The following is a 144179-nucleotide window of genomic DNA, read 5'->3' on the forward strand; positions in this document are numbered from 1 at the left end:
AGCGGGACTTTTCCCAGTAGCCTTGGGTTTTAAGTGGCCTAACTGAGGGGGGGACAAAACAAACAAACAAACAAAAAAGAGGTAGAGGCTGCTACCTTACTGTCTAAATGTTGTAAATGTTGCATTGGTTTGTTGTTTTATTATTAAACCTCACATCAGCCCAAACACAGAACTACACATATATGCTACAGTTTGTATACACTAGCTCATATTTGGGGTTTCCTGGTATAACCTGAATAAAATAAATAATTAGTTAATTATTTGTGTTATAATAAACTGACAGGTGGATATTTTAATACTTGGCTGCTTGGCTATAACAGTCTGTCCTCATATTGTACTTATATAAGTTTGGTAAAGCTGATTTACTTAATTGACAATACAGAGTTCAGCATTTTATTTTCTGTTGTATTCGTGGCATGTATGTTTATGTATCTGAAATGCAACACCTTTTTGTCCTCCTGAACTAGAGAGCCAAGTTTAGTTAAGCTATGTATATTTTATTTTACATACAAAACACTTAATTTTTAATATTACCAGTTGCTTGTTTATTTCTGTACCTGAAATACGTCACCTGCTAACCTTCTAAGTCAAAAATATGTGTGACCGTGTGGAAATTATTGTTTTTGTTTCAATGTTTAAAACCTCACTAAAAGTTGTATGAGGTTAAGCGGCATTGACTTGTCTCATTTGATCATTGAATTGTATATTTAAAGAACTTAAATTACTTCACGCTGTTATCAAATTGCTTGTTTTATGTAATGAAATATTTGGTGGGTTCTGCTGAGCCAAACATTCCTCTACAGCTGGGCTGAAAAAGTTTGGGAACCCTTGATAAGGTGGGACAGTGTCTTTTCTTTTTAAGTTGAGTCAACTTTTTCATTTTCTATAAAATTTATTATTGTAATCTGGCATAGAAAAATGAACAAAATAAAAATAAAAGTCATGTTGTTCAGCTCATCAGGAATCCTGCTGTGCTGTTGTACTGAACCTTGTGGGGAGTGAAAAGCTCTGAACTGGTGGCTTTTAGTTTTGTGCTCATGGCTGTTAAATATACATTTGATTTGAATTTGAAATACAATAATGGGCTTTTGATGATTACTTACCCATATGTAGGTGCATGGACTTGTGATTCTGCACACATAGGTGTGAGCATATGTGTGCAGTGTATGAGTAGGGGGGTGGCCGGAGTGAGTGACTTTTGTCCCAGTCTGGCCCTGATGGAATCAATCATTTTCCTCCACGAAAACATGTAGCTTAATATTGGTGAGTAAAGAATTAATTGAGTCTTAAATGCATAATGTAGACAGACTATAAATACTAACGTTAGTTGCCTATTATCCTTTTGTTAAATTTCAGATGCTGTTAACTGTCTCATTGCAGCTGGATGAAGTTGAGCTTCTTCTTCAAAAAATGCTTGACTACAGAGCATAAAAAACTTGAGGAAGGGTGGATTGGGAATTGGCACGTGTTCGTCACATTGACGTCATATCCTCGAGTTGTGCGGCTTCGCTGTCCGCACAGCACTGCAGACTGTAGAGGACTCAAACCGATCCACGTTGGTACCTGGCTTCAGACATGGTTGGTTTCATGGAGGCTAATCCCTGGCTGCGTGGGGATGAAAGGGTGGTTTGCTAAAATACTTTTGCAGTTTTGCTGCAATCCGGCGTCGTGGGGACAGCTGCTTAGTGTTACTGCCAAACACCCATCTTAACTTACAATTTAACTGGATTTCATTTGTTAAGAAAGACTCGTTTCTGTTGGCGTGTTGGCCTTTTCATATTTGCTTTGGTGATTGTGGAGAGAAGTGGCCGGCTACAAGCAAGTCAACAAAATAACGGAGGACTTATTTTGTTTTTTGTTCTAACTTCCAAGTGGTATATAGCCTATATTAGTCATGAATAAATTATGTTAAAAATGTATAAATAACTCATTACTGACAAAAGACAAAAGAGCTGTGTGCGTGTGTGCATATTTGAATAGTGTCGGGCTGTAAAGGGTTTTGGTTTTTAAAAAGCTGTCAGTCAAAATGTTGGGCTCGGGCCTTGTCGGACATAACTTTTAAAGCCTGATTAGAGCTGTAACTTACAGAACATTATGGGTTCTTTAAGTTATCGTATTTGGCGCAAAGTCATTAGTTAGCTTCAGTGGAGTAGCAGCAGACTGACACCTTCAGAGAATGGACATCAGAAAGTGGTCCCATGATAACGTGAAGAAAGGAGCATACATCAGGTATCACACAGCAAGAATCAACCACTTCCAGCAGTTTGGATGATTCCAGCAATGTGATAGGACTTAGCAAGATAGTAACCATAGCAACTACAGGTACATGTGTCCATCTTCTCCTCTTCCTCTGGAGCATCGTCTGCAGCTGAAGTCTCAGTCCGACTCGTCCTTACTAAGTGTAGTAAGTCACAATTACATTTTTAGTATGTCCGGTTTCTGTCTGCTGCAGATGTTTCCTGATGTTTTACAGAGTTTTACATTTATTCATTCATTTATTAATCATGTTCACACTGAATGTTCCTATATGACACTTATTGTTCAACATTTTATCCATTGTGCATTGTTCATTGTGTTCTGTTCTGCTAAAAGTTCACTAAAAGGACAAAGTGACCCCCGATCTCCAGTCTCCTCAGAACTCTGATAGTGGGTGTGTAAACGCCCTGGTAAGGGTGAGAATAAGTTAAGAACACACGGACACCAGCGTTCCTCGGTTCCTGCATGTATTAACTAGAGTGAGGAAACGGGGTGCCTCACTACACAGCTCAGTGGTCCCAAACTCCCCCTGCTGGCACCCTCTGGTTACTGCATTAATTGCACTGGTTTTATCTCAAACACCAACAATCTTACCAATTTAAACCTCTTTTAAATGTGATCTCAGCATTTAACTCCATTTCTCATTTGAGTTTCATTTCAATCCTCTACAGGTGCAGGCTGGTCCTTGTGAAGACGCAGATCTGGAATATAACCTTTTGAAGATAACATAGGTTGTTTACAACACCAATCTACAGGTTTACGCACCCACTCCAGATTCTGAGAAAGGATGGCTTCACTCTGTCTCCACCTTATCTGGTCAGAGTGACCCCCACTTATGAACAGAAAGGTATAACATACGTGCTGAGTCTATTTTTGATGGAATACACACCCAGAACGCCTCAAACTCAGCAGTTCAAATACGGGCACACAGCAAATCGGAGACGGCAGCAGTCTAAAAGCTTTCAAAATCAAAACCCTTGTGCGTATTTGCTCTGCTGAACTATGTACACATGATGTCATTAATTGTTCAGGGTGTCTCAGTTTTTTTTTTCATCATGGATGACGAGACATTTATCCTGGAAGTGGAGAATCACAAGTTTCTCCACTCCTCCTGTGATTTCTTGATCCAGCTAGGTGGGCTGCTCCGCAGCTGACACGCTCCCAGTGTGCATTGACCCACCATAGAGTGTGGAATGAAACCGGGGCGCAGCCGGAATGCGGCGCACATGCACCCAGTGTAAATTGGGGGTTAGACTCCCTTATTATACCAGAGGAAGCTCTAGGCTCAAGGAGTGGTTAACCTTGTAGGAAGCCTATTTCCAGGAAGTTGGAATGTGTTCCTCTCTTTGTTTGTACTGGATACCAGGTGCCATGTGCTAGTACAAAACCAAGGATGCTATTTGTGATGTTTCGTGTCATTCTTGAATCTTTTGGAGTCACAACTAGTCTTGTTCTGGCTATAATGATAATCTGGAACCCTATTATTATGTGGGTTCTTTCTTTGTTGCCCTGCTCTGACTGTTGTGGATGACTTGTGTGATTGATTGGATTGTTGGACTCCAGCTGGAAAAACTAATCAGTTTTGTATCTTGCACACTGGCACCAGCCAAGAAGAAATACTCAAAGCTGGATAAAGAAGGCTTGGCTATGATATTTGGAATTACAAAGCTCCATAAATACCTCTATAATCAAAACTTTACAATTGTAACTGACCACAAGCCCCTGATTTCCCTGTTCATTGAGACTAAACCTGTTCCTCAGATGGGGTCCTGACGTATTCAGCGTTGGTCTGTATGGCTCAGAGCTTAGGAATACAACATTGATTACATGTCTGGATGACAGCATGTAAATGTAGATGCTCTAAGTATGTTGCCCTTGCCAGAGACATTACATGCTAAGGACGAGGAGGATCTGGTACTGATGTTGGATAGGCCAGTGACCAAAGACCAAGTAAAACATTAGGACCACTAAAGATGTCACAATGTCCCATGTGGATGAGCATGTGTAGAAAGGATGGCCTGTGTCAGTGGAGTTATTACAGCTAAAGTGATAATCTAACGTAAAAAAAAGTGAAGAAAAGGTTGTAAAAGAAGCAGCCAATGATGTATTTTATCAGCAGGTGTTTACTTTGGGTGATGCTGCTGTAGGACTTTTATCACTGCTCCACAAATAATCACTTCAACGATCAAAGGAAAAATCTGTTTTTATCCAGATCATCAGTTTTTTCTGAGTTTCTTCATTAATGTTGGCTGTTTAACTTCAGTCATCACATCTGCTGGTTTTATCACCATGGAGATGGTTAGTGAGATGATGATATATGAATTCTGAATTATGATCTAGAACATGGTAGAAATACATTACATGCTGCATTCACTGACGATTGGACATCTGACGTTTACCCAAGGGATGGTCAGTGAATATCTATAGTACAGTGTGTGCCGAATTATTAGGCAAGTTGTATTTTTGAGGATTAATGTTATTATAGAACAACAACTATGTTTGCAATGAACACAAAAGACTCATAAATATCAAAGCTGAATATTTTTGGAAGTTGGAGTGGGGTTTTTTTAGTTTTAGTGTCTTAGGAGAATATCTGTGTGTGCAGGTGACTATTACTGTGCATAATTATTAGGCAACTTAACAAAAACCAAATATATAACCATTTCACTTATTTATTTTCACCAGGGAAACCAATATAACAACTCAAAATTTACAAATATACATTTCTGGCATTCAAAAACAAAACAAGAACAAATCAGTGACCAATATAACCACCTTTCTTTGTGAGGACACTCAAAAGCCTGCCATCCATAGATTCTGTCAGTGTCTTGATCTGTGTACGATCAACATTGCGTGCAGCAGCAACCACAGCCTCCCAGACACTGTTCAGAGAGGTGTACTGTTTTCCCTCCCTGTAGATTTCACATTTGATGAGGGCCCACAGGTTCTCTATGGGGTTAAGATCAGGTGAACAAGGAGGCCATGTCATTATTTTTTCTTCTTTTAGACCTTTTCTGGCCAGCCACGCAGTGGAGTACTTGGATGCGTGTGGTGGAGCATTGTCCTGCATGAAAATCATGTTTTTCTTGAACGATGCTGACTTCTTCCTGTACCACTGCTTGAAGAAGGTGTCTTCCAGAAACTGGCAGTAGAACTGGGAGTTGAGCTTTACTTCATCCTCAACCCGAAAAGGTCCCACAAGCTCATCTTTGATGATACCAGCCCATACCAGTATCCCACCTCCACCTTGCTGGCGTCTGAGTCGGAGTGGAGCTCTCTGCCCTGTACTGATCCAGCCACGGGCCCATCGATCTGGCCACGGGCCCATCTCATTTCATCAGTCCATAAAACCTTAGAAAAATCAGTCTTATGATATTTCTTGGCCCAGTCTTGACGTTTTATCTTGTGTGTCTTGTTCAGTGGTGGTCGTTTTTCAGCCTTCCTTACCTTGGCCATGTACCTGAGTATTGCACACCTTGTGCTTCTTGGCACTCCAGTGACGTTGCAGCTCTGAAATATGGCAAAACTGGTGGCCAATGGCATCTTGGCAGCTTCATCCATCCATCCATTATCTTGACCGCTTATTCCATCTCGGGTCGCGGGTGAGCTGGAGCCTATCCCAGCATTTTAACAGGTGAGAGGCAGGGTACACCCTGGACAGGTCACCAGTCTGTCGCAGGGCCAACACAGATATGTACAAACAACCATTCACACACACACACTCACTCCTAGGGAGAATTTAGAGTGTCCAATTAACCTAACATGAATGTCTTTGGATGGTGGGAGGAAGCCGGAGAACCCGGAGAGAACCCACGCATACACGGGGAGAACATGCAAACTCCACACAGAAAGGCCACCACCCTCAAGGTTCAAACCCCCCAGCCGAGATTCGAGCTGGCGACCTTCTTGCTGTGAGGCTGCGGTGCTAACCACCACACCACCGTGCAGCCCCCAGCTTGGCAGCTTCACGCTTGATTTTCCTCAGTTTATGGGAAGTTATTTTGCGCCTTGTTTTTTCAACGCGCTTCTTGCGACCCTGTTGACTATTTTGAATGAAACGCTTGATTGTTCGATGATCACACCTCAAAAGCTTGGCAATTTTAAGAGTGCTGCATCCCTCTTCAAGACATCTAACTATTTTTAACTTTTCAGAGTCCATCAAGTCTCTCTTCTGACCCATTTTGCTAAAGGAATGGTAGTTGCCTAATAATAATGCCCACCTGATATAGGGTGTTGATGTCATTAGACCACACCCCTTCTCATTACAGAGATGCACATCACCTGATATGCTTAATTGGTAGTAGGCTTTCAAGCCTGTACCGGTTGGAGTAGAACAACATGCATAAAGAGGATGATGTGATCAAAATACTCATTTGCCTAATAATTCTGCACACACTGTATATTGCGGTCGACTGTATCAAATGCAGCACTGAGGTCCATTAAGACTAAGACTGACAGTTAGTACTAAGACTTAAGGTTAGTAAACAGGACAAGAAGAGTTAAAGCTTCTGTATGAGTTGCTCTCAGATACCACCCAAACAGCTTAGCTGAGCTGCTTAACCTGTGTGGCATCTTTTTTTCTGTATAATCTGGTTTTGATCCACGTTTACTTCATCAGACAGAGCTGAACAGCTGCCACCAGCAGCCCTCGCTGCATCGATCAGGTAAAGAAAACAGCTTTAATTATGGGATAAGCTTTGTGCCACTGGGGAGCGAATCTGAATTCTTTATATTTGAATTTGAATCATTCAATTTGAATCTGAATATACCTGTTTGAATAATTGCTTTAAAAAACTGAATCCAAATGATCAGCTTTGATATTGAATCTTTGTTTTTTGAATGTGTACATTGGTAAAGTTGAAACTTTTGTATTTGAAAAAATTCATTCCCTAATTCATTTTCATAGTTCAGTTTCAGTTCTCTCCATTCAAATTTAGATCTGAAATACAAATTCAAATCTGAAATTCAAATTCAGATCTGAAATACAAATTCAAATCTGAAATTCAAACTTTTGTGCCACACATCCGGGACCTGACGTGAGGCAAAACAAGTCGATCGCAGATGGAGTAACGTCAGTTTTGTGCAGTTGTTCTCAATGAACAAACGCTAAGATCCAGGCCAGCCACTCGCTACAACGGCAGTTACTGTTCCTGCAATGGCATTTGCCGTTTCTGTAGCGGTAGTTACAGTTACCTCAAAGGTCTCAGCGGTTTGCTGTGGGCTGGTTGCAGACTTTTCACATTAGTGGTAACTCCTAATACAAGAAAAATACGTGTAGGTTTGCACAGATTAATGTGCACCTCAAGTGACGTAGATACACCATGTAAGCTATAATGGGTCAGCTTTTTTTTGCATTGGTTTGGAAACATTTTAGTAATATCGCTTATTGATAACAATAAACGTGTCATTAATTTTTTTAACACATAAAAATATACTACATGTGCATGTGTATATATATATATATATATATATAGTAACTTTCCAGATCTGTTCCATTTTGATATTAAATAATCAATACAATAACCATCATGTAGGCTGAAGATCAAGCCCCTTCATTGTACTTCTGTCTGCGACCTTCATATGCCAGAGGAGGGCGCAACCTTGGAAGATTAAGTCCGTTTTGTATTTGGGACATCATTTAGTTGTTTTGTGTGATTAAAACATGAATGGTCTGGGTGAATACTCGATTCTTATTAGCTGTAGGGTGTCCATATGGACACCTATAAAAGAAGTTCTGGTCAAATAGCCTTATTGTTGTAAATTGTTGTTTGAACGCTAGTTGGTAACCGTGGCAACAGAAACTCACCGGGCTGCAGACACGCCAGATCACGTCTGTGACGGCGCATCGTTGTGGAAGCAGCTTCAAGTCTTATTGGGCCCCGTCAGTCCAGGAGAGACGAGAACGGAGCAACATTCTGTCGTCCCGCAACGTCCCAACCAGCAATGGTCAGGGTCCACAAACGTTAAATCTCCATCCTTCAAACACCACGGTGGACATGCCAGTATCTTTACTGTCACGATCAACGGATACGTGATCTTACTTGCTTGCTGAGACAGAAAGACAGTTGACGACCTATTTAAAATTAAATGCAACATTTCATAAAGATACTGGCATATTTGAAGGACGATGTATGTACGTCACTTGAGGTGCACATTAATCTGTGTGAATTTACACATATTTTTCTTGTATTAGGAGTTACCACTAATGTGAAAAGTCTGCAACCAGCCCACAGTGGAAAACCGCTGAGACCGTTGAGGAAACGGTAACTACCGCTACAGAAACGGCAAGTGCCATCGCAGAAACGGTAACTTGTAGTGAGAGTGACTGGCCTGGATCTTAGCGTTTCTCTCTCTCCCCTCTCTTCCCTCCCCCTGTTTGCAGCCATTGAAAACAACTGCACAAAACTGACATTACTCCATCGACTTGTTTTGCCTCACGTCAGGTCCCGGATGTGTGGCACAAAAGTTTGAATTTCAGATTTGAATTTGTATTTCAGATTTGAATTTGAATTTCAGATCTGAATTTGTATTTCAGATCTAAATTTGAATGGAGAGAACTGAAACTGAACTATGAAAATGAATTAGGGAATGAATTTTTTCAAATACAAAAGTTTCAACTTTACCAATATACACACTCAAAAAACAAAGATTCAATATCAAAGATGATCATTTGGATTTAGTTTTTTTAAAGCAATTATTCAAACAGGCATATTCAGATTCAAATTGAATGATTCAAATTCAAATATAAAGAATTCAGATTCGCTCCCCAGTGGCACAAAGCTTATTCCATATTTAATGCACATAAAAATCTCTGCTCTCGATTTTATGGAGATAAGAAAAGTTAAATGTAAACAGACCATGTATGCTTATTTACAGATACTTGTTTAAATGGAAAAAGGGGAGCTGATAGAGCCACACAGAATTGATTGTAATAGCAGCCTCTGTCATTTCAACTGGATTTAAACTTTTTTTTAATGTTTAATTCTAGTTGAAATGACTGCTTTCACAACTTGGACACACCTGGACAATTGAGAATTTTACACTATATATTATAATGAAAGATTGGCTTTATTAGCCATCCTTCATGTTTATAACTTGTGTTTTATTCTAAAATATTTATCCATTCAGCAACTACCAGAGCCAGCGTCAACCACTCTCAGCCAGCACCTGGTAAAAAAAATAAAAACATCCTATTGCATTGTACATGCATCTTGTTGAGTGTCACTATATTACAATTCAAAGTAATTTATTATAGTTGCTGTGGGTTAAGTATTGGTCTCCATCTGTCTCCACCCTCCCATGTTTTTTACATGAAATAGAAACAGAGCCGACACTCTTCTGGCTGCTGTGCAGGACAAGCTGTTAGACGCTATAAAGCAGAGGCAAACTGATGCAGCTTCAACATGCGGCAGGTCTTCCAGGAACAGGCACAGAGCGAACGGCTCTACGGGCGGAGCTGAAGCCAGCAGAGATCTGTGATGGAGGGTCTCTGGGTGTACTGGACAGGATGGCAGGAAAAGCCAGAGTATATGCATCATCATATACATCACACACATGTAAATAGTTATTGTTGCACTGCTGTATTCACTATAAAAAATAAATAACTTTGTAAAGAGTCAGAAGTTTTCAGTTTTTGTCAGTTAGATGTGGTTTGGCCACATCTATAAAATATTAGCTAATAAAGATATTAGGTAGTTATTAATCAATAATAGCTATGAAATATTTAATAATCCATCTTTACTCGCTAAATTTTAAGTTTTTATCCTGGAGTGTGCATTATATTACAATTTATCAACTTTTTAAAATGCAGGATGAAGTTTATCATGTTTAACGAAGGTCCAACATCAAATACATGTGGACACTTACAAAAGTACACACCTGTAAACATTTCACAGTTTACAGGTGTAAACTGCTTGTAACTAGCTGGCAGAGCACACCAGGAACCACGTGAGGCTGGTGTTACTAATCTCCAGAGAGGCACATGCAACACAAACTCAAAGTGGTGGTGGTGTCGCCAAAAATAAGCATAGACTAGTTTTTCTGAATCACTCTGACACAGGAGTTTTGAAATATTAGATAGGTGGAAGAAGATGGTTCTAGAAACCTGTTTTCTATGTGAGCCTGGTCAAGGTTCCTCACTGTAGCACTGGATGCCACATTAATGCCATCCAGATTAATTACATAGCTAGACAAACTCAGTCATGTCTGAGTTTAGAAAAAGTTCAGTCATGCAGGACTTTATTTTGAAATCTTTACACTTGCTTCCAGTCAGTCACAGAATAGATTTTAAAACCTTTCTGATTGTTTACAAATCCCAGAATGGTTTAGGCCCAGAATACATCTGTGATATGTTCAGAGAATATAAACCTAGCAGAGCTCTTAGATCCAAAGACTCTGGTCAACTAGTCCAGACCAGAGTCCAGACTAAACATGGAGAAGCAGCATTTAGCTGTTATGCTGCAAACAAATGGAACAAACTGCCAGTGGAGACATTTTTAAATCCAGGTCAAAAACATTTCTTTTCTCATGGGCCTATACATGAAATCTGCATGTTAACTTTTTTATCTTATCTTGCTTTTAATAATTTTAATGTAATTTATTGTTTTATTGTGATTATGTGTTGATGTGTTTTACTATTTTTAAATATCTGTAATGCTTTTGTTTTATGTAAAGCACTTTGAATTGTCCTGTACATGAAATGTGCTATTCAAATAAACTGCCTTGCCTTTATCAAAGCAAAATATTTTTTTAAATATCAAAGGAATAATCTAATTTGCATATTTAAATGACAACATAAATCTCTATGGCAACGGAACATTCCAAGAGCAGGACAGCGTGTTCTATTGTACAGAGTTCCATTTCAGTCGGACACCAGACCAGGAGAAAGCACTAACTTTATTTCAGAGCCTTTTGACCAACAATTTTGGAAAACAGCGACACTCATGGATTTTCTAGGAAGGAAAAACATTTTCCTGCATCAGCAGAGATTTGAGAATCAGCCTGTTTTTGACCACAATGTAAGTAACCAACTTCACCCTCCTCCCTATTGTGAGAAAAATCACGTTTGTTTTAGGGATAAATATAATCCAACACCCATAAGGATTGGTTTACTTTCAGGCAGGTAATTTTTTTCCTTTGAAACATAAAATTAAAACACACACAATATATATTAAGAAGAAAAAAAAGGAAGAACACATTTGCAGACCAGAAATAATTTATGTATCACGTAACTTGTCTCAGATGAAGAAATGTAAAATTGTGATGCTTGTAAGTTTTTCTACTATCATTCTAAGTACAATACAGAAATTAGATAATGAACTGTTATCCTATTTTTAATTTTGGTTTAGGAAAATTAAAATAGGAGAACAAGCAGTGTTTCTGTTCTTTTATTTTTACTTTGAAGGAAAGAATTAACTGCCTGCAGTACAGCGATCAGATCGTAAGATCACAAATTACAAGCAAAAACAATTCACTCTAGAAATTAGAGTTAACATTAATTAAAGGCTGTCATGATCATAACAATATGTTTTAGATTAGGTTAAAGTAGGAAATTGGAAAACATACATATTAGTGCTGTTCTTGCAATTTTATTCCACATCTGTACAGTTAGATGTTATTGTGTTACTAGCATAGAATCACTAATATTAATCAACTAGTCTTAATATTAATACATCAGTATATATTAGTATATAGAATATTAGTATAGCATATGTAATTATTTCCAACTGGCTCAACTAACGTGTCTGTTTTACAGGAACCAAAGACTAAAAGCAGAACGATCGCTGCAGACATGAAGTCCAGGAGACTGGAAATTGAGAAGGCTGAAGATATTCAAAGAGCTGCAGGAAGTCAGCATGCAGAGGGGTGTACGCTGCTCAACAAGCCCACAAACACAATGTTATGTGAAGACTGGGCATTTGCATCCACCAGAACACCCTCCCGACACCTCGCCCCTCCACCTTCTCCATCGCCACGCCATAAATCTTCTGAGAGACCAGCAACAATTAGACACAACTTTTATGGAAGTCCTTTAAATGTGGAGGAAAGAAGATACACCCCTAGTCCTCCTCCTCCATCATCACTTTTAAGATGGAAAAGATCTTGTCTGCCAGGTCTAAAATTAGGAACAGGTAAGTTCGCAGTTTCTAGTCTTTAAGATTTCCTTCACTGGTTTCTCCAGACATTTTCTGACACATTTGATGCAGTTTAAGGTGTGAATAGAACAGCTACATTGAACTATTGCAGTGGACCACTTTCTGGCTTGCGATGCTATTGTGTTGCGTATTTTGTGGAAGCAGGTGATGTGGAAAAATGGTTTGTGATTGCATTTTGCAGTTTGTGTGATGAAGCCATTGTATGGTTGACAACTTCTCCTCTTTTCTCGGTGCCGTACTGTCGTTTTTTCTTTTGGTGTCCTTGGTGTCTTCATAGTTGTTTCTGTAATATGATAACTTCATCATATGAAGATCTTATCCTCTGGATCATGCTATTTTGTAGTAAAATACTTTAAGCTAGTGGTGTGTCAAAATACTTTCAGGTAAAAGAAGAGCTCTGGACATCAGCTTGATGTATAATATAAAATTATGGTTTATTACAAAAAGTGACATCTTAAACAGATATGCATCTCTGTGAAGTCTCTGGCCAAAATAAGTGTTTGGTCACCTACAAACAAGCACGATTTCTGGATCTCACAGACCTGTAACTTAAAAATTTGTTCTGTCGTTGTGAAACAAAACTTCCATGTTATAAAATGCATTCAGATAAATAAGGAGCCAGTCTGCTGCCAGCATGTAGCAGTCAGTGTGAAAAGTAGCTTTGATCCTTCATTTCAGCAGAGCGGGACCAGACTGGAGGCTGGAGGTTTAGAAGTGAATGAAACACACAACAGGAGGATTTCCTTTTATTTTTATTTATTCTTACACAATTCTTACACAATGCCTTTTTATTATGGCCCAAATTTCTATCCAGACGTATAAATCTTGCGTATAACTCTTCTTTTTCATCTGACTGTAACTCTTTTTATGAGGGGCCATTTGAGACATTATTCAGAATTACCCTCTCACAGACACATGTGAAATTTAAGTCTTCACACGTTATACTGAAACCTCTCATACACTGTACTGAAATCTGCTCTTATATACTATACTGAAATGCTCTTAAACACTATACTGAAATCATTCACACACTATAGTGAAATTTCTGAAATTGCATTTCACTAGTATGTACGAAAGGAATTCTGAATGGGTGTGTGAGAGCAGATTTCACTTGAAAAGGAAATTTTTTTTTTTTTTTTTTTTATTTAACCTTTATTTAACCAGGTAAAAAAATGTTTGAGAACTAGTTCTCATTTACAAACATGACCTGGCCAAGAGGCCCCAGCAGGAATAAATAACGTACATACATATAAACAGACAACTGTGCATACACAGGACCACAATGCAACAATACAATACAAATTAAAAAAACGCAGAGTGAGTACAAATATATAAAAATGAAAGGGGGAAGAACACAATATATAAGACGAATTTATGTGAGAGAAAAAGTAGTGGAGAAATGTTTGTATATAAGGGAGAGTCAGCATCATCAGCAGGAACAAGTATCTACAATAATCTGTTGAAGTCTCTGTCTAAACAGAGAAACAGATATCAGAGCTGGAAGTTTGAGAGTGTTCTGCAGTGTATTCCAGTCATTTGCAGCGGCAAAGTGGAAGGCGTTACGGCCGAAAACAGTGGCGGTTTTGGGAATGATGAGCTTAATAAATTCGGTTGACCTGGTGTGATAAGTGCTGCGAGTGAGGTGGAGAAGAGATGAGAGATAGAAAGGTGTCTTGTGTAAGATTGACTTGTAAATAAAAAGAAACCAATGATGGAGTCGCCGAGTGTGAAGGGACGGCCAGCCCACCAATTTATAGAGATCACAGTGGTGGGTGTGGAAAGGGGCGTTTGTGGCAAAGCGTATGGCTGAATGGTAGAGAGTGTCTAGTTTTTTAAGGGCTGAGCTTGGTGCCATTTTATAAATGATGTCGCCATAGTCAAAAATTGGGAGTAAGGTCAATTTGACTAAAGTGCATTTGGTTGCGTGAGTGAAAGAGGCTTTATTACGGAAAAGAAACGCTAGTCTGGCTTTTATTTTGGCTTGGAGATTATTTATGTGGGTGACGAATGACAGAGATGAATCCAGCCAGATGCCCAGGTACTTATAGGAGTTGACATAATCCAAAGCCGTGCCGTCTAGGCAGGTGAGTATTGGTAGGGTGTCAGCCCCAGTTTTCCGACTAAAAAGGATGCACTTTGTTTTACTGGAGTTGAGGCGAAGGTGAAGGTTGTGGAAGGACTGCTCTACTGAAGTGAGGCTGAGTTGATGAACAGCTGCAGCAGCTTGTGGGGAGGGGCCGACTGAATACAGAATGGTGTCATCGGCGTACAGGTGGATCCGAGAGCTGCCAGCAGCTTTATCTATGTCATTGATGTAAATGGAGAAAAGGGTGGGGCCCAAAATAGACCCTTGAGGCACACCTTTCGAAATAATGAGTGGTTCTGACATGATATTTTCTGCTTTCACTAACTGGGCACGGTCAGAAAGGAAGCTGGAGAACCAGTCACATTTCAGTTGAAACGGAAGTCACGTAGTAGAAAAAAAACAGGAGCGCATTTCCAGAACAAACCGAAGAAGAAGAAGTTGGAGAACATCGTGACAGATGTTTTGCGAAGACTTATGCTGTATTAATGTGTTCAGTTGCCTGGAAGTAATCTCAGTGAAGCAGCTGGCATCTTCAATACTATTCTGGCCTCAGCAGAGACTATTAAGGGTTAACGCGACATCAGCTGGACAACCGACAGCAGGAAGTCTGAATGGGGACATGCTAACTTGCCACCTAGCATAACTCGGCCATTGGGATATACAGTGCTTTAAAACGAAGACCTAACAGCACTGTGAGGCATATCCTGAAGAATACTCCAAACATAGGTGAAGAATATGTTGTCCAGGAGTGTGTCTCAAACCGCGCACTTACATGAGTGCACTGGAAGGTAGTGCGTAGTGCGCACTAAGCACTACCTTCTGTAGTGACACTATCGTGGGTAAGTCCTGATCCAAATTGAGCACTAACGTTTTGCACTTACCGGTAGTAACGTACCAGCTTAGCAGCGCCGCTCTGTTAATATACCATTTTTTTCTTCCAAAATCCAAAATCACGTCAACATACGTGTTTGCATGTCATACTTTTATGCTAAAACAGCTTTTAAATAAGCAAAGATATCTTAACTGAATTAAAGTACTTTACATTGTACATGTGTTTTCATTGGTGTTTCCACTGATACCATTCACGTCTGGCAACAGGAAACCGATTATACTAGAAATCATCATTTAAAATATGAAATGCAGTAATGAAGACGCTAAAACAGGGATGCAGAAAACATTTTATTTAAACTTTTTATTAAAACATTTCTCTCTTGCCGCCTCCTCTTCTCCACAGCAGCGTCCAAGCCCGCAGGTGGTAAATGCCTCAGTGCCACTGCTGGCTCGGTAGTTTGATGCCACAGTGACCTACGGTGAACACAGAATGGCAGGTTATATAAAAGCAAGCATTATTTTCTACTTTATGGGTACGTTGTACATCACTTTAGATAAGCGTCTGCAATCAGCTACGGCTTCGTCAGCGGTACCATGGAAACGGGCCGGTTCTCTAAACCAGCGGTGTTTCCTAATCAGTTTTCAGATCAAGGACCATTTTGTTTACGCCAGAGACCCCGCAGTGCTTAATTTGGAGATTCAGCAATCATGAATAAACATACGGAACCTATAGCATTAATCATTTTTAACACTTATAGCCCATCTAGATCCGCGAAATCGGCAATAAAACTGCTAACATTTACGTTGCTAACTCTACTGCAGCCTCCAACAAATGACCAGATCCATAACTGTCATCAGGGATAGAAGAGATAAGAAGCATGCTACAGTTTATATTAGAATTATGATCAAATATCTTCATACTTACAACAGTAGAAAACAGCCTCCGCCTGCATCGGTACCGCTGAGTCGGTGGCTGCCAGCTCTGAAAAACTGGTTGAAAGTCCCTCCCCTTCCGCTACGTCAGCAAGATGGCGTCCATTTAGTGCGTATAGTGTCCATCGTTTCGCACTAGATTTTTGGCCGAGTTTAGGGCAGCATCCGGGTACTTTCAGTGCACTGAGTTTTTACTGAAATTTCTGTGTCAGCGCACTAAGCACTTAAATGTAGTGTTCGAAGTATAGAAGTGCGCGGTTTGGGACACACCCCAGGTCTTCCTTTGACAGCACTGCATATCTTAAGGGCCGAGTTATGCTAGGTGGCTAGTTAGCGTGTCCTCATTCAGACTTGCTACTGTCAGTTATCCGGTTGCTGTCTAATAGTATCTGCTGAGGCCAGTATAGTATTGAAGAAGCCAGCTGCTTCACTTAGTCATCATAAACTCATGACCACATCAATAGAATTTAATATTCCCACTGACATTGAACAGAAGCTACACCTGCTATGCTTCATGCAAACAAGATGACAAGTTGAAAATGTCTGTGTCCCGGCCACTGATTTCAATATAACGTTATAAATACAACAACACAGTTACTATTTCAGTTACATAAGCATGATGCTTCAACACTGACTTAAACACTGACAAATGAAAACAGTGACATAGGGTTGAGAACTTCCTTTATTAAACACTGAGTCAAGGATGATACAGGAAGCTGCATTGCAGTATAGTATGTGAAAGCATTTCAGTATAGTGTATCAGAGCATTTCAGTATAGTATGTGAGAGCTTTTCAGTATGGTGTATGAGAACATTTCAGTACAGAATGTGAGAGCATTTCAGTATAGTATGTGAAACCATTTCAGTATAGTATGTGAGAGCTTTTCAGTATGGTGTATGAGAACATTTCAGTACAGAATGTGAGAGCTTTTCAGTATAGTATGTGAAAGCATTTCAGTATAGTATGTGAGAGCATTTCACTATAGTGTATAAGAGCATTTCAGTATGCATATGAGAGGAAATTTCAGTACAGTATATAAGAGGCAGTTTCAGAATACTGCATGAGAGGTTTTACTATAATGTGTGAATGATTTCAGTATGATATATGAGAGGTTTCAGGATAATGTGTGAATGAATTAAATTTCATGTGTCTGTGAGAGGGTAATTCTGAATGTCTCAAACGGGCCCTTATACTTATTCATGTGAGTGTAACTTTTCATCTGACTGTAACTCTCCTGTTTCAACTCAGTCTAACTTTTCTTTTTCATCTGACTTTGACTCTTTATCTGAACATAAATAACACAATAACATTACTCCCCTTATCATGCATTTTACTCTGATTGTAACTCTTTTTCTTCATCTGACTGTAACTGATCCCTTTAATCTAACTGTAACTTCCCTTTTCAGCTGCGTGTAACTGTTTTCACCTGACTATAAATCTTCTTTTTCGTTTGACTGTAATTCTTCTTTTCATCTAATTCTAACTACTTTTTACTCTAACTGTAACTCTCCTTCTTCATCTGACTGTAACTCTTCTTTTTCATCTGACTGTAACTCTTCTTTTTCATCTGACTGTGACTCTTTATCTCAACATTACTCCCCTTTTCATCTAACTCTAACTCTCCTTTTCACTTTGAATGTAACTCTTCTTTTTCATCTGACTGTAACTCTTCATCTGACCGTAACTCCCCTTTTCATCTAACTCCAACTACTTTTTACTCTGACTGTAACTCCCTTTTTAACCTGTGTGTAACTCTGTTTTCACTTGACTATAAATCTTCTTTTTCGTTTGACTGCAACCCCCCTTTTCCTCTGACTCTAACTCTCCTTTTTACTTTGATTGTAACTCTTCTTTTTCATCTGACTGTAATCTTTCGTTTTCACCTGACTGTAACTCTCTTTTCACCTGCCTATAACTCTTCTTTTTCATCTCACTGTAATTCTCTTTTGATCTGACTGTAGCTCTTCTTTAATATCTGACTATGACTCTGTTTTCACCAGAATATAACTCCTCTTTTTCTTTTGACCGTAACTCCCCTTTTCATCTAACTCTAACTCTGCTTTTTACTCTCACTGAAATTCTTCTTATTCATCTGACTGTAACTCTTTTTTTCATCTGAATGTGACTCTTTATTTGAACATTACTGTCACGATCATGGGCTGTGTGGGGGTCATGTTCATCATTTTCTGGTTGTAGTTTTGGGTTGTGGTTCTGGTTTTTGTCATTTGTTTCTGCTTTCAGATCATGGTTTGGGTTTTTGGTTTCTGTTAGTTTTTTCCTTGTGTGCTCTGTGGTTTCTGTTTCTGCCTCGTTAGACCACATGGTCTAATTACTCATCCGCTTCACCTGTTCCCCATTACTCCCTCCGTGTATATATGTCCTTGGTTTTCAGTCACTCCTGGTCAGATCCTCGTATATGCTCTTATGTGGTTATATGTGGTACATGTTGTATGGTTTATCCCCTGTCATGTGTGGTTCCCTGTTCCTGCATTTTGGAAATAAACCCTGTTACTTGCACCGAGTTCTGCCTCCTGCCCTGACTGCCTGCAATTGGGTCCTCACCTCCACCGCAGTCCGTGACAGTAGGATCTGACCAGAAATGGACCCAGCAGGCAGTATGATGTCCTTGTTTGAGTATCTTAGCTGAGAGGCAGCTAAGTGCTCTCCGACCAGTGTGGACCTAGAGCCTCCGCTCCCAGAGTTTCCTCCCAAAAGGTCCCGGAGGAGGAGATTGTCCAGGCGCAGGGAGCGGAGCCCTCCCGTGAGCATTACCTCCAGTGAACTGGTGGGATGGCTCCGTGGGTTGGATCCAGAGCCAGAGCCACTGGATTATTCCCAGCAGTCATGTTTCATGGGAACCAGATTGGCTTTTAGGACACCTCCACCCAGATGGTCCAGATGGCATGCCCCTGTGTGTACTCATTTGGCAGCCATTAACGGGGATCTGTTTGACGCCCCTCATGCAACCTCCGAGGGGGTCCATTGGAGCACTCCTCTAAAGCCATCTAAACCGAGAAGACGCTCGAGAAGGAAGTCGCAGTGTTTGGGGAAATCCTCCTGGTTTCCTGTGCCGCCACCAGCTCCGACGTCCACGTCTCCGGGTTCGCCACCAGCTCCAGTGCCTCAGCACCCCACACCGGCTCCCAGGCCCACGTCTCCAGTGTCGCCTCCAGCTCCAGTGCCTCAGCACCCCACGCCGGCTCCCAGGTCTACTTCAGTTCTTCAGTGTCTGACGCCAGCTCCGAGGTCCTGCCCAGCTCTTCGGCATACTATGCTGGCGCCCAGGTCCTGCCCGTCTCCTGCCCGGGTGTCCCCGGTTTTGACGCCTCTCTTCTGGCCCTTTTCCTGAGGGGGTCAACGGATGTGACGCCTCTCTTCTTGTTCCTGTCCCTGAGGGGGTCTCCGGTCAAGACGCTCCTCTCCCTCCTCTGATCCCTGTTCCTGAGGAGGTCCCTGGTCAAGACGCTCCTCTCCCTCTTCTGTTCCCTGTTCCTCAGGTGGTCCCTGGTCAAGATGCGCCTCTTCCTCTTCTGGTCCCCGGTGCTGAGGAGATCACTCCAACCTTGCTGCCTGACGTTGACAATTTGACTATGCTATGTTCTCTGGTTCCAGGGCTCGTCGTGTTATGGTGCCTGTTGAGCCCTCCGGAAAGTCAGTCCCAGTCAGTCCGCCTTCCAGAGATCCAGCCTCCGGAGGTCCAGTCTTCTCAGCCTCCGGAGATCCAGCCTGCGATCCAGACTGCTCAGCCTCCGGTGATCCAGCCTGCCTGTCAGGAGCACCAGTCCAAGCCTGCCCATCCGCCGGAGCTCCGGTCCAAGCCTGCCCGTCCACCAGAGCTCCGGTCCAAGCCTGCGCATCCGCCAGAAACCCTGTTGTCTGCGCGTCCGCCGGGTCGTCCTCCAGAGGTCCGGTCCAAGTCTTCTCGACCTCCAGGTCGTCCACCGGAGATTCTGCCCCATCTGTCCGACCTCCAGGCTGCCCTCCTGAACTGACCCTCTTGTCAGCTCGGCCTCTGGGTCGCCCCCCTGAACTTTGTCGTGAGGCCTGTTTTGGTCTATAACTCTTCTTTTTCTTCTCACTGTAATGCTCTTTTGATCTGGCTGTAACTCTTCTTTTTCATCTGACTGACTCTTTTTTGAATATTACTCCCCTTTTCATCTAACTCTAACTCTGTTTTTTCATCTGACTAACTCTTTTACTCTGACTCGAACTCCCCTTTTAACCTGTGTGTAACTCTGGTTTCACCTGACTATAAATCTTCTTTTTCGTTTGACTGTAACTCCTCTTTTCATCTAACTCCAAACCTCCTTTTTACTCTGACTGTAACTGTTCTTTTTCATCTGACTGTAACTCTTCTTCTGACCATAACTCTCCTTTTAAGCTAACTCCAACTACTTTTTTTTCTGACTGTAACTCCTCTTTTCATCTAACTCCAAACCTCCTTTTTACTCTGACTGTATCTCCTCTTTGTCATCGGACTGTAACTTGTCTTTTTCATGTGAACGTAACTCCTCTTCTGACCATAACTCTCCTTTTAATCTAACTCCAACTACTTTTTTTTCTGACTAACTCCCCTCTTCATCTAAGTCCAACCCTCCTTTTCACTCTTGACTGTAACTCTTCTTTTATATGTGAATGTAACTCTTCTTTTTCAACTGACTGTAACTCTTATTTGAACATTTCTCCCCTTTTAATCTAACTCCAACCCTCCTTTTTACTCTGAGTGTAACTCATCTTTTTCATCTGACTATAACTGTTCTTTTTCATCTGACTGTGACTATTTTTTTTAACATTACTCCCCTTTTCATCTAACTCCAACCCTCCTTTTTACTCTGGTTGTAACTCTTCTTTTCATGTGACTGTAACTCTTCATTTGGCCATAACTCTCCTTTTAATCTAACTCCAACTACTTTTCACTCTGACTGTAACTCTTCTTTTTCATCTGACTGTAACTCTTCTTTTTCATCTGACTGTAACTCTTCATCTGACGATACCTCTCCTTTCAATCTAACTCCAACTACTTTTTTTTCTGAATGTAACTCCCTTTTTCATCTAACTCTAACTCTGCTTTTTCATCTGACTGTAACTCTTCTTTTTCATCTGACTGTGACTCTTTATCTAAACATTACTCATCTTTTCATGTAACTCTAACTCTGCTTTTTGCTCTGACTGTAACTGTCCTTTTTCATCTGACTGTAACTCTCGATCTGACCATAACTCTCATTTTAATCTAACTCCAACCCTCCTTTTTATCTGACGATAACTCTCCTTTAATCTAAATTGAAACTACCTTTTTTCCTCTGACTGTAACTCCCCTGTTCATCTAACTCTACCTCTGCTTTTTCCCCTCACTGTAACTCTTCTTTTTCATCTGACTGTGACTTTTTATTTGAATATTACTCCCCTTTTCATCTAACTCAAACTACTTTTACTCTGACTGTAACTCCCCTTTTCATCTAACTCTACCTCTGCTTTTTCCCCTCACTGTAACTGTTCTTTTTCATCTGACTGTGACTCTTTATTTGAATATTACTACCATTTTCACCTAACTCTAACTCTGCTTTTTTCTCTGACTGTAACTCTTCTTTTTCATCTGACTGTAACTCTTCATCTGACCATAACTCTCCTTTTAATGTAACTCCAACTATTTTTTTTCTCTGACTGTGTCTCTTTATCTCAATATTACTCCCCTTTTCATCTAACTCCAACTACTTTTTACTGTGACTGTAGCTCTTCTTTTTTATCTGACTGTAACTTTGTCTCTGACCGTAACTCCCCTTTTCATCTAACTCTAACCCTCATTTTTACTCTGCCTGTAACTCTTCTTTGTCATCTGACAGTAACTCTTCTTTTTCATCTGACTGTAACTCTTCTTTTTCATCTGACTGTAGCTCTTCTTTTTCATCTGACTGTGACTCTTTATCTAAACATTACTCACCTTTCCATCTAACTCTATCTCTGCTTTTTACTCTGACTGTAACTCTTCGTTATGATCTGACTGTAACTCTTCATTTTCATCTAACTCCAACCCTTGTTTTTCATCTGACTCTAACTCTTCTTTTTCATCTGACTGTGACTCTTTATTTGAACATTACTCCCCGTTTCATCTAACTCCAACGCTCCTTTTCACTCTTGACTCTAACTCTACTTTTTCAGCTGACTGTGACTCTTTGTTTGAACATTACTCCCCTTTTTGTCTAACTCCAACTACTTTTTTTCTCTGACTGTAACTCCTCCTTTTCTTCTGACTATAACTCCTCTTTTTCATCTGACTGTGACTATTTTTTTTAACATTACTCCCCTTTTCATCTTACTCCAACCCTCCTTTTTACTCTGACTGTAACTCCCCTTTTCATCTAACTCTAACTCTGCTTATTGCTCTGACTGTAACTCTTCTTTTTCATCTGACTATAACTCTCCTTTTTCATCTGACTGTAACTCTTCTTTTTCATCTGACGATAACTCTCCTTTTAATCTAACTCCAACCCTCCTTTTTACTCTGACTGTAACTCTCCTTTTTCATCTGACTGTAACTCTTCATCTGACGATAACTCTGCTTTTAATCTTACTCCAACCCTCCTTTTTACTCTGACTGTAACTCCCCTTTTCATCTAACTCTAACTCTGCTTTTTCATCTGATTGTAGCTCTTCTTTTTCAACTGACTGTGACTCTTTATTTGAATATTACTCCCCTTTTCATCTAACTCTAACTCTGCTTTTTGCTCTCTCTGTAACTCTCCTTTTCCATCTGTCTGTGTCTCTTTATCTCAACATTACTTCCCTTTTCATCTAACTCTTCCTCTGCTTTTTACTCTGACTGTAACTCTTCTTTTTCATCTGACTGTGTCTCTTTATCTCAGCATTACTCCTCTTTTCATCTAACTCTGCTTTTTACTCTGACTGTAGCTCTTCTTTTTCATCTGATCGTGACTTTTTATTTGAATATTACTCCCCTTTTCATCTAACTCCAACTACTCTTTGCTCTGACCGTAACTCCCCTTTTCATCTAACTCCAACTACTTTTACTTTGACTGTAACTCCGATTTACATCTAATTACAACTACTTTTTACTCTGACCGTAACTCCCCTTTTCATCTGACTCTAACTCTGCTTTTTACTCTCTCTGTAACTCTTCTTTTTCATCTGTCTGTGTCTCTTCATCTCAGCATTACTCCCCTTTTCATCTAACTCTAACTCTGCTTTGTGCTCTGCCTGTAACTCCCCTTTTCATCTGACTGTAACTCTTCTTTTTCATCTGACTGTGTCTCTTTATCTCAGTATTACTCACCTTTTCATCTAACTCTAACTCTGCTTTTTACTCTGACTGTAACTCTTCTTTTTCATCTGATTGTATCTCTTTATCTCAATATTAGTCCTCTGTTCATCTAACTCCAACTACTTTTTACTCAGACTATAACTCCCTTTTTCATCTAACTCCAACTACTTTTACTCTGACTGTAGCTCTTCTTTTTCATCTGACTGTGACTCTTCATTTGAATATTACTCCCCTTTTCATCTAACTTTAACTCTGCTTTTTTTTCTGACTGTAACTCCCCTTTTTATCTAACTCTAACTCTGCTTTTTACTCTCACTGTAACTCTTCTTTTTTATCTGACTGTGTCTCTTTATCTCAATATTACTCCCCTTTTCATCTAACTCTAACTACCTTTTACTTTGACCGTAACTCCCCTTTTCATCTAACTCTAACTCTGCTTTTTGCTCTGACTGTAGCTCCTCTTTTTCATCTGAATGTGACTCTTTATTTGAATATTACTCCCCTTTTCATCTAACTCTTACTCTGCTTTTTCCTCTCACTGTAACTCTTCTTTTTCATCTGACTGTAACTCTTCTATTTTGTCTGACTGTAACTCTCTGTCTGACCATAACTCCCTTTTTTTATCTAACTCCAACTAATTTTTGCTCTGACCATAACTCCCCTTTTCATCTAACTCTAATTCTTCTCGGCCGCCATCAGAGTCGCTCCAGTCTGCAAAATCCACCATAGAATCCCAATGCCGCCTTACCAAGTCTTCTGCTCGGAGGAGGTTTCTCAAGGAGGCTGTTCTGAGGCGGTCCAGTGGCCTCCCCGCTCAGACACCTCCAGTGACCGAGCCGCCAGGTCCCGTGGCTGTTCTTGCTCCGTCAGATAATCCGCCTCAGCCTGACAACTGCCCGGGCCAACAACAACATGGCAGTCCATCCAGCACCGATGTACCACCACACTCTCCCTCCCTGCCGCATCCACTCTTTGTCCCGTCCACACTTATAGTTGGTGACTCCATCATTAGAAACATTCGCTTTTTTAATGCAGTCACTCACTGAGTTCCTGGAGCCACAGTACCAATATTACTGACGCAACTCCCATCTCTCCTTAACTCTGTCCCAGCCACAATCAATAGGTTAGTTGTCCATGTTGGTACGAATGACACCACACACCAGCAATCCGAAATAACTAAGGATTTCTGTGAACTTTTTTCTCTCCTTCGTTCCCACGGATTATCCGTGTTTGTCTCTGGCCCTATCCCAACTCTTCACCGGGGCAGTGGCAGGTTCAGCGGAATCTTGTCACTTAATACATGATTTAACTGCGACAGATGTGTATACGGAGAATATCATACACTAGGATTTCTTAAAGTTGTGTATATGGAGGGTATCCAATGCTGGAATCTATCACTGATGTGTATCCGCGGCACATCCTATACTAGGATTTGCTATGGATGTGTATACGGAGGGTATCCTATAATAGGATCTGTTACAGACCGATCTTCCCGTATATACCCGGAAACAGCCAGGATATGCCGTGGATACGGAGACTTGTATCCTCTTGGATCTCTCCGGATCTTAGGTCTTTTTGTCCAGTGGATGTTTCGTGTCATTCTTGAATCTTTTGGAGTCACAACTAGTCTTGTTCTGGCTATAATGATAATCTGGAACCCTATTATTATGTGGGTTCTTTCTTTGTTGCCCTGCTCTGACTGTTGTGGATGACTTGTGTGATTGATTGGATTGTTGGACTCCAGCTGGAAAAACTAATCAGTTTTGTATCTTGCACACTGGCACCAGCCAAGAAGAAATACTCAAAGCTGGATAAAGAAGGCTTGGCTATGATATTTGGAATTACAAAGCTCCATAAATACCTCTATAATCAAAACTTTACAATTGTAACTGACCACAAGCCCCTGATTTCCCTGTTCATTGAGACTAAACCTGTTCCTCAGATGGGGTCCTGACGTATTCAGCGTTGGTCTGTATGGCTCAGAGCTTAGGAATACAACATTGATTATATGTCTGGATGACAGCATGTAAATGTAGATGCTCTAAGTATGTTGACCTTGCCAGAGACATTACATGCTAAGGACGAGGAGGATCTGGTACTGATGTTGGATAGGCCAGTGACCACAGACCAAGTAAAACATTAGGACCACTAAAGATGTCACAATGTCCCATGTGGATGAGCATGTGTAGAAAGGATGGCCTGTGTCAGTGGAGTTATTACAACTAAAGTGATAATCTAACGTAAAAAAAAGTGAAGAAAAGGTTGTAAAAGAAGCAGCCAATGATGTATTTTATCAGCAGGTGTTTACTTTGGGTGATGCTGCTGTAGGACTTTTATCACTGCTCCACAAATAATCACTTCAACGATCAAAGGAAAAATCTGTATTTCTTCATTAATGTTGGCTGTTTAACTTCAGTCGTCACATATGCTGGTTTTATCACCATGGAGATGGTTAGTGAGATGATGATATATGAATTCTGAATTATGATCTAGAACATGGTAGAAATATATTACATGCTGCATTCACTGACGATTGGACATCTGACGTTTACCCAAGGGAAGGTCAGTGAATATTTATAGTACAGTGTGTGCCGAATTATTAGGCAAGTTGTATTTTTGAGGATTAATGTTATTATAGAACAACAACTATGTTTGCAATGAACACAAAAGACTCATAAATATCAAAGCTGAATATTTTTGGAAGTTGGAGTGGGGTTTTTTTAGTTTTAGTATCTTAGGAGGATATCTGTGTGTGCAGGTGACTATTACTGTGCATAATTATTAGGCAACTTAACAAAAACCAAATATATACCCATTTCACTTATTTATTTTCACCAGGGAAACCAATATAACAACTCAAAATTTACAAATATACATTTCTGGCATTCAAAAACAAAACAAGAAAAAATCAGTGACCAATATAACCACTTTTCTTTGTGAGGACACTCAAAAGCCTGCCATCCATAGATTCTGTCAGTGTCTTGATCTGTGTACGATCAACATTGCGTGCAGCAGCAACCACAGCCTCCCAGACACTGTTCAGAGAGGTGTAGTGTTTTCCCTCCCTGTAGATCTCACATTTGATGAGGGCCCACAGGTTCTCTATGGGGTTAAGATCAGGTGAACAAGGAGGCCATGTCATTATTTTTTCTTCTTTTGGACCTTTTCTGGCCAGCCACGCAGTGGAGTATTTGGATGCGTGTGGTGGAGCATTGTCCTGCATGAAAATCATGTTTTTTTTGAACGATGCTGACTTCTTCCTGTACCACTGCTTGAAGAAGGTGTCTTCCAGAAACTGGCAGTAGGACTGGGAGTTGAGCTTTACTTCATCCTCAACCCGAAAAGGTCCCACAAGCTCATCTTTGATGATACCAGCCCATACCAGTATCCCACCTCCACCTTGCTGGCGTCTGAGTCGGAGTGGAGCTCTCTGCCCTGTACTGATCCAGCCACGGGCCCATCCATCTGGCCCATCAAGACTCACTCTCATTTCATCAGTCCATAAAACCTTAGAAAAATCAGTCTTATGATATTTCTTGGCCCAGTCTTGACGTTTTATCTTGTGTGTCTTGTTCAGTGGTGGTCGTTTTTCAGCCTTCCTTACCCAGATAGCATACGGATGTGGGCCACTTCAGGCTACAATCCGGCACTTAAGGCATTCTTCCGGCCCACAAAAACAGATATCAGCCTAAAGTGGCCCATGTGGTAAATGCCTCATATGGCCCTTATATCACAAAACAAATTTGGCCCATATTAGGCAAATACATGGCAGAGTAGGGCATGGTTATTCTATAAGTGAACCAAGGCTGGGCCACATATGGTTCAGCACATGTGGCCTACCTTTGCTAAAACACTTTTGGGCCAGATTTGGGTGAAAGACGGCAAATTAGCATTGACAAATCTGGATGTGACCCTAAATTAGCCCAAATCTGCGAAAACGCGCATGGCCCACCTTTGCTGAAACACATTCGGGCCACTTTTGGCCGAAAGATGGCAAATTACCATTGACAAATCTGGATCTGAGCCTAAAGTGGCCCACATATGGTTTTGCATTTGTGGCCCACCTTTGCCAAAACACATTTGGGCCACTTTTGGCCGAAAGACGGCAATTAAGCATCAGCTAATCCAGATGTAAGCCGGAAGTGGCCCACATCTGAGAAAACGCGCATGGCCCACCTTTGCTAAAACACATTTGGGCCACTTTAAGCCGAAAGACGGCAAATAAGCATCAACTAATCCGGATGTAAGCCTGAAGTGGCCCACATCTGCGAAAACGCGCATGGCCCACCTTTGCTGAAACACATTCGGGCCACTTTTGGCCGAAAGACGGCAAATTACCATTGACAAATCTGGATCTGAGCCTAAAGTGGCCCACATATGGTTTTGCATTTGTGGCCCACCTTTGCCAAAACACATTTGGGCCACTTTTGGCCGAAAGACGGCAATTAAGCATCAACTAATCCAGATGTAAGCCTGAAGTGGCCCACATCTGAGAAAACGCGCATGACCCACCTTTGCTGTAACACATTCGGGCCACTTTTAGCCCAAAGACAGCAAATTAGCATTGACAAATCTGGATCTGAGCCTAAAGTGGCCCACATAGGGTTCCACACATGTGGCCCACCTTTGCCAAAACACATTTGGGCCACTTCTGGCAGCCTAAAGTGGCCCATATATGGCTATCGGTAATTTACTAAAATAGCCGTCACATTCCCATAGAGTGAGCGTCTGGACATATTCTGACATTTCCGAACCTGAAATATTTGTTTGGAAACTCTCCAACTACAAAAATACCACCGGAAATTGTTAGCTGTCACTTGTTAACATAGACTCCAGACTCTGCGTTTGCCTCCAGCTAAGCCCCATCGATATATATCACACTGTTTACAAGCTGTGAAGATGTCTATAGAACCACAGTTTTGAGTTATACATATTTTTGTTTTTGATCTTTGATTTTGTTATACAGTTTACCTTTAAAACATATTCTAAAAGAAGTTTGAATGAACTCAAGATTTTTTTATTACTGATCATCAGAGGTATAAAGTAAAGAATTACATTTACTCAAATTACTGTAATTGAGTAGTTTTTGTGAGTAATTTGTCATTTTTGGAGTACCTTTTGAAATTGGTAATTTTACTTTTACTCAAGTACATTTTGACCCAAGTAATTTACTTACCTATCTTGAAAACCTTTCCCATTACTGAGTAAAAAACTTAAATGCAGGGGAAGAAAAATTTGCCTGTACAGGTGTATCTCTTCTTGTGGAAGAGATGAAGAAGGAAATCCTCAGCCACATCTCAGCAGCTCTTTGTGTTCAAACACAAGCAAGGCAAAAACTTCATCATGCATATGTTGATAAATGTTTATAATGCTGGTATCCAATGGGCTGAAAATTCTGTGGGGCGTGGGCAGTGGTATAGTCTGTTTGATAAGCAGCTAGTATACTCACTAGAAAAGGTTCTAAATTTTCATATAACCACTGAAAAATGACATAGCTTTTACTTTTTTTCATGAATTCACCTTGTCTGTGTCTGCACTTTTGGACCATATTGGGGCTTATGTCAAGCGTGGGGGATACCAGAGTAAACCCTCTAGAATAAACTAGGCTACACCACTGGGCATGGCACTTTATTTCAGTTATTAAATAAGCAGTCTTTGTGCTCATTTGTTCATTGAGACAGTTGAATTTATGATTTTTGGTTACTTTTTTATGTTTGGAAAAAAAGAGCAGTTTGTTAATAAGGAATTGCTCAACATTTTTACAACTTAGAAACTTTGATTTGTTTAATTATTTAGTTACGATTGGCAGCTGAATCTGAGAAATTAGCATGATTTGTGGTGTCCTCCAGGGGTCAGTTCTTGGACCTCTTCTATTCAACTTGTATATGCCTCCTTTGGGTCAAATAATACAGAACTTTAACATCAATTATCACAGCTATGCAGATGATACACAACTGTACTGTACTGTATGTGTCTCTGTCAACTGACGTCTGCAGCCCAGTAGACTCACTGTGTCAGTGTCTGGAGCAGATAAACAACTGGATGAGGGAGAATTTTCTTCAACTAAATGAGGACAAAACTGAGATTATTCTGTTTGGTAGCAAAGAGAAGATGGTCAGCACTGCTGAATATCTTGAGATCCGGGCTTTGAAACCCACTGAGCAAGTTTGTACCCTTGGAGTGTTGATAGACTCAGATCTGACTTTTAGTGGCCACATCAAAGCTGTCACCAAAGCAGCTTTTTACCAGCTCAGATCCATCAAAGTTTTGTCTCCCAGCAGGAAAAACCGAACCATGCCTTTATCTCCAGTAAACTGGATTACTGTAATGGTCTTTTAACTGGACTTCCCAAAAAGAGCTTCGGACAGCTGCAGCTCATCCAGATGCTGCTGCTAGAGTTAGAACTAAAGGCCTGAACACATCCATTCCATTTCAGAGAATACATTATAAAATCCTACTGATCATTTACAAATCCCAGAATGGTTTGGGCCTAGAATATCTGTGATATGTCCAGAGTATAAACCCAGCAGGACTCCTAGATCCAAGGACTTGGGTCAACTAGTCCAGACTAGAGTCCAGACTAAACATGGAGAAGCAACATTTAGCTGACATGCTTTTAACAACTGGAACAAACTGCCAGTGGAGATTTAACTCTGATCAACCGTAGACACCTTTAAATCCGGGTTGAAAACACTGAAACATTGCCTCCATGAAATCTGCACCGTATCTTATCTTTTTATTTTTTTTTGAGAGAAAGTATTTTTACTCTGAGAGTAAAAAAAACAATATTAGAGAGCAAAGATGATTTTTTTTATATGAAATTTGACATACATGTGATAATTGTCTTTGTGATGGCTCAATGTTATATATTTTTAAGGTTATTCATATTTATCATGTCATATATTTTACAAGGTTTCTGTTAAGCTCAAGTAGATTTAGTTTGAGATTGATTACAGTAGGCTATGTGAATGGGGCGTTTGTACGGAAAAAATTGGGTCCAGCATAAAAAAAAAGGTTGAGAACCCCAGGCCTAGCCAGAGAGTTTATTTGTCAACACAAATCGCCTCCGCTCTCTACCAAATATAAAATGACTTGCAGTCCGACATTGGAAAAAGACCAACATTTTATTTGACCATATCACACCCACAGTGACAGTTTTTTTTTTTTATTAGGTAAGCGTTATTCAGTCTGTCGTGATGGACCATATGCTTAATTAAATTCTACTTTCTGTGACGTTTTCCAGTGCAAGTTGGAGCTTTCCAATTTACGAGTACTTTGAATGCATCATTTTTTTAATTTAGAAAGGGCGCACGGAAGCAGAAAGTGCGGGAGCCGCGAGGTCTATCTACAGAACAGAACGGCGAGGTGAGTAACCGTGGCAAATATTTAGCTTTTATTGTTGGAACTTCACAAGTTTTGTCAGGGTACCAATGCTGCAAAAAATTTTGGCTAGTCAACATTTAGTTTTTATACAAGATTAGTCTAACTATGCAGATGGCTAGATGCAGGGGTGAAAGCCAGATAAGAGATGGCTGTTAGCCTCATCACGGCCGCATTATGTCAGAAAAAAATATCTACGAGCAATATGTGCTATTGAAGACTACTTAGTCTGTTTGAAAATTCATTTGAACATAATCTGATTAGTTTCGAACTGTCCGAGTTTTAGTTAATGCGGGACTGAGCCATAACCGGGCATCTCCATGCCCTCCAGCCCGGCTCCTCTCTCCTTCAAGAAGCCCCGCTGGTCAGCCCTCGCTTTTAAACATGTATTACACGGTTAGTCTCTAAATGTCTATTGCAAAATGTCACAATTAAAACAAGTAGGAGAGGAAGCAGCTGTGTTTCAGGTTAGTTCCACTTTGGCGACACATAATAACTCGGAAAAGAAACTGCTTGAGGTGCGTTATCCGGGTACTTCACGCTCTGCGCCCATAGCAACCAGCTCAAATGAGAAAACATTGCTTCGAGACTGCAGTCAAGCTAGCCGGTGTTTTCTGATACAGGGTAATGTGAGCAGTCATTCGTCAGCCGACTGTCACAGTTGAAATTCAGTTGAGCAAAACACCAGGTATTACTGTACCGCTTGTACTTAAGCTGGCCGGGGTGAGGTGCAGCTTAAATATGCTTAGATGTCAATGTGCAGTAAGACCAAAAAGGCATTTTTGGATGCTATTACTGGAAAACCTGGATAGGTGACGCAGAAATTTCTATGGATTCTGGTTTTAGGTTGTCTGGGGTGACTTAGAGCCATTCTGATCACAAATTTGACATTTGGTGCTGAACCAGTATTTGAGGTTTCTGTGCTGCCGTCCCCCTCCACTTTACATGGGCTCCTATGGGCACTCGTGCATTCATTCATAAAACGGCATTAAACATTCGTTTGCAAAGACATGAAACTCACCATGTGGTCAATGGTGAACAGCGATGCGTTGACCCTAAAATCGCTAGAAAATATACATCCAGACAAGTTATATTGCCGTTTGCGGACGGAGGAGTATGCTAGCTACTAGCTGCTAGCTATAGCTACACCGACCAAAAACGGCAATATAACTTGTTTCAAGTTTGAGTAACTGCGGCACCAATAAATAAGACGTTTTTTTTCTTTTCTGTAAAATGATATTTTCGAAGCTTTACGATTATTAATTGTAGCTTCTACTACCACAATTAATTGTGAAAACAAATAATCGTGACATCCCTACCTGTATGTCTATTTCCTTGGTTTAGCTTCAACTCTAACTCTACATCCCCAGGAAAAGAAATAAATGTTTTCTATTTGTCTCATTGTTTGTTTGTATGAAATTATTTTTGTGAAAGAAAAATGTATTTACTTGAGCTACATTATGTATTTTTAATTACAGTGTATTATACTGTCATGATCATTTTTAAAGTATTGTCATTACAGAAATCTGCTGGTGGAAACAGATTATTGAACTCATTAGAGGTAAGCTGCTCTGCTAAAATACATGTTTTTTTTTTTTTTTTTTTTTTTTTTTTTTTTTTTTTTTTTTTTTAACAAATCCCTGCCTTGTCCTCATGTTGTTTACCTTTTGGACTCTCCCTGTGAAATAAACAAATGAATAAATAAAGGTACTGATATTCTATATAATGTGATGTATCAATGTATAATGCTTGTTTATTTCTTTCTCTTTCAGAGTAACATTCTGCTGCTGAGCTGCACAAGTTACTAAACACCAAATAGGTCAGTGATCCTATAGTGCCATGGATAAAGAACAGTGGAATACCACACGCAGTAATTTAAGGAAAAGAGCTGTCAAAAGAGTTAACCAGTTCTTTGACTCTTTAAATGACAAGCATGAACTTGATGTTGACCCTGAAGAAGAGTGCAGTTTTCAGGATGAAGCGATTGCTTCAACCGCGGAGGCAATCGCTGATTCACCTTCAAATTTTGACGTAGACAGTGGAGATGGTGGATTAAGTTTTGGTGATGATGACAGAAATAATGTTCATGACACAAGGGATTTAGCAAGTTGCTTAAGAGACTGGAGCACACAATTTGGGATTTCATTAATTGCTTTGTCTGCCCTCTTATCTATTCTAAAAGTTCATCATCCTTCATTGCCCAAAGATGCCAGAACATTGTTAAAGACACACATTGGCCATGCTGTTAGTTCCCTGGCAGGTGAATCGTTCCACTATTTTGGGATACAGAATATGTTCACTAAAATATTGCAGAGATTTGCATTTGTTGTTCCAGACAGTCACAACTTTAAATTGCAGTTAAATATTGACGGTCTACCAATTTTTAAAAGTTCAGCTGTTCAGTTTTGGCCAATCTTGGGCATTCTGCAAGGGTTCAGTCGGAAACCTGTTCCAATTGCCATTTTTTGTGGGAATTCAAAGCCTTGGTCTTTATCAGAATATCTAAGGGATCTGGTTTGTGAACTGAAATCCTTCAGCAATGGCTTTGTTGTTAATGGTAAAACCTTTTTTCTAACTGTGTGCTCAGTAATTTGTGATGCTCCTGCAAGGGCCTTTGTTAAAGGTATTAAGTCACACAATGGCTATAGTGGCTGTGATAAATGTGTACAGTCAAGTGTATATGTTAGTAACCGCATGACATTCCCAGAAGTAAATGCTAGAGTGAGAACAGATGAATCTTTTTCAAGAGCAGAGGATGAGGACCACCACATAAAACCTTCACCATTTTGTGAAGCATCTGTTCCTATGGTCAGTGGCTTCCCACACGACTATATGCATTTAGTTTGCTTAGGTGTGGTGCGTCGCCTACTTGATTTATGGATCGGCACAGGTGGGAAGTTAAGATACCGCATTTCAGCCAGACAGATCTCACTGATTTCTACTAAGTTACTTGCTCTCAGAATGTACATACCCTCCGAATTTGCCCGAAGACCAAGGGGGCTTGATGAAAGACTAAGATGGAAGGCAACAGAACTTCGGCAGTTCCTACTTTACACAGGCCCAGTTGTTTTGAAAGACGTTCTGGCTCCAGAAGTGTATCAAAACTTTATGCTATTATCTGTGAGCATTTACATTCTGGCGAGTCCAACCTATTGTTTGATGCTAAATGACTTTGCAAACACACTCCTCAGAGCATTTGTTAAACATTTTGGGCAACTCTATGGCCAGGAATTTGTAGTGTACAACATACATGGCTTGATTCACCTCAGTGAAGATGTGAGGGTACATGGGAACTTGGACCTAATATCTGGTTTTCCATTTGAGAACTATTTAAAAAACATTAAGGGCATGGTTAGAAAGCCTAGTTCACCACTGCAACAAGTGATACGGAGGATTTCAGAACTGGATGCAACAAGTTTACCAGAAGAAACTCTGAAAATTGGAAAAAATCTCAAAATATCACATTCTGATGGACCTGTCCCAGAAGGTTTTGTGGGAACTGTCTCCCAGTTTAAAGAACTGGAAATGGATGAATTTGTTATTAATTCATCAGAGAGGGACAGATGCATTAAAATGAGTGGCAAGATACTTTTGGTCCAGAATATAGTTGTTTTTGAGGGTCAGGAATATTTGGTTTGCAAAGAATACAGAAAGATTACAAGCTTTTTTGTCTATCCCATTGACTCTTCAAATTTGGAAATTTTTTTTGTGTCAGATCTCTCATCACACCTCATGTGTTTAAGGTTGGACACTATACAGAAGTGTGTTCGCTTACCTTTGGAGGCAGGGTTTGTTGTTGTGCCTCTTCTGCATGCAGAGTAATACCATCTTAGCTACACACAGCATGTGTTTTCATTTTCAGTTTAATTTCTTTTTCATATACTTTATGTGCAGCTCAGCAGCAAGTTACAGTTCAGTTTGCCTTCACACATCTATGTGTAAGTGTGGATACCATATTTAATGTAATGATTCATTTGGGAATGTGAAAGAATTTGTCTAGTGTTTGTAAAAATAACTTTGTGTTGTTGTACCTCCTTCCTTTTCTAGGCAATGTTTTACATTGTTGAATTTTACGAGACCCAAGAGGTTGAGGTGGTGCCAGCAGCTTGGGTGGCTGATGACGTTTGTCAGTGGCCCTCTTACTACAAACCTGAAGAACTGGTAAAGGCTGTAAAAAATGCAGAGCAGCCGGGGTCATCATGGGAAGAATTCAGAGTTCGGATTTTATATAAAGCAGGTATACACATTACCACATAACTGAATTCAATCATTTAAAAACATATATACTCTATTAATTATGATATCTGAATCTATATTTACAGCAAAATACACAACTGCCCGCCTCAAACTTCCCTGGGCAGAGACCCACACTGACCTACAGACAGCAGAAGAAAATGATGACATGCCACAGAGGAAGCGAAAAAGACTGTAAGAATTCAAAGCCACTATATTTGTGAGACATTTAGAATTATTGCTACATTATCTGCTGTCAATAACTACCGCCTCAATTATTTATTTTTATTTAGTTCAATTATATAGTTATTTCTGCTTCAGTTCAGTTTAGAATGAACTGAATGAATATGAAAATGTAACATTTACCTCTGAAAACTGAATCTTTATTTATTCACATTATGTTATAGAAAAATCACTCAATAAGGGAGACCAGGGTAAGTTGAGCATAGGTACAAGTTGAACCATCCATTGTTGCTTGGACACCATAAGGGAAAAATTGAACATTTGACCAAATATTTCGGAAGAAGGCATAATTTTATGGAGTATGTGAAAGTAAGAGCCATATAAAAGTGATTTGATATTTACCGTATGTCCAAAAGAAAAAAACAAACTTTTTTTTTTTACTCTTGAGTGAATTGAATCAATCATCAAGTGTTAGAGTTGTGTTTAGACTAAAATAGATCATTATAAATTTGTTTTATACACAAGTCCCGGTATCTATGAGCTACAATATGAGGTAGTAAACTTGTTTGAAAATGCACCATTTTAGCTGTGGGGAGGGATAAAGTCCATAAGGTAGCTGTGGGATGAGTTGAGTAGGGATGTGTATCGTTTAGGTTTTATCCGATACCGGTGTCAGACCGGTACTTTTGAAACAGTGCCACTGCTTAAAACAGTGTTTCTCAAACTTTTTTCCTCATTCCCCACTTTCGACAAAGGAGCATACACAAGCCCCACCTGCTTTTATCACCCTGACAGGATGGTGACCAAGCCTTATTTTTTTAAATATTTTATTTATTTAAATAGCCTAGCTAGTCTACAAGGTTTTAAGTTGTTAGACACTGTTACATAACAGCTCATAAGTTGTCAGTAGTTGCTACATGTATAACTTCAGCTCACAATTGGAGAAAATTTAAGTGCTGTAGTTTTATCACAAGTACAAAGGTAAATAAAAGTGTTGTAGATGCTGACAATTTCAAAACTAAAGGAAATAAAGGTGCTGTTGTTGCAGTCGCATCACAAGTTCAACTATAAAAGTCAATCCTGGTTGTAGAACCGATGTGATGAAAAAAGTCCTGCAATCCTGGTGATGTCGCGCCCCAGCTGCAATACCTCTGCGCCCCACTAGTGGGGCTCGTCTCATAGTTTGAGAAATACTGGCTTAAACAGTGCTCAAACCGATGCTTTAAAAATGGAAAGTGGAAAATGGCAAACTTTGCCCTTGAACTATTTTTTAACTCACCCTCATTTTCTTCTAACCCTCATGCTGAGCAACACTCTGGCATAGTGTATGCCTGGTGTTTGCCGTGCTTTGTTTGAGTGTGGTGTGAAAGTATCACGACTGTTGCATCACATTGGTCCCTGTCAAGGTTCCTGACTTATGTGTGAATGCAAAATGAAAAAGTCCCCCTGGAGAAGAAAGTTCCTATAACTACATTCAAGGAGGGCAGTTCTTAGAACTGAGTTCTTAGAACTTTTCTGTCCGAAAGCGGGTAATGTTACACTCCTATTTGTTTGTCGGGATGTACAACACCCTGAAATGGATACAGCTTATTTGCAGTGACTAGAATTGTCTTAATATAGTAATCCTGAATATTAGAAGAAACTCAGTTTACAATGGTCTCTCTATAGTTCAGAGTTTGATGTAGTGGTCTGAGATGAATGTCTATCATTAGATGCAATTACTTTTAGGCTTGCACTGATTACAATTTTTTGGGCCGATCCCGATTTCCGATTTTCAAGGTGGTTGGACAGCCGATACCGATTTTGGCTGATTCCGATCACATTTTTTATGAACTAAACACACAAGACATTGCAACATAGTTTTCCTATTTAAACATGTATTTTAAAAGATGTTTAAAAAGTGTGCAAACAGATGTCATATTTCCTGGTCAAACAGGTGCATTGATTGAAGCCAAGAACTGAAAAAAAAAAAAAAGATAAACATTTCCAAAATGCAACATTCTTGATAAGAAGAAAGAAGAACAAATTTCTTATTTAACAATCAATAAATAACCCTTAAATAAATGTTATACTATGTTTGGCTGTGCTCTGTGAACTGGGGTTGTAGTTACTGTAGTAGTTACAGCGCTGCGGGGATTGTGGACGGAGCTGACAAGAAATCAGCTGAGAGGTGCCGGCGTGCCAGTGTTAATGCCACAGAGTCACCTGTGGCACTGGCACCATATAGCCAATCCCTGCTCTGCCCTCTTTTGTTGCTTACAGCAAACTTGTTATCCTCCTCACACACTTTGAAAAACTTCCACACTGCTGATCGTGTACAGAGACTGGACGTCACTGCTGCCAGTTAAATGTTGAACATGCTGAGGGGGCTGCCGCTGCTTAACGGAGATCGCTGGTGTGATGCTGCCTGTGGCTATTTGTTGTTAAAGAGGGGAAACCGACAAAAAAAAAAAATGTGCGCCATATTGTTTTTTACTCACGCCGATTCAATGCTTATGGCAGGCACATTCTCCTGCCCATGCTAATAAAAGTAAAAGGGCTATGTAGTATGATGTGTGCTATGTCTTAAGCAATACAAGTTCAGTGCAACAACTTACCAATGACAAATGCTTTATACTTTCAATTTTTTCCTCTTCCCATCCCAATCCTCTATATGCACACACAAGACCAAGCATTCGCTTTCAAAGCGACAGTGACAGCGACTCGACTGTCAGGACCATGCAAAAATCATCACTGCCAGCAGCCCCAAAAATTCAACAGCCAGACCTCAATATAACACAAAGAAGGGCCCCTACACCCCAACGACCTGCATCAGTGGCAGGCCCATTGCCCACTGCCAGCCCACAACAGCCAGGGACCAGTCGGGGCAAGGATGTGCCAACTGAAGGTGCTTTAAACCTTGCTCATAAGTTTAAATGATATTTGTTTAAATGATGTGATATTTAAGTGATGATATTTGCACACTGATGCACACCCTCTCTGTCGCTATCTTTTTCATCTTACAATGTCTTTTAGGTTTTAATTATTTTACTGTATCTTGTTATTTTTAGTTCTTCTGCGTAGGCTCCTGACGAACCAGGAGCTTATCATGGAGCAGCTCAAAATTATTACCTTGACCCTGAATAAGTTCGAAGGACAGCCTGATGGTGGGCAGGAGGTCCTTGAGAAGGATGTCTTCCCACTGAAGGATATCAGCTCTTTACTGGCTGTGGAGAAGCGGGTCAGAGAAGAGGTGGACTTGAAACAGAAAATGGTAACGATGCATTTCACACTCTAGAACTATTTGGTGTATGTTAGTGCTAGTTTTTTTTTTTATTGGAGTGAAGACTATTGTAAAGAGTGTTTAGATACATGTTTTGTACATCGGTGGGAAACAAAATCCCTCCTACACAGCCAAAATGAAGATCACCTTGTTATAGGGAATTTTCTGGTGAAACCTAATTATAAACCACAGCACACTGAAATGACTTAACTGAAATTTATTGTTTTATTTTATAGCATTTTTTTTGACAGCTGTCAAAAGACAGGACAATCAGTCTTTGGACAGTGTGAGCACTGTGGCATTTTGGATGATCAGACTGTACAGTTTGAGTACATAAATCATTAGTTTTGACCATAAATTGCTTATAGTTTACTTGTACAATGTGTAGTGCTGGTATAAAAAAGATTTACAAAAAAATCATACATTGTATGCCCAGTTTGGTACTGCTGATGTTGATCATGTATGTTCTTTTTTTTGCTGAGATTTCTGCTTTGAGCGTCATCGGTGGGGTCGATGTCAAGGACACCGTGTGGCGGATCATGAAAAGCCTATTCACCAACTCCCTGGCCAAACAACTTAACTGGCGTGGTGTGAATGGGAAAGCAGCATTCCACAGCCTCCAGTTAAAAGATGTAGTTACTGGTAAGTGTTAATTATGGGTTATATTTCTTAGTAATGTGTCTTATTAATCCTTCCTTGCTTTTCTTTCATGCATTTGAGTTGAAAGGGGTGAAGAAAATCATATAATTAGACTTTCCACCGATTGGATCGATTTGATCGGATCAGTCGATATTTCCCATTTTTTTCCCATTTTTTCTGATCAGCACTAAAGTCTTCATTCACCAAAACGATGAATGAGGTCATTGTCATTTTCAAACTGCTCCTGTTGCAGCTTCTTGAGATGTGTTTCAGCTGCACTGTGACACTGTTTGCTAGTGATGCCGTGTAAATTAAAAAAAAAAAAAAAAACAACTTTATTGTTAGCCTTGTCACATAGTAAGCGCCACTCTGAAAGCAGTCGTGGTGCAGACCTTTTCTTTTGCTGCTGCTTGCTGACCTCGGAGCTGTAGCGGACACAGCTTGCGGCCCACCATTCTGGCAGAATTGGTTGAACGCACAAGAAAACGTTACGGATGGAGTCGAAGGTTGGCTGTGCTGACCCGGAGTCTGAACGTGGCTAGGACGAAAAACGTCAGCAAGGAAGTGGCATTGAAAAGACAACTGATTAAAGAATGGGTGGACTTAACCGCACATATTTCATAAAGCAAGTCTAAAAATAGCTCAAAACATAAATGCTACAAAAACGTAAAGCAGTCATTCACACCAATTAAACATTTTTTTTAAACAAAGAAAATAGACACGTCTCACTACTGTGACTAAATAATTTCATAGTAATTGAACAAGCGGTACAGTAAATGAATGAGTTATATGAATATTTTCTGACAGAATACCTACCCCTTTTTGCAGAATACTTGAAAAGTAATTTTAAAGGGAACATATCATGCAAAATCCACTTTTTTAAGCCCTTAAATACCTGTTTTTGTCTTTTCCAAGCGTTCCGGAGTGCAGAAAAATGTAATTTATTCACTTACGGTGCCGCATATAAATCTTATTATTCTTTTTGGGTCATATTTTTCAGTCTGTTTAGTTTTCTCCGCTATCTATTATGTTTTTCTATCTATTAAGTCGCTGTATTTGCTGCGGTTCCGCTAAATATGGTCATGTTATTTTTGAAAAACATTCTCTGCCGATCGTTAGCGGCTAAGAGGCTAAGGGGGCGGAGTCGAATCGAGAAAAAAACACGCTGTAACCAGGAAGGGTGAAATGTCTGCTAAAATTTAAAGAGACAGCATCAAATCGAACTGCTCTCACTGACTGTGAAGGAACACCTCAGAACAGGGGTTAAGAAGGGGTGTGTGGAGCTATACTAACAACGATTTCAGACCAAAGGATTGCAGTTTTACTTTATATAAACCGTAAATTAATGATTTACATGTGAAAAGAAAGGACTTAAAAGCATGATATGTTTCCTTTAAGTGCATTAAAGAAGCCTAATTTAATGAGAACAAGTTAAGTTGTTGAGCCCATTATTTGTGTCTTAAATTATTTTGGTTGGTTCTGGTTAAATATGAATGTCCATTAGAGGTTATTGATGTTTAACCTTTTCATCTCAGTTAGTTCAGGGCAAAAAATGTCAACTGAAATCCTTTTTAAGATACAAATTAAAGAATAAATATGGGTAAAAAATTATTAAAATGGATACATTTGCTTCCTCATGTAATCGGATCGGTGATTGGTTTTTTAAAACTCCCTGATCAGTGATCGTTGAAGTATCAGTAACCAGGAAAAAAAAAACAGTATCAGTAAAAAATTTTAAAACTACTGTATGTGCTTCACCATCTTCTTCAGCTGTGTATCCGTCCCCTCTACAGTGCACTGGTCTGCAATCTTGTCAGCTGAAAGCTAGAGTTTAGGTCATGGCCAGACTGTTTTCAAACTACATTCATTGCTGCCCAGCTATGGGCAGGATATAGCCATGCAGTTTAGGCATTTCTCACAATTATGTGATTGCATCTATCGTAAGCTTTACAAATTTTTTTTTTAATTTTTAGGAACAGCCAGAAACAATAAGTTAACGGCCACCGCAACAGACCAGGAGGTGGAGACTTATATAAAAAAGTGGCTTCATCTTGCTGGAGACAGGGATGGTGGGAGGAGAGAGAGAGAGCAAAAAAGGCGTTCCACACAGCTCGCACGTAAGTCAGCTACAATACCTATTTTGCAATATATGTGTGATACTGTTTTACATCAGAAATCAAGATGAATCTGTCAGCATTTGTAAAAAAAAAAAAAAAAAAAGAGGGCAGAATACAAAGCAGCTCCCCAATTCTAAATGAACAAATACAATTAAAAAAGGCAATGTTGTGATTTTTGCCATTTTTTCCAGTATGGTCACTTAAGAATTACAGGCTTGTTCATTCACCATACAGCAAGTATAACCATGTTCCTGTAGATGTAACATCTTTTCTTGGCAGTGATGGGACAGTAATGCAAACTGTAGCTGGAATTTTCACCAAATTACCCTTCTTAAAAGCCAGTACATGGGTCTGAAAAGTAGGGATAGGGAAATAACATCTCAGTTAGTAACATATCTTTAATGAAAACTGTATTTGACTTTAGTGTATCAAAAAAACAAATTAATTTTTTAAGGCTGATATATTGTTGTTTTCGCCCTTTATTTGCATGCTAAAATGCCATATTCAATGTTTAAAGTGGGCAAGACCTCTCTGGAGCTCAGTTCCCCCTCCTTTACCTCTGAATTATAGCCAGCCAGAGCTGAGCTCCACCTGCTACAGGATTTGTAACAGTACAGTAGAGGAAGATATAAACAACTGAGTAAAGATGGCTTCCCCTCCTTAGAAAAGCTGGATGCTTCACGGTGCAGCAGCTCCCCACGGATGTGCCTGACTTTAAAGCAGATCAATGCAACTCTGGGTGTGTTTACCATGCAGTACGCACCGCAAAGCTGTAGGGGGAGCTCCATATAGCGAAAATAGGCGACAGACGAAGAAGAATGTTGTAAACAAGAGGCAAAACGGTTGTTTTGAACAGGCGACGTCGAGTCACCATGGCTTCAAAGGCATGTAGTAAAAGTAATTATCAAAGCAGTATTGAAGCAAAAAAAGAATCGCAGATGAAACATGCATATCTGTCCAAACGGATTTACGAGCTGTAGTCTCGTGTATCGCGGGACTTCCGAACTAAAACAAACGCGAGCATCAATGGGCAAAACTGCAAGCGCCGTTTTGGGTATCGGGAGACCCGATAGAGGAGGGAATGTCAGCTTTTTCATCAGAACAGGTCAGTCAAGCAAAGAAATTACTTCCAAGCAGCTTTATGATTATGATTATCTTGCATAGAGCCGCTTTAAATCGGCATGGCCAAACAAGGATTTTGGCCGATGCCAATTAATAAAAGCCAAATATTGGCCTGGTATATCAGCCGGCAGATATATCACTTGATCTCTAATATGAATCAACAGGTGAAATATATTTTTACATAGTTAATGTTACATGACATCTCCCTGCTAAATTGAGCTGGAATGAAAACCCCCTATCAAACACAAAAACATACTTCTAATGTTGAAGTGGATGAAGTTTTGATTCTTAAAGGTGAAATAGAGGATGTTTGCTGTGATTCAGAAAGCAGAGACGGTTTGCGAGTTTTTGAATAAAGCGCATGCGTGAGACCAGCCTCCTGCATCCCCAGCTCCCTCCCCCGCCACGCCTTTCACCTGCACAGGTCCAATGCACAAAACACTGGCTTCTCATTTCTATATGTAAAAGTTTAGCATTTCTACAAGCTCTCATTGATCCCTCACTGTTACATTAGCAGCATATTTGTCCTCCACAAAGGCTTTGAGGAAAACGTGATAATGTGATTAGAAAATGTTGAGTGTAGAAGTTCCCTGTGGAGCAGAGCTTCAGCAACCAATGCGCCGGTATCGAGCCAAGGCAGTTTTCCCGGCTGCATTTCCTTTCAGTCTCTTTAGCGTCGCCAACCATGAAATAATCCACACAGAACAACTCTGGTTTTATTCCTTCCTTCTGTCTCATTCTCCTCGTCACTGCAACCTCAGAAAAAAGCATGTTGCAGCTTTTCTGGCAGAGAGCTCAGGTAGAGGTAGCAGCGGCTTCCTGGTGAAGAAAACCAGGGAGAACTCACCTCTTCCTTCTCAATTATGATGTCTATCGTGGCACTATATAGATCACGAGTCTGACTGTGAGTCGCACTTCATAACTCTGCTCTCCACTGGGAACACCTAAAATGACATCAGTCACAAATGGACCAATGAGCACACACTGCTCAGGCAGTGCCTATGGGAGTTGTAGTGTTTTAGTCTCACATTTCAATTCGTTCATTATTTCAGATGCCATTTGAGAATACTATTAAAAATGTATATAGAATTCAACCCGCCAAAGTTGCTGGCTGGAGTGGCTGTGTTACTAGCCACTGCTGAAATTACCCGCAATTGATGGGTTGGCGGGTGTTAATGTCAAGCCCTGTCTGTAACGCACCACCAGACTGACAAATATCTTGGGGGTCCCCGAGAAGAGTTATTAAAAAGGAAATTATTCAGGAATTTTACCTACTTTTTTACTTAATGAAACAGCTTTAGAGTAATGTTGCTGGCTTTTTCCAGGGAGAATAGAGGCTCTCTGCCTTCCACCTAGCATCTTTTGGCTAAAAACCAACCTTGTATGATCAGACCCTCTGACCCAGTATCTCAGGTCTTTTTCTGGAAGCATCATGACACACCAAAACACCCTGTATTAATTATCTTTTTATGACAGATAGAACCACACAAATACACACATTGCAACATGTATATAATATGCTCTATTAATTGCATTCTGGCTAGCTTCATTGAACCAACAAATGCTGAGGAAAGGTTAGCAAAATAGCAAAAAATCTAATTGCTGTGCACTAACATAATGACAAACTCAAATATACATTATGTTTTAATACTGTAACTTCAGGTTAACTGGGAAGTTCATTGGTGTTTGATGAAGCTGCTTGGCTCCAGTTCACTCCAGTACTATCATTTCATTGTTGTCTGAACAGAATGAGGTTGAGCAAGCAGATATTGGGTCAGTGATCAGATACAAAATCAATTATTGCTTTAGATTAATTTGAATTAAAACCAAACTATGGACTTAAGTGTTGAAAAACCATCCATCCATTTTCTGTACCGCTTGTCCAATTCAGAGTTGCAGGGTTGCTGGAACCCATCCCAGCTATTATTAGGCGAGGGGCAGGGTACACCCTGGACAGGTCGCGAATCTGTCACAGGTGTTGAAAGACATCAACACAATATTTTATAACTTTATATCACTTTACAGGCCCTTTTTTGTTTGGTCTCTTGATAAGATTTTATGTTTTGCACTTCACTGCAGCCCTATACACAGTAACCACAGTACTGCTTTAACAAAATCTGTTCTTTTGTGCATTTCTTAAAGGGACAGATGAAGACGAGACAATGTTGGGCCCATGATTTATTGGAAGCTGGAGGTCCACAACTGTGTTCCACATTTCATCTGTTCATCTGTTTGGTTTTTTTCCTGTTTCGTGGCACAGTTAAAGAATAAAGAATAGTTCTCAGCTGTTTACAAGTTATTTCTTGTGTCTGGTTATTTATTCAGTTCTTCAATAGATATCTTCATCTTTGACCCTGAGACCAACAAGGCTGGACCACTGCATGTTCCCATTAAACACAGTATCTGCAGGTACCATAATGATATAGACAGCCCCAAATTCTGACCAGTTCTGGTTTATTTATAATGTGTTCATATTTGACATAGAACTTCGTCATGGTTTGGTTGTGACACCAAAGTGCAGGGTAGACAAGATTGGACATTGCAAACCAGCTCTGGATAAGTCTGAGAGCTATTTGGCTCCCGTTTAAGTGAATTCTAATGTATTCAGCTTTTGGTTGAAGTAGCATTATGACTAGGTTTTGGGCCATATGTGAGAAGTAAGTGTGGACTACTCATGTCATTCCATGTGGTGGGTGGGTCAGAATAAATATGCATAGTGGCCCAAATTTGGGTGAGATCTGGTTTATTTGGTGTAATATTTTTGGCTGTTATTTGGCACTGTGTTGGTTTTGTTTTGTTCCACATCTGGCAAAGAACTATGGACCACACTTATGCCATTATTCCTTGTGATGTATGGGCCAGAATAAAAATGTACAGTAGTGGCCCACATTTGGGTGAGTTCTGGTTTATTTGGTCATGGCTGACATTTGGCACTGTGTAGGTTTGGTTGTGGCCCACTTCTGGCAAATGACTGTGGACCACACTTGTGCCATCATTCCATGCCATATTTGGGCCAGAATAAAAGTATACAGTGGCCCACATTTGGCTGAGTGCTGGTTTATTTGGCCTGTTTTTGGTTGACAGCTGGCATTGTGATGGCTTGGTTGTGGCCCACTTTTGGCAAACAGGAGTGGACCTCCCAAGTGCCATCATTCCATGTGGGATGTGGGCCAGAATCAAACTACAGTAGTGGCCCACATTTGGGTGAGTTCTGGGTGTTTTGGTCACGGCTGGCATTTGGCAATGTGTTGGTTTGGTTGTGGCTCACTTCTGGCAAATGACTGTGGACCACACTTGTGCCATCATTCCATGCCATATTTGGGCCAGAATAAAAGTATACAGTGGCCCACATTTGGCTGAGTGCTGGTTTATTTGGCCTGTTTTTGGTTGACAGCTGGCATTGTGATGGCTTGGTTGTGGCCCACTTTTGGCAAACAGGAGTGGACCTCCCAAGTGCCATCATTCCATGCGGTATGTGGGCCAAATGAACCTGTAGGATGTGGGCCAAATATGGGCCAAAAGAATTTTGCTATCTGGGTACCTTGGCCATGTACCTGAGTATTGCACACCTTGTGCTTCTTGGCACTCCAGTGATGTTGCAGCTCTGAAATATGGCAAAACTGGTGGCCAATGGCATCTTGGCAGCTTCACGCTTGATTTTCCTCAGTTTATGGGAAGTTATTTTGCGCCTTGTTTTTTCAACGCGCTTCTTGCGACCCTGTTGACTATTTTGAATGAAACGCTTGATTGTTCGATGATCACACCTCAAAAGCTTGGCAATTTTAAGAGTGCTGCATCCCTCTGCAAGACATCTAACTATTTTTAACTTTTCAGAGTCCATCAAATCTCTCTTCTGACCCATTTTGCCAAAGGAATGGAAGTTGCCTAATAATTATGCACACCTGATATAGGGTGTTGATGTCATTAGACCACACCCCTTCTCATTACAGAGATGCACATCACCTGATATGCTTAATTGGTAGTAGGCTTTCAAGCCTGTACCGGTTGGAGTAGAACAACATGCATAAAGAGGATGATGTGATCAAAATACTCATTTGCCTAATAATTCTGCACACACTGTATATTGCGGTCGACTGTATCAAATGCAGCACTGAGGTCCATTAAGACAAAGACTGACAGTTAGTACTAAGACTTAAGGTTAGTAAACAGGACAAGAAGCGTTAAAGCTTCTGTATGAGTTGCTCTCAGGTACCACCCAAACAGCTTAGCTGAGCTGCTTAACCTGTGTGGCATCTTTTTTTCTGTATAATCTGGTTTTGATCCATGTTTACTTCATCAGACAGAGCCGAACAGCTGCCACCAGCAGCCCTCGCTGCATCGATCAGGTAAAGAAAACAGCTTTAATTATGGGATAAGCTTTGTGCCACTGGGGAGCGAATCTGAATTCTTTATATTTGAATTTGAATCATTCAATTTGAATCTGAATATGCCTGTTTGAATAATTGCTTTAAAAAACTGAATCCAAATGACCATATTTGATATTGAATCTTTGTTTTTTGAATGTGTACATTGGTAAAGTTGAAACTTTTGTATTTGAAAAAATTCATTCCCTAATTCATTTTCATAGTTCAGTTTCAGTTCTCTCCATTCAAATTTAGATCTGAAATACAAATTCAAATCTGAAATTCAAATTCAGATCTGAAATACAAATTCAAATCTGAAATTCAAACTTTTGTGCCACACATCCGGGACCTGACGTGAGGCAAAACAAGTTGATTGCAGATGGAGTAATGTCAGTTTTGTGCAGTTGTTTTCAATGGCTGCAAACAGGGGGAGGGAAGAGAGGGGAGAGAGAGAAACGCTAAGATCCAGGCCAGTCACTCTCGCTACAAGTTACCGTTTCTGCAATGGCACTTGCCGTTTCTGTAGCGGTAGTTACCGTTTCCTCAACGGTCTCAGCGGTTTTCCACTGTGGGCTGGTTGCAGACTTTTCACATTAGTAGTAACTCCTAATACAAGAAAAATATGTGTAAATTCGCACAGATTAATGTGCACCTCAAGTGACGTACATACACCGTCCTTCAAATATGCCAGTATCTTTATGAAATGTTGCATTTAATTTTAAATAGGTCATCAACTGTCTTTCTGTCTCAGCAAGCAAGTAAGATCACGTATCCGTTGATCGTGACAGTAAAGATACTGGCATGTCCACCGTGGTGTTTGAAGGATGGAGATTTAACGTTTGTGGACCCTGACCATTGCTGGTTGGGACGTTGCGGGACGACAGAATGTTGCTCCGTTCTCGTCTCTCCTGGACTGACGGGGCCCAATAAGACTTGAAGCTGCTTCCACAACGATGCGCCGTCACAGACGTGATCTGGCGTGTCTGCAGCCCGGTGAGTTTCTGTTGCCACGGTTACCAACTAGCGTTAAAACAACAATTTACAACAATAAGGCTATTTGACCAGAACTTCTTTTATAGGTGTCCATATGGACACCCTACAGCTAATAAGAATCGAGTATTCACCCAGACCATTCATGTTTTAATCACACAAAACAACTAAATGATGTCCCAAATACAAAACGGACTTAATCTTCCAAGGTTGCGCCCTCCTCTGGCATATGAAGGTCGCAGACAGAAGTACAATGAAGGGGCTTGATCTTCAGCCTACATGATGGTTATTGCATTGATTATTTAATATCAAAATGGAACAGATCTGGAAAGTTACTATATATATATATATATATATATATATATATATACACATGCACATGTAGTATATTTTTATGTGTTAAAAAAATTAATGACACGTTTATTGTTATCAATAAGCGATATTACTAAAATGTTTCCAAACCAATGCAAAAAAAAGCTGACCCATTATAGCTTACATGGTGTATGTACGTCACTTGAGGTGCACATTAATCTGTGCAAACCTACACGTATTTTTCTTGTATTAGGAGTTACCACTAATGTGAAAAGTCTGCAACCAGCCCACAGCAAACCGCTGAGACCGTTTAGGTAACTGTAACTACCGCTACAGAAACGGCAAATGCCATTGCAGGAACAGTAACTGCCGTTGTAGCGAGTGGCTGGCCTGGATCTTAGCGTTTGTTCATTGAGAACAACTGCACAAAACTGACGTTACTCCATCTGCGAGCGACTAGTTTTGCCTCACATCAGGTCCCGGACGTGTGGCACAAAAGTTTGAATTTCAGATCTGAATTTGAATTTCAGATCTGAATTTGTATTTCAGATCTGAATTTGAATGGAGAGAACTGAAACTGAACTATGAAAATGAATTAGGGAATGAATTTGTTCAAATACAAAAGTTTCAACTTTACCAATATACACATTCAAAAAACAAAGATTCAATATCAAAGATGATCATTTGGATTCAGTTTTTTTAAAGCAATTATTCAAACAGGCATATTCAGATTCAAATTGAATGATTCAAATTCAAATATAAAGAATTCAGATTCGCTCCCCAGTGGCACAAAGCTTATCCCATATTTAATGCACATAAAAATCTCTGCTCTTGATTTTATGGAGATAAGAAAAGTTAAATGTAAACAGACCATGTATGCTTATTTACAGATACTTGTTTAAATGGAAAAAGGGGAGCTGATAGAGCCACACAGAATTGATTGTAATAGCAGCCTCTGTCATTTCAACTGGATTTAAACTTTTTTTTAATGTTTCATTCTAGTTGAAATGATTGCTTTCACAACTTGGACACACCTGGACAATTGAGAATTTTACACTATATATTATAATGAAAGAATGGCTTTATTAGCCATCCTTCATGTTTATAACTTGTGTTTTATTCTAAAATATTTATCCATTCAGCAACTACCAGAGCCAGCGTCAACCACTCTCAGCCAGCACCTGGTAAAAAAAATAAAAACATCCTATTGCATTGTACATGCATCTTGTTGAGTGTCACTATATTACAATTCAAAGTAATTTATTATAGTTGCTGTGGGTTAAGTATTGGTCTCCATCTGTCTCCACTCTCCCATGTTTTTTACATGAAATAGAAACAGAGCCGACACTCTTCTGGCTGCTGTGCAGGACAAGCTGTTAGACGCTATAAAGCAGAGGCAAACTGATGCAGCTTCAACATGCTGCAGGTCTTCCAGGAACAGGCACAGAGCGAACGGCTCTACGGGCGGAGCTGAAGCCAGCAGAGATCTGTGATGGAGGGTCTCTGGGTGTACTGGACAGGATGGCAGGAAAAGCCAGAGTATATGCATCATCATATACATCACACACATGTAAATAGTTATTGTTGCACTGCTGTATTCACTATAAAAAATAAATAACTTTGTAAAGAGTCAGAAGTTTTCAGTTTTTGTCAGTTAGATGTGGTTTGGCCACATCTATGAAATATTAGCTAATAAAGATATTAGGTAGTTATTAATCAATAATAGCTATGAAATATTTAATAATCCATCTTTACTCGCTACGTTTTAAGTTTTTATCCTGGGGTGTGCATTATATTACAATTTATCAACTTTTTAAAATGCAGCATATCTCAGGATGAAGTTTATCATGTTTAACGAAGGTCCAACATCAAATAATTGTGGACACTTACAAAAGTACACACCTGTAAACATTTCACAGTTTACAGGTGTAAACTGCTTGTAACTAGCTGGCAGAGCACACCAGGAACCAGGTGAGGCTGGTGTTACTAATCTCCAGAGAGGCACATGCAACACAAACTCAAAGTGGTGGTGGTGCCGCCAAAAATAAGCATAGACTAGTTTTTCTGAATCACTCTGACACAGGAGTTTTGAAATATTAGATAGGTGGAAGAAGATGGTTCTAGAAACCTGTTTTCTATGTGAGCCTGGTCAAGGTTCCTCACTGTAGCACTGGATGCCACATTAATGCCATCCAGATTAATTACATAGCTAGACAAACTCAGTCATGTCTGAGTTTAGAAAAAGAACATTCAGTCATGCAGGACTTTATTTTGAAATCTTTACACTTGCTTCCAGTCAGTCACAGAATAGATTTTAAAACCTTTCTGATTGTTTACAAATCCCAGAATGGTTTAGGCCCAGAATACATCTGTGATATGTTCAGAGAATATAAACCTAGCAGAGCTCTTAGATCCAAAGACTCTGGTCAACTAGTCCAGACCAGAGTCCAGACTAAACATGGAGAAGCAGCATTTAGCTGTTATGCTGCAAACAAATGGAACAAACTGCCAGTGGAGACATTTTTAAATCCAGGTTAAAAACATTTCTTTTCTCATGCGCCTATACATGAAATCTGCATGTTAACTTTTTTATCTTATCTTGCTTTTAATAATTTTAATGTAATTTATTGTTTTATTGTGATTATGTGTTGATGTGTTTTACTATTTCTAAATATCTGTAATGCTTTTGTTTTATGTAAAGCACTTTGCATTGTCCTGTACATGAAATGTGCTGTACAAATAAACTGCCTTGCCTTTATCAAAGCAAAATATTTTTTTAAATATCAAAGGAATAATCTAATTTGCATATTTAAATGACAACATAAATCTCTATGGCAACGGAACATTCCAAGAGCATGACAGTGTGTTTTATTGTACAGAGTTCCATTTCAGTCGGACACCAGACCAGAAGAAAGCACTGACTTTATTTCAGAGCCTTTTGACCAACAATTTTGGAAAACAGCGACACTCATGGATTTTCTAGGAAGGAAAAACATTTTCCTGCATCAGCAGAGATTTGAGAATCAGCCTGTTTTTGACCCCAATGTAAGTAACCAACTTCACCCTCCTCCCTATTGTGAGAAAAATCACGTTTGTTTTAGGGATAAATATAATCCAACACCCATAAGGATTGGTTTACTTTCAGGCAGGTAATTTTTTTCCTTTGAAACATAAAATTAAAACACACACAATATATATTAAGAAGAAAAAAAAAAGGAAAAACACATTTGCAGACCAGAAATAATTTCTGTATCACGTAACTTGTCTCAGATGAAGAAATGTAAAATTGTGATGCTTGTAAGTTTTTCTACTATCATTCTAAGTACAATACAGAAATTAGATAATGAACTGTTATCCGTTTTTTAATTTTGGTTTAGGAAAATTAAAATAGGAAAAACAAGCAGTGTTTCTGTTCTTTTATTTTTACTTTGAAGGAAAGAATTAACTGCCTGCAGTACAGCGATCAGATCGTAAGATCACAAATTACAAGCAAAAACAATTCACTCTAGAAATTAGAGTTAACATTAATTAAAGGCTGTCATGATCATAACAATATGTTTTAGATTAGGTTAAAGTAGGAAATTGGAAAACATACATATTAGTGCTGTTCTTGCAATTTTAGCCAATAATTAGTTTAGTTATTCCACATCTGTACAGTTAGATGTTATTGTGTTACTTGCCTAGAATCACTAGTATTAATCAACTAGTCTTAATATTAATACATCAGTATATATTAGTATATAGAATATTAGTATAGCATATGTAATTATTTCCAACTGGCTCAACTAACGTGTCTGTTTTACAGGAACCGAAGACTAAAAGCAGAACGATCGTTGCAGACATGAAGTCCAGGAGACTGGAAATTGAGAAGGCTGAAGAGATTCAAAGAGCTGCAGGAAGTCAGCATGCAGAGGGGTGTACGCTGCTCAACAAGCCCACAAACACAATGTTATGTGAAGACTGGGCATTTGCATCCACCAGAACACCCTCCCAACACCTCGCCCCTCCACCTTCTCCATCGCCACACCATAAATCTTCTGAGAGACCAGCAACAATTAGACGCAACTTGTATGGAAGTCCTTTAAATGTGGAGGATAGAAGATACACCCCTAGTCCTCCTCCTCCATCATCACTTTTAAGATGGAAAAGATCTTGTCTGCCAGGTCTAAAATTAGGAACAGGTAAGTTCGCAGTTTCTAGTCTTTAAGATTTCCTTCACTGGTTTCTCCAGACATTTTCTGACACATTTGATGCAGTTTAAGGTGTGAATAGAACAGCTACATTCAACTATTGCAGTGGACCACTTTCTGGCTTGCGATGCTATTGTGTTGCTTATTTTGTGGAAGCAGGTGATGTGGAAAAATGGTTTGTGATGGCATTTTGCAGTTTGTGTGATGAAGCCATTGTATGGTTGACAACTTCTCCTCTTTTCTCGGTGCCGTACTGTCATTTTTTCTTTTGGTGTCCTTGGTGTCTTCATAGTTGTTTCTGTAATATGATAACTTCATCATATGAAGATCTTATCCTCTGGATCATGCTATTTTGTAGTAAAGTACTTTAAGCTAGTGGTGTGTCAAAATACTTTCAGGTAAAAGAAGAGCTCTGGACATCAGCTTGATGTATAATGTTGATGTTTTTAAGAAGAGGCTCAAGACCTTCCTTTTTAGTTTAGCCTTTTGATTTGACTTTATTCATTTTCTGTTATTTATCTCACCTTATCTTATCTTATCTGTCTTATTTATCTGTTTTATTTTATTATATTTTATTATAGTTTCTTAACTGTTTCCCTATTTTATCGTTGTTTTAATCATCAATCAATCAACCTCGTTTCATCATTTTGGTCCTCAACTGTGGAACAGCCTGCCAGAGAGCCTCAGGGCTGCAGAGACTGTTGATGTAGCTTCTTAACTGTTTCCCTATTTTATCGTTGTTTTAACTGTTTTAACATTTTTAACTCCAGTGTTTCTTTATGGGGATCCTAAACTCTGGGAGTCAAGCCTGCTTGGTCTGCCCTCTGCAAACATGACTTGACTGGCTCCTGGTGTGAATGGGTCCCCAAAAATGCTGTTTCCTCACAGCAGCGCCAAGCCAGAGACAGATGTTAGGAGTTTGTGTGTGTGTGTGTGTGTGTGGATGGGTGAGGGGGGGTGGGTGGGAGGTGTTTAATCTGTCACATAACTGGGTGTGTAAATGGCTTATTATTTTTGTTCTGTGATTTTCTTTTTTCATTTTAATATGCATTCATTTATACTATGTAAAGCACTTTGTGTTGCCTTTGCATGAAAAGCGCTTTATAAATAAAATTTGATTTGATTTGATTTGAATATAAAATTATGGTTTATTACAAAAAGTGACATCTTAAACAGATATGCATCTCTGTGAAGTCTCTGGCCAAAATAAGTGTTTGGTCACCTACAAACAAGCACGATTTCTGGATCTCACAGACCTGTAACTTAAAAATTTGTTCTGTCGTTGTGAAACAAAACTTCCATGTTATAAAATGCATTCAGATAAATAAGGAGCCAGTCTGCTGCCAGCATGTAGCAGTCAGTGTGAAAAGTAGCTTTGATCCTTCATTCCAGCAGAGCGGGACCAGACTGGAGGCTGGAGGTTTAGAAGTGAATGAAACACACAACAGGAGGATTTCCTTTTTTTTTATTTATTCTTACACAATTCTTACACAATGCCTTTTTATTATGGCCCAAATTTCTATCCAGACGTATAAATCTTGCGTATAACTCTTCTTTTTCATCTGACTGTAACTCTTTTTATGAGGGGCCATTTGAGACATTATTCAGAATTACCCTCTCACAGACACATGTGAAATTTAAGTCATTCACACGTTATACTGAAACCTCTTATATACTATACTGAAACTGCCTCTTATATACTATACTGAAATTTTCTCTCATTTACTATACTAAAATAGTATATGATATACTATTAAAAAAAAAAAAAAATTATGCATGGCGGTGTGGTGGTTAGCACCGCAGCCTCACAACAAGAAGGTCGCTGGTTCGAATCTCGGCTTGGGGGAGGTTCGTACCTTGAGGGCGGTGACCTTTCTGTGTGGAGTTTGCATGTTCTTCCGCTGTATGCGTGGGTTCTCTCCGGGAAACTCCGGCTTCCTCCCACCATCCAAAGACATGCATGTTAGGTTAATTGATTACTCTAAATTCTCCCTGCGAGTGTGAATGGTTGTTTGTCACCTATGTGTTGGCCCTGCGATGGACTGGTGACCTGTCCAGGGTGTACCCTGCCTCTCACCTGTTAATGCTGGGATAGGCTCCAGCTTACCCGCGACCCGTAATGGACCAAGCGGTACAGAGAATGAATGAATACTAAAATGCTCTCATATACTATATTGAAATGCTCTCAAACACTGTACTGAAATCTGCTCTTATATACTATACTGAAATGCTCTTAAACACTATACTGAAATCATTCACACACTATAGTGAAATTTCTGAAATTGCATTTCACTAGTATGTATGAAAGGAATTCTAAATGGGTGTGTGAGAGCAGATTTCACTTGAAAAATCATTTCAGTTGAAATGGAAGTCACGTAGTAGAAAAAAAACAGGAGTGCATTTCCAGAACAAACCGAAGAAGAAGAAGTTGGAGAACATCGTGACAGATGTTTTGCGAAGACTTATGCTGTATTAATGTGTTCAGTTGCCTGGAAGTAATCTCAGTGAAGCAGCTGGCATCTTCAAAACTATTCTGGCCTCAGCAGAGACTATTAAGGGTTAACGCGACATCAGCTGGACAACCGACAGCAGGAAGTCTGAATGGGGACATGCTAACTTGCCACCTAGCATAACTCGGCCATTGGGATATACAGTGCTTTAAAACGAAGACCTAACAGCACTGTGAGGCATATCCTGAAGAATACTCCAAACATAGGTGAAGAATATGTTGTCCAGGTCTTCCTTTGACAGCACTGCATATCTTAAGGGCCGAGTTATGCTAGGTGGCTAGTTAGCGTGTCCTCATTCAGACTTGCTACTGTCAGTTATCCGGTTGCTGTCTAATAGTATCTGCTGAGGCCAGTATAGTATTGAAGAAGCCAGCTGCTTCACTTAGTCATCATAAACTCATGACCACATCAATAGAATTTAATATTCCCACTGACATTGAACAGAAGCTACACCTGCTATGCTTCATGCAAACAAGATGACAAGTTGAAAATGTCTGTGTCCCGGCCACAGATTTCAATATAACGTTATAAATACAACAACACAGTTACTATTTCAGTTACATAAGCATGATGCTTCAACACTGACTTAAACACTGACAAATGAAAACAGTGACATAGGGTTGAGAACTTCGTTTATTAAACACTGAGTCAAGGATGATACAGGAAGCTGCATTGCAGTATAGTATGTGAAAGCATTTCAGTATAGTGTATCAGAGCATTTCAGTATAGTATGTGAGAGCTTTTCAGTATGGTGTATGAGAACATTTCAGTACAGAATGTGAGAGCATTTCAGTATAGTATGTGAGAGCATTTCACTATAGTGTATAAGAGCATCTTCTTTTTCGTTTGACTGTAATTCCTCTTTTCATCTAATTCTAACTACTTTTTACTCTAACTGTAACTCTCCTTCTTCATCTGACTGTAACTCTTCTTTTTCATTTGACTGTTACTCTTCTTTTTCATCTGACTGTGACTCTTTATGTCAACATTACTCCCCTTTTCATCTAACTCTAACTCTCCTTTTTACTTTGAATGTAACTCTTCTTTTTCATCTGACTGTAACTCTTCATATGACCGTAACTCCCTTTTTCATCTAACTCCAACTGCTTTTCACTCCTTTTAACCTGTGTGTAACTCTGTTTTCACTTGACTGTAAATCTTCTTTTTCGTTTGACTTTAACCCCCCTTTTCATCTGACTCTAACTCTCCTTTTTACTTTGATTGTAACTCTTCTTTTTCATCTGACTGTAATCTTTCGTTTTCACCTGACTGTAACTCTCTTTTCACCTGCCTATAACTCTTCTTTTTCATCTCACTGTAATTCTCTTTTGATCTGACTGTAGCTCTTCTTTAATATCTGACTATGACTGTGTTTTCACCAGAATATAACTCCTCTTTTTCTTTTGACCGTAACTCCCCTTTTCATCTAACTCTAACTCTGCTTTTTACTCTCACTGAAATTCTTCTTATTCATCTGACTAACTCTTTTTTTCATCTGAATGTGACTCTTTATTTGAACATGACTGTCACGATCATGGGCTGTGTGGGGGTCATGTTCATCATTTTCTGGTTGTAGTTTTGGGTTGTGGTTCTGGTTTTTGTCATTTGTTTCTGCTTTCAGATCATGGTTTGGGTTTTTGGTTTCTGTTAGTTTTTTCCTTGTGTGCTCTGTGGTTTCTGTTTCTGCCACATGGTCTAATTACTCATCCGCTTCACCTGTTCCCCATTACTCCCTCCGTGTATATATGTCCTTGGTTTTCAGTCACTCCTGGTCAGATCCTCGTATATGCTCTTATGTGGTCATATGCGGTACATGTTGTATGGTTTATCCCCTGTCATGTGTGGTTCCCTCTTCCTGCATTTTGAAAATAAACTCTGTTACTTGCACCGAGTTCTGCCTCCTGCCCTGACTGCCTGCAATTGGGTCCTCACCTCCACCGCAGTCCGTGACAGTAGGATCTGACCAGAAATGGACCCAGCAGGCGGTATGATGACCTTGTTTGAGTATCTTAGCTGAGAGGCAGCTAAGTGCTCTCCGACCAGTGTGGACCTAGATCCTCCGCTCCCCGAGTTTCCTCCCAAAAGGTCCCAGAGGAGGAGATCGTCCAGGCGCAGGGAGCGGAGCCCTCCCATGAGCATTACCTCCAGTGAACTGGTGGGATGGCTCCGTGGGTTGGATCCAGAGCCAGAGCCACTGGATTATTCCCAGCAGTCGTGTTTCATGGGAACCAGATTGGCTTTTAGGACACCTCCACCCAGATGGTCCAGATGGCATGCCCCTGTGTGTACTCATTTGGCAGGCATTAACGGGGACCTGTTTGACGCCCCTCATGCAACCTCCGAGGGGGAACATTGGAGCACTCCTCTAAAGCCATCTAAACCGAGAAGACGCTCGAGAAGGAAGTTGCAGTGTTTGGGGAAATCCTCCTGGTCTCCTGTGCCGCCACCAGCTCCGACGTCCACGTCTCCGGGTTCGCCACCAGCTCCAGTGCCTCAGCACCCCACACCGGCTCCCAGGCCCACGTCTCCAGTGTCGCCTCCAGCTCCAGTGCCTCAGCACCCCACAGCGGCTCCCAGGTCTACTTCAGTTCTTCAGTGTCTGACGCCAGCTCCGAGGTCCTGCCCAGCTCTTCGGCATACTATGCTGGCGCCCAGGTCCTGCCCGTCTCCTGCCCGGGGGTCCCCGGTTTTGACGCCTCTCTTCTGGTCCCTGTTCCTGAGGGGGTCAACGGATGTGACGCCTCTCTTCTTGTTCCTGTCCCTGAGGGGGTCTCCGGTCAAGACGCTCCTCTCCTTCCTCTGATCCCTGTTCCTGAGGAGGTCCCTGGTCAAGACGCTCCTCTCCCTCTTCTGGTCCCTGGTCCTCAGGTGGTCCCTGGTCAAGATGCGCCTCTTCCTCTTCTGGTCCCCGGCGCTGAGGAGATCACTCCAACCTTGCTGCCTGAGGTTGACAATTTGACTATGCTATGTTCTCTGGTTCCAGGGCTCGTCGTGTTATGGTGCCTGTTGAGCCCTCCGGAAAGTCAGTCCCAGTCAGTCCGCCTTCCAGAGATCCAGCCTCCGGAGATCCAGCCTTCTCAGCCTCCGGAGATCCAGCCTGCAATCCAGACTGCTCAGCCTCCGGTGATCCAGCCTGCCCGTCAGGAGCACCGGTCCAAGCCTGCCCGTCCACCAGAACTCCGGTCCAAGCCTGCGCATCTGCCAGAAACCCTGTTGTCTGCGCGTCCGCCGGGTCATCCTCCAGAGGTCCGGTCCAAGTCTTCTCGACCTCCAGGTCGACCACCGGAGATTCTGCCCCGGTCTGTGCGACCTCCAGGCTGCCCTCCAGAACTGACCCTCTTCTCAGCTCGGCCTCTGGGTCGCCCCCCTGAACTTTGTCGTGAGGCCTGTTTTGGTCTATAACTCTTCTTTTTCATCTCACTGTAATGCTCTTTTGATCTGGCTGTAACTCTTCTGACTTTTTTTTTTTAACATTACTCCCCTTTTCTTCTAACTCACACCCTCCTTTTTACTCTGGCTGTAATTCTTCTATTTTATCTGACTGTATCTCTTCATCTAACCGTAACTCCCCTTTTCATCTAGCTCTAACTCTCCTTTCAACTCTGATTGTAACTCTTCTCTGTCATCTGACTGTAACACTTCTTTTTCATCTGATTGTGACTCTTCTTTTTCATCTGACTGTAACTCTTCATCTGACCATAACTCCCCTTTTTAATCTAACTCCAACTAGTTTTTACTCTGACTGTAGCTCTTCTTTTTCATCTGACTGTGACTCTTTATTTGAATATTACTCATCTTTTCATGTAACTCTAACTCTGCTTTTTGCTCTGACTGTAACTGTTCTTTTTCATCTGACTGTAACTCTCGATCTGACCATAACTCTCATTTTAATCTAACTCCAAGCCTCCTTTTTATCTGACGATAACTCTCCTTTAATCTAAATTGAAACTACGTTTTTTCCTCTGACTGTAACTCCCCTGTTCATCTAACTCTAACTCTGCTTTTTTATCTGACTGTAGCTCCTCTTTTTCATCTGACTGTGACTCTTTATTTGAACATTACTCCCCTTTTCTTCTAATTCCAACCCTCCTTTTTCATCTGACTGTAACTCTTCTTTTTCATCTGACTGACTACCTTTTTTTGAACATTACTCCCCCTTTCATCTAACTCCAACTACTTTTTTCTCTGACTGTAACTCTTCCTTTTCATCTGATTGTAACTCTTCTTTTTCATCTGACTGTGACTCTTTATTTGAACATTACTCCCCTTTTCATCTAACTCCAACCCTCCTTTTTATTCTGGCTGTAACTCTTCTTTTTCATCTGACTGTGACTCTCTATCTAAACATTACTCGCCTTTTCATCTGGCTCTAACTCTGCTGTTTGCTCTGACTGTAACTCTTGTTTTTCATCTGACTGTAACGCTTCTTTTTCCATCTGACTAACTGTTCTTTTTCATCTGACTGTAACTCTTCATCTGACGATAACTCTCCTTTAATCTAAATTCCAACTATGTTTTTTTTCTCTGACTGTAACTCTTCTTTTTCATCTAACTATAACCCTTCTTTTTCATCTGACTGTAACTCTTCTTTTTCATCTGACTGTAACTCTTCATCTGACCATAACTCTCCTTTTAATCTAACTCCAACTACTTTTTTCTCTGACTGTAACTGTTCCTTTTTATCTGACTATAACTCTTCTTTTTCATCTGATTGTAACTCTTCTTTTTCATCTGACTGTGACTCTCTATCTAAACATTACTCACCTTTTCATCTAACTCTAACTCTGCTTTTTACTCTGACTGTAACTCTTGTTTTTCATCTGACTGTAACTCTTGTTTTTCATCTGACTGTAACTCTTCTTTTTCACCTGACTGTCACTCTTCATTTGAACATTACTCCCCTTTTCTTCTAACTCCAACCCTCCTTTTCACCTGACTGTAACTCTTCTTTTTCGTCTGACTGTAACTCTTCATCTGACGATAACTCTCCTTTAATCTAACTCCAACTACTTTTTTTCTCTGACTGTAACTCCCGTTTTCATCTAACTCTAACTCTGCTTTTTCATCTGACTGTAACTCTTCTTTTTCATCTGACTGTGTCTCTGTATCTCAATTTTACTCCCCTATTCATCTAACTCTAACTGTACTTTTTACTCTGACTGTAAATCTTCTTTTTCATCTGACTGTGACTATTTATCTGAACATTACTCGCCTTTTCATTTACCTCCAATTACTTTTTAGTCTGACTGTAACTCAATTTTTCATCTAAGTCTAACTCTGCTTTTTACTCTAAATGTAGCTCTTCTTTTTCAACTGCCTGTGTCTCTTTATCTTAATATTACTCCTATTTTCATCTAACTCTGCTTTTTACTCTGACTGTAGCTCTGCTTTTTCATCTGATCGTGACTTTTTATTTGAATATTACTCCCCTTTTCATCTAACTCCAACTACTTTTACTTTTACTGTAACTCCGATTTACATCTAACTCCAACTACTTTTTACTCTGACCGTAACTCCTCTTTTCATCTAACTCCAACTACTTTTTACTCTGACTGTAACTCCCCTTTTCATCTAACTCTAACTCTGCTTTTTACTCTCTCTGTATCTCTTCTTTTTCATCTGTCTGTGTCTCTTCATCTCAACATTACTCCCCTTTTCATTTAACCCTAACTCTGCTTTTTGCTCTGACTACAACTCCCCTTTTCATCTGACTGTAACTCTTCTTTTTCATCTGACTGTGTCTCTTTATCTCAATATTACTCCTCTTTTCATCTAAGTCTAACTCTGGTTTTTACTCCGACCGTCACTCCCCTTTTCATCTAACTCCAACTATTATTACTTTGACTGTAACTCCGATTCACATCTAACTCCAACTACTTTTTACTCTGACCGTAACTCTCCTTTTCATCTAACTCCGACTACTTTTTACTCTGACCGTAACTCCCCTTTTCATCTAACTCTAACTCTGCTTTTTTCTCTCACTGTAGCTGTTCTTTTTCATCTGACTGTAACTCTTCTTTGTTATCTGACTGTAACTCTTCTTTGTTATCTGACTGTAACTCTGTGTCTTACCATAACTCCCCTTTTCATCTAACTCTAACTCTTCTTTTTCATCTGACTGTGTCTCTTTATCTCAGTATTACTCACCTTTTCATCTAACTCTAACTCTGCTTTTTCATCTGATTGTGTCTCTTTATCTCAATATTACTCCCCTTTTCATCTAAGTCTAACTGTGTTTTAGACCATAACCCTGTTCATCTAACTCCAACTACTTTTTACTCAGACTATAACTCCCCTTTTCATCTAACTTTAACTCTGTTTTTTACTCTGACTGTAACTCTTGTTTTTCATCTGACTGTAACTCTTCATCTGACCATAACTCTCCTTTTAATCTAACTCCAACTATTTTTTTTCTCTGACTGTAACTCCCCTTTTCATCTAACTCTAACTCTGCTTTTTACTCTCACTGTAACTCTTCTTTTTCTTCTGACTGTAACTCTTATTTTTTTTATCTGACTGTGTCTCTTTATCTCAATATTACTCCCCTTTTCATCTAACTCTAACTACCTTTTACTTTGACCGTAACTCCCCTTTTCATCTACACTCTTAACCCAAATTAGCTGACATTACTCGCAAATCGCGTGGAAACCCGTTGCCCTATACCACTTTAGTTTTTACACAGGCTAAAACTAAATATGTTGACTACTATTAACACGGAAACATTAATTTCTACAAAGCTTAAACTAAATATGTTGAGTATTTTTAACATGGAATCCCAACTTTTTACACAAGCTGAAACTAAATATGCTGAGTACTGATAATATGACATCCTAACTTTTTACAAAGCTTAAGCTAAATATGTTAAATAGTATTAACACAGAATCTTAAGTTTAGTATTTATATTTGTTAGAGTGTACTCAAAATTATTTGACATAATTAAATTACTTGTTATTGCTTTTAATTTTGCATCACAACTACAATATTTACCTCTAATTAAACTACCTTTTCTTTGACAAAAAATAAATAAAATATTGCTGAAAAAGTTGCTTCAATTGGATGGAAAAAAATAAACAGCGTTAAATGCTCCAATGCATTTTATTTTGGTGGAAAATGCAGAAAACAATACATTTTCTTATAAACTTATCAGTAGGTGAACATTAACACATCCAACCTATAATAATTAATCTTAAGAAGGTCATTTCAAATTATTGAAAAAATGTGTGGTTGCTGAATTTGTGTGGGTGTTGTCTGTGTCTATGCTGTTTGTTGGTGTTGTCTGTGTTGGTTTCGTGTGGGGGTGTTGAATGCATAACCACCAGAAAAAACATGCATTTGACTGGAAATTATAGTGGTAAATCCATAACAAAAAAGGTCAAGAAGCATCTGCTCAAATATTACAAACAGAATGCTTGATTTGCCTAAATGAAGGGAGGCCAGCACATGAACCAACAGAGATATCAGAACAATATCCAACTCCATCTTCATAGACTAATGATGCAACAATAACTGAAACAATGTGATATGTTTGCCACAACTCCTCTCAATTTAAATTTTCATACTCAGTATTTAAATGTGTATATTGTTAAAGTGTCAGTGTTTTTTTATGTATGGGACTGTATTGTGAGTAGGTGTTGAATGAGTCTGTTGCTTGTGTATGTCTGCATTTTAAACATGCATGTTGTCCAGTAAATAAAAAAGGTTTACCCGATAGTCAAAGTGTTTTTACCATTAGCAAAACAAAAACAAAAAAACAGTTAAAGCTTATCCCAAGAGAGCTGACATCTCTTTACATTGTGAGCAGATTTTTCAAAGTTTGTAGCTTTGGTTTCAGGTCACTGTGGCCTAATGAGAGCAATACCTGCTGGATGAACAGAAATGTTAGCTTCATTGTCTTAGGGTAGTTAAGATGGAGTGCATATGTGAGTCCAAACAGAATGCACATTGCTTTTGGCAGATCTTCAATGTCTCTCATCACAACTTCTCCCTCAATGATGATTTTCAACGAGGCTGGACTGAGATGATGGGAAGATGTGGCCACAGCATCTTCACGCTCAAAGAGTAGTATCCCGATGTCAAGGTCACGGAATGACTCATCATCAGACTCCTTAATAAAAAAATATACGAGTACAATCATTATATTCTCATTTGGAAGAAACACAAAAACTTTATTCAATATACTGTCAAGAGTGGCATGGTAAAAATTAAAAGAAAGCAAGTGCTTACTTACAAAGCCTGCTTTGAAGAAGTTTGTGGGGTTGTCCCCCAGGATGATTGGAAGCCCTCTGAGCACATGTGTCCGGATCGCAGTTGGGTCTGTTGTCTTTTGGGAATTAAACAAAATAACAAGTTAGATAGCTAAAATAATCAAAAATGATCTCTAAAAACTGAATAACACAACCAATAGACTGGCTCTTAGATAATTTGCAAAACCTGTAAAGAACAATGGCAAGCACATAATGTGTATGGACCTACATTTGTCTGTTGTGAAATCTGTGTCAACAGCTGTCCAACATTCCCTCTCTTGGATCGAAATAACTCAAGGAGCCGAGGACTGTGCCGGTCGATGCTCTCATAGAATTCATGCTTGAGGTTCTTGCTCACAATCCTGCTGAACTCCATGAAGACCTGAAACATACAGAGAGCAAAAGAGGCAGTCGTTTTCTTCACTTTCATAACATACCTGATCTTTAGTGAAAAATGAGCACAACTGATCTTCAGTAAAGAGGGCAGGCCAGCGTTTCACCATCATGCTTATGGCAGGTTCCGAATCCACAACCTCTTTTCTTCTCAGAGCGAACGTCTGATCCATCTTCTGTTTCACAAGAGATGCATTCGGTGTTTTCTTCTGCATTTCATCAATCAAGTCTTTGCAGGCTGCCTCCAGGGCTGGCTGATCATATCCATCCGGAAAGTTGGGCAGGTAGTTGATTTCACCTTTCTTTGCCTTTTTGATGCGCTTGTTAGCTGGTTGTCCTGCTGAATGCCTTCCCCGCTTACCGGCATTTACTGCAACATCAAGGCATCCTGATTGCCTGCGCTTTGTTCTATAATTAGCCATTTTATGTTTTAGACTATTTTTCCAACCACAACAGCGAGTGGTTGAGCCTTGCTCCTGGAGACAAGGGTGTTTGCTAATCAGTGCTGCTGCAACACTTTCGAACTGAGCAGCAGTTGGATATGCCATGTAGCTATACATGCTCTCTGCCAATCTTTCAAGTATCTCGTGTTTTAGTTCTTTTGATACTTTAAGGTGTGTTCCCTCACTCATAAAAAGCAGATCTGCTTGCCTAAGTCTATATTGTACATCAACTGAAAATGTTGGGATGTCAAAAAATTCTGGCCACTGTTCCCGTCGCTCCAGAGATGAGTGTGAGAGAATCTCTGTATCTGCTGTACTCGTGTCACTGAAGACTTCATCAGGTGGGACAGGTACCAGCTCAACAACAGGCAAGACTTTAACTGTAGGTTTTTCTGGAAGTTCTTCAGTATCTGTCAGATTACATAGTTCATTATTGAATTCTGGGTCTTGGTATTGGAGGCTGAAGTTGTATTGAATTCCCATCAACTCTTTTAGCTTGCTTATCAAATCTCCCACTGTAGAGGGTCTTGTATTAAGAACAACTTTTCTTATATCAGCCTCTGTGAGAATGACCCTCATGGTCATCTTTCGGTTTGCAGTCATCTTGGGAACAGAAAAAAAATTTGATAAGAAATTTACATATCAAAAAAGTCATTCAATAGCTGAACCATTGCTATGTGCATCACAAAGATAGTTGATTAATAATTTGGCTGTTTAAGTTTAGAGCATTTTTTCCTCAAGATGAAATATTACTGTAAAGACAATGTAAATGATGTTAGTATTAATGATTTATGACTTCAAGTCAGAATATTTGAGAAAACGCTAATCTAGCTATATCAATACCAACTCTGAACCAAGCTATGAATACTTTTCTGATAAAATAACACAAACAAATAGTAATGGATGTCTGCAAAAACTGAAGTTATACAGCAAATAAAAACTGAGCGTTTGTGTTTCTGTGTATGGACCTTCTGTGTGAGATATACAATAGAAAAAGTTGATGTCCCCTGAGATTAAATTGGCAGTGCTATTTAGAAATAAGTATTAATTCACAAGAAACCCCCTTTTCAAATGTATAAGAAAAACAGTTACAAAAAGTCACACATTAATGAAAAATAACCCTCTCAAAATGTATCATAAATTTCAACATGAGCCCTAAAATATATACACAAAATCTTCCATTACAGTCTTAGACTGATTACAAATATCTTGTGGGTTCTTAACACAGAATATGACGTTTGAGGGTCACTATTAAATTTTCACCATATTGGTATGCTGAAAGAGGGAAAACATCATTCAGCTCATTCAGCTGCACAACGGACAGAGAGGGGTTACTGCTTTCACAAATGAGTTCAAAAGATCTCAAATGCTCATGGTACCAAGCACTCATCTCATTGCAAACAAACATGATCTCGGTATTGAGTGCCACTATCTGTTTGATCTGCCTAAATGAAGGGAGGCCAGCGCATGAACCAACAGAGACTATCATGTCAGAACAATATCTAACTCCATCTACAAAGACTGATGATGCAACAAGAACCGATGTAAGCTCAGGAACTCTCTGGGAGAAAAACTGTTGCACCTCCTCTGGATAAGATGTTATTGATACTGTAGTGACCTTGTCCATTTCAACTGATGGCTTGAAAAATGAACTTGTGTCCAAATAGTAAGCCATCATTTTCTGATGCTTAACAGCCAATGTAAGAGCTACATTTTTGAAGTTGTGGGCATTACGAATGGCCCGTTTGAAGAATTTGTGTTTCCCCTCAAATCGCATTGTCCAAACATCTGAAAGAGGACCAAATGCTTTAATCATCTCGGGGTAATGCTCGAGGTAGTGATGTTTTGGCCGCAATCTAAAATCTGGGAATGTAGTTTGCAGCAAGTCTCTGTGTTCTGACACTTTGCAGTCGAGGAAATGCACCGACTCTTCAGTGTGCTTTGTTGCGACAGCCAACTCAACAATATCTTTTAGGAGAAGCAGAATGTTCCATGCGTTATCTCCCTCAGGGACTTTATGGCCGATGATAAGAGGGAGCAGCCTGAGTAGGGCCCAGTTTTCATGGCCATTGCCACCTATGGTCCCTTTGGTTGAGAAGCTGTGGGCAATTGGCTGACGCTGGTCAGTTTTGTCATCAAAAGCATATTCAAAAGTTTTCATGGCATGATTCAGTGTTTCTATGCTGAAATATTTCTTAGAAATCATGTCTGAAATGCAGAGTGATAGCTCAACAGGAACAATCCCTTCCAAAAGGTCATGGAGGATGTCAGGGGGGTACCCACGCACAACATGAAAGTGCTTGAGACCGTCAGTCAACACACATTCTCCTTTAACACCATATTGTTTTGCCATGGTGGGATCCTGCTTTACTTCCTGAACCTGCTGGTTGTGAGTGTCTATAGTGCGGGGTTCAAAAGCTCCTGAATTTACCTCCTTAGCTTGCATCTCGCCTCTTGTTGCCATGCAGAATCTGCAGAATCTGTCCACCGTAAAGCTTTCAAAGAATCCTGCCAGAGAATGAGCAGCCAGGTTATCAGCAGCCACGTATAAAACTGTGCCTTGGATACATTCTCCCAACTTCTCAACATACACACCATGTTGCTCCAAAGAAGCTAGATCATTAATGAGTGGGTGGAGAATTTTGGCGTAGCCATATTCTTTTACATCAGAGGCTTAGCACAAATCAGCAAGCTGAATGGAGTGGAGTGTGGATCTGTATTTTGATGGTACATTAGCTATCACCCAATACACTGCACTCATCTTATGTTTCTTTCGAGATGTTCCTAATGGGTTTGATACTTCAAAATCATCTGTGTAAAGTCCAACAGCAATTTTGAATTCCTCTCCTTTAAGGAGGTCATTGTTAGTACAATACATACCATCTCTGTATGAACTGTACTCATCTTGCACATGCTTTTGGATGGGAAGAGCTTTATCCAAAATGTCTGCCCCATTCAACATCTTCTGTAGCATTGGTTGCAAAGGTACATATACAGCACTACATTTTGTCCCCCTTTCAATGATGTACTCCACTGGCTTCACCTCTTCGAAGTTTTTATTCACATAGGCTGCTCTCCTTTTTGTTGTTGATAAGGGACCATCCTTGCCACAGAATTTCATGATCACATTGTTCTTTGCAGAAGCCCTGACTAACTCTTCCACAACTGAATCTTGTACATCTGTACTGGTATGATGTTTGAGAATGTCCTTGACTGCATTGTGCAGCAGTGGCTGGGCTAGTTCACACAACTGTAACAGCTGTTGTATAACTTCTTGTACCGTATTTTCTGGAACGTCTAGCACTGTTTGCATCTTTAAAAAAAGAGCCGCAAGATTGTGCTCCAGCTGTTTTTCTAGATCATGAAGATCTTCACTGGTAGAATCCTCACTGTCTTCTGATTCTGAGGTGCAATTTGGGGGCTCATGTTCTTCTTGTGCCATTTCATTAGTTACATTATCAGAGATAATTTCTGGTCTGAACATCCTCCAATTGTGTGTTCTGTGCTCCTTACTTCTGTGTGCATTAAATGTAGAATACACACTGGTATGAAAGTTACAGCCATTAAATGGACACTGGACTCTGTGATTTACCCTCAAATGTGTACTGCGCAGGTGAGTGAGGAAGACTGCTTCTGTGCAGGGTGCAGAAAAATCACATGACTGACATTGAAATGTCACTTGTGAAGTCTCTCTTGGAGGGGCACCCTGGGTTTTCTGGTGAATCTTCGCTAAGTGGACCTTGAGTGCATTAATGGAGTTGAATGTGCACACACATTCTTGATATAAGCAGGGAAATGGGACAGTTCTACCATAGTTTCCATGTTTTAACCGATAATGTTTCAAAAGGTAACCCCTTTTCTCACACATGAAATCACAATACTTACACTTCCACAGCATCCTCACAACAGAAGGATCTATAAAAATAGAAAACAACGAAAGTTTAAGGTCAATAACTCAACAATATCGTTGTAAAAACATAATGGAAATGAAAACCGAAGCTACATCTTAGTTATATACAGTAAAACCTTTATGTAAACAAGCCTGCGTGCACGAGAGAGTGAAAAACGGGGAAAAAGAGTGGGCAAGGAGCGGTCCAATGGTTCAACGCGTGGCGCGCAGCTTGTGGAGTTCAAAATATTGTACGAACATTACAGGCAGCGCCTGCTAAACTCATCTGCGCCAGTGGTTGAACCGCTTACATACCACAAGTAATGGCAGAAATACATGTTACAGACGAGCAAACTTGTAGGTACTTAAGCTTTCCTCAGACCGTTCTCGCTAAGCTAACTTTAACATTCAACTGACGCTATTTTAAATTGACATTAGCTAGCATAAACATTAACACCTGCACAGTTCACAGTGCATTATGTAACCGGAAAAACCGCGTCACCAACATATGTCAGCGTATATGGTTGTTAAAAGTTCCTAAAGGAGATGACAAGACTACTTTTACATACTAACCGTCAAAGGCGTTTAACAAAGCTGTTTCCTGGTCAGAGTGCCTGAAGCCCGTCTGCTGCAGCTGCTTGTGAGCTCTTCTGCCAAGTCAGTGTCGACCGTTGCGCAGGCCTTGTGATGTGACCGAGGACGTCTTTGAATTATTTAGCCCCCCCTCGCCCCCCCCCCCCCTTCTTAAAAAACTAAACATTCTGAGTAAACTCTCCTTAACCTGATTCATGAAATGAATCCCTCAGATAACTAGTACATTCAAGTAATACTGTTTAGTAATGATAGCAGTTTTTAATCAATGTAATGATCACTCAGAAGTTTAATTAGAAACAAAATTTGGGTTAACAGTGTAACTCCAACTCTGCTTTTTGCTCTGACTGTAACTCTTCTTTTTCATCTGACTGTAACTCTTCTTTTTTATCTGACTGTAACTCTGTGTCTGACCATAACTCCCCTTTTTATCTAACTCCAACTAATTTTTACTCTGACTGTAACTCCCCTTTTCATCTAACTCTAACTCTGCTTTTTACTCTGACTGTGTCTCTTTATTTCAATATTACTCCCCCTTTCATCTAACTCTAACTCTGCTTTTTACTCTCACTGTAACTCTTCTTTTTCATCTGACTGTGTCTCTTTATCTCAATATTACTCCCCTTTTCATCTAACTCTAACTCTTCTTTTTTGTCTGACTGTATCTCTCTGTCTGACCTCCAACTAATTTTTGCTCTGACCATAACTCCCCTTTTCATCTAACTCCAACTACTTTTTTGTCTGACTGTAACTCTCCTTTTCATCTAACTCTAATTCTTCTCGGCCGCCATCAGAGTCGCTCCAGTCTGCAAAATCCACCAGAGAATCCCAATGCCGCCTTAAGTCTTCTGCTCGGAGGAGGTTTCTCAAGGAGGCTGTTCTGAGGCGGTCCAGTGGCCTCCCCTCTCAGACACCTCCAGTGACCGAGCCGCCAGGTCCCGTGGCTGTTCTTGCTCCGTCAGATAATCCGCCTCAGCCTGACAACTGCCCGGGCCAACAACAACATGGCAGTCCATCCAGCACCGATGTACCACCACACTCTCCCTCCCTGCCGCATCCACTCTTTGCCCCGTCCACACTTATAGTTGGTGACTCCATCATTAGAAACATTCGCTTTTTTAATGCAGTCACTCACTGTGTTCCTGGAGCCACAGTACCAATATTACTGATGCAACTCCCATCTCTCCTCAACTCTGTCCCGGCCACAATCAATAGGTTGGTTGTCCATGTTGGTACGAATGACACCACACACCAGCAATCCGAAATAACTAAGAAGGATTTCCGTGAACTTTTTTCTCTCCTTCGTTCCCACGGATTATCCGTGTTTGTCTCTGGCCCTATCCCAACTCTTCACCGGGGCAGTGGCAGGTTCAGCGGAATCTTGTCACTTAATACATGGCTCCAGTCCACGTGCAGATCTCTTAACATGTGTTTTATTGATAGTTTTAATCTGTTCTGGGGGCGTTCATCTTTATTTCGCTCAGACGGTCTGCATCCCAACAAGCTTGGTAGCTGTTTGTTAGCGGCTAATCTGCAACACGCCATGCAGGTTTTCCCACGTGATTGACTATTTACACCACACACCCCCTCAGCACATGCTTCTTCATTGCCTGAAACCATAACACTCAACTGCCCCTTTAGTGCCCCCTGTATGCCTGACACACCACAAACGCGTCCCATAATAATTTCCAACCACAACACACTACCTGCACCATTGAGCACTGTATCCCCTGCCAGTGCCCCCTATCAGTACCACCTGGCATCACCACCCACACCTGTGTCTCTCCCCATACAGTCCATAATCACGAACAGAACACAGATACTCAGTAAAAAGTCTCACAGAAACCCTGCTAACCTCACGTCAATACAGACACTCAACAGGCCACCCAACACACACCCAGTTTCTAAGGACACTCATCCTGGTCCCCTGAATATGGCCCTACTGAATGCCAGATCACTTTTAAAAAAGTCCTTTCTTATAAATGACCTGATTTTAGACAACAGCATTGACTGTATGTTTTTAACAGAGACATGGCTCAGCACAGATGCCCCCATCACCCTAATTGAAGCATCACCACATAACTACATGTTCACACATACGGCCAGGAAAGGCAGAAAGGGTGGTGGGACAGCTTCTATCCTGTCATCTTCCATTGGTTTTAAAGACATTTCGTTTGAAGAATACTCCTCTGTTGAATATCACACCACTGTTATTAGCAGCCCACCTGTCCTTGGAGTAACGGTATATAGACCTCCTGGAAGGTGCTCATCATTCATAACAGACTTTTCAGAGCTGCTTTCAATCATTCACAACCAGTATGAGAGGATTGTGATTTTAGGTGATTTTAATTTGCACATAGATAATCAGTCAGACTCTTTCCCCCATGGCTTTTTAAAACTTTTAGACTATATGAATTATACCCAGCATATCAGAGTACCTACGCACAACAAGGGCCACATATTAGACCTTGTTATTACTTATGGACTATCTACCAACATAACATCAGTTGTTGATTTAGGTATTTCTGACCATTTCTGTGTCTTTTTTAAGGTTGAAGGTTTTATGAAACAAGCTATCCCTGAACAGACCATTAGGAAACGTTGTCTTAATGCTGAAGTGGCTGCAAACTTTACTGATCACCTTCACAGCGCCCCAGGTTTTATTTCCCCCTCATCCTGTGATTTTATTGTTGACCATTTTAACAGTAAATTACGTGCTACCATGGACAAAGTGGCCCCACTAAAACTGAAGAAAGTAACAACAAAACCAGCTCCTCCCTGGAAAACTGAAGATATCAAAAAGTTAAAAAGGAACTGCAGAATAGCAGAGCGGAGGTGGCGAAAAAACAAACTAACAACAAATTATCAAATTCTACATGAACACTTATGTATTTACAACAAACCTGTTAGAATATCAAGACAGGCCCACTTCTCCAAACTCATAACTGACAATACAAACAAACCACGTGTTATCTTCTCCACAATCAACCGCCTAATTAACCCTGTTTTTAACAATCCTGCTAATACACCCACTGATGCCATGTGTGAGGAGTTTGCAGCCCACGTCACAGATAAAATAGAGAAAATCAGATCTGACCTGTGTCAACATCACATTGTAGATTTTAAACGGTCTGGGGCTTTGTTTACTTGTGAGGAAACACTGGAGAGTTTTGCCCTGGTTGATGCTGCAATGCTTAGGGATGTTGTTTCACAGTTAAGATCTGGAACTTGTTTTTTAGATCCCATCCCTACTGCCTTTTTTAAAACTGTCTGTGGCTCTTGTGAGGAGGATTTACTGAGCATTGTGAATTGCTCTCTCCAGACGGGCGTCTTCCCTTCCTCCCTAAAGACAGCCGTGGTGACCCCTGTTCTGAAGAAGAGCAATTTAGATGCCTCAGTCCTCAACAACTACAGACCAGTATCCAACCTGTTGTTTTTAAGCAAAATTTTAGAGAAATCTGTTTTTTATCAGTTAAATTATTTTTTATTTTCACACACTCCCTCACTGGTACTGTTTTTAACTGGTTTAAATCCTATCTAACAGATAGAGAGTTCTTTGTTAGCATGAAGGAATCCTCGTCCAAGAGCTATAGACTGACCTGTGGTGTACCCCAAGGCTCAGCTTTAGGCCCCACCCTTTTTAATCTTTACATGCTTCCTCTTGGTGATGTCATCAGGAGACACGCCATAAATTTCCACAGCTATGCTGATGACACACAGTTATATGTTGCCGTGACTCCTGATGAGCACGGGCCCATTGATGCCTTGTTAGATTGTATTTTAGATATCAGAGGGTGGATGGCAGAAAACTTCTTGCAGCTCAACCAGGACAAAACAGAAGTTTTAATGATTGGACCTGAAGCTGAGAGAGAGAAACTGGAGGCCAAACTGAAAACAGTAGCACTCAACCATTTTAATCAAGTAAAAAACCTGGGAGTGATTTTAGATGCAGATCTCAGTTTTGAGCCGCATATTAAAAACATAACTAAGACTGCTTTTTATCATCTAAAGAACATCTCCCGCATCAGGCCGTTTCTCTCTCGAGCCAGTGCAGAGACACTGATTCATGCTTTTATCACATCAAGATTAGATTACTGCAATGCTCTTCTTTCTGGTCTTCCAAAGAAGTACCTGAACCAGCTGCAGCTTGTACAGAACGCAGCTGCACGTCTGTTGGCAAAGACCAGAAAGAGGGCCCACATTACACCAATTTTAAAGTCTCTGCACTGGCTCCCCGTCAGCTTCAGAATTGATTTTAAGATTCTTTTATTGGTTTTTAAGTCTCTTAATGGTCTTAGCCCACCTTATTTATCTGATTTGCTTTTATCTTATGAGCCCACTAGACCCCTCAGGTCCTCTGGTACTGGCCTTTTAACTGTTCCCAGAGTAAAAACAAAAACCCACAGCGAGTCCTCCTTTTGTTTCTACGGCCCTCATATGTGGAACAGCCTGCCTGAGGACGTGAGGGGAGCACCTAGTGTGGATATTTTTAAAAACAGACTCAAGACCCACCTTTTTAGTTTAGCATTTTAATCCTTTCTTTTATTATTACTATTGTATTTATTCATTTCTTTATTCTTAACACACAGGCTGTGTTCAGCTTCTATTTATTTATCATTTATGTATTTGTTTTATCATTCTGATTCTCTTATTTCACGGGTTCTCTTATTTTATGGGTCTTAGCAATATTACTATGACTTTTATATCCAGGGTTGGTTTGTAGATTGTTTTAGATTTGGTTTTACAGTGTTTTATCTCAGTGTTTCCCCCACACCACTAGACCCCAGAATTTATGACAGCGTTTTCTTGGTCCTTTTAACTTGCTTTTACCCTCTGTGATGTGTGTGTGTTTGATGGGAAGGGGTGGGGGGTGGGCTTGCTGCTATTGGGTTGGGGTTCTGGGGGATTTTACTCTCTGTAAAGCACCTTGAGTTGCTATTTCTATGTATGAAAGGTGCTATATAAATAAAGTTTGATTTGATTTGATTCATCAAATTGATGTCCTCTTCATTTTCTTACATTCTCCTGGCAGTGGGAGACAACTTCTATATATAGTATTACTTATAACTTATTAACGGCTCTCACCTGTTTTTAATCAGTTAAATTTGTTGAGATTTAAGGTCATTATCGCAACTCGTGAAAATATGACACACAAACTACCAGATCTCAGCAACTTATTGTATTAAATAAATATGCTGTATTGAACATTTCCAAATATCTAAGAAAATGTTTAATTGTTGAAGATGTGTTATTTCAAAGTTGCAGTGCATACTGTTGATTAAAGGTATGATAAACAGATGCCAAATACAGATGAATTTACACTTTCCACAAAAAAATTCACACTTATTTAATTTTGAAAGTTAAAGTTAAATTCATCATTCCAATAATGTACTTGTTCTTGAACTAAAACAAAAGGGACAAGCTAGGATTTTTAAAATGAGCTTTAGTAATAAATTATACAAAAACAAAACAATTCAGTAGAACATGAAACAGTAAAAAACAAAAAACCAAACAAACAATTGAAACAAGACAAAACGGGTTTTAAAAGTAATTAATGGAATAAAATGTGACTGGTTCACTCCAGTTCTACCCTAAACCTCCAGGGGTCTCATTTATAAAACTGTGCGTAGGATTCTTACTAACAGTGTACTTACGCCCAAAACCGGAAGTTGGCGTACGCCATAAAATATTCTGATTTATAAAACCGTGCGTACGCACAGGTGCAAGCAATTTCCCCTTTATAAATCACACTCGTCCTTGAAGTTTGTGCAGGTGAATTTGGCTCATGTTCCGCCCACTACACACCCACTTTCCACCATAAATGGTCAATGCAAAGTACCTCAGCATGTATTAAAATGAGCCAGCTGATCCATGTTGTGATCCATGAACAACGGCAACCGCAGGGAAGCGAACCAAAAAACGCAACTTCACAGAGGCAGAAATCGATGCATTAGTGAGTGAGGTGGAGAGTCGAAAAATTATTTTGTTTGGTAGCCACAGTAGTGGCGTGACAAATAAGAGTAAGTGTCGTGAGTGGCAACACATAGTTACCTCAGTTAACTCTGTGAGCGGGACAGAGCGGACCATGGCGAGATCAAAAAGAAACCATCAATGAACTGAAGGAAATCAGAACAACACTGCATAATTTGTGTGACATTATGTTCGACATTTCAAACACATTAAAAGAGCTTGTGAAAAAGTGAACCTTATTGTCTGCTTAATCGCTGCATGACCTCCTCACGGAGCCGTGCCCCGTGTTGGAACTCCCTGTGTCTGGGAGGGGGCTGTGGGTGAGGGTCGGCATTCCGAGGAGGGGGGAGGCCAGGAGGTAGTTGGATGCCGTGCCTCAGTGCCAGGTTGTGCAGCACGCCACACGCCCTCACGATCCTGCGCACCTTTTGGGGATGGTACAATAATCTACCCCCTGACGCATCCAGACACCGCCACCGGCATTTTAAAAGGCCGATGGCGCGCTCTACAGTTGAGCGCGCACGGGAGTGAGCGGTATTGAACAGGGTCTCCTCTGCGCTCTGGGGGTTTGGGAAGGGGGTCAGGAGCCAGCGCCGGAGGGGGTAGCCACTGTCCCCTGCATTTCAATGAAACAGTGCATCAGTGGTCTGCATCTGGCTAAGCTGGTTGTCAATATAAAGTTATTGTCTTACCAAGAAGCCAGCCATCACGTACAGCGCCTGCCTGCAGTCTCTTCTCTACACTGCTTTGCGCTAGGATGTAAGAGTCATGTGTAGAGCCAGGCCATCGTGCAACTACATTTGTCAACATCATGTTGGATTGACATATGACTTGAACATTGATAGTATGCACATGCTTCCTATTGACATACATGAATTCATCGACATATGGGGCCCTTATAGCAATATGAGTGCAGTCAATTGCGCCGATTACATTAGGAAAACCGGACATTGCTGCAAATTGCCTTTTAATGTCGGCCTGTTCTCCTGCAATATAGAGAAACTGGATGTGGAAGAGTGTAGCAGGACGCATAGACAGCGGAGACGGGTTATGAACTCTTGCCGGGTTGAAGTCATGCACGCTGATCAGTGAGCCGAAATCACATCTGCGGTCATACAGCCAGAGCGCAAAATTAATTGGAGACATGGTGACAGGACCCCACGCTGCCACAAGAGGACTCTGGATGCAGTGTGTTGTTAATTCCCCACCTCTCCATCTGTGTCGCCAATTCCCCCAGCCTCCAAAACCAGCGTACGCATGGGTCAGAGCTGCCGTGAAAGACCGCACATTTTCACGTCAAGTTTGTTTTTTATAAATCACAACCTTTGCGTGAAAAGAGGCGTACGCCAGTTTCAGGCCCCATTTTGTGCGTACGCAACGGTTATAAATGAGACCCCAGGTCTTTAGGAGGGATCCTTACAAGGTGTAATGATAGAAAAAGCAAAGTATTTATTATAAACACTAATGATTAAAACAATAATTATAACCATCACAACCCCAACAAGATCACCATGAAATGGATGAATCTTGGTGATCTGTAAGAGGAAGAAAATGTCACTTAGATCAGTTAACTCCTGTAGACCCACTATTGGAAACTGCTTAATCCGGGCACCCCTAAACCAAAGACACGCGCATGAAACAAAACATTCTCCCCGACAACACACACACACAACTGAGAGACACATGAAACAAACAAACTGAAAAGAACAAAAAGGGGGAGGAACAGCCTCTTCAGCTGATGGCTGGATCGGTAAACCCCCTACATGAAAATCCAGAGGCAGCACAGGAACCAAACAGTTGGGTTGATTTGTCAGCTTAATAAAATAACCAGAAAAAAGCTAACCACAGGGGCGTAGAGCTCAAGATCCGACAGGACCCGATGGGTTCTGTTCTGTGGAAGATGTTGAAATGGATGCTGAGGGGGTGAAACGGATGTTAGCCTCTGGCGATTACGTTTTGATTCTACCTGAAACAAAAGCAAAGTCGGAGGTGTGGAAAAGTTTTGACCATGTGTATAACGACAGTAATGAGCCAGCGGGTTATGTGAAATGCAAAAGATGCAACATTCTGTTGAAATATGACAGCAAAACAACAGGGAATTCATCGCTGACAAGGCCTGTTGATCAAAGCTGTTCAACACCTGCCAGTGCCCAGGATCAACATAAAATCACATCCTTTGGTCCAGCATCAAAACCCATCCCTGCAAAGGTGAAACAAGCGGTGACAGAGAAATGTGTCAGCTTTTTGCTGTAAAGACATTAGGCCTTTTAATATCGTAAATGGACAGGGGTTTGAAGAGCTGGTGCAAGAGCTAATTAATGTCAGGGCTGTGTATGGGAGAGCTCCAGTAAACTGTTATTTCCCGTGAAGTGACAATTGCAAATAGGTGCACTGGCATGGCAGAAGAAAAGAGGGAAGCTTTAGTACAGAAACTTAAGTCTTTGTTGAAGGATGGCGGAGTAGCAATGACCACTGACATGAACCATGGTGAATAAAACCATGACAACTACAAAGTTCCCTTTGGAAGAGGCAAAGACTGGAGAAAATATCAGATGGGAAATACTGAAGGTACAAAGCATGGCCTTGATGCTTCCTCTCTCAGCAAAATTGTATGGGTGACTGATGAGGGGGCAAATTTTGAATTAGCTCGGCGGCCATACCAGAGATTAGACTGCATTGACCATGTCATTAAAACGGTACTGTGTCATGAACTCAACATTGCAGAGTTATCCAAAGCTGACGGGGCTCCGGACAAGGGAGATACGATTTCTGCAGCTAAATCATTAGTGAGGTATGTTAAACAGTCTGGACTGGCTGTGCAGTTGTCAACAACATTGCTGCAATCCCGGCATGTAGCAGCAGCAGTGAAAAGGCGTTCAGTGCGGGTGGTGGATGCACCATCTGTGAGCGCAGGACTGTGCTGAAGCGTCTACAGTGGATTCCAGGCCCGGACTGGCCGTCGGGACCAGCGGGACTTTTCCCAGTAGCCTTGGGTTTTAAGTGGCCTAACTGAGGGGGGGACAAAACAAACAAACAAACAAAAAAGAGGTAGAGGCTGCTACCTTACTGTCTAAATGTTGTAAATGTTGCATTGGTTTGTTGTTTTATTATTAAACCTCACATCAGCCCAAACACAGAACTACACATATATGCTACAGTTTGTATACACTAGCTCATATTTGGGGTTTCCTGGTATAACCTGAATAAAATAAATAATTAGTTAATTATTTGTGTTATAATAAACTGACAGGTGGATATTTTAATACTTGGCTGCTTGGCTATAACAGTCTGTCCTCATATTGTACTTATATAAGTTTGGTAAAGCTGATTTACTTAATTGACAATACAGAGTTCAGCATTTTATTTTCTGTTGTATTCGTGGCATGTATGTTTATGTATCTGAAATGCAACACCTTTTTGTCCTCCTGAACTAGAGAGCCAAGTTTAGTTAAGCTATGTATATTTTATTTTACATACAAAACACTTTATTTTTAATATTACCAGTTGCTTGTTTATTTCTGTACCTGAAATACGTCACCTGCTAACCTTCTAAGTCAAAAATATGTGTGGCTGTGTGGAAATTATTGTTTTTGTTTCAATGTTTAAAATCTCACTAAAAGTTGTATGAGGTTAAGCAGCATTGACTTGTCTCATTTGATCATTGAATTGTATATTTAAAGAACTTAAATTACTTCACGCTGTTATCAAATTGCTTGTTTTATGTAATGAAATATTTGGTGGGTTCTGCTGAGCCAAACATGCCTCTACAGCTGGGCTGAAAAAGTTTGGGAACCCTTGATAAGGTGGGACAGTGTCTTTTCTTTTTAAGTTGAGTCAACTTTCTCATTTTCTATAAAATTTATTATTGTAATCTGGCATAGAAAAATGAACAAAATAAAAATAAAAGTCATGTTGTTCAGCTCATCAGGAATCCTGCTGTGCTGTTGTACTGAACCTTGTGGGGAGTGAAAAGCTCTGAACTGGTGGCTTTTAGTTTTGTGCTCATGGCTGTTAAATATACATTTGATTTGAATTTGAAATAGAATAATGGGCTTTTGATGATTACTTACCCATATGTAGGTGCATGGATTTGTGATTGTGCACACATAGGTGTGAGCATATGTGTGCAGTATATGAGTAGGGGGGTGGCCGGAGTGACTGACTTTTGTCCCAGTCTGGCCCTGATGGAATCAATCATTTTCCTCCACGAAAACATGTAGCTTAATATTGGTGAGTAAAGAATTAATTGAGTCTTAAATGCATAATGTAGACAGACTATAAATACTAACGTTAGTTGCCTATTATCCTTTTGTTAAATTTCAGATGCTGTTAACTGTCTCATTGCAGCTGGACTGTGGAGAGAAAGACCGAAGCAAATCCTGTGAAGCTTGTGTTTTAGGCTATGTCCACATGGCACTGCAGCCGGTTCAGATATGAAAACGGTAGCGAAAACTAGTAGAAAGGCTTCAACATCCCCACGACACCGCTGTAGTACATACTACAGGCTGTGGGGGGCGCTCCAAAGCTAGAGCAAAACAATGTGTGCACAGATAAAGGCTCACTGCGTGTTGCAGGAAGTTCACATCGGAAGCAGAGAAGAGAAGATGGCTGAGGATTCACTGTGAAGCAAAGGAGAAACATTTCTTTGGACCAATGAAGAAGTTGAGCTTCTTCTTCAAAAAATGCTTGACTACAGAGCATAAAAAACTTGAGGAAAGGTGGATTGGGAATTGGCACGTGTTCGTCACATTGACGTCATATCCTCGAGTTGTGCGGCTTCGCTGTCCGCACAGCACTGCAGACTGTAGAGGACTCAAACCGATCCACGTTGGTACCTGGCTTCAGACATGGTTGGTTTCATGGAGGCTAATCCCTGGCTGCGTGGGGATGAAAGGGTGGTTTGCTAAAATACTTTTGCAGTTTTGCTGCAATCCGGCGTCGTGGGGACAGCTGCTTAGTGTTACTGCCAAACACCCATCTTAACTTACAATTTAACTGGATTTCATTTGTTAAGAAAGACTCGTTTCTGTTGGCATGTTGGCCTTTTCATATTTGCATTGGTGATTGTGGAGAGAAGTGGCCGGCTACAAGCAAATCAACAATATTAATGGAGGACTTATTTTGTTTTTTGTTCTAACTCCCAAGTGGTATATAGCCTATATTAGTCATGAATAAATTATGTTAAAAATGTATAAATAACTCATTACTGACAAAAGACAAAAGAGCTGTGTGCGTGTGTGCATATTTGAATAGTGTCGGGCTGTAAAGGGTTTTGGTTTTTAAAAAGCTGTCAGTCAAAATGTTGGGCTCGGGCCTTGTCGGACATAACTTTTAAAGCCTGATTAGAGCTGTAACTTACAGAACATTATGGGTTCTTTAAGTTATCGTAATTGGCGCAAAGTCATTAGTTAGCTTCAGTGGAGTAGCAGCAGACTGACACCTTCAGAGAATGGACATCAGAAAGTGGTCCCATGATAACGTGAAGAAAGGAGCATACATCAGGTGTCACACAGCAAGAATCAACCACTTCCAGCAGTTTGGATGATTCCAGCAATGTGATAGGACTTAGCAAGATAGTAACCATAGCCACCACAGGTACATGTGTCCATCTTCTCCTCTTCCTCTGGAGCATCGTCTGCAGCTGAAGTCTCAGTCCGACTCGTCCTTACTAAGTGTAGTAAGTCACAATTACATTTTTAGTATGTCCGGTTTCTGTCTGCTGCAGATGTTTCCTGCTGTTTTACAGAGTTTTACATTTATTCATTCATTTATTAATCATGTTCACACTGAATGTTCCTATATGACACTTATTGTTCAACATTTTATCCATTGTGCATTGTTCATTGTGTTCTGTTCTGCTAAAAGTTCACTAAAAGGACAAAGTGACCCCAGATCTCCAATCTCCTCAGAACTCTGATAGTGGGTGTGTAAACGCCCTGGTAAGGGTGAGAATAAGTTAAGAACACACGGACACCAGCGTTCCTCGGTTCCTGCATGTATTAACTAGAGTGAGGAAACGGGGTGCCTCACTACACAGCTCAGTGGTCCCAAACTCCCCCTGCTGGCACCCTCTGGTTACTGCATTAATTGCACTGGTTTTATCTCAAACACCAACAATCTTACCAATTTAAACCTCTTTTAAATGTGATCTCAGCATTTAACTCCATTTCTCATTTGAGTTTCATTTCAATCCTCTACAGGTGCAGGCTGGTCCTTGTGAAGATGCAGATCTGGAACATAACCTTTTGAAGATAACATAGGTTGTTTACAACACCAATCTACAGGTTTACGCACCCACTCCAGATTCTGAGAAAGGATGGCTTCACTCTGTCTCCACCTTATCTGGTCAGAGTGACCCCCACTTATTAACAGAAAGGTATAACATACGTGCTGAGTCTATTTTTGATGGAATACACACCCAGAACGCCTCAAACTCAGCAGTTCAAATACGGGCAGACATCAAGTCGGAGACGGCAGCAGTCTAAAAGCTTTCAAAATCAAAACCCTCGTGCGTATTTGCTCTGCTGAACTATGTACACATGATGTCATTAATTGTTCAGGGTGTCAGTTTTTTTTTTCATCATGGATGACGAGACATTTATCCTGGAAGTGGAGAATCACAAGTTTCTCCACTCCTCCTGTTATTTCTTGATCCAGCTAGGTGGGCTGCTCCGCAGCTGACACGCTCCCAGTGTGCATTGACCCACCATAGAGTGTGGAATGAAACCGGGGCGCAGCCGGAATGCGGCGCACATGCACCCAGTGTAAATTGGGGGTTAGACTCCCTTATTATACCAGAGGAAGCTCTAGGCTCAAGGAGTGGTTTACCTTGTAGGAAGTCTATTTCCAGGAAGTTGGAATGTGTTCCTCTCTTTGTTTGTACTGGATACCAGGTGCCATGTGCTAGTACAAAACCAAGGATGCTATTTGTGATGTTTCGTGTCATTCTTGAATCTTTTGGAGTCACAACTAGTCTTGTTCTGACTATAATGATAATCTGGAACCCTATTATTATGTGGGTTCTTTCTTTGTTGCCCTGCTCTGACTGTTGTGGATGACTTGTGTGATTGATTGGATTGTTGGACTCCAGCTGGAAAAACTAATCAGTTTTGTATCTTGCACACTGGCACCAGCCAAGAAGAAATACTCAAAGCTGGATAAAGAAGGCTTGGCTATGATATTTGGAATTACAAAGCTCCATAAATACCTCTATAATCAAAACTTTACAATTGTAACTGACCACAAGCCCCTGATTTCCCTGTTCATTGAGACTAAACCTGTTCCTCAGATGGGGTCCTGACGTATTCAGCATTGGTCTGTATGGCTCAGAGCTTATGGATACAACATTGATTATATGTCTGGATGACAGCATGTAAATGTAGATGCTCTAAGTATGTTGACCTTGCCAGAGACATTACATGCTAAGGACAAGGAGGATCTGGTACTGATGTTGGATAGGCCAGTGACCAAAGACCAAGTAAAACATTAGGACCACTAAAGATGTCACAATGTCCCATGTGGATGAGCATGTGTAGAAAGGATGGCCTGTGTCAGTGGAGTTATTACAACTAAAGTGATAATCTAACGTAAAAAAAAGTGAAGAAAAGGTTGTAAAAGAAGCAGCCAATGATGTATTTTATCAGCAGGTGTTTACTTTGGGTGATGCTGCTGTAGGACTTTTATCACTGCTCCACAAATAATCACTTCAACGATCAAAGGAAAAATCTGTTTTTATCCAGACCATCAGTTTTTCAGAGTTTCTTCATTAATGTTGGCTGTTTAACTTCAGTCATCACATCTGCTGGTTTTATCACCATGGAGATGGTTAGTGAGATGATGATATATGAATTCTGAATTATGATCTAGAACATGGTAGAAATACATTACATGCTGCATTCACTGACGATTGGACATCTGACGTTTACCCAAGGAAAGGTCAGTGAATATTTATAGTACAGTGTGTGCCGAATTATTAGGCAAGTTGTATTTTTGAGGATTAATGTTATTATAGAACAACAACTATGTTTGCAATGAACACAAAAGACTCATAAATATCAAAGCTGAATATTTTTGGAAGTTGGAGTGGGGTTTTTTTAGTTTTAGTATCTTAGGAGAATATCTGTGTGTGCAGGTGACTATTACTGTGCATAATTATTAGGCAACTTAACAAAAACCAAATATATACCCATTTCACTTATTTATTTTCACCAGGGAAACCAATATAACAACTCAAAATTTACAAATATACATTTCTGGCATTCAAAAACAAAACAAGAACAAATCAGTGACCAATATAACCACCTTTCTTTGTGAGGACACTCAAAAGCCTGCCATCCATAGATTCTGTCAGTGTCTTGATCTGTGTACGATCAACATTGCGTGCAGCAGCAACCACAGCCTCCCAGACACTGTTCAGAGAGGTGTACTGTTTTCCCTCCCTGTAGATCTCACATTTGATGAGGGACCACAGGTTCTCTATGGGGTTAAGATCAGGTGAACAAGGAGGCCATGTCACTATTTTTTCTTCTTTTAGACCTTTTCTGGCCAGCCACGCAGTGGAGTACTTGGATGCGTGTGGTGGAGCATTGTCCTGCATGAAAATCATGTTTTTCTTGAACGATGCTGACTTCTTCCTGTACCACTGCTTGAAGAAGGTGTCTTCCAGAAACTGGCAGTAGGACTGGGAGTTGAGCTTGACCCCATCCTCAACCCAAAAAGGTCCCACAAGCTCATCTTTGATGATACCAGCCCATACCAGTATCCCACCTACACCTTGCTGGCGTCTGAGTCGGAGTGGAGCTCTCTGCCCTGTACTGATCCAGCCACGGGCCCATCCATCTGGCCCATCAAGACTCACTCTCATTTCATCAGTCCATAAAACCTTAGAAAAATCAGTCTTATGATATTTCTTGGCCCAGTCTTGACGTTTTATCTTGTGTGTCTTGTTCAGTGGTGGTTGTTTTTCAGCCGTCCTTACCTTGGCCATGTCCCTGAGTATTGCACACCTTGTGCTTCTTGGCACTCCAGTGATGTTGCAGCTCTGAAATATGGCAAAACTGGTGGCCAATGGCATCTTGGCAGCTTCACGCTTCATTTTCCTCAGTTTATGGGAAGTTATTTTGCGCCTTGTTTTTTCAACGCGCTTCTTGCGACCCTGTTGACTATTTTGAATGAAACGCTTGATTGTTCGATGATCACACCTCTAAAGCTTGGCAATTTTAAGAGTGCTGCATCTCTCTGCAAGACATCTCACTATTTTTAACTTTTCAAAGTCCGTCAAGTCTCTCTTCTGACCCATTTTGCCAAAGGAATGGAAGTTGCCTAATAATTATGCACACCTGATATAGGGTGTTGATGTCATTAGACCACACCCCTTCTCATTACAGAGATGCACATCACCTGATATGCTTAATTGGTAGTAGGCTTTCAAGCCTGTACCGGTTGGAGTAGAACAACATGCATAAAGAGGATGATGTGATCAAAATACTCATTTGCCTAATAATTCTGCACACACTGTATATTGCGGTCGACTGTATCAAATGCAGCACTGAGGTCCATTAAGACTAAGACTGACAGTTAGTACTAAGACTTAAGGTTAGTAAACAGCACAAGAAGCGTTAAAGCTTCTGTATGAGTTGCTCTCAGATACCACCCAAACAGCTTAGCTGAGCTGCTTAACCTGTGTGGCATCTTTTTTTCTGTATAATCTGGTTTTGATCCATGTTTACTTCATCAGACAGAGCCGAACAGCTGCCACCAGCAGCCCTCGCTGCATCGATCAGGTAAAGAAAACAGCTTTAATTATGGGATAAGCTTTGTGCCACTGGGGAGCGAATCTGAATTCTTTATATTTGAATTTGAATCATTCAATTTGAATCTGAATATGCCTGTTTGAATAATTGCTTTAAAAAACTGAATCCAAATGACCATATTTGATATTGAATCTTTGTTTTTTGAATGTGTACACTGGTAAAGTTGAAACTTTTGTATTTGAAAAAATTCATTCCCTAATTCATTTTCATAGTTCAGTTTCAGTTCTCTCCATTCAAATTTAGATCTGAAATACAAATTCAAATCTGAAATTCAAATTCAGATCTGAAATACAAATTCAAATCTGAAATTCAAACTTTTGTGCCACACATCCGGGACCTGACGTGAGGCAAAACAAGTCGATCGCAGATGGAGTAATGTCAGTTTTGTGCAGTTGTTTTCAATGGCTGCAAACAGGGGGAGGGAAGAGAGGGGAGAGAGAGAAACGCTAAGATCCAGGCCAGTCACTCTCGCTACAAGTTACCGTTTCTGCGATGGCACTTGCCGTTTCTGTAGCGGTAGTTACCGTTTCCTCAACGGTCTCAGCGGTTTTCCACTGTGGGCTGGTTGCAGACTTTTCACATTAGTAGTAACTCCTAATACAAGAAAAATATGTGTAAATTCGCACAGATTAATGTGCACCTCAAGTGACGTACATACACCGTCCTTCAAATATGCCAGTATCTTTATGAAATGTTGCATTTAATTTTAAATAGGTCGTCGACTGTCTTTCTGTCTCAGCAAGCAAGTAAGATCACGTATCCGTTGATCGTGACAGTAAAGATACTGGCATGTCCACCGTGGTGTTTGAAGGATGGAGATTTAACGTTTGTGGACCCTGACCATTGCTGGTTGGGACGTTGCGGGACGACAGAATGTTGCTCCGTTCTCGTCTCTCCTGGACTGACGGGGCCCAATAAGACTTGAAGCTGCTTCCACAACGATGCGCCGTCACAGGCGTGATCTGGCGTGTCTGCAGCCCGGTGAGTTTCTGTTGCCACGGTTACCAACTAGCCTTAAAACAACAATTTACAACAATAAGGCTATTTGACCAGAACTTCTTTTATAGGTGTCCATATGGACACCCTACAGCTAATAAGAATCGAGTATTCACCCAGACCATTCATGTTTTAATCACACAAAACAACTAAATGATGTCCCAAATACAAAACGGACTTAATCTTCCAAGGTTGCGCCCTCCTCTGGCATATGAAGGTCGCAGACAGAAGTACAATGAAGGGGCTTGATCTTTAGCCTACATGATGGTTATTGCATTGATTATTTAACATCAAAATGGAACAGATCTGGAAAGTTACTATATATATATATATATATATATATATATATATATATATATATATATACACATGCACATGTAGTATATTTTTATGTGTTAAAAAAATTAATGACACGTTTATTGTTATCAATAAGCGATTTTACTAAAATGTTTCCAAACCAATGCAAAAAAAAGCTGACCCATTATAGCTTACATGGTGTATGTATGTCACTTGAGGTGCACATTAATCTGTGCAAACCTACACGTATTTTTCTTGTATTAGGAGTTACCACTAATGTGAAAAGTCTGCAACCAGCCCACAGCAAACCGCTGAGACCGTTGAGGTAACTGTAACTACCGCTACAGAAACGGCAAATGCCATTGCAGGAACAGTAACTGCCGTTGTAGCGAGTGGCTGGCCTGGATCTTAGCGTTTGTTCATTGAGAACAACTGCACAAAACTGACATTACTCCATCTGCGATCGACTTGTTTTGCCTCACATCAGGTCCCGGACGTGTGGCACAAAAGTTTGAATTTCAGATCTGAATTTGTATTTCAGATCTGAATTTGAATTTCAGATTTGAATTTGTATTTCAGATCTGAATTTGAATTTCAGATTTGAATTTGTATTTCAGATCTGAATTTGAATGGAGAGAACTGAAACTGAACTATGAAAATGAATTAGGGAAAAAGTTTCAACTTTACCAATATACACATTCAAAAAACAAAGATCCAATATCAAAGATGATCATTTGGATTCAGTTTTTTTAAAGCAATTATTCAAACAGGCATATTCAGATTCAAATTGAATGATTCAAATTCAAATATAAAGAATTCAGATTCGCTCCCCAGTGGCACAAAGCTTATCCCATATTTAATGCACATAAAAATCTCTGCTCTTGATTTTATGGAGATAAGAAAAGTTAAATGTAAACAGACCATGTATGCTTATTTACAGATACTTGTTTAAATGGAAAAAGGGGAGCTGATAGAGCCACACAGAATTGATTGTAATAGCAGCCTCTGTCATTTCCACTGGATTTAAACTTTTTTTTAATGTTTAATTCTAGTTGAAATGACTGCTTTCACAATTTGGGCACACCTGGACAATTGAGAATTTTACACTATATATTATAATGAAAGATTGGCTTTATTAGCCATCCTTCATGTTTATAACTTGTGTTTTATTCTAAAATATTTATCCATTCAGCAACTACCAGAGCCAGCGTCAACCACTCTCAGCCAGCACCTGGTAAAAAAAATAAAAACATCCTATTGCATTGTACATGCATCTTGTTGAGTGTCACTATATTACAATTCAAAGTAATTTATTATAGTTGCTGTGGGTTAAGTATTGGTCTCCATCTGTCTCCACTCTCCCATGTTTTTTACATGAAATAGAAACAGAGCCGACACTCTTCTGGCTGCTGTGCAGGACAAGCTGTTAGACGCTATAAAGCAGAGGCAAACTGATGCAGCTTCAACATGCGGCAGGTCTTCCAGGAACAGGCACAGAGCGAACGGCTCTACGGGCGGAGCTGAAGCCAGCAGAGATCTGTGATGGAGGGTCTCTGGGTGTACTGGACAGGATGGCAGGAAAAGCCAGAGTATATGCATCATCATATACATCACACACATGTAAATAGTTATTGTTGCACTGCTGTATTCACTATAAAAAATAAATAACTTTGTAAAGAGTCAGAAGTTTTCAGTTTTTGTCAGTTAGATGTGGTTTGGCCACATCTATAAAATATTAGCTAATAAAGATATTAGGTAGTTATTAACCAATAATAGCTATGAAATATTTAATAATCCATCTTTACTCGCTACGTTTTAAGTTTTTATCCTGGAGTGTGCATTATATTACAATTTATCAACTTTTTAAAATGCAGCATATCTCAGGATGAAGTTTATCATGTTTAACGAAGGTCCAACATCAAATACATGTGGACACTTACAAAAGTACACACCTGTAAACATTTCACAGTTTAGAGGTGTAAACTGCTTGTAACTAGCTGGCAGAGCACACCAGGCCCAGGTGAGGCTGGTGTTACTAATTGCCAGAGAGGCACATGCAACACAAACTCAAAGTGGTGGTGGTGCCGCCAAAAATAAGCATAGACTAGTTTTTCTGAATCACTCTGACACAGGAGTTTTGAAATATTAGATAGGTGGAAGAAGATGGTTCTAGAAACCTGTTTTCTATGTGAGCCTGGTCAAGGTTCCTCACTGTAGCACTGGATGCCACATTAATGCCATCCAGATTATTACATAGCTAGACAAACTCAGTCATGTCTGAGTTTAGAAAAAGAACATTCAATCATGCAGGACTTTATTTTGAAATCTTTACACTTGCTTCCAGTCAGTCACAGAATAGATTTTAAAACCTTTCTGATTGTTTACAAATCCCAGAATGGTTTAGGCCCAGAATACATCTGTGATATGTTCAGAGAATATAAACCTAGCAGAGCTCTTAGATCCAAAGACTCTGGTCAACTAGTCCAGAACAGAGTCCAGACTAAACATGGAGAAGCAGCATTTAGCTGTTATGCTGCAAACAAATGGAACAAACTGCCAGTGGAGACATTTTTAAATCCAGGTTAAAAACATTTCTTTTCTCATGGGCCTATACATGAAATCTGCATGTTAACTTTTTTATCTTATCTTGCTTTTAATAATTTTAATGTAATTTATTGTTTTATTGTGATTATGTGTTGATGTGTTTTACTATTTCTAAATATCTGTAATGCTTTTGTTTTATGTAAAGCACTTTGAATTGTCCTGTACATGAAATGTGCTATTCAAATAAACTGCCTTGCCTTTATCAAAGCAAAATATTTTTTTAAATATCAAAGGAATAATCTAATTTGCATATTTAAATGACAACATAAATCTCTATGGCAACGGAACATTCCAAGAGCATGACAGTGTGTTTTATTGTACAGAGTTCCATTTCAGTCGGACACCAGACCAGAAGAAAGCACTGACTTTATTTCAGAGCCTTCTGACCAACAATTTTGGAAAACAGCGACACTCGTGGATTTTCTAGGAAGGAAAAACATTTTCCTGCATCAGCAGAGATTTGAGAATCAGCCTGTTTTTGACCACAATGTAAGTAACCAACTTCACCCTCCTCCCTATTGTGAGAAAAATCACGTTTGTTTTAGGGATAAATATAATCCAACACCCATAAGGATTGGTTTACTTTCAGGCAGGTAATTTTTTTCCTTTGAAACATAAAATTAAAACACACACAATATATATTAAGAAGAAAAAAAAAGGAAAAACACATTTGCAGACCAGAAATAATTTCTGTATCACGTAACTTGTCTCAGATGAAGAAATGTAAAATTGTGATGCTTGTAAGTTTTTCTACTATCATTCTAAGTACAATACAGAAATTAGATAATGAACTGTTATCCTATTTTTAATTTTGGTTTAGGAAAATTAAAATAGGAGAACAAGCAGTGTTTCTGTTCTTTTATTTTTACTTTGAAGGAAGGAATTAACTGCCTGCAGTACAGCGATCAGATCGTAAGATCACAAATTACAAGCAAAAACAATTCACTCTAGAAATTAGAGTTAACATTAATTAAAGGCTGTCATGATCATAACAATATGTTTTAGATTAGGTTAAAGTAGGAAATTGGAAAACATACATATTAGTGCTGTTCTTGCAATTTTATTCCACATCTGTACAGTTAGATGTTATAATGTTACTTGCCTAGAATCACTAGTATTAATCAACTAGTATTAATATTAATACATCAGTATATATTAGTATATAGAATATTAGTATAGCATATGTAATTATTTCCAACTGGCTCAACTAACATGTCTGTTTTACAGGAACCGAAGACTAAAAGCAGAACGATCTTTGCAGACATGAAGTCCAGGAGACTGGAAATTGAGAAGGCTGAAGAGATTCAAAGAGCTGCAGGAAGTCAGCATGCAGAGGGGTGTACGCTGCTCAACAAGCCCACAAACACAATGTTATGTGAAGACTGGGCATTTGCATCCACCAGAACACCCTCCCAACACCTCGCCCCTCCACCTTCTCCATCGCCACGCCATAAATCTTCTGAGAGACCAGCAACAATTAGACACAACTTGTATGGAAGTCCTTTAAATGTGGAGGAAAAAAGATACACCCCTAGTCCTCCTCCTCCATCATCACTTTTAAGATGGAAAAGATCTTGTCTGCCAGGTCTAAAATTAGGAACAGGTAAGTTCGCAGTTTCTAGTCTTTAAGATTTCCTTCACTGGTTTCTCCAGACATTTTCTGACACATTTGATGCAGTTTAAGGTGTGAATAGAACAGCTACATTCAACTATTGCAGTGGACCACTTTCTGGCTTGCGATGCTATTGTGTTGCTTATTTTGTGGAAGCAGGTGATGTGGAAAAATGGTTTGTGATGGCATTTTGTAGTTTGTGTGATGAAGCCATTGTATGGTTGACAACTTCTCCTCTTTTCTCGGTGCCGTACTGTCGTTTTTTCTTTTGGTGTCCTTGGTGCCTTCATAGTTGTTTCTGTAATATGATAACTTCATCATATGAAGATCTTATCCTCTGGATCATGCTATTTTGTAGTAAAGTACTTTAAGCTAGTGGTGTGTCAAAATACTTTCAGGTTAAAGAAGAGCTCTGGACATCAGCTTGATGTATAATATAAAATTATGGTTTATTACAAAAAGTGACATCTTAAACAGATATGCATCTCTGTGAAGTCTCTGGCCAAAATAAGTGTTTGGTCACCTACAAACAAGCACGATTTCTGGATCTCACAGACCTGTAACTTAAAAATTTGTTCTGTCGTTGTGAAACAAAACTTCCATGTTATAAAATGCATTCAGATAAATAAGGAGCCAGTCTGCTGCCAGCATGTAGCAGTCAGTGTGAAAAGTAGCTTTGATCCTTCATTCCAGCAGAGCGGGACCAGACTGGAGGCTGGAGGTTTAGAAGTGAATGAAACACACAAGAGGAGGATTTCCTTTTTTTTAATTTATTCTTACACAATTCTTACACAATTCCTTTTTATTATGGTCCAAATTTCTATCCAGACGTATAAATCTTGCGTATAACTCTTCTTTTTCATCTGACTGTAACTCTTTTTATGAGGGGCCATTTGAGACATTATTCAGAATTACCCTCTCACAGACACATGTGAAATTTAAGTCATTCACACATCTAAGGCAGAGTCTGCTGTCGGCTCTAAACTTGTCACCCTGGAGGAGGTGGTGGAGGAGAGAATGCTGGCAAAACTGCTGGCAATCAGGGACAACCCCTCCCACCCCCTCCATAACACAGTGGACAAGCTAAAGAGCGTTTTTAGCAGCAGACTGATCCAACCCCGCTGCTCTAAGGAACGGTACAGGAGATCGTTCCTTCCTGCTGCAATAAGACTCCATAACTCATCTACCTCTGCCAGAGACACGATCACACAACTGGACTAAGTCAACCATTGTACTTACTGCAACCTATAGTTGTCGCTCTGATATACAATTATATAATATTTGTATCCTTTGCACATCATTCAACATTCTGTATTATCTTTGCACTTCCTTTATTTACATAGTCATATTTACATATCAATATCTGATAGCTATTTTCATTATTACTTCATCTTGCCACTGCACTTTATCTGCCAATTCACTCTTGTATTCGTATTTTTTTCTCTAATTTATTCCACTTTGGATTTTTTATGTTATTACTGGACTACTGTAACAACGCAATTTCCCTTCGGGGATAAATAAAGTTGTCTGTCTTTCTGTCTGTCTGTCTGTCTTATACTGAAACCTCTCATATACTATACTGAAACTGCCTCTTATATACTATACTGAAATTTTCTCTCATTTACTATACTAAAATGATATACTATTAAAAAAAAATAAATTTATGCATGGCGGTGTGGTGGTTAGCACCGCAGCCTCACAACAAGAAGGTCGCTGGTTCGAATCTCGGCTTGGGGGAGGTTCGTACCTTGAGGGCGGTGACCTTTCTGTGTGGAGTTTGCATGTTCTTCCGCTGTATGCGTGGGTTCTCTCCGGGAAACTCCGGCTTCCTCCCACCATCCAAAGACATGCATGTTAGGTTAATTGATTACTCTAAATTCTCCCTGCGAGTGTGAATGGTTGTTTGTCACCTATGTGTTGGCCCTGCGATGGACTGGTGACCTGTCCAGGGTGTACCCTGCCTCTCACCTGTTAATGCTGGGATAGGCTCCAGCTTACCCGCGACCCGTAATGGACCAAGCGGTACAGAGAATGAATGAATGAATACTATACTAAAATGCTCTCATATACTATATTGAACTGCTCTCATACACTGTACTGAAATCTGCTCTTATATATACTATACTGAAATGCTCTTAAACATTATACTGAAATCATTCACACACTATAGTGAAATTTCTGAAATTGCATTTCACTAGTATGTATGAAAGGAATTCTGAATGGGTGTGTGAGAGCAGATTTCATTTGAAAAATCATTTCAGTTGAAACGGAAGTCACGTAGTAGAAAAAAAAAAGGAGCGCATTTCCAGAACAAACCGAAGAAGAAGAAGTTGGAGAACATCGTGACAGATGTTTTGCGAAGACTTATGCTGTATTAATGTGTTCAGTTGCCTGGAAGTAATCTCAGTGAAGCAGCTGGCATCTTCAATACTATTCTGGCCTCAGCAGAGACTATTAAGGGTTAACGCGACATCAGCTGGACAACCGACAGCAGGAAGTCTGAATGGGGACATGCTAACTTGCCACCTAGCATAACTCGGCCATTGGGATATACAGTGCTTTAAAACAAAGACCTAACAGCACTGTGAGGCATATCCTGAAGAATACTCCAAACATAGGTGAAGAATATGTTGTCCAGGTCTTCCTTTGACAGCACTGCATATCTTAAGGGCCGAGTTATGCTAGGTGGCTAGTTAGCGTGTCCTCATTCAGACTTGCTACTGTCAGTTATCCGGTTGCTGTCTAATAGTATCTGCTGAGGCCAGTATAGTATTGAAGAAGCCAGCTGCTTCACTTAGTCATCATAAACTCATGACCACATCAATAGAATTTAATATTCCCACTGACATTGAACAGAAGCTACACCTGCTATGCTTCATGCAAACAAGATGACAAGTTGAAAATGTCTGTGTCCCGGCCACTGATTTCAATATAACGTTATAAATACAACAACACAGTTACTATTTCAGTTACATAAGCATGATGCTTCAACACTGACTTAAACAGTGACAAATGAAAACAGTGACATAGGGTTGAGAACTTCCTTTATTAAACACTGAGTCAAGGATGATACAGGAAGCTGCATTGCAGTATAGTATGTGAAAGCATTTCAGTATAGTGTATCAGAGCATTTCAGTATAGTATGTGAGAGCTTTTCAGTATGGTGTATGAGAACATTTCAGTACAGACTGTGAGCGCATCTCAGTATAGTATGTGAAAGCATTTCAGTATAGTATGTGAGAGCATTTCACTATAGTGTATAAGAGCATTTCAGTATGCATATGAGAGGAAATTTCAGTACAGTATATAAGAGGCAGTTTCAGTATACTGCATGAGAGGTTTTACTATAATGTGTGAATGATTTCAGTATGATATATGAGAGGTTTCAGGATAATGTGTGAATGAATTAAATTTCACGTGTCTGTGAGAGGGTAATTCTGAATGTCTCAAACGGGCCCTTATACTTATTCATGTGAGTGTAACTTTTCATCTGACTGTAACTCTCCTGTTTCAACTCAATCTAACTTTTCTTTTTCATCTGACTTTGACTCTTTATCTGAACATTACTCCCCTTATCATGCATTTTACTCTGATTGTAACTCTTTTTCTTCATCTGACTGTAACTGATCCCTTTAATCTAACTGTAACTTCCCTTTTCACCTGACTGTAACTCTCTTTTCACCTGCCTATAACTCTTCTTTTTCATCTCACTGTAATTCTCTTTTGATCTGACTGTAGCTCTTCTTTAATATCTGACTATGACTCTGTTTTCACCAGAATATAACTCCTCTTTTTCTTTTGACCGTAACTCCCCTTTTCATCTAACTCTAACTCTGCTTTTTACTCTCACTGAAATTCTTCTTATTCATCTGACTGTAACTCTTTTTTTCATCTGAATGTGACTCTTTATTTGATCATTACTGTCACGATCATAGGCTGTGTGGGGGTCATGTTCATCATTTTCTGGTTGTAGTTTTGGGTTGTGGTTCTAGTTTTTGACATTTGTTTCTGCTTTGAGATCATGGTTTGGGTTTTTGGTTTCTGTTAGTTTTTTCCTTGTGTGCTCTGGGGTTTCTGTTTCTGCCTCGTTAGACCACATGGTCTAATTACTAATCCGCTTCACCTGTTCCCCATTACTCCCTCCGTGTATATATGTCCTTGGTTTTCAGTCACTCCTGGTCAGATCCTCGTTTATGCTCTTATGTGGTCATATGCGGTACATGTTGTATGGTTTATCCCCCGTCATGTGTGGTTCCCTCTTCCTGCATTTTGAAAATAAACCCTGTTACTTGCACCGAGTTCTGCCTCCTGCCCTGACTGCCTGCAATTGGGTCCTCACCTCCACCGCAGTCCGTGACAGTAGGATCTGACCAGAAATGGACCCAGCAGGCAGTATGATGACCTTGTTTGAGTATCTTAGCTGAGAGGCAGCTAAGTGCTCTCCGACCAGTGTGGACCTAGATCCTCCGCTCCCCGAGTTTCCTCCCAAAAGGTCCCGGAGGAGGCGATCGTCCAGGCGCAGGGAGCGGAGCCCTCCCATGAGCATTACCTCCAGTGAACTGGTGTGATGGCTCCGTGGGTTGGATCCAGAGCCAGAGCCACTGGATTATTCCCAGCAGTCGTGTTTCATGGGAACCAGATTGGCTTTTAGGACACCTCCACCCAGATGGTCCAGATGGCATGCCCCTGTGTGTACTCATTTGGCAGCCATTAACGGGGACCTGTTTGACTCCCCTCATGCAACCTCCGAGGGGGTCCATTGGAGCACTCCTGTAAAGCCATCTAAACCGAGAAGACGCTCGAGAAGGAAGTCGCAGTGTTTGGGGAAATCCTCCTGGTCTCCTGTGCCACCACCAGCTCCGACGTCCACGTCTCCGGGTTCCCCACCAGCTCCAGTGCCTCAGCACCCCACACCGGCTCCCAGGCCCACGTCTCCAGTGTCGCCTCCAGCTCCAGTGCCTCAGCACCCCACACCGGCTCCCAGGCCCACGTCTCCAGTGTCCCCTCCAGCTCCAGTGCCTCAGCACCCCATACCGGCTCCCAGGCCCACGTCTCCAGTGTCACCTCCAGCTCCAGTGCCTCAGCACCCCACGCCGGCTCCCAGGTCTACTTCAGTTCTTCAGTGTCTGACGCCAGCTCTGAGGTCCTGCCCAGCTCTTCGGCATACTATGCTGGCGCCCAGGTCCTGCCCGTCTCCTGCCCGGGGGTCCCCGGTTTTGACGCCTCTCTTCTGGTCCCTGTTCCTGAGGGGGTCAACGGATGTGACGCCTCTCTTCTGGTCCCTGTTCCTGAGGGGGTCAACGGATGTGACGCCTCTCTTCTTGTTCCTGTCCCTGAGGGGGTCCCTGGTCAAGACACTCCTCTCCCTCTTCTGGTCCCTGTTCCTCAGGTGGTCCCTGGTCAAGATGCGCCTCTTCCTCTTCTGGTGCCCGGCGCTGAGGAGATCACTCCAACCTTGCTGCCTGAGGTTGACAATTTGACTATGCTATGTTCTCTGGTTCCAGGGCTCGTCGTGTTATGGTGCCTGTTGAGCCCTCCGGAAAGTCAGTCCCAGTCAGTCCGCCTTCCAGAGATCCAGCCTCCGGAGATCCAGCCTTCTCAGCCTCCGGAGATCCAGCCTGCAATCCAGACTGCTCAGCCTCCGGTGATCCAGCCTGCCTGTCAGGAGCACCAGTCCAAGCCTGCCCATCCGCCGGAGCTCCGGTCCAAGCCTGCGCATCCGCCAGAAACCCTGTTGTCTGCGCGTCAGCCGGGTCGTCCTCCAGAGGTCCGGTCCAAGTCTTCTCGACCTCCAGGTCGACCACCGGAGATTCTGCCCCGGTCTGTCCGACCTCCAGGCTGCCCTCCTGAACTGACCCTCTTGTCAGCTCGGCCTCTGGGTCGCCCCCCTGAACTTTGTCGTGAGGCCTGTTTTGGTCTATAACTCTTCTTTTTCTTCTCACTGTAATGCTCTTTTGATCTGGCTGTAACTCTCCTTTTTCAACTGACTGACTCTTTTTTGAATATTACTCCCCTTTTCATCTAACTCTAACTCTGCTTTTTCATCTGACTAACTCTTTTACTCTGACTCGAACTCCCCTTTTAACCTGTGTGTAACTCTGGTTTCACCTGACTATAAATCTTCTTTTTCGTTTGACTGTAACTCCTCTTTTCATCTAACTCCAAACCTCCTTTTTACTCTGACTGTAACTGTTCTTTTTCATCTGACTGTAACTCTTCTTCTGACCATAACTCTCCTTTTAATCTAACTCCAACTACTTTTTCTTTCTGACTGTAACTCCTCTTTTCATCTAACTCCAAACCTCCTTTTTACTCTGACTGTATCTCCTCTTTTTCATCTGAACGTAACTCCTCTTCTGACCATAACTCTCCTTTTAATCTAACTCCAACTACTTTTTTTTCTGACTAACTCCCATCTTCATCTAAGTCCAACCCTCCTTTTCATTCTTGACTGTAACTCTTCTTTTATATGTGAATGTAACTCTTCTTTTTCAACTGACTGTAACTCTTATTTGAACATTTCTCCCCTTTTCTTCTAACTCCAACCCTCCTTTTTACTCTGGCTGTAACTCTTCTTTTTCATGTGACTGTAACTCTTCTTTTTCATCTGACTGTAACTCTTCATCTAACCGTAACTCCCCTTTTCATCTACCTCTAACTCTCCTTTCAACTCTGATTGTAACTCTTCTCATTCATCTGACTGTAACACTTCTTTTTCATCTGATTGTAACTCTTCTTTTTCATCTGATTGTGACTCTTCTTTTTCATCTGACTGTAACTCTTCATCTGACCATAACTCCCCTTTTTAATCTAACTCCAACTAGTTTTTACTCTGACTGTAACTCCCCTTTTCATCTAACTCTAACTCTCGCTTTAACTCTAACTCTGCTTTTTACTCTGACTGTAGCTCTTCTTTTTCATCTGACTATGACTCTTTATTTGAATATTACTCCCCTTTTCATCTAACTCTAACTCTGCTTTTTACTCTCTCTGTGACTCTCCTTTTTCATCTGTCTGTGTCTCTTTATCTCAACATTACTCCACTTTTCATCTAACTCTAACTCTTCTTTTTCATCTGACTAACTCTTTTACTCTGACTCGAACCCTTTTAACCTCTGTGTAACTCTGCACTGAAAAAAGCAATTTTGGAGAGAGGTAAATATAATCTATGTAAATCGAATAAAATGTACTTGATTATTGTAGGTAGCCAATGAATTAACAAGTAAAGGGTAAAATATACACGTGCTACCTGTTTGTTAAAAGTAAACCTTGTTACATAGAAAAATAGGGTAAAATATACCCAGAAGCCCGAGTCCTGTGATCCAAATCGCGCATGCGCCAGACCGCGTCTTTTTGACTGCGGGACCGTTACCTCCATGGACAACTTCCTCTGCTTCCCAGCCGCCAACAAACGCATCATGGACTGTCTGAACTATGAAAAAGAAGGTAAGCTAATTGCATACACCTATTGACGCTCCGTAACATGCTGCACCACTGTTCCGTTTTCACACAACATCTCGCCAATGTCTGAAATCCTCACACATAGTTATTTGTTATGCTGTTATATTAGTTAGCATAGCTAGGAGTCCTGTCTGCAGCAATCCTCCTATAGCCTAAACAACTGGTCAGCACTACAATCCCTGCATGCTTGTGTACTGGGTAAGTGTATCTCTGTTAAAGATAGATTGGCATGTTGTTAGCTGCAGTTTGTAAGCAAAACATTCAAACTGGGTCCCTACTCCAGTACAACTGTGAAGCCCCCTGCCCCAGACAGCAGCAGCAGTTGTCGGGAGTAAAGCAAAAGAAAACACTCCTAGTTAGGCCCTGGAACAGTGGGCCGATGCTTAGCCGTCACCGCCAACGGGATCCTCTTGAACGAGCAGGAGGGCCGTTGTGATGAGCTGTGAAACAAGCTGCTGTACTGATGTTTGCATGCAAAATTGAGGGAATGCTTTCTAGAATTTTGTCCTACAAGGATTACCGTAGTGGCAGCGGCAGGGTGATGGCAAAACTTTGTTTTAAGATGCTGCTGGACGTTGTTCGGACGCCTACAAAATATCCGTCTGTAAGTGTCGTGTTGTATTAAGGTGTTACTTTACTTCTAATACTCGCGGGACACACTTTTGTGTCTAAAAAATGTGGATAAAAGTAAGACGCTAAAAGCGCTAGCTTCCCTATGGGTTTTTCAGTGCAGATTAGCATTTTGCTAATCGTTAGTTATTTGTGTGTTTTCCAGTTTGTAGTTTAGCCCAAAAAATAATTTGGGTATATTTGGTACATATTAATGTCGAATAAATGTTGTTTATGTGATATGTTTATGTTTAGAGAAATTACAATCTGGTTATAATGTGCAAATATGCATTTGCAAGATAGAGTGGAGGCTCCTTCCACATTAAGCCTGAAAACCAAATCTGCAAGATCAGAGTCACACATGAATTAATCAATAAAAGTTGTGTTTTGATTATATTGTATGCATGTAGACCCTCACTATTTTTCCCCTCTCTTCAGGTACTCTCATTTGCCCTCCTCGAGCCAAGACTCACTGACAGACCACCCTGTCGTTAGCAGTTTTGGGGATAACCCACCCACCTGGTGTATGTATATTGAGTTAAGGTATGTAAGCTTTATAAATAAAATAAACCGCATTGACCTTAAAGGGATAGTTACCTTAATCAAAGGCCTCAGGTACGGAAAAATGAACTGGAAATGCAAGTTGTGTAACTTCACAACATCAAAAAGATCAGAACTGTTGAAGCACAGCAGGCTAATACATGGGCATTTTGGTCGAATCCACGCCATACCCTGTCTCTATGAGGATTGTCCTTGCACCCTCAGGACATGGGGTGCATTAAGGACACATTTGTCAAGACATCATTCCCAGGCAACCAAGCTAGGCAGCATCCTTTCATTCACATGCATAGTGTGTAACTCATGCTCTTTTGACAGTGAGAGACAGTATTTTATACATATTGGCAGCCATCTAAAAAAGTTTGAAACTGTGCCTTGTGTTTTTGAGGGTTGTGATTACAAGACCAACATATATACAACATTTCACAGCCACAAGAGTAGAAAACACAACCCACATTCATTGGAAGATTTCAAGACCACTGTTGTTCATCAACACCAAGACAAGTCGGACGAAGAAAGTGACTTTGTTCAGGATGAAAATGACTGTGGCTTTGACTTTGTGGAGAAGGATGACTTGCAAAAAGTCATTACTAAGAGAATGGGGCTGCTTCTCCTGAAAATGGAAAGCATCTTTAATGTCTCCAATACATGCATAGATGAACTAGTGGAGGAACTTCATTTCCTTGCAGCATCTGCCTCTGGTCCTGTTATTAAAGATATTATACTGAGCACTTTGAGAAAACATGGCTGTACTTTTGAAGATTCAGTGATATCAGAACTCGTCAAAGACCTTTGCCAGCTAAGCCCTGTCTGTGCTGCTTTACAAGTGGATGGGCCCTTAAGCACTCAATTCAGGAGAGCACAATTTAAAATGGAACATCTCTCACCAACTGAACCAGTTGAGTACATTCTTGATAGTACTGAGAATAAAACATTTCAGTACGTACCGATCCTCCCATTATTATCTCAACTTGTGAACAAAAGACACATTCAACAAACAATATTAGAGAACAAAAGGTCATCTGATGCCTCTTCTGGATACAAATCATTTCATGATGGATCTTTCCTAAAAGAAAACAGATTTTTATGTGAAGATGAACAACATAAACTCCCACTCATCCTTTACATCGATGACTTTGAAGTATGCAACCCTCTGGGAACATCCCGCAAGAAGCATAAAGTCACAGCTGTGTACTGGGTGTTTGCAGACATACCTGCCACATTGAGATCTACACTGACTTCCATTTATTTAACCATTTTGTGCAAGGCAAATGATGTGAACCAGTATGGCTATGCAAAAGTTTTAGATCCACTGCTCAAAGATTTGAAATCCTTTGAAGATAATGGTATTTTTGTTCCAAGTCTGGGCAAAGTGGTCAAGGGCACTGTACTTGCTGTAGTTGCTGACAATCTTGGCGCTCACTCAACAGCTGGGTTTGTTGAAAGCTTTTCAGCTTCACATTTCTGTCACTTTTGCATTGGAGAGCGGTCACAGATCCAGAGGCATGATGTAGCAGAAGAACTGTTTCCTCTGCGAACTAAATCCAACTATGACATGCACGTCAGAGCAGCATTGTCAGATCATGAAGAAGCTCATCACTGTGGAGTTAAAAGACAGTGTCCCATCTCAGACAGACTCAGCCATTTTCATGCTACATCAGGTTATCCCCCTGATGTTTTGCATGATTTGCTTGAAGGGATTGTGCCTGTAGAAATAAAACTCTGTCTTGATGTGTTGATCAGGAAAAAGTACATCTCTCTTCAGGAGCTCAACCATTCCATACGTTGGTTTCCTTACAAGTGGAGTGACAAAACCAGCTGTCCACAAGTCATTGCCCCTAATTTCACATCACGAAAAAGTCTTGGGGGTAACGCACATGAAAACTGGTGCTTGTTGAGAATGATACCATTCATGATTGGTGACAAAGTCCCAGAAGATGAGCCTGCTTGGGAGGTTTTAATGACGCTGAAAGATGTTGTTGAGCATGTCATGGCTCCTCTCCACACAGATCAGACAATAGGACACATGCAAAGTAAGATCTCAGAACACCGTCACAGATATTTGGAAGTGTTCCCAGAAGAGACAATAAGACCAAAACACCACTTTCTTGAGCACTATCCTCTGCTTACAACTGTTTATGGGCCACTTGTACATTTCTGGACCATGCGTTTTGAAGCCAAACATCGTTTCTTTAAAAGGGTTGTGAGGCAGACTGGGTGTTTTAGAAACATTCTCATGACGATGGCAAGAAAACACCAATCAATGATTGCATATCATAACCATGATTGTGACAATGAAAGGCCAGTGCTCTCAGTGTCCCAGAGGACTCGAGTGGCAGTCGATGTACTAAAAGACAGCATTAAGGATGCCTTTGCAAGGAAGTTTCCTGGGGAAGAGTTTGTGAACATGACAAATAAAGCAACCATTTTGGGCACAGACTATAAAATAGGGATGGTGCTGCCCTTTGGATCAACAGGAGGCTTACCTGACTTTGGAGAAATCCAGCAAATAATCATTGTGCATGAAAGCCCTGTCTTTGTGCTGAAGTTGCTTAGTGGCTGGTACTGTGAACACTTGAGGAGCTTCCAAGTTGAGCCAAAAGGAGAGACAGAAATCCTTAAACATTCTGAACTGAAAGAAACTTACCCCTTAGCTGCATATAATACAGCAGGTGGTCGCATGGTCTCCCTTAAACACTTCATTTGCACATCAAAGTAAGTGTGATAGGTTTATTATTGGTGTTTGTCATCAAGTACAGCTTCTTGCCTCCTTTCACCTTCTCTATCTTCTCTTCTCCGCTCCTCTCTTTCTTTCCTCATCTCCCATTTCTTAAAATAATTTTAAACATCCAAGGTTATTAATTAAAATTTCCACTGAACCAAATCTCCACTTATTTTTTTGGTAGAAGAAACTTAGAACTTGAAGCAAATGTATGTAAGTTAATCAAGTATTAAGTCTCAATTTATTTTCTTTCTCTGTCTTTACAGCTGAGGAAACACACCCCAAACAACGATGGCAGTCCAGTTGAGAGTCATTTTAGAAGAACACAACATTCAAAAGTTGACACTTTCAACCGGAATTCCTGACACAGTGGAAGATCTTGTTTCCATAGTTACTAGAACTTTCCAACTGTGTGGAGAAATTGGACTACTATACCAAGACAAAGACTTTGACAATCAGTTTTTCAGTCTCACCTCAACTTCTGACTTACACAACAAGGCCACTATCAAAGTGATCCAAAAAGAGCCGGTCATCACCCTTGACCTACACCCAGTACATGATTCAGAACCTTCATCTACACTGAGTTCTCCGACTTCAGTGAACACCCATTCTGCAAGTAATATTGAAACGGACATCTCCCCTACAGATGATGATGCATCCTCACATGTGTCCAACTGCGCTTCGTCAAGTTCCAAGGACACCATTATTCTACCTGCTTCATGTCGCCTTGCTGCATGGCCAGTGCCATTTCAAGTACCACAGTTTTCCCGAGACATAGAGATGATCCTCGCAGAGGCAAACGAATCATATCATGCTACTGGAAAACACTTCATGGATCCCCATGTAAAGTCAGCAATAATGTATGACCTGTCAAAAGTGATTTTTTCCTACACGGCCTATCCATCAAGTCAGCAGATTCTCTCAGTGGCTGAAGCTCTAGTTGCCAAGTTTCCATGTCTTAGGGAGCCGGGATCATTTGCAGGTTTATATGGCTGGCAACAGCGCATAAAATACAAGATGCACAATTACCGTGCCAAGCTAAAATCTCGAAAATATGCTTTCCCGGAAATCAAAGTCAACACGTTGAGGAGGAAGCATCCAGCTGATGCAGTCCCATCAAAAAACGTAAAAAAACCCAAAAAAGCAGAAGTTAATTACCTCCCCCCACACCCTACTGGCGAAAGCCAAGACACACTGGAGCAGGAGAGGCTTGAATTACTTGATGAAGTGAAGAAGAAAAACAATGCAAAGATAATCACAGATAAAATGAGTAAAACCTTCTCAAGCCGAAGAGTCGAAGTGGTGACCCTCAGCCCCTCTGTGAATGTGTTTAAAGAAAGATGGCCAGCATTATTCAGCGAGGCTCAGGTGAGAATGTTTGTTAATTTTTTTTTCTAACAGGATACATTCATGTGGTTACTTTGAAATCTGCCTGTCATTTAAAGATTACTTTTTTGTCCCTTTGCTCACTAGATCAAGGAAGAGTTCTGTCGTATAACGACAATTTCCTTAGAAGAAAATTTCATGATGAAGCTTGATGGGTACACCCCGGGTCTCTTGAGGCTTATACGTGCTAAAGGAGGAGCTGCTGGTTCCAAGATACGCCCTCTGCTGGACTCTCTAAATGATGTATGTTTGACTTTGCACAAGGTTGAGCTCCAACTTGGCAAACTACAGTATAGTTTTAGCAATCTGTGAAATAATTAAAAAAAGATGTTTAAGCTTTTAAAGAATTCAGTTTTTGTATGTAAAAACTGAATTGTATGTGTATGTAAATCGATGTGTTCCATTGACAGTCTTTTCACTAAATTGTGTCTCCTTACAGGCACAGAGCATTGAGAAAAAAAGGGATACAGTTGTCTGCTGCCTCATTGGCTACCTCGGTGAAAGACAAGAAGATCTTTTCCATGACTGCCAGGTATGTCATTTTGATAACAGGTGACTGATTAACTCAAGGAATATTTGTGTCTTCCTCTGCTCTCCTCTTTCATTTTCTCTCTGCTCTTCTCATCTATTCTTTTAATTTCTTCCCCTCTTCTTCTCAGCTCTCCTCTGGTATACACTCGTCTCCCCTTCTCCTTTCGTCTTCCGTCCACCCGTCTCTTCTCCCCTTTACTCTACAGAAAAAACTAAAATGTATTGGAACATCATCTTAAATAATAACATGTAACTTAAAGATGTGTATGCTTTTTGTTTCTATCTTTTTAACATGTAGGAATGTGAGGACCACACAGACAACACAATGAAGGTGATTGTGAAGCACAACATCACGGCTGAGGAGGATCCATCAGATGTGTCTATTGTGATTGAAGGAAACACTGTGATGGAAGGATGTGGAAGTCGAACAAAAGCATGTGTTCTGCTGATGGGACTGATATATGCACTCAACCTGGAATACCCAAAGCAGCTGAAAAACACGTTTGAAACTTTTCAGAAACTTTTTTTGGAGCTTGACGGTGCAAAACTACTGAAGAAGGTCCACAGCCTCAAAAGTAAGCTCATGCAATAGACACACAGACACACACACACACACACACACAGACACATCATTGCTCTGACATCCCAAAATTTACAGAAAAGGAATACCATTAGGAAGTGGCCACCCAGGTCAATACCACTGAGTGTAGCCTGAAGAGATCTGATCTCTTCCTCTATACCCTCCTCTTCCCCTTTTGTTTTAAAGATGTTGTTGTTGTTCTATCCTTATCTAAGTGTTTGAGACTGTACATGCACAGGAACAATATTGTTGAGTTTGCGTGTCTGCTTTTGACTGTTAAAATAGAATAAGTGACCTCTGAATGTTCTGTCTGCATTACCCAGTTTTCCAGAAATTATATTTGAAGCTGTAAGCTAAGTGAACTGGTTCATTCCTTGAAATATTGTGTGAAGATGTTATATTACATTTTATTCTGTGTTTTTATGGATCATTGCTACAACAAGGCAAACAAGGCAGTTCAGATATTTGTTTTATGAATGCACCTATACTGCAGATTTGGTGAGTCACTGTAATGTAAAACTAAAGAGGCACAAGAGTTTGGACACAAAAAAGTCATGTGACTGCACATCTTTTGGAGCTGTGCTCTGATCTTCTCACTTCTCTCATTTCTTCTGCTCTCCGTTCTTCTCTTCTCTGATCTCTTTACGTTTCCTTACTTTTCCTATTGTCTTCGCTGCTCTCCTCTTCTATCTTCTGCTCTGCACACTTTTCTTCACTGCTCTGATTTCCCCACTTCTCCTTTCCTTTTTTTCTTTTTTTTCCTTTTTTTCCCATTTCCTCTCTTCTCTCCTCACTTCTCTGCTCTCCTTCTGCTTTTTCTTTTTGAGCAATCGGGATGTGGGAATATGTGTGCATGTAGAAACAACAGTTGAAGCTGTTAGTTCTGTGAGTTGTAAAGCATTTTCATATCTTGAAAAGATGTGTGAAGCTGTTTGTTGCATTTTACTCTGTGTTATTTGATCATGTTATGGATTAAAAACATCGAGATTATAATCAACTGACAGTCTTTTCTGGGGGTGGGAATCTTACCTTCTCTGAATAAGTAATGGTTACTCGCTGATATTAATTATTTTTGAATAGTGATATTTGGGGTAAATTTTACGTCTCCTGAATAAGGAATACGTACTCCCTGATGTTAATTAACTTTGAATAAGTATAAGCTCAGAGAGTTGATTTTACCCAATTTTAATGAATAAGTAAGAGTAAGAAATGTGAGCTATATATAACCCAATTTATTTAAGTATTTGATACCCTCTTTGTTCAGTAATTTTCTACTCAAAATAGGGAATTAAATCTACCCAAAAAAAGTGGATGCAAATTGTTACCTCAGATTTATTGGGTAAATTCTATAGGTTGCGTTTTACAGTGTGGTTTCACCTGACTATAAATCTTCTTTTTCGTTTGACTGTAACTCCTCTTTTCATCTAACTCCAAACCTCCTTTTTACTCTGGCTGTAGCTCTTCTTTTTCATCTGACCGTAACTCCCCTTTTCATCTAAGACTAACTCTGCTATTTATGCTCACTTAAACTCTTCTTTTTCATCTGACTGTCTCTTTATCTCAATATTACTCCCCTTTTCATCTAACTCTAACTACTTGTTACTTTGACCGTAACTGCCCTTTTCATCTAACTCCAACTACTTTTTACTCTGACTGTAACTCCTTTTTTCATCTGACTGTAACTCTTCTTTTTCATCTGACTGTGACTATTCATCTGAACATTACTTCCCTTTTCATTTAACTCCAATTACTTTTTACTCTGACTGTAACTCAATTTTTCATCTAAGTCTAACTCTGCTTTTTACTCTAAATGTAGCTCTTCTTTTTCAACTGACTGTGACTCTGTATTTAAATATTACTCCCCTTTTCTTCTAACTCTAACTCTGCTTTTTACTCTGACTGTAACTCTTCTTTTTCATCTGACTGTAACTCTTCTTTTTTATCTGACTGTAATTCTTCCTCTGACCGTAACTCCCCTTTTCATCTAACTCCAACTACTTTTTACTGTGACTGTAACTCCCCTTTTCATCTAACTCTAATTCTGCTTTTTACTCACTGTAGCTCTTCTGTTTCATCTGACTGTAACTCTTCTTTTTAATCTGACTGTGAATCTTCCTCTAACCATGACTCCCCTTTTCATTTAACTCCAATTACTTTTTACAGTATAACTCTGATTTAAATCTAACTCCAACTACTTTTTACTCTGACCGTAACTCCCCTTTTCATCTAACTCTAACTCTGCTTTTTGTTCTGACTGTAACTCCCCTGACTGTAACTCTTCTTTTTCATCTGTGTCTCTTTATCTCAATATTACTCCTCTTTTCATCTAAGTCTAACTCTGGTTTTTACTCTGAACTTCACTCCCCTTTTCATCTAACTCCAACTACTTTTTTCTCTGACTGTAACTCCCCTTTTCATCTAACTCTGATGGCGGCCAAGAAGAATTAGAGTCGCTCCAGTCTGCAAAATCCACCAGAGAATCCCAATGCCGCCTTACTAAGTCCTCTGCTCGGAGGAGGTTTTTCAAGGAGGCTGTTCTGAGGCGGTCCAGTGGCCTCCCCTCTCAGACACCTCCAGTGACCGAGCCGCCAGGTCCCGTGGCTGTTCTTGCTCCGTCAAATAATCCGCCTCAGCCTGACAACTGCCCGGGCCAACAACAACATGGCAGTCCATCCAGCACCGATGTACCACCACACTCTCCCTCCCTGCCGCATCCACTCTTTGTCCCGTCCACACTTATAGTTGGTGACTCCATCATTAGAAACATTCGCTTTTTTAATGCAGTCACTCACTGTGTTCCTGGAGCCACAGTACCAATATTACTGACGCAACTCCCATCTCTCCTTAAATCTGTCCCGGCCACAATCAATAGGTTAGTTGTCCATGTTGGTACGAATGACACCACACACCAGCAATCCGAAATAACTAAGAAGGATTTCCGTGAACTTTTTTCTCTCCTTCGTTCCCACGGATTATCCGTGTTTGTCTCTGGCCCTATCCCAACTCTTCACCGGGGCAGTGGCAGGTTCAGCGGAATCTTGTCACTTAATATATGGCTCCAGTCCAGGTGCAGATCTCTTAACATGTGTTTTATTGATAGTTTTAATCTGTTCTGGGGGCGTTCATCTTTATTTCGCTCAGACGGTCTGCATCCCAACAAGCTTGGTAGCTGTTTGTTAGCGGCTAATCTGCAACACGCCATGCAGGTTTTCCCACGTGATTGACTATTTACACCACACACCCCCTCAGCACATGCTTCTTCATTGCCTGAAACCATAACACTCAACTGCCCCTTTAGCGCCCCCTGTATGCCTGACACACCACAAACGCGTCCCATAATAATTACCAACCACAACACACTACCTGCACCATTGAGCACTGTATCCCCTGCCAGTGCCCCCTATCAGTACCACCTGGCATCACCACCCACACCTGTGTCTCTCCCCATACAGTCCATAATCACGAACAGAACACAGATACTCAGTAAAAAGTCCCCCAGAAACCCTGCTAACCTCACGTCAATACAGACACTCAACAGGCCATCCAACACACACCCAGTTTCTAAGGACACTCATCCTGGTCCCCTGAATATGGCCCTACTGAACGTCAGATCACTTTTAAAAAAGTCCTTTCTTATAAATGACCTGATTTTAGACAACAGCATTGACTGTATGTTTTTAACAGAGACATGGCTCAGCACAGATGCCCCCATCACCCTAATTGAAGCATCACCACATAACTACATGTTCACACATACGGCCAGGAAAGGCAGAAAGGGTGGTGGGACAGCCTCTATCCTGTCATCTTCCATTGGTTTTAAAGACATTTCGTTTGAAGAATACTCCTCTGTTGAATATCACACCACTGTTATTAGCAGCCCACCTGTCCTTGGAGTAACGGTATATAGACCTCCTGGAAGGTGCTCATCATTCATAACAGACTTTTCAGAGCTGCTTTCAATCATTCACAACCAGTATGAGAGGATTGTTATTTTAGGTGATTTTAATTTGCACATAGATAATCAGTCAGACTCTTTTGCCCATGGCTTTTTAAAACTTTTAGACTATATGAATTATACCCAGCATATCAGAGTACCTACGCACAACAAGGGCCACATATTAGACCTTGTTATTACTTATGGACTATCTACCAACATAACATCAGTTGTTGATTTAGGTATTTCTGACCATTTCTGTGTCTTTTTTAAGGTTGAAGGTTTTATGAAACAAGCTATCCCTGAACAGACCATTAGGAAACGTTGTCTTAATGCTGAAGTGGCTGCAAACTTTACTGATCACCTTCACAGCGCCCCAGCTTTTATTTCACCCTCATCCTGTGATTTTATTGTTGACCATTTTAAGAGTAAATTACGTGCTACCATGGACAAAGTGGCCCCACTAAAACTGAAGAAAGTAACAACAAAACCAGCTCCTCCCTGGAAAACTGAAGATATCAAAAAGTTAAAAAGGAACTGCAGAATAGCAGAGAGGAGGTGGCGGAAAAACAAACTAACAATAAATAATCAAATTCTACATGAACACTTATATATTTACATCAAAGCTGTTGGAATATCAAGACAAGCCCACTTCTCCAAACTCATAACTGACAATACAAACAAACCACGTGTTATCTTCTCCACAATCAACAGCCTAATTAACCCTGTTTTTAACAATCCTGCTGATACAACCACTGATGCCAGGTGTGAGGAGTTTGCAGCGCATGTCACAGATAAAATAGAGAAAATCAGATCTGACCTGTGTCAACATCACATTGTAGATTTTAAACGGTCTGGGGCTTTGTTTACTTGTGAGGACACACTGGAGAGTTTTGCCCTGGTTGATGCTGCAATGCTTAGGGATGTTGTTTCACAGTTAAGATCTGCAACTTGTTTTTTAGATCCCATCCATACTGCCTTTTTTAAAACTGTCTGTGGCTCTTGTGAGGAGGATTTACTGAGCATTGTGAATTGCTCTCTCCAGACGGGAGTCTTCCCTTCCTCCCTAAAGACAGCCGTGGTGACCCCTGTTCTGAAGAAGAGCAATTTAGATGCCTCAGTCCTCAACAACTACAGACCAGTATCCAACCTGTCGTTTTTAAGCAAAATTTTAGAGAAATCTGTTTTTTATCAGTTAAATTATTTTTTTAATCTCACACAATAAATTTGAGAAGTTTCAGTCAGGTTTTAGGACCAATCATAGCACTGAGACGGCACTGGTCAAGGTTGTGAGTGATCTTAGGCTCAATACTGACATGAAAAAACTCTCTGTCTTAGTGTTGCTTGACCTCAGCGCAGCCTTTGACACAGTTGACCACACTATTCTTTTAAACAGACTCCACGACATGGTTGGCCTCACTGGTACTGTTTTTTTAACTGGTTTAAATCCTATCTAACAGATAGAGAGTTCTTTGTTAGCATGAAGGAATCCTCGTCCAAGAGCTATAGACTGACCTGTGGTGTACCCCAAGGCTCGGTTTTAGGCCCCACCCTTTTTAATCTTTACATGCTTCCGCTTGGTGATGTCATCAGGAGACACGCCATAAATTTCCACAGCTATGCTGATGACACACAGTTATATGTTGCCGTGACTCCTGATGAGCACGGGCCCATTGATGCCTTGTTAGATTGTATTTTAGATATCAGAGGGTGGATGGCAGAAAACTTCTTGCAGCTCAACCAGGACAAAACAGAAGTTTTAATGATTGGACCTGAAGCTGAGAGAGAGAAACTGGAGGCCAAACTGAAAACAGTAGCACTCAACCATTTTAATCAAGTAAAAAACCTGGGAGTGATTTTAGATGCAGATCTCAGTTTTGAGCCGCATATTAAAAACATAACTAAGACTGCTTTTTATCATCTAAAGAACATCTCCCGCATCAGGCCGTTTCTCTCTCGAGCCAGTGCAGAGACACTGATTCATGCTTTTATCACATCAAGATTAGATTACTGCAATGCTCTTCTTTCTGGTCTTCCAAAGAAGTACCTGAACCAGCTGCAGCTTGTACAGAACGCAGCTGCACGTCTGTTGGCAAAGACCAGAAAGAGGGCCCACATTACACCAATTTTAAAGTCTCTGCACTGGCTCCCCGTCAGCTTCAGAATTGATTTTAAGATTCTTTTATTGGTTTTTAAGTCTCTTAATGGTCTTAGCCCACCTTATTTATCTGATTTGCTTTTATCTTATGAGCCCACTAGACCCCTCAGGTCCTCTGGTACTGGCCTTTTAACTGTTCCCAGAGTAAAAACAAAAACCCACGGCGAGTCCTCCTTTTATTTCTACGGCCCTCATATGTGGAACAGCCTGCCTAAGGACGTGAGGGGAGCACCTAGTGTGGATATTTTTAAAAACAGACTCAAGACCCACCTTTTTAGTTTAGCATTTTAATCATTTCTTTTATTATTACTATTGTATTTATTCATTTCTTTATTCTTAACACACAGGCTGTATTCAGCTTCTATTTATTTATCATTTATGTATTTGTTTTATCATTCTGATTCTCTTATCTCACAGGTTCTCTTATTTTATGGGTCTTAGCAATATTACTATTACTTTTATATCCAGGGTTGGTTTTTAGATTGTTTTAGATTTGGTTTTACAGTGTTTTATCTCAGTGTTTCCCCACACCACTTGACCCCAGAATTTATGACAGCGTTTTCTTGGTCCTTTTAACTTGCTTTTACCCTCTGTGATGTGTGTGTGTTTGATCTGAAGGGGTGGGGGGTGGGCTTGCTGCTATTGGGTTGGGGTTCTGGGGGATTTTACTCTCTGTAAAGCACCTTGAGTTGCTATTTCTATGTATGAAAGGTGCTATATAAATAAAATTTGATTTGATTTGATTCATCAAATTGATGTCCTCTTCATTTCCTTACATTCTCCTAGCAGTGGGAGACAACTTCTATATATAGTATTACTTCTAACTTATTAACGGCTCTCACCTGTTTTTAATCAGTTAAATTTGTTGAGATTTAAGGTCATTATCGCTACACATGTGCAAATATGACACACAAACTACCAGATCTCAGCAACTTATTGTATTAAATAAATATGCTGTATTGAACATTTCCAAATATCTAAGAAAATGTTTAATTGTTGAAGATGTGTTATTTCAAAGTTGCAGTGCATACTGTTGATTAAAGGTATGATAAACAGATGCCAAATACAGATGAATTTACACTTTCCACAAAAAAATTCACACTTATTGAATTTTGAAAGTTAAAGTTAAATTCATCATTCCAATAATGTACTTGTTCTTGAACTAAAACAAAAGGGACAAGCTAGGATTTTTAAAATGATCTTTAGTAATAAATTATACAAAAACAAAACAATTCAGTAGAACATGAAACAGTAAAAAACAAAAAACCAAACAAACAATTGAAACAAGACAAAATGGGTTTTAAAAGTAATTAATGGAATTAAATGTGACTGGTTCACTCCAGTTCTACCCTAAACCTCCAGGAGTCTCATTTATAAAACTGTGCGTAGGATTCTTACTAAAAGTGTACTTACGCCCAAAACCGGAAGTTGGCGTACGCCATAAAATATTCTGATTTATAAAACCGTGCGTACGCACAGGTGCAAGCAATTTCCCCTTTATAAATCACACTCGTCCTTGAAGTTTGCGCAGGTGAATTTGGCTCATGTTCCGCCCACTACACACCCACTTTCCACCATAAATGGTCAATGCAAAGTACCTCAGCGTGTATTAAAATGAGCCAGCTGATCCATGTTGTGATCCATGAACAACGGCAACCGCAGGGAAGCGAACCAAAAAACGCAACTTCACAGAGGCAGAAATCGATGCATTAGTGAGTGAGGTGGAGAGTCTAAAAATTATTTTGTTTGGTAGCCACAGTAGTGGCGTGACAAATAAGAGTAAGTGTCGTGAGTGGCAACACATAGTTACCTCAGTTAACTCTGTGAGCGGGACAGAGCGGACCATGGCGAGATCAAAAAGAAACCATCAATGAACTGAAGGAAATCAGAACAACACTGCATAATTTGTGTGACATTATGTTCGACATTTCAAACACATTAAAAGAGCTTGTGAAAAAGTGAACCTTATTGTCTGCTTAATCGCTGCATGACCTCCTCACGGAGCCGTGCCCCGTGTTGGAACTCCCTGTGTCTGGGAGGGGGCTGTGGGTGAGGGTCGGCATTCCGAGGAGGGGGGAGGCCAGGAGGTAGTTGGATGCCGTGCCTCAGTGCCAGGTTGTGCAGCACGCCACACGCCCTCACGATCCTGCGCACCTTTTGGGGATGGTACAATAATCTACCCCCTGACGCATCCAGACACCGCCACCGGCATTTTAAAAGGCCGATGGCGCGCTCTACAGTTGAGCGCGCACGGGAGTGAGCGGTATTGAACAGGGTCTCCTCTGCGCTCTGGGGGTTTGGGAAGGGGGTCAGGAGCCAGCGCCGGAGGGGGTAGCCACTGTCCCCTGCATTTCAATGAAACAGTGCATCAGTGGTCTGCATCTGGCTAAGCTGGTTGTCAATATAAAGTTATTGTCTTACCAAGAAGCCAGCCATCACGTACAGCGCCTGCCTGCAGTCTCTTCTCTACACTGCTTTGCGCTAGGATGTAAGAGTCATGTGTAGAGCCAGGCCATCGTGCAACTACATTTGTCAACATCATGTTGGATTGACATATGACTTGAACATTGATAGTATGCACATGCTTCCTATTGACATACATGAATTCATCGACATATGGGGCCCTTATAGCAATATGAGTGCAGTCAATTGCGCCGATTACATTAGGAAAACCGGACATTGCTGCAAATTGCCTTTTAATGTCGGCCTGTTCTCCTGCAATATAGAGAAACTGGATGTGGAAGAGTGTAGCAGGACGCATAGCAGACAGCGGAGACGGGTTATGAACTCTTGCCGGGTTGAAGTCATGCACGCTGACCAGTGAGCCGAAATCACATCTGCGGTCATACAGCCAGAGCGCAAAATTAATTGGAGACATGGTGACAGGACCCCACGCTGCCACAAGAGGACTCTGGATGCAGTGTGTTGTTAATTCCCCACCTCTCCATCTGTGTCGCCAATTCCCCCAGCCTCCAAAACCAGCGTACGCATGGGTCAGAGCTGCCGTGAAAGACCGCACATTTTCACGTCAAGTTTGTTTTTTATAAATCACAACCTTTGCGTGAAAAGAGGCGTACGCCAGTTTCAGGCCCCATTTTGTGCGTACGCAACGGTTATAAATGAGACCCCAGGTCTTTAGGAGGGATCCTTACAAGGTGTAATGATAGAAAAAGCAAAGTATTTATTATGAACACTAATGATTAAAACAATAATTATAACCATCACAACCCCAACAAGATCACCATGAAATGGATGAATCTTGGTGATCTGTAAGAGGAAGAAAATGTCACTTAGATCAGTTAACTCCTGTAGACCCACTATTGGAAACTGCTTAATCCGGGCACCCCTAAAACAAAGACACGCGCATGAAACAAAACATTCTCCCCGACAACACACACACAACTGAGAGAGACACATGAAACAAACAAACTGAAAAGAACAAAAAGGGGGAGGAACAGCCTCTTCAGCTGATGGCTGGATCGGTAAACCCCCTACATGAAACTCCAGAGGCAGCACAGGAACCAAACAATTGGGTTGATTTGTCAGCTTAATAAAATAACCAGAAAAAAGCTAACCATAGGGGCGTAGAGCTCAAGATCCGACAGGACCCGATGGGTTCTGTTCTGTGGAAGATGTTGAAATGGATGCTGAGGGCGTGAAACGGATGTTAGCCTCTGGCGATTACGTTTTGATTCTACCTGAAACAAAAGCAAAGTCGGAGGTGTGGAAAAGTTTTGACCATGTGTATAACGACAGTAATGAGCCAGCGGGTTATGTGAAATGCAAAAGATGCAACATTCTGTTGAAATATGACAGCAAAACAACAGGGAATTTATCGCTGACAAGGCCTGTTGATCAAAGCTGTTCAACACCTGCCAGTGCCCAGGATCAACATAAAATCACATCCTTTGGTCCAGCATCAAAACCCATCCCTGCAAAGGTGAAACAAGTGGTGACTGAGAAGTGTGTCAGCTTTTTGCTGTAAAGACATTAGGCCTTTTAATATCGTAAATGGACAGGGGTTTGAAGAGCTGGTGCAAGAGCTAATTAATGTCAGGGCTGTGTATGGGAGAGCTCCAGTAAACTGTTATTTCCCGTGATGTGACAATTGCAAATAGGTGCACTGGCATGGCAGAAGAAAAGAGGGAAGCTTTAGTACAGAAACTTAAGTCTTTGTTGAAGGATGGCGCAGTAGCAATGACCACTGACATGAACCATGGTGAATAAAACCATGACAACTACAATGTTCCCTTTGGAAGAGGCAAAGAGTGGAGAAAATATCAGATGGGAAATACTGAAGGTACAAAGCATGGCCTTGATGTTTCCTCTCTCAGCAAAATTGTATGGGTGACTGATGAGGGGGCAAATTTTGAATTAGCTCGGCGGCCATACCAGAGATTAGACTGCATTGACCATGTCATTAAAACGGTACTGTGTCATGAACTCAACATTGCAGAGTTATTCAAAGCTGACGGGGCTCCGGACAAGGGAGATACGATTTCTGCAGCTAAATCATTAGTGAGGTATGTTAAACAGTCTGGACTGGCTGTGCAGTTGTCAACAACATTGCTGCAATCCCGGCATGTAGCAGCAGCAGTGAAAAGGCGTTCAGTGCTGGTGGTGGATGCACCATCTGTGAGCGCAGGACTGTGCTGAAGCGTCTACAGTGGATTCCAGGCCCGGACTGGCCGTCGGGACCAGCGGGACTTTTCCCAGTAGCCTTGGGTTTTAAGTGGCCTAACTGAGGGGGGGACAAAACAAACAAACAAACAAAAAAGAGGTAGAGGCTGCTACCTTACTGTCTAAATGTTGTAAATGTTGCATTGGTTTGTTGTTTTATTATTAAACCTCACATCAGCCCAAACACAGAACTACACATATATGCTACAGTTTGTATACACTAGCTCATATTTGGGGTTTCCTGGTATAACCTGAATAAAATAAATAATTAGTTAATTATTTGTGTTATAATAAACTGACAGGTGGATATCTTAATACTTGGCTGCTTGGCTAGAACAGTCTGTCCTCATATTGTACTTATATAAGTTTGGTAAAGCTGCATTTACTTAATTGACAATACAGAGTTCAGCATTTTATTTTCTGTTGTATTCGTGGCATGTATGTTTATGTATCTGAAATGCAACACCTTTTTGTCCTCCTGAACTAGAGAGCCAAGTTTTGTTAAGCTATGTATATTTTATTTTACATACAAAACACTTTATTTTTAATATTACCAGTTGCTTGTTTATTTCTGTACCTGAAATACGTCACCTGCTAACCTTCTAAGTCAAAAATATGTGTGGCTGTGTGGAAATTATTGTTTTTGTTTCAATGTTTAAAACCTCACTAAAAGTTGTATGAGGTTAAGCGGCATTGACTTGTCTCATTTGATCATTGAATTGTATATTTAAAGAACTTAAATTACTTCACGCTGTTATCAAATTGCTTGTTTTATGTAATGAAATATTTGGTGGGTTCTGCTGAGCCAAACATGCCTCTACAGCTGGGCTGAAAAAGTTTGGGAACCCTTGATAAGGTGGGACAGTGTCTTTTCTTTTTAAGTTGAGTCAACTTTCTCATTTTCTATAAAATTTATTATTGTAATCTGGCATAGAAAAATGAACAAAATAAAAATAAAAGTCATGTTGTTCAGCTCATCAGGAATCCTGCTGTGCTGTTGTACTGAACCTTGTGGGGAGTGAAAAGCTCTGAACTGGTGGCTTTTAGTTTTGTGCTCATGGCTGTTAAATATACATTTGATTTGAATTTGAAATAGAATAATGGGCTTTTGATGATTACTTACCCATATGTAGGTGCATGGATTTGTGATTGTGCACACATAGGTGTGAGCATATGTGTGCAGTATATGAGTAGGGGGGTGGCTGGAGTGAGTGACTTTTGTCCCAGTCTGGCCCTGATGAAATCAATCATTTTCCTCGACGAAAACATGTAGCTTAATATTGGTGAGTAAAGAATTAATTGAGTCTTAAATGCATAATGTAGACAGACTATAAATACTAACGTTAGTTGCCTATTATCCTTTTGTTAAATTTCAGATGCTGTTAACTGTCTCATTGCAGCTGGACTGTGGAGAGAAAGACCGAAGCAAATCCTGTGAAGCTTCTGTTTTAGGCTATGTCCACATGGCACTGCAGCCGGTTCAGATATGAAAACGGTAGCGAAAACTAGTAGAAAGGCTTCAACATCCCCACGACACCGCTGTAGTACATACTACAGGCTGTGGGGGACGCTCAAAAGCTAGAGCAAAACAATGTGTGCACAGATAAAGGCTCACTGCGTGTTGCAGGAAGTTCACATCGGAAGCAGAGAAGAGAAGATGGCTGAGGATTCACTGTGAAGCAAAGGAGAAACATTTCTTTGGACCAATGAAGAAGTTGAGCTTCTTCAAAAAATGCTTGACTACAGAGCATAAAAAACTTGAGGAAGGGTGGATTGGGAATTGGCACGTGTTCGTCACATTGACGTCATATCCTTGGGTTGTGCGGCTTCGCTGTCCGCACAGCACCGCAGACTGTAGAGGACTCAAACCGATCCACGTTGGTACCTGGCTTCAGACATGGTCGGTTTCATGGAGGCTAATCCCTGGCTGCGTGGGGATGAAAGGGTGGTTTGCTAAAATACTTTTGCAGTTTTGCTGCAATCCGGCGTCGTGGGGACAGCTGCTTAGTGTTACTGCCAAACACCCATCTTAACTTACAATTGAACTGGATTTCATTTGTTAAGAAAGACTCGTTTCTGTTGGCATGTTGGCCTTTTCATATTTGCATTGGTGATTGTGGAGAGAAGTGGCCGGCTACAAGCAAGTCAACAAAATAACGGAGGACTTATTTTGTTTTTTGTTCTAACTTCCAAGTGGTATATAGCCTATATTAGTCATGAATAAATTATGTTAAAAATGTATAAATAACTCATTACTGACAAAAGACAAAAGAGCTGTGTGCGTGTGTGCATATTTGAATAGTGTCGGGCTGTAAAGGGTTTTGGTTTTTAAAAAGCTGTCAGTCAAAATGTTGGGCTCGGGCCTTGTCGGACATAACTTTTAAAGCCTGATTAGAGCTGTAACTTACAGAATATTATGGGTTATTTAAGTTATCGTAATTGGCGCAAAGTCATTAGTTAGCTTCAGTGGAGTAGCAGCAGACTGACACCTTCAGAGAATGGACATCAGAAAGTGGTCCCATGATAACGTGAAGAAAGGAGCATACATCAGGTGTCACACAGCAAGAATCAACCACTTCCAGCAGTTTGGATGATTCCAGCAATGTGATGGGACTTAGCAAGATAGTAACCATAGCAACTACAGGTACATGTGTCCATCTTCTCCTCTTCCTCTGGAGCATCGTCTGCAGCTGAAGTCTCAGTCCGACTCGTCCTTACTAAGTGTAGTAAGTCACAATTACATTTTTAGTATGTCCGGTTTCTGTCTGCTGCAGATGTTTCCTGATGTTTTACAGAGTTTTACATTTATTCATTCATTTATTAATCATGTTCACACTGAATGTTCCTATATGACACTTATTGTTCAACATTTTATCCATTGTGCATTGTTCATTGTGTTCTGTTCTGCTAAAAGTTCACTAAAAGGACAAAGTGACCCCAGATCTCCAGTCTCCTCAGAACTCTGATAGTGGGTGTGTAAACGCCCTGGTAAGGGTGAGAATAAGTTAAGAACACACGGACACCAGCGTTCCTCGGTTCCTGCATGTATTAACTAGAGTGAGGAAACGGGGTGCCTCACTACACAGCTCAGTGGTCCCAAACTCTCCCTGCTGGCGCCCTCTGGTTACTGCATTAATTGCACTGGTTTTATCTCAAACACCAACAATCTTACCAATCAAAACCTCTTTTAAATGTGATCTCAGCATTTAACTCCATTTCTCATTTGAGTTTCATTTCAATCCTCTACAGGTGCAGGCTGGTCCTTGTGAAGACGCAGATCTGGAACATAAACTTTTGAAGATAACATAGGTTGTTTACAACACCAATCTACAGGTTTACGCACCCACTCCAGATTCTGAGAAAGGATGGCTTCACTCTGTCTCCACCTTATCTGGTCAGAGTGACCCCCACTTATTAACAGAAAGGTATAACATACGTGCTGAGTCTATTTTTGATGGAATACACACCCAGAACCCCTCAAACTCAGCAGTTCAAATACGGACAGACATAAAATCGGAGACGGCAGCAGTCTAAAAGCTTTCAAAATCAAAACCCTCGTGTGTATTTGCTCTGCTGAACTATGTACACATGATGTCATTAATTGTTCAGGGTGTCAGTTTTTTTTTTCATCATGGATGACGAGACATTTATCCTGGAAATGGAGAATCACAAGTTTCTCCACTTCTCCTGTGATTTCTTGATCCAGCTAGGTGGGCTGCTCCGCAGCTGACACGCTCCCAGTGTGCATTGACCCACCATAGAGTGTGGAATGAAACCGGGGCGCAGCCGGAATGCGGCGCACATGCACCCAGTGTAAATTGGGGGTTAGACTCCCTTATTATACCAGAGGAAGCTCTAGGCTCAAGGAGTGGTTTACCTTGTAGGAAGTCTATTTCCAGGAAGTTGGAATGTGTTCCTCTCTTTGTTTGTACTGGATACCAGGTGCCATGTGCTAGTAAAAAACCAAGGATGCTATTTGTGATGTTTCGTGTCATTCTTGAATCTTTTGGAGTCACAACTAGTCTTGTTCTGGCTATAATGATAATCTGGAACCCTATTATTACGTGGGTTCTTTCTTTGTTGCCCTGCTCTGACTGTTGTGGATGACTTGTGTGATTGATTGGATTGCTGGACTCCAGCTGGAAAAACTAATCAGTTTTGTATCTTGCACACTGGCACCAGTCAAGAAGAAATACTCAAAGCTGGATAAAGAAGGCTTGGCTATGATATTTGGAATTACAAAGCTCCATAAATACCTCTATAATCAAACCTTTACAATTGTAACTGACCACAAGCCCCTGATTTCCCTGTTCATTGAGACTAAACCTGTTCCTCAGATGGGGTCCTGACGTATTCAGCGTTGGTCTGTATGGCTCAGAGCTTAGGAATACAACATTGATTACATGTCTGGATGACAGCATGTAAATGTAGATGCTCTAAGTATGTTGACCTTGCCAGAGACATTACATGCTAAGGACGAGGAGGATCTGGTACTGATGTTGGATAGGCCAGTGACCAAAGACCAAGTAAAACATTAGGACCACTAAAGATGTCACAATGTCCCATGTGGATGAGCATGTGTAGAAAGGATGGCCTGTGTCAGTGGAGTTATTACAGCTAAAGTGATAATCTAACGTAAAAAAAAGTGAAGAAAAGGTTGTAAAAGAAGCAGCCAATGATGTATTTTATCAGCAGGTGTTTACTTTGGGTGATGCTGCTGTAGGACTTTTATCACTGCTCCACAAATAATCACTTCAACGATCAAAGGAAAAATCTGTTTTTCTTCATTAATGTTGGCTGTTTAACTTCAGTCGTCACATCTGCTGGTTTTATCACCATGGAGATGGTTAGTGAGATGATGATATATGAATTCTGAATTATGATCTAGAACATGGTAGAAATACATTACATGCTGCATTCACTGACCATTGGACATCTGACGTTTACCCAAGGGAAGGTCAGTGAATATTTATAGTACAGTGTGTGCCGAATTATTAGGCAAGTTGTATTTTTGAGGATTAATGTTATTATAGAACAACAACTATGTTTGCAATGAACACAAAAGACTCATAAATATCAAAGCTGAATATTTTTGGAAGTTGGAGTGGGGTTTATTTAGTTTTAGTATCTTAGGAGAATATCTGTGTGTGCAGGTGACTATGACTGTGCATAATTATTAGGCAACTTAACAAAAACCAAATATATACCCATTTCACTTATTTATTTTCACCAGGGAAACCAATATAACAACTAAAAATTTACAAATATACATTTCTGGCATTCAAAAACAAAACAAAACCAAATCAGTGACCAATATAACAACCTTTCTTTGTGAGGACACTCAAAAGCCTGCCATCCATAGATTCTGTCAGTGTCTTGATCTGTGTACGATCAACATTGCGTGCAGCAGCAACCACAGCCTCCCAGACACTGTTCAGAGAGGTGTACTGTTTTCCCTCCCTGTAGATCTCACATTTGATGAGGGCCCACAGGTTCTCTATGGGGTTAAGATCAGGTGAACAAGGAGGCCATGTCATTATTTTTTCTTCTTTTAGACCTTTTCTGGCCAGCCACGCAGTGGAGTTCTTGGATGCGTGTGATGGAGCATTGTCCTGCATGAAAATCATGTTTTTCTTGAACGATGCTGACTTCTTCCTGTACCACTGCTTGAAGAAGGTGTCTTCCAGAAACTGGCAGTAGGACTGGGAGTTGAGTTTTACTTCATCCTCAACCCGAAAAGGTCCCACAAGCTCATCTTTGATGATACCAGCCCATACCAGTATCCCACCTCCACCTTGCTGGCGTCTGAGTCGGAGTGGAGCTCTCTGCCCTGTACTGATCCAGCCACGGGCCCATCCATCTGGCCCATCAAGACTCACTCTCATTTCATCAGTCCATAAAACCTTAGAAAAATCAGTCTTATGATATTTCTTGGCCCAGTCTTGACGTTTTATCTTGTGTGTCTTGTTCAGTGGTGGTTGTTTTTCAGCCTTCCTTACCTTGGCCATGTACCTGAGTATTGCACACCTTGTGCTTCTTGGCACTCCAGTGATGTTGCAGCTCTGAAATATGGCAAAACTGGTGGCCAATGGCATCTTGGCAGCTTCACGCTTGATTTTCCTCAGTTTATGGGAAGTTATTTTGCGCCTTGTTTTTTCAACGCGCTTCTTGCGACCCTGTTGACTATTTTGAATGAAACGCTTGATTGTTCGATGATCACACCTCTAAAGCTTGGCAATTTTAAGAGTGCTGCATCTCTCTGCAAGACATCTCACTATTTTTAACTTTTCAAAGTCCGTCAAGTCTCTCTTCTGACCCATTTTGCCAAAGGAATGGAAGTTGCCTAATAATTATGCACACCTGATATAGGGTGTTGATGTCATTAGACCACACCCCTTCTCATTACAGAGATGCACATCACCTGATATGCTTAATTGGTAGTAGGCTTTCAAGCCTGTACCGGTTGGAGTAGAACAACATGCATAAAGAGGATGATGTGATCAAAATACTCATTTGCCTAATAATTCTGCACACACTGTCTATTGCGGTCGACTGTATCAAATGCAGCACTGAGGTCCATTAAGACTAAGACTGACAGTTAGTACTAAGACTTAAGGTTAGTAAACAGGACAAGAAGCGTTAAAGCTTCTGTATGAGTTGCTCTCAGGTACCACCCAAACAGCTTAGCTGAGCTGCTTAACCTGTGTGGCATCTTTTTTTCTGTATAATCTGGTTTTGATCCATGTTTACTTCATCAGACAGAGCCGAACAGCTGCCACCAGCAGCCCTCGCTGCATCGATCAGGTAAAGAAAACAGCTTTAATTATGGGATAAGCTTTGTGCCACTGGGGAGCGAATCTGAATTCTTTATATTTGAATTTGAATCATTCAATTTGAATCTGAATATACCTGTTTGAATAATTGCTTTAAAAAACTGAATCCAAATGACCATATTTGATATTGAATCTTTGTTTTTTGAATGTGTATATTGGTAAAGTTGAAACTTTTGTATTTGAAAAAATTCATTCCCTAATTCATTTTCATAGTTCAGTTTCAGTTCTCTCCATTCAAATTTAGATCTGAAATACAAATTCAGATCTGAAATTCAAATTCAGATCTGAAATATAAATTCAAATCTGAAATTCAAACTTTTGTGCCACACATCCGGGACCTGACGTGAGGCAAAACAAGTCGATCGCAGATGGAGTAATGTCAGTTTTGTGCAGTTGTTTTCAATGGCTGCAAACAGGGGGAGGGAAGAGAGGGGAGAGAGAGAAACGCTAAGATCCAGGGCAGTCACTCTCGCTACAAGTTACCGTTTCTGCAATGGCACTTGCCGTTTCTGTAGCGGAAGTTACCGTTTCCTCAATGGTCTCAGCGGTTTTCCACTGTGGGCTGGTTGCAGACTTTTCACATTAGTAGTAACTCCTAATACAAGAAAAATATGTGTAAATTCGCACAGATTAATGTGCACCTCAAGTGACGTACATACACCGTCCTTCAAATATGCCAGTATCTTTATGAAATGTTGCATTTAATTTTAAATAGGTCGTCAACTGTCTTTCTGTCTCAGCAAGCAAGTAAGATCACGTATCCGTTGATCGTGACAGTAAAGATACTGGCATGTCCACCGTGGTGTTTGAAGGATGGAGATTTAACGTTTGTGGACCCTGACCATTGCTGGTTGGGACGTTGCGGGACGACAGAATGTTGCTCCTTTCTCGTCTCTCCTGGACTGACGGGGCCCAATAAGACTTGAAGCTGCTTCCACAACGATGCGCCGTCACAGACGTGATCTGGCGTGTCTGCAGCCCGGTGAGTTTCTGTTGCCACGGTTACCAACTAGCGTTAAAACAACAATTTACAACAATAAGGCTATTTGACCAGAACTTCTTTTATAGGTGTCCATATGGACACCCTACAGCTAATAAGAATCGAATATTCACCCAGACCATTCATGTTTTAATCACACAAAACAACTAAATGATGTCCCAAATACAAAACGGACTTAATCTTCCAAGGTTGCGCCCTCCTCTGGCATATGAAGGCTGCAGACAGAAGTACAATGAAGGGGCTTGATCTTCAGCCTACATGATGGTTATTGCATTGATTATTTAATATCAAAATGGAACAGATCTGGAAAGTTACTATATATATATATATATATATATATATACACATGCACATGTAGTATATTTTTATGTGTTAAAAAAATTAATGACACGTTTATTGTTATCAATAAGCGATATTACTAAAATGTTTCCAAACCAATGCAAAAAAAAGCTGACCCATTATAGCTTACATGGTGTATGTACGTCACTTGAGGTGCACATTAATCTGTGCAAACCTACACGTATTTTTCTTGTATTAGGAGTTTCCACTAATGTGAAAAGTCTGCAACCAGCCCACAGCAAACCGCTGAGACCGTTTAGGTAACTGTAACTACCGCTACAGAAACGGCAAATGCCATTGTAGGAACAGTAACTGCCGTTGTAGCGAGTGGCTGGCCTGGATCTTAGCGTTTGTTCATTGAGAACAACTGCACAAAACTGACGTTACTCCATCTGCGAGCGACTAGTTTTGCCTCACGTCAGGTCCCGGATGTGTGGCACAAAAGTTTGAATTTCAGATTTGAATTTGTATTTCAGATCTGAATTTGAATGGAGAGAACTGAAACTGAACTATGAAAATGAATTAGGGAAGGAATTTTTTCAAATACAAAAGTTTCAACTTTACCAATATACACATTCAAAAAACAAAGATTCAATATCAAATATGGTCATTTGGATTCAGTTTTTTTAAAGCAATTATTCAAACAGGCATATTCAGATTCAAATTGAATGATTCAAATTCCAATATAAAGAATTCAGATTCGCTCCCCAGTGGCACAAAGCTTATCCCATATTTAATGCACATAAAAATCTCTGCTCTTGGTTTTATGGAGATCAGAAAAGTTAAATGTTGTCACAAACCGGGAGATTGGACTCAAATAAATCAGTATTCCAGAGAAAGGTAAAAATGGTTTATTTGAACAATGAGAATGTGTAATGGTGTTCTATCCGGTCTCGCTTGGTCAGCTCTTCGGGTGCTGTAGTGTAGTTGGTGAGAGTAAACTGGCAGGACCGGAAAGGCCAGACAGGAGACCGCTGGAGTGGGTAGACAACTGCTGGATAGAGAATAGGTTAGTGGAGGAATAACTGGCGGGGGTCAGGGTCTCCAGCCCACAGAAGCGGGTGCGTCTGGGCAGAGAAGATAAGATCCAGAATCCAAATCCAAGAATCAGTCCAGAGGTCAGTAATCCAGAAATCCAATAATCAAACAGAGTTACCAGTCAGGGGGCAGGCTGAGACGGGGATCCAGGTCCAAAAACAAAGTCAACAATAGGCAGGCAGGCAGGCAGGCAGGTAGGTAGGAAAACAGGCAGAACAACGGCTGGATGTGTGCAGGGATGAACCAAGACGATCTGGCGGAGAGAAGCTGTCACAGGCAAGTATTTAAAGGGCGCCGTACAGGTGAAGCGCATTAGCAATCAGTGTGGGGGAAAAAAAAAGGTGCGTTCAGGGAAGCTGGGAAGTCCTGATCCTTATCAGACGAACCATGACAAAATGTAAACAGACCATGTATGCTTATTTACAGATACTTGTTTAAATGGAAAAAGGGGAGCTGATAGAGCCACACAGAATTGATTGTAATAGCAGCCTCTGTCATTTCAACTGGATTTAACCTTTTTTTTAATGTTTGAATCTAGTTGAAATGACTGCTTTCACAACTTGGGCACACCTGGACAATTGAGAATTTTACACTATATATTATAATGAAAGATTGGCTTTATTAGCCATCCTTCATGTTTATAACTTGTGTTTTATTCTAAAATATTTATCCATTCAGCAACTACCAGAGCCAGCGTCAACCACTCTCAGCCAGCACCTGGTAAAAAAAATAAAAACATCCTATTGCATTGTATATGCAACTTGTTGAGTGTCACTATATTACAATTCAAAGTATTTTATTATAGTTGCTGTGGGTTTAGTATTGGTCTCCATCTGTCTCCACCCTCCCATGTTTTTTACATGAAATAGAAACAGAGCCGACACTCTTCTGCACAGCAAATTCTGGCCTTTGGAATGAACTCCGTTGGAGTTAAAATCAACTCGTTATGAGTGTACATGCGTGACCACCGAATTAACTACCAGGCATAGTTAAAACAACTCTACATCTGTAGTTGAATGTTTACCCTCTGTTCAGAGTTAATGTTTAACACAATCTGGTGTTAAAATACTAATCCTATTTTGAGTAAAAGTAACACTCAAGATGATTTAATTTTAAAATTAACCCTCTACCAGTGTAGAAAAACAACTCTCAAAATATAGTTAATTCAACACCTTTTAGTAGTAAATGTATTTTAATACATCATATTTTGTGTAAAACTGACTACAGTGAACACATGCTTTTAACTTCTCATTTTATTTTAACAAACCTTACATGAGGCAAAGTCATGCTTGGTTACATTTTAAATAAAGTGCTGTCAAAAAAACTGTAAAATCTGACAGTAAAAAACAGTATTACAGCAAAAAGATCAAGTCAGCAGCACTATTCACATCTCAGCAGTGCAGAACATGTTTTACGGATAGAACATACAGGAAAATTCCACAAGGAACTCATACAAATCAAATCAGATAATACAGCTTTCTAAAGTAACATAAAATTGTGAATCACAACCATATGACATCTGAGCATCAAAAGGTTTGAAATGTCTTAATTTCTCCTTCTCTATCACTAGTATTTTCCTTGGTACATTCTCCCTGATTTGAAAAGCATGGAAATGATCATGGAAATAAGTCTCATGCTCAATCAACACAAAAAATACTTTGCCACTGTGCAAAACAATTGAAGCTATTTTGCTGAAAAGTGGTGTGTTTTCATCAGTACCGGTGCAAACAAATAGTCCAACACGATATTCAACACCACAACATTTGACCCATTTTGTAAAACTGACAGTGGCTAGTGAATCAACATGAAAAAATGCCATTAAATCTTCTAAAAATTCCAGTAATTCAGGTGAACACAACTTGATTGGTCCAGACTCTACTGCATTCCAAGACAAGCACTCCCAATGATACGCAACTGCTAACTGGTGTTTGTTTGCAAGAGATACAGTCAAATTCTTAAAGTTCTTCACACAATCTTTGAAAAATTTATGTTTAGCTTCGAATCTCATTGTCCAAATATGAATAAGTGGTCCAATCTTTCTAATGCATCTCGGGTAGTGCAACATGAAATGATGTTTTGGAAGCAAGTTTTTTGAAGGGTAAAGTTCTTTAAAGAGACTATGGTGTTCGATAATAAGGTGCTTCAAATACACCGTCATCCCCTCAGTGACTGAATATGAGAATACAATATTTATAATGTTTAACAACAACAGCAATAAATGCCAGTGCAGATCATCCTCTGGTACCAGGTCACCAAATATCAAAGGTATGTTTGTGACTAAACACAGTGTTTGTGATGCATTTAATCCTATCCCATGCCCTCCACAGTCAAGGTTAATATTGGTTGGCTTGTTTTTATTTTCTAAATACCCATAATTAAAAGCATATATTCAGTTCAACAAGGTTTCTTTGGAAATTAAATGTTCAATCAGATATTCAAAAAGTAGTCGTATCTCAAACTGGCCCACTCCTTCCAATATGTCGTGCATTATGTCCACAGCATAGTTTTCTGCAGTATTAAAATACTTTAAGTTATTAAGTGTGCTTTTCCTCTTAATGCCAAATGAAGAGGCAAGTGTTGGTTCATCAATCAAATTGGCATAATGCTGATCGTTTAGAACTGGTGATCTTAAAGTCAACCTTGGGTCATCCTCTGAGAAAACTGACTGAGCTGTGAATTTATCAATTAAGCAAAATCGACAGAAATAATGTGCACTAAATGACTCCAGGTACCCAAGAATGCAATGCATACCCAAATTGTCACCAGTAATTTGAGCAAGTGTACCACATACAGGGTGTTCTGCAAATGGCACAGCAATTCCAACAGTTTCTAGAATTTTCAAATCACTAATTAAGGGTTTCAGTATTTCATCAATCCCATATTTTTTTACATCTTGTGCATAAAACAAAGATACCAAGTGGATGTTCATGAGGGCTGAATTTACTTTTGGGGGAAGATTTCTGAGAATAAAGTAAAGGCAGCCAACTTTATGTATGCCTTTTTTTTATCCAAGAGGATTTGCACATTCAAATTCGTCATAGTACAATTGAATTTGGAGACTATGTCTATAAACTGAATATAATGGATGACTTTCAAAGTAGCTTCCATCACAGAAGTCTTCATAAACATCAGAAAAAGGTGGCCTAGATTTTTGTATCAACTCGCATATGCTTTCATTTCTAAAAATGAACTGGAGTGTCTTCAAAATTGGAATATATGTGAATTTATCATTAACAGGAACTTGTTCATACATTCCAGTTTTATTTCGTCTCGTATCATATCTAACTCCAAGGTGCACCTCAACTGGCTCTACTACCCCCCATTTATCCCTGAAATATTTCTTCCACTTGGTATCAGAGTTCAGCTGACTGAAAGGATTGTCAAACTTTTTAAATAAGTCTTCCATGGCTGATCTAGATGGATTATTTCCTGGAAGTAAGTTCAATACCTGGTCCTGAATATTGGACTGCAGTTCCTCCACAAATTCTTCAAGATTTTCAATTGTGGACAGAACCACAGAATTTGGTACACCGCTCCCCAAAAGCTTGGCTATAATTGAAGCACACATATCTTTCCTTTGAGTGGATCCTGAATGTCCAGTTTCAACATTTTGGCATTGAGATGAAGTAGACGGCATTTCATTGTCTAATGACTGAGAATTGCCATCTTCACTTTCACAATTGGAAGGATCCTCACAGGGCTCAGTTGAAGAATGAATATTAATAAGATGTCTCCTAAATCCAGAATAACTGGAGAACTGCAAGCAACAACCGGCCTGGCCACATTTCAGTCTTAGACTTTTCCCTGGATACATTCCATGAATTAGTTTGAGGTGCCTGAACAGATGCACAGTTGTACCAAAGGATGAAGCACACAGAAAGCAACTTAGCATTGTGGCTGAGAAGGCCAACTAAAGCTTGTTCAACAACTTTGCTCTCAGCTCTTTGACTTTTGGAGTTTCTTCAGTTGTGCCTATGTCAATATTGTACACAGTTGTCTGCAAAAATGTGTACAGGCTGGACAGAGCATCATCATACTTCACACTGAAAACAAAATGAGACTTGAACAACTCATCAAAAGCACCTAAGGATGTACATGACTGACAAGGCAGAAGCTTCTTGTCCAAGACAATGTAGAAGGTGAAAACCTGTGCCTTTGAAGTCCCACTGGCAAGAACATATGGCTGACGGGTTTCTGCAGCAGTCAAGAGATGATCCTCAAGGCTATTGCATGACTGAAACACACACAAACAAATGTGCTTATAAACAATTTGTTTTTACAACTACAAAATATCTTTTTTGGACCAAGACTGTGTTGTGCAAGCAAACCTTGTGAAATTTCACTAGATGATCCATTGCCTCACCAACACTGATCTTCTTTGGCCGCTTTCTGCCAGCTGGTTGGGGAGTGAGAAGATGCAGCAACACAAGAATGGAAGCCATGTCGCTATCCCACTCTGGAGACAAAATGAATACAAATCATTTTAAAGGAAGATGCCTACAACAAAAATGGAGTAAAATTATGCAATGTACATGGATAAGTAAACATTGATATATTCAGGGTAGATGAATATATTGAAGTGCATCAGAAGCTTGCTCTTTGGAAGTTTTAAACACAATATAATCTGGATTATTTGACAACGATAAGAACTACAATGCTCTCTTGATGATGGCTGTACCTGGCTCATCAGTAGCATCAGACCTTTCATTCAGGGCAGCTTTTAACTGCTGTTTAAGGAGAACAGTCTCTTTCAGGGCCCTGGCCTCCTGGATGACTTTGTCTTTGAAACTGGTGTTCCATTTTTCAAGGAATCTTGAAGCGACATCAGCTCCAAACATCAGTGAGAAGTCTTGCAAAATCTAATTAAAAGGAAAGGACAACCACATCAAACATTTTGTTCATTTTAATGAAATAGAAGATTAGATTTAATACCTACCAGTCCTTTGACATCCAAAAAACGAGGAAACATTTGTAGGACATCAGCTGCGCGCTGTGGGTCATGAAGGATCTGCTGACGGTAGCAGAAGGTTTCTCTCATCTTCTGGAACACCAAGTCCCGATCAGTTGTGTAGTGAAGGAGAGACATGGCTTCCATACATTCGTCTCCTTTTCGCTGGTCATCCATGGTACCAAATGATCTTGATGATGTAGGACCTCCTGTGAGCACCATGTTATTCTGGGTTGTTGACACGGTTCTGGATTTACGCTGCACTGTTTTCATACGCCACTGTAGAAAGCCTTTGTTGCTCTGAATGTCATAGAAGTGTTCCTAGAAGGAGAGCAGTATAACATGTTTGAAATAAAGAGTTATTTAGTAACAGTACCTAGAGAGCATTCATTTTTGTAATGGTACTTATAACAAAGACGCAAAGGAACTTACATATCCCTTTTTGGAGTACGGGTCCTTCAGAGATGGGAACAGTGACACAATTCCAAGGGCATGGAATTCCTTTGTTGCTTTGCTAACAGCTCTCCTGCAAGAGTGAAAGTCTTGTTCATATAACAATTTCACCTAATTTAAAGCAAAACATAGTAATATTCTCTTAAAGCATCTTACCCTTCTTTTTCATGCATATGAGCCACAATAATGTTAACCATTAACCGCCGGGTAGAATCTTTTAAACTCCCAGTCTCCTCATACTCTTTTATCACAGTCATGCCAGCTGGTTTTGAGGAGAGAATTTGCTCTACATTCTAAAACAAAATAAAAAACAAAAAAAGTTCAGAACAATCTAAAACCATACCAATATCTTTTAAATTGAGTACAATATTGCATTACTGATCACTTAGGTTTTTATTAACATACATTTTTTGCAAGGATACTATTCAAAGGGGGAACAATCTGACATCCCTGATCACTTGTCTCACTGCTTAAACTGCTTGAAACAGAGACTGTATCTGTAAGGGATGGTGAAGAGGTCCTATCATCCTCTTGCTGCAGGATTGTCAAATCTGAAGATCACAAAACAGCCAGAGTATAAAAGATATTGGAACTACAATCAGCTAAAACAAGTGTAACACATGCCAGAATAGATATTTATTATTTCAAGTCAAAACCTGACATTTACATTAGCTCTACTTACCACAAGTAGTGAGGGTCACATACTCAGTCAGGTCTGAACACTCAGTAGAGATCATGGATGCTTCAGCAACTGGAAGGTCTGAAATTCACATACAACTGACTGTAGACAGACAGAATCTTATATTTTGATGTTATTATTTAATAACACTTATTTTATAAGTCACCGTCCAACCCTAAAAAAAAATTTCTGCAACAAAAGCTCTTTAATGTCCTACCTTGATCAGTGTAGATGAAAAAGCATATTTCTTTGGCTGTTGCAAGGTCTGGAAAAACATCCTCATCAACTTCCACACCCTGGTCATCTGTGACCCTCAGTGGTGTAGTCTCTGGTATCAGAAACTTCTGCTGGACTAGCCATGACAAAAACACGTCACAAAGTTATCTCCTATCCTGTTAATAGCTGAATGTTAAACATTTAGCTTACCTGCAGTGATAAACTCTGCGAAGCTAACTTCTTCCAGTTTCAGATATTTCTTTTTTCCTCCAAGTTGTGCTTTTATTAACATGTTGGCCTGACGTTAAGGGAGAAAACAGGCATTATTTTTTGGACGACTGTAATTGAATTATAAAAGTTTAGAATTAACATTATAAAAATAAAATCATTAAAAAATTAAATTACTAAAGTATTTTTAACTGAATTATCTAATGCGTCGCATCTAAAATAGATTTGATGATTTGTTGTGACTATTACAAGGTCTGAAAAGACATCCACGTAACACGGCTTAACTTTCTGACTTAGCTGTTAGCACGTTGGTCCGGACTTACTTTGACATCGAGTCCTCGCGTTTCCCCCACATTATCTCAAAAGAATTGCACGCAATTGCCTGAATAGAGTGTCTACCCAAAGAAACTAGGAAAAAGAAATTAAGAAAAAAGTAGGTGGCATGTTATCGCAACGCCATTAACGTTAGCATTCTCACAAATGTTAGCAAGAAAACTACATCAGCTTACCAAAGCTCACGAATACGCCTATACATTCAAGGAAAAATATACGGAAGAAAACGCCTCCTAGAAAGAAGTTAGCCACCGTCAAAACAACTGTAGGGACTACTTTTTACAGTCTATGGTTGGAACACATGCCGGGCTAACGGAGCACGCTTAGATGTGGTTTAAAAAAAAAAAAAAAAAAAAAAAACTCGGTTAAGTTCAACTGTGCAACAGAACTCGTTTACCGAATAAAGTAACGACATGAACAAACTCATATTGTACTATCTGAAAGAACAAATATCTTCGTAAATAACAGAATATAATATTCTTAAATTAATAGAATTATGCTTTTTATCTACATACCTCACGATGAAATCTTTGATGCTGCTCACGCCATGCCACACTGAGTCTAACACTGTGGTAGAGTTAAGAGGACCCCTGAGCACCTGTGGAATAGACCCCTAAATAAAACACTTCCATGGAGTACTGTTTAACTCAAACGAAGGTCAAAGTTGGAAAATAAACTCCAAAAATCTAACACTTTAACAAATTTTTGCTTAACTCCAGATTTTTCCACTCCACAAATTTGCTGTGTGGCTGCTATGCACGACAAGCTGTTAGACGCTATAAAGCAGAGGCAAACTGATGCATCTTCAACATGCGGCAGGTCTTCCAGGAACAGGCACAGAGCGAACGGCTCTACGGGCGGAGCTGAAGCCAGCAGAGATCTGTGATGGAGGGTCTCTGGGTGTACTGGACAGGATGGCAGGAAAAGCCAGAGTATATGCATCATCATATACATCACACACATGTAAATAGTTATTGTTGCACTGCTGTATTCACTATAAAAAATAAATAACTTTGTAAAGAGTCAGAAGTTTTCAGTTTTTGTCAGTTAGATGTGGTTTGGCCACATCTATAAAATATTAGCTAATAAATATATTAAGTAGTTATTAACCAATTATAGCTATGAAATATTTAATAATCCATCTTTACTCGCTACGTTTTAAGTTTTTATCCTGCACCTGCAACACAAACTCAAAGTGGTGGTGGTGCCACCAAAAATAAGCATAGACTAGTTTTTCTGAATCACTCTGACACAGGAGTTTTGAAATATTAGATAGGTGGAAGAAGATGGTTCTAGAAACCTGTTTTCTATGTGAGCCTGGTCAAGATTCCTCACTGTAGCACTGGATGCCACATTAATGCCATCCAGATTAATTACATAGCTAGACAAACTCAGTAATGTCTGAGTTTAGAAAAAGAACATTCAATCATGCAGGACTTTATTTTGAAATCTTTACACTTGCTTCCAGTCAGTCACAGAATAGATTTTAAAACCTTTCTGATTGTTTACAAATCCCAGAATGGTTTAGGCCCAGAATACATCTGTGATATGTTCAGAGAATATAAACCTAGCAGAGCTCTTAGATCCAAAGACTCTGGTCAACTAGTCCAGACCAGAGTCCAGACTAAACATGGAAAAGCAGCATTTAGCTGTTATGCTGCAAAAAAATAGAACAAACTGCCAGTGGAGACATTTTTAAATCCACGTTAAAAACAATTCTTTTCTCATGGGCCTATGCATGAAATCTGCATGTTAACTTTTTTATCTTATCTTGCTTTTAATAATTTTAATGTAATTTATTGTTTTATTGTGATTATGTGTTGATGTGTTTTACTATTTCTAAATATCTGTAATGCTTTTGTTTTATGTAAAGCACTTTGAATTGTCCTGTACCTGAAATGTGCTATTCAAATAAACTGTCTTGCCTTTATCAAAGCAAAATATTTTTTTAAATATCAAAGGAATAATCTAATTTGCATACTTAAATGACAACATAAATCTCTATGGCAACGGAACATTCCAAGAGCATGACAGTGTGTTCTATTGTACAGAGTTCCATTTCAGTCGGACACCAGACCAGGAGAAAGCACTGACATTATTTCAGAGCCTTTTGACCAACAATTTTGGAAAACAGCGACACTCGTGGATTTTCTAGGAAGGAAAAACATTTTCCTGCATCAGCAGAGATTTGAGAATCAGCCTGTTTTTGACCCCAATGTAAGTAACCAACTTCACCCTCCTCCCTATTGTGAGAAAAATCACGTTTGTTTTAGGGATAAATATAATCCAACACCCATAAGGATTGGTTTACTTTCAGGCAGGTAATTTTTTTCCTTTGAAACATAAAATTAAAACACACACAATATATATTAAGAAGAAAAAAAAAAGGAAAAACACATTTGCAGACCAGAAATAATTTCTGTATCACGTAACTTGTCTCAGATGAAGAAATGTAACATTGTGATGCTTGTAAGTTTTTCTACTATCATTCTAAGTACAATACAGAAATTAGATAATGAACTGTTATCCTATTTTTAATTTTGGTTTAGGAAAATTAAAATAGGAAAAACAAGCAGTGTTTCTGTTCTTTTACTTTTACTTTGAAGGAAAGAATTAACTGCCTGCAGTACAGCGATCAGATCGTAAGATCACAAATTACAAGCAAAAACAATTCACTCTAGAAATTAGAGTTAACATTAATTAAAGGCTGTCATGATCATAACAATATGTTTTAGATTAAGTTAAAGTAGGAAATTGGAAAACATACATATTAGTGCTGTTCTTGCAATTTTAGCCAATAATTAGTTTAGTTATTCCACATCTGTACAGTTAGATGTTATTGTGTTACTTGCATAGAATCACTAGTATTAATCAACTAGTATTAATACTAATACATCAGTATATATTAGTATGTAGAATATTAGTATAGCATATGTAATTATTTCCAACTGGCTCAACTAACGTGTCTGTTTTACAGGAACCGAAGACTAAAAGCAGAACGATCGTTGCAGACATGAAGTCCAGGAGACTGGAAATTGAGAAGGCTGAAGAGATTCAAAGAGCTGCAGGAAGTCAGCATGCAGAGGGGTGTACGCTGCTCAACAAGCCCACAAACACAATGTTATGTGAAGACTGGGCATTTGCATCCACCAGAACACCCTCCCAACACCTCGCCCCTCCACGTTCTCCATCGCCACACCATAAATCTTCTGAGAGACCAGCAACAATCAGACACAACTTGTATGGAAGTCCTTTAAATGTGGAGGAAAAAAGATACACCCCTAGTCCTCCTCCTCCATCATCACTTTTAAGATGGAAAAGATCTTGTCTGCCAGGTCTAAAATTAGGAACAGGTAAGTTCGCAGTTTCTAGTCTTTAAGATTTCCTTCACTGGTTTCTCCAGACATTTTCTGACACATTTGATGCAGTTTAAGGTGTGAATAGAACAGCTACATTCAACTATTGCAGTGGACCACTTTCTGGCTTGCGATGCTATTGTGTTGCTTATTTTGTGGAAGCAGGTGATGTGGAAAAATGGTTTGTGATGGCATTTTGTAGTTTGTGTGATGAAGCCATTGTATGGTTGACAACTTCTCCTCTTTTCTCGGTGCCGTACTGTCGTTTTTTCTTTTGGTGTCCTTGGTGTCTTCATAGTTGTTTCTGTAATATGATAACTTCATCATATGAAGATCTTATCCTCTGGATCATGCTATTTTGTCGTAAAGTACTTTAAGCTAGTGGTGTGTCAAAATACTTTCAGGTAAAAGAAGAGCTCTGGACATCAGCTTGATGTATAATATAAAATTATGGTTTATTACAAAAAGTGACATCTTAAACAGATATGCATCTCTGTGAAGTCTTTGGCCAAAATAAGTGTTTGGTCACCTACAAATAAGCACGATTTCTGGATCTCACAGACCTGTAACTTAAAAATTTGTTCTGTTGTTTGTTATTTTATGTAAAGCACTTTGAATTGTCCTGTACATGAAATGTGCTGTACAAATAAACTGCCTTGTCTTTATCAAAGCAAAATATTTTTTTAAATATCAAAGGAATAATCTAATTTGCATATTTAAATGACAACATAAATCTCTATGGCAACGGAACATTCCAAGAGCAGGACAGCGTGTTCTATTGTACAGAGTTCCATTTCAGTCGGACACCAGACCAGGAGAAAGCACTGACTTTATTTCAGAGCCTTTTGACCAACAATTTTGGAAAACAGCGACACTCATGGATTTTCTAGGAAGGAAAAACATTTTCCTGCATCAGCAGAGATTTGAGAATCAGCCTGTTTTTGACTACAATGTAAGTAACCAACTTTACCCTCCTCCCTATTGTGAGAAAAATCACCTTTGTTTTAGGGATAAATATAATCCAACACCCATAAGGATTGGTTTAATTTCAGGCAGGTAATTTTTTTCCTTTGAAACATAAAATTAAAACACACACAATATATATTAAGAAGAAAAAAAAAGGAAAAACACATTTGCAGACCAGAAATAATTTCTGTATCATGTAACTTAACTCAGATGAAGAAATGTAAAATTGTGATGCTTGTAAGTTTTTCTACTATCATTCTAAGTACAATACAGAAATTAGATAATGAACTGTTATCCTAATATTAATTTTGGTTTAGGAAAATTAAAATAGGAAAAACAAGCAGTGTTTCTGTTCTTTTATTTTTACTTTGAAGGAAAGAATTAACTGCCTGCAGTACAGCGATCAGATCGTAAGATCACAAATTACAAGCAAAAACAATTCACTCTAGAAATTAGAGTTAACATTAATTAAAGGCTGTCATGATCATAACAATATGTTTTAGATTAAGTTAAAGTAGGAAATTGGAAAACATACATATTAGTGCTGTTCTTGCAATTTTAGCCAAGAAATAGTTTAGTTATTCCACATCTGTACAGTTAGATGTTATAATGTTACTTGCCTAGAATCACTAGTATTAATCAACTAGTATTAATATTAATACATCAGTATATATTAGTATATAGAATATTAGTATAGCATATGTAATTATTTCCAACTGGTTCAACTAACGTGTCTGTTTTACAGGAACCGAAGACTAAAAGCAGAACGATCTTTGCAGACATGAAGTCCAGGAGACTGGAAATTGAGAAGGCTGAAGAGATTCAAAGAGCTGCAGGAAGTCAGCATGCAGAGGGGTGTACGCTGCTCAACAAGCCCACAAACACAATGTTATGTGAAGACTGGGCATTTGCATCCACCAGAACACCCTCCCAACACCTCGCCCCCTCCACCTTCTCCATCGCCACGCCATAAATCTTCTGAGAGACCAGCAACAATCAGACACAACTTGTATGGAAGTCCTTTAAATGTGGAGGAAAAAAGATACACCCCTAGTCCTCCTCCTCCATCATCACTTTTAAGATGGAAAAGATCTTGTCTGCCAGGTCTAAAATTAGGAACAGGTAAGTTGGCAGTTTCTAGTCTTTAAGATTTCCTTCACTGGTTTCTCCAGACATTTTCTGACACATTTGATGCAGTTTAAGGTGTGAATAGAACAGCTACATTGAACTATTGCAGTGGACCACTTTCTGGCTTGCAATGCTATTGTGTTGCTTATTTTGTGGAAGCAGGTGATGTGGAAAAATGGTTTGTGATGGCATTTTGTAGTTTGTGTGATGAAGCCATTGTATGGTTGACTTCTCCTCTTTTCTCTGTGCCGTACTGTCGTTTTTTCTTTTGGTGTCCTTGGTGTCTTCATAGTTGTTTCTGTAATATGATAACTTCATCATATGAAGATCTTATCCTCTGGATCATGCTATTTTGTAGTAAAGTACTTTAAGCTAGTGGTGTGTCAAAATACTTTCAGGTAAAAGAAGAGCTCTGGACATCAGCTTGATGTATAATATAAAATTATGGTTTATTACAAAAAGTGACATCTTAAACAGATATGCATCTCTGTGAAGTCTCTGGCCAAAATAAGTGTTTGGTCACCTACAAACAAGCACGATTTCTGGATCTCACAGACCTGTAACTTAAAAATTTGTTCTGTCGTTGTGAAACAAAACTTCCATGTTATAAAATGCATTCAGATAAATAAGGAGCCAGTCTGCTGCCAGCATGTAGCAGTCAGTGTGAAAAGTAGCTTTGATCCTTCATTCCAGCAGAGCGGGACCAGACTGGAGGCTGGAGGTTTAGAAGTGAATGAAACACACAAGAGGAGGATTTCCTTTTTTTTAATTTATTCTTACACAATTCTTACACAATTCCTTTTTATTATGGTCCAAATTTCTATCCAGACGTATAAATCTTGCGTATAACTCTTCTTTTTCATCTGACTGTAACTCTTTTTATGAGGGGCCATTTGAGACATTATTCAGAATTACCCTCTCACAGACACATGTGAAATTTAAGTCATTCACACATTATACTCAAACCTCTCATATACTATACTGAAACTGCCTCTTATATACTATACTGAAATTTTCTCTCATTTACTATACTAAAATGATATACTATTAAAAAAAAATAAATTTATGCATGGCGGTGTGGTGGTTAGCACCGCAGCCTCACAACAAGAAGGTTGCTGGTTCGAATCTCGGCTTGGGGGAGGTTCGTACCTTGAGGCCGGTGACCTTTCTGTGTGGAGTTTGCATGTTCTCCCCCTGTATGCGTGGGTTCTCTCCGGGGAACTCCGGCTTCCTCCCACCATCCAAAGACATGCATGTTAGGTTAATTGATTACTCTAAATTCTCCCTGCGAGTGTGAATGGTTGTTTGTCACCTATGTGTTGGCCCTGCGATGGACTGGTGACCTGTCCAGGGTGTACCCTGCCTCTCACCTGTTAATGCTGGGATAGGCTCCAGCTTACCCACGGCCCGTAATGGACCAAGCGGTACAGAGAATGAATGAATGAATACTATACTAAAATGCTCTCATATACTATATTGAAATGCTCTCAAACACTTTACTGAAATCTGCTCTTATATATACTATATTGAAATGCTCTTAAACACTATACTGAAATCATCCACACACTATAGTGAAATTTCTGAAATTGCATTTCACTAGTATGTATGAAAGCAATTCTGAATGGGTGTGTGAGAGCAGATTTCACTTGAAAAGGAAATCATTTCAGTTGAAACGGATGTCACATAGTAGAAAAAAAACAGGAGTGCATTTCCAGAACAAACCGAAGAAGAAGAAGTTGGAGAACATCATGACAGATGTTTTGCGAAGACTTATGCTGTATTAATGTGTTCAGTTGCCTGGAAGTAATCTCAGTGAAGCAGCTGGCATCTTCAATACTATTCTGGCCTCAGCAGAGACTATTAAGGGTTAATGCGACATCAGCTGGACAACCGACAGCAGGAAGTCTGAATGGGGACATTGCCACCTAGCATAACTCGGCCATTGGGATATACAGTGCTTTAAAACGAAGACCTAACAGCACTGTGAGGCATATCCTGAAGAATACTCCAAACATAGGTGAAGAATATGTTGTCCAGGTCTTCCTTTGACAGCACTGCATATCTTAAGGGCCGAGTTATGCTAGGTGGCTAGTTAGCGTGTCCTCATTCAGACTTGCTACTGTCAGTTATCCGGTTGCTGTCTAATAGTATCTGCTGAGGCCAGTATAGTATTGAAGAAGCCAGCTGCTTCACTAAGTCATCATAAACTCATGACCACATCAATAGAATTTAATATTCCCACTGACATTGAACAGAAGCTACACCTGCTATGCTTTTATGCAAACAAGATGACAAGTTGGAAATGTCTGTGTCCCGGCCACAGATTTCAATGTAATGTTATAAATACAACAACACAGTTACTATTTCAGTTACATAAGCATGATGCTTCAACACTGACTTAAACAGTGACAAATGAAAACAGTGACATAGGGTTGAGAACTTCCTTTATTAAACACTGAGTCAAGGATGATACAGGAAGCTGCATTGCAGTATAGTATGTGAAAGCATTTCAGTATAGTGTATCAGAGCATTTCGGTATAGTATGTGAGAGCTTTTCAGTATGGTGTATGAGAACATTTCAGTACAGAATGTGAGAGCATTTCAGTATAGTATGTGAAAGCATTTCAGTATAGTATGTGAGAGCATTTCGCTATAGTATATCAGAGCATTTCAGTATAGTATGTGAGAGCTTTTCAGTATAGTATGTGAGAGCATTTCACTATAGTGTATAAGAGCATTTAAGTATGCATATGAGAGGAAATTTCAGTACAGTATATAAGAGGCAGTTTCAGTATACTGCATGAGAGGTTTTACTATAATGTGTGAATGATTTCAGTATGATATATGAGAGGTTTCAGGATAATGTGTGAATGAATTAAATTTCACGTGTCTGTGAGAGGGTAATTCTGAATGTCTCAAACGGGCCCTTATACTTATTCATGTGAGTGTAACTTTTCATCTGACTGTAACTCTCCTGTTTCAACTCAATCTAACTTTTCTTTTTCATCTGACTTTGACTCTTTATCTGAACATTACTCCCCTTATCATGCATTTTACTCTCATTGTAACTCTTTTATTTCATCTGACTGTAACTGATCCCTTTAATCTAACTGTAACTTCCCTTTTCACCTGACTGTAACTCTCTTTTCACCTGACTATAACTCTTCCTTTTCATCTAACTGTAACTCTCCTTTTTACTTTGAATATAACTCTTCTTTTTCATCTGACTGTAACTCTTCATCTGACCGTAACTCCCCTTTTCATCTAATTCCAACTACTTTTTACTCTGACTGTAACTCCCTTTTTAACCTGTGTGTAACTCTGTTTTCACCAGAATATAACTCCTCTTTTTCTTTTGACCGTAACTCCCCTTTTCATCTAACTCTAACTCTGCTTTTTACTCTCACTGAAATTCTTCTTATTCATCTGACTGTAACTCTTTTTTTAATCTGAATGTGACTCTTTATTTGAACATTACTGTCACGCTCATGGGCTGTGTGGGGGTCATGTTCATCATTTTCTGGTTGTAGTTTTGGGTTGTGGTTCTGGTTTTTGTCATTTGTTTCTGCTTTGAGATCATGGTTTGGGCTTTTGGTTTCTGTTAGTTTTTTCCTTGTGTGCTCTGTGGTTTCTGTTTCTGCCTCGTTAGACCACATGGTCTGATTACTCATCCGCTTCACCTGTTCCCCATTACTCCCTCCGTGTATATATGTCCTTGGTTTTCAGTCACTCCTGGTCAGATCCTCGTATATGCTCTTATGTGGTCATATGCTGTACATGTTGTATGGTTTATCCCCCGTCATGTGTGGTTCCCTCTTCCTGCATTTTGAAAATAAACCCTGTTACTTGCACCGAGTTCTGCCTCCTGCCCTGACTGCCTGCAATTGGGTCCTCACCTCCACCGCAGTCCGTGACAGTAGGATCTGACCAGAAATGGACCCAGCAGGCGGTATGATGACCTTGTTTGAGTATCTTAACCGAGAGGCAGCTAAGTGCTCTCCGACCAGTGTGGACCTAGATCCTCCGCTCCCCAAGTTTCCTCCCAAAAGGTACCGGAGGAGGAGATCGTCCAGGCGCAGGGAGCGGAGCCCTCCCGTGAGCATTCCCTCCAGTGAACTGGTGGGATGGCTCCGTGGGTTGGATCCAGAGCCAGAGCCGCTGGATTATTCCCAGCAGTCGTGTTTCATGGGAACCGGATTGGCTTTTAGGACACCTCCACCCAGAAGGTCCAGATGGCATGCCCCTGTGTGTACTCATTTGGCAGCCATTAACAGGGACCTGTTTGACGCCCCTCATGCAACCTCCGAGGGGGTCCATTGGAGCACTCCTCTAAAGCCATCTAAACCGAGAAGACGCTCGAGAAGGAAGTCGCAGTGTTTGGGGAAGTCCTCCTGGTCTCCTGTGCCGCCACCAGCTCCGACGTCCACGTCTCCGGGTTCTGTCTTCTGGTCCCTGTTCCTGAGGTGGTCAACGGATGTGACGCCTCTCTTCTGGTCCCTGTTCCTGAGGGGGTCAACGGATGTGACGCCTCTCTTCTGCCTGCTCAGCCTCCGGAGATCCAGACTTCTCAGCCTCCGGAGATCCAGCCTGCTCAGCCTCCGGAGATCCAGCCTGCGATCCAGACTGCTCAGCCTCCGGTGATCCAGCCTGCCCGTCAGGAGCACCGGTCCAAGCCTGCCTGTCCTCCAGAGGTCCGGTCCAAGTCTTCTCGACCTCCAGGTCGACCACCGGAGATTCTACCCCGGTCTGTCCGACCTCCAGGCTGCCGTCCTGAACTGACCCTCTTGTCAGCTCGGCCTCTGGGTCGCACCCCTGAACTTTGTCGTGAGGCCTGTTTTGGTCTATAACTCTTCTTTTTCATCTCACTGTAATGCTCTTTTGATCTGGCTGTAACTCTTCTTTTTCATCTGACTGACTCTTTTTTTAACATTACTCCCCTTTTCTTCTAACTCACACCCTCCTTTTTACTCTGCCTGTAACTCTTCTTTTTCATCTGACTGTGACTCTTTATTTGAACAGTACTCCCCTTTTCATCTAACTCCAACTCTCCTTTTTACTCTGGCTGTAATTCTTCTTTTTTATCTGACTGTATCTCTTCATCTAACCGTAACTCCCCTTTTCATCTAGCTCTAACTCTCCTTTCAACTCTGATTGTAAGTCTTCTTTTTCATCTGACTGTAACTCTTCTTTTTCATCTGATTGTAACTCTTCTTTTTCATCTGACTGTGACTCTTCTTTTTCATCTGACTGTAACTCTTTTTTACTCTGACTCAAACTCCCCTTTTAACCTGTGTGTAACTCTGTTTTCACATGACTATAAATCTTCTTTTTCTTTGACTCTAACTCCCCTTTTCATCTAACTCTAACTCTGCTTTTTCATCTGACTGTAACTCTTTATTTGAATATTACTCCCCTTTTCATCTAACTCTAACTCTGCGTCTTACTCTCTGTGTGACTCTCCTTTTTCATCTGTCTGTGTATCTTTATCTCAAAATTACTCCCCTTTTCATCTAACTCTAACTCTGCTTTTTACACTGACTCTAACTCCTCTTTGTCATCTGACGATAACTCTCCTTTTAATCTAACTCCAGTTACTTTTTTTCTCTAACTGTAACTCTTCGTTATCTGACTCTAACTCTTCTTTTTCATGTGACTGTAACTCTTCTTTTTCATCTGACTGTGACTCTTCTTTTTCATCTGACTGTGACTTTTTCTTTTAACATTACTCCCCATTTCATCTAACTCCAACCCTCCTTTTTACTCTGACTGTAACTCTTCTTTTTCATCTGACTGTGACTATTTCTTTTAACATTACTCCCCATTTAATCTAACTCCAACCCTCCTTTTTACTCTGACTGCAACTCTTCTTTTTCATCTGACTGTGACTCTTCATCTGACGATAACTCTCCTTTTAATCTAACTCCAACCCTCCTTTTCACTCTGACTGTAACTCTTCATCTGACCATAACTCCCCTTTTTATCTAACTCCAACAACTTTTTACTCTGACTGTAACTCCTCTTTTCATCAAACTCTAACTCTCGCTTTAACTCTAACTCGGCTTTTTACTCTGACTGTAGCTCTTCTTGTTCGTCTGACTGTGACTCTTTATTTGAATATTACTCCCCTTTTCATCTAACTCTAACTCTGCTTCTTACTCTCTCTGTGACTGTCCTTTTTCATCTGTCTGTGTCTTTTTATCTCAAAATTCCTCCCCTTTTCATCTAACTCTAACTCTGCTTTTTACACCGACTGTAACTCCTCTTTGTCATCTGACGATAACTCTCCTTTTAATGTAACTCCAACTAGTTTTTTTTCTCTCACTGTAACTCTTCCTTTTCATCTGACTATAACTCTTCTTCTTCATCTGATTGTAACTCTTCTTTTTACTCTGTAACTCTTTTTACTCTGACTGTAACTCTTCTTTTTCATCTGACTGTAACTCTTCTTTTTCATCTGATTTTAACTCTTTTCATCTGACTGTGACTCTTTATTTGAACATTACTCCCCTTTTCATCTAACTCCAACCCTCCTTTTTCATCTGACTGTAACTCTTCTTTTTCATCTGACTGAAACTCTTCATCTGACCATAACTCTCCTTTATAATCTAACTCCAATTACTTTTTTCTCTGACTGTAATTCCACTTTTCATGTAACTCTAACTCTGCTTTTTACTGACTGTAACTCTTCCTTTTCATCTGATTGTAACTCTTGTTTGTCATCTGACTGTGACTCGTCTTTTTCATCTGACTGTAACTTTTCTTTTTCATCTGACTGTAACTCTTCATTTGAACATAACTCTCCTTTTTAATCTAACTCCAATTACTTTTTTCTCTGACTGTAATTCCACTGTTCTTCTAACTCTAACTCTGCTTTTTAATCTGATTGTAACTCTTCTTTTTCATCTGACTGTAACTCTTCTTTTTCATCTGATTGTAACTCTTGTTTGTCATCTGACTGTGACTCTTCTTTTTCATCTGACTGTGACTCTTCATTTTCGTCTGACTGTGACTCTTCTTTTTCATCTGACTATAACCCTTCTTTTTCATCTGACTGTGACTCTTTATCTAAACATTACTCACCTTTCCATCTAACTCTAACTCTGCTTTTTGCTCTGACTGTAACTCTTCATTTTCCTCTGACTGTGACTCTTTAGTTGAACATTACTCCCCTTTTCATCTAACTCCAACCCTCCTTTTTACTCTGGCTGTAACTCTTCATTTTCATCTGACTGTAACTCTTCTTTTTCATCTGACTGTGACTCTTTATTTGAACATTACTCCCCGTTTCAACAAACTCCAACCCTCCTTTTCACTCCGACTGTAACTCTTCTTTTTCATCTGACTGTAACTCTTCTTTTTCATCTGACTTTAACTCTTCATTTTCCGCTGACTGTGACTCTTCTTTTTCATCTGACTTTAACTCTTCATTTTCCGCTGACTGTGACTCTTCTTTTTCATCTGACTATAACCCTTCTATTTCATCTGACTGTGACTCTTTAGTTGAACATTACTCCCCTTTTCATCTAACTCCAACCCTCCTTTTCACTCTTGACTGTAACTCTTCTTTTTCATCTGACTGTAACTCTTTTTCCTCTGACTGTGACTCTTCTTTTTCATCTAACTGTGACTGTTTAGTTGAACATTACTCCCCTTTTCATCTAACTCCAACCCTCCTTTTCACTCTTGACTGTAACTCTTCTTTTTCATCTGACTGTAACTCTTCTTTTTCAGTTGACTGTGACTCTTTGTTTGAACATTAGTCCCATTTTCTTCTAACTCCAACCCTCCTTTTTCATCTGACTGTAACTCTTCTTTTTCATCTGACTGTGACTCTTTATTTGAACATTACTCCCCGTTTCAACAAACTCCAAACCTCCTTTTCACTCTGACTGTAACTCTCCTTTTTCTTCTGACTTTAACTCTTTCTCTGACCATAACTCTCCTTTTAATCTAACTCCAACTACTTTTTCTCTGACTGTAACTCCCCTTTTCATCTGACTTTAACTCTTCTTTTTCATCTGACGATAGCTCTCCTTTTAATCTAACTCCAACCCTCCTTTTTACTCTGACTGTAACTCTTCTTTTTCATCTGACTGTAACTCTTCATCTGACAATAACTCTCCTTTTAATCTAACTCCAATGACTTTTTTTCTCTGACTGTAACTCTGCTTTTCATCTAACTCTATCTCTGCTTTTTACTTTGAATGTAACTCTTCTTTTTCATCTGACTGTAACCCTTCTTTTTCAACATTACTCCCCTTTTCATCTAACTCCAACCCTCCTTTTTACTCTGACTGTAACTCTCCTTTTCATCTGACTGTGACTCTTCTTTTTCATCTGACTGTGACTCTTTAT

At 40.2% G+C, this 144179-nt stretch overlaps 3 protein-coding genes and 5 long non-coding RNA genes across 14 annotated transcripts; 4 read left to right on the top strand and 4 right to left on the bottom strand.

The window, feature by feature from the left end:
- Nucleotides 1-30878: 30878 nt before the first annotated feature.
- Nucleotides 30879-38609, top strand: LOC121651978. The gene is made up of 6 exons (XM_042004519.1): nucleotides 30879-30901; nucleotides 32439-32477; nucleotides 34964-35153; nucleotides 35239-35344; nucleotides 37999-38219; nucleotides 38383-38609. Exons 3-6 carry the CDS (start codon nucleotides 34967-34969, stop codon nucleotides 38607-38609), a joined length of 741 nt encoding a protein of 246 aa, XP_041860453.1. The 5' UTR covers nucleotides 30879-30901; nucleotides 32439-32477; nucleotides 34964-34966.
- A 189-nt stretch (nucleotides 38610-38798) lies between these two features.
- On the top strand, nucleotides 38799-44764 carry LOC121639522. The gene is made up of 3 exons (XR_006010181.1): nucleotides 38799-39236; nucleotides 41207-41350; nucleotides 44615-44764. It is a non-coding gene; the product is annotated as an uncharacterized LOC121639522 (long non-coding RNA).
- An 18126-nt stretch (nucleotides 44765-62890) lies between these two features.
- Nucleotides 62891-63530, bottom strand: LOC121639556. Its single transcript, XR_006010190.1, has 3 exons — nucleotides 63311-63530; nucleotides 63066-63158; nucleotides 62891-62942 (listed from the first exon to the last, which is right to left on the bottom strand). It is a non-coding gene; the product is annotated as an uncharacterized LOC121639556 (long non-coding RNA).
- A 511-nt stretch (nucleotides 63531-64041) lies between these two features.
- LOC121639568 lies at nucleotides 64042-67936 on the bottom strand. Its single transcript, XR_006010201.1, has 3 exons — nucleotides 67803-67936; nucleotides 66349-66425; nucleotides 64042-64520 (listed from the first exon to the last, which is right to left on the bottom strand). It is a non-coding gene; the product is annotated as an uncharacterized LOC121639568 (long non-coding RNA).
- Nucleotides 67937-96832: 28896 nt separating this feature from the next.
- LOC121639550 lies at nucleotides 96833-98588 on the top strand. 2 transcript variants are annotated; one of them, XR_006010187.1, is made up of 3 exons: nucleotides 96833-97134; nucleotides 98197-98282; nucleotides 98374-98588. It is a non-coding gene; the product is annotated as an uncharacterized LOC121639550 (long non-coding RNA). The 2 variants fall into 2 exon arrangements; XR_006010188.1 differs by lacking the exon at nucleotides 96833-97134 and adding an exon at nucleotides 97390-97753.
- A 3467-nt stretch (nucleotides 98589-102055) lies between these two features.
- Nucleotides 102056-103547, top strand: LOC121652058. Its single transcript, XM_042004636.1, has 4 exons — nucleotides 102056-102406; nucleotides 102512-102667; nucleotides 102864-102956; nucleotides 103254-103547. The coding sequence occupies exons 1-4, from the start codon at nucleotides 102056-102058 to the stop codon at nucleotides 103545-103547; spliced, it is 894 nt and encodes a 297-aa protein (XP_041860570.1).
- Nucleotides 103548-125917: 22370 nt separating this feature from the next.
- On the bottom strand, nucleotides 125918-129446 carry LOC121639474. Of its 4 annotated transcripts, none has more exons than XM_041984744.1 (7): nucleotides 129320-129446; nucleotides 129075-129211; nucleotides 128898-128991; nucleotides 128454-128786; nucleotides 128196-128376; nucleotides 127881-127973; nucleotides 125918-127751 (listed from the first exon to the last, which is right to left on the bottom strand). In XM_041984744.1, the coding sequence occupies exons 1-7, from the start codon at nucleotides 129323-129325 to the stop codon at nucleotides 127741-127743; spliced, it is 855 nt and encodes a 284-aa protein (XP_041840678.1). In that variant the 5' UTR covers nucleotides 129326-129446; the 3' UTR covers nucleotides 125918-127740. The 4 variants fall into 4 exon arrangements, with proteins under 4 accessions (XP_041840678.1, XP_041840651.1, XP_041840669.1 ...); XM_041984717.1 differs by having other exon boundaries at nucleotides 127846-127973; XM_041984735.1 differs by having other exon boundaries at nucleotides 127846-127973; nucleotides 129386-129425.
- A 67-nt stretch (nucleotides 129447-129513) lies between these two features.
- Nucleotides 129514-131098, bottom strand: LOC121639538. 3 transcript variants are annotated; one of them, XR_006010186.1, is made up of 5 exons: nucleotides 130551-130873; nucleotides 130365-130449; nucleotides 130024-130111; nucleotides 129815-129949; nucleotides 129514-129678 (listed from the first exon to the last, which is right to left on the bottom strand). It is a non-coding gene; the product is annotated as an uncharacterized LOC121639538 (long non-coding RNA). The 3 variants fall into 3 exon arrangements; XR_006010185.1 differs by lacking the exons at nucleotides 130365-130449; nucleotides 130551-130873 and adding an exon at nucleotides 130890-131098; XR_006010184.1 differs by having other exon boundaries at nucleotides 130365-130873.
- Nucleotides 131099-144179: the final 13081 nt, after the last annotated feature.

Source organism: Melanotaenia boesemani, chromosome 1 (assembly GCF_017639745.1).
Source record: "Melanotaenia boesemani isolate fMelBoe1 chromosome 1, fMelBoe1.pri, whole genome shotgun sequence".
In the NCBI taxonomy this organism is placed as follows: Eukaryota; Metazoa; Chordata; class Actinopteri; order Atheriniformes; family Melanotaeniidae; genus Melanotaenia; species Melanotaenia boesemani.

Excerpts from the sequence above, each read along its gene's own strand:
- LOC121651978 (XM_042004519.1), top strand. The coding sequence starts at position 34,967 with ATGTTTTACATTGTTGAATTTTACGAGACCCAAGAGGTTGAGGTGGTG. Across the intron at positions 35,154-35,238 it reads TCGGATTTTATATAAAGCAG|CAAAATACACAACTGCCCGC; the intron begins GTATACACATTA and ends CTATATTTACAG. Across the intron at positions 35,345-37,998 it reads CAGAGGAAGCGAAAAAGACT|ACCAAGCATTCGCTTTCAAA; the intron begins GTAAGAATTCAA and ends TGCACACACAAG.
- LOC121652058 (XM_042004636.1), top strand. The coding sequence starts at position 102,056 with ATGCACAATTACCGTGCCAAGCTAAAATCTCGAAAATATGCTTTCCCG. Across the intron at positions 102,407-102,511 it reads CATTATTCAGCGAGGCTCAG|ATCAAGGAAGAGTTCTGTCG; the intron begins GTGAGAATGTTT and ends TTTGCTCACTAG. Across the intron at positions 102,668-102,863 it reads TGCTGGACTCTCTAAATGAT|GCACAGAGCATTGAGAAAAA; the intron begins GTATGTTTGACT and ends GTCTCCTTACAG.
- LOC121639474 (XM_041984717.1), bottom strand. Across the intron at positions 128,992-129,074 it reads CATATGCATGAAAAAGAAGG|GAGAGCTGTTAGCAAAGCAA; the intron begins GTAAGATGCTTT and ends TCACTCTTGCAG. Across the intron at positions 128,377-128,453 it reads TTTTGGATGTCAAAGGACTG|ATTTTGCAAGACTTCTCACT; the intron begins GTAGGTATTAAA and ends CCTTTTAATTAG.